The 102,042-nt window shown below is 40.3% G+C and overlaps 4 protein-coding genes across 5 annotated transcripts; 2 read left to right on the top strand and 2 right to left on the bottom strand.

Annotated features, from left to right (window-relative positions):
* Positions 1 to 511: 511 nt before the first annotated feature.
* Positions 512 to 39,971, bottom strand: atp8b3 (ATPase phospholipid transporting 8B3). The gene is made up of 30 exons (XM_067597252.1): positions 39,619 to 39,971; positions 35,515 to 35,633; positions 18,648 to 18,925; positions 18,016 to 18,083; positions 17,473 to 17,564; positions 17,201 to 17,314; positions 16,780 to 16,878; positions 16,063 to 16,124; positions 15,249 to 15,321; positions 14,982 to 15,052; positions 11,228 to 11,319; positions 10,975 to 11,133; positions 9,924 to 10,012; positions 9,640 to 9,833; positions 9,329 to 9,537; positions 8,270 to 8,301; positions 7,903 to 8,059; positions 6,634 to 6,822; positions 6,348 to 6,460; positions 5,617 to 5,784; positions 5,152 to 5,263; positions 4,947 to 5,022; positions 4,732 to 4,855; positions 3,835 to 4,021; positions 3,443 to 3,666; positions 3,270 to 3,353; positions 2,952 to 3,176; positions 2,046 to 2,184; positions 1,673 to 1,803; positions 512 to 1,116 (listed from the first exon to the last, which is right to left on the bottom strand). Exons 4-30 carry the CDS (start codon positions 18,038 to 18,040, stop codon positions 877 to 879), a joined length of 3,480 nt encoding a protein of 1,159 aa, XP_067453353.1. The 5' UTR covers positions 18,041 to 18,083; positions 18,648 to 18,925; positions 35,515 to 35,633; positions 39,619 to 39,971; the 3' UTR covers positions 512 to 876.
* Positions 22,421 to 29,889, top strand: si:dkey-172o19.2 (uncharacterized). Of its 2 annotated transcripts, XM_067597253.1 has the most exons (4): positions 22,421 to 22,503; positions 25,912 to 26,021; positions 26,129 to 26,199; positions 26,885 to 29,889. In XM_067597253.1, exons 2-4 carry the CDS (start codon positions 26,015 to 26,017, stop codon positions 27,989 to 27,991), a joined length of 1,185 nt encoding a protein of 394 aa, XP_067453354.1. In that variant the 5' UTR covers positions 22,421 to 22,503; positions 25,912 to 26,014; the 3' UTR covers positions 27,992 to 29,889. The 2 variants fall into 2 exon arrangements, with proteins under 2 accessions (XP_067453354.1, XP_067453355.1); XM_067597254.1 differs by lacking the exon at positions 22,421 to 22,503 and having other exon boundaries at positions 25,505 to 26,021.
* On the top strand, positions 30,874 to 37,258 carry nfil3-4 (nuclear factor, interleukin 3 regulated, member 4). The gene is made up of 2 exons (XM_067597255.1): positions 30,874 to 31,221; positions 35,373 to 37,258. Exon 2 carries the CDS (start codon positions 35,409 to 35,411, stop codon positions 36,165 to 36,167), a length of 759 nt encoding a protein of 252 aa, XP_067453356.1. The 5' UTR covers positions 30,874 to 31,221; positions 35,373 to 35,408; the 3' UTR covers positions 36,168 to 37,258.
* A 6,755-nt stretch (positions 39,972 to 46,726) lies between the features above and the next one.
* lingo3a (leucine rich repeat and Ig domain containing 3a) lies at positions 46,727 to 79,678 on the bottom strand. Its single transcript, XM_067597251.1, has 2 exons — positions 79,138 to 79,678; positions 46,727 to 51,630 (listed from the first exon to the last, which is right to left on the bottom strand). Exon 2 carries the CDS (start codon positions 51,567 to 51,569, stop codon positions 49,737 to 49,739), a length of 1,833 nt encoding a protein of 610 aa, XP_067453352.1. The 5' UTR covers positions 51,570 to 51,630; positions 79,138 to 79,678; the 3' UTR covers positions 46,727 to 49,736.
* Positions 79,679 to 102,042: the final 22,364 nt, after the last annotated feature.

The following is a 102,042-nucleotide window of genomic DNA, read 5'->3' as shown; positions in this document are numbered from 1 at the left end:
GACAGACACACAAACAGACACAGGCACATGCTGGAGAGGGTGAGTCTGCCTTTTGAGAGTGTTTGCTGAAACCAAAGATGAAATCAGAGGTATGACAATCTGGCTACCAAACCTAGAAGACAATGTTCAGCTCTCTGGGCTGCTCTACGGGTCCTGTGATTTACCGGCCATGTGGACATTCCACCTATTGCACTTAACACATGTAACACACACATATAAAGGTACATGTCCTGGTGTATACTTACACACACACACACACACACACACACACCTCAACCCACACAGACACAGAAACAAGGGATAAACCCACTCACGACGTCTGGTCAGAAAGCCTCTTTTCCCTCCTCCCACTGCAGAAGCCGGAGAGCCTGTGGAGGACTTTTAGTTTCACTCTAGTTGAGACTTTTGAGAAGGAAAAAAATCTGAGTAATAACTGTTACAGAAAAATAAAAACTTAAAAGGATAATATGGGTAAATTGCGTGTTTTGAAATAAATTAACAAATAAAACAATTGTAAAACAAAGCGGTGCTGTCGGTTTATTGTGTTTGGTTTGATCTTCAAAGGAAATCCCTTGTGACCCCAGCAGATGGAAATTAGATTTTTACCACAACAGCCTCACACAAGAAAGATCAGAGATATTCATACGGTGGTAAACTGTCTACGTAAAGACAATAAACAAGATTAACGGTACATAATGTATTTTGTATATTATACAATTTACTTTATTGGAAAATAGTAGCCCTAGAAAAGATTAAGAAGTGCCCACAAATACATGTTTGAAGTACAGAAATATAAAAAAATTGATTCAATTCTATGTTGCAGAAGCAATTTAGGATCACATATTTTGCCATATCAGAGGCTTAGTCAGTCAGTCATTATGCATCAATTTGATATGCCATTTGGTTTCTCACAACATGGTCCATCACTACCTGAGGGTTATAACTTGCAGTCACCTTCTCATCCACCGTCGGCACTGTGCTGTGGATGCCGGTCCCTGAGGTGATGAGATGTCCGGGCCCCGCCCCCTGAGAGACAGCGTATGAGGAACGGCGGCGAGACGACCCTCTCCTGAAATTTGACTTTAGTTCCACTGACTTAGAGGAGGTGCTGTGGACCTGCATCACATCCAGATAAGACTGACATCAGTGACCATTTACCATTACTATTTATGTTTATAAATGAAGCCTCAGTATCTTAGTGAATGGGAAACAACTCACCCAAACTACAACTCACTGTTTTATTAAAATCTCCAACACTTAAGTTTTTGAACATGTCGACAGCAGCAAGTACATTCTCCTGTTAGAGCACACCTAGTAGCTGGAGTATTGTCACTGAGAACAATACAAAAAACTTTTATGTAACTGGTGGACTTTATAATCCATATTGCTTTTGATTGGGCCCAAAACACCTGAATGAGGCTGCTGCAGTTTCTTCAGAGGCATTTTATGAAACCGTAAAAGTCAGTTCTGTTGTATTCAGTTGTTTGGAAGAGGCTGAGGTGGATGTTTCAATGGATATTTTCTTTGCTAAAGCCTGGGTCAGTAGAAAGCATCTGTGTTTTCAGTTTGTGAACTATTCCTTTGCAAATTGATCCCCCAACTCTTTTTCTTACAGTCTCTATTTACAGGGTGCATCTTTTCTCTCTCTCAAACACAAACACACACGTCTCACCTTGTGTTTGTCATGGCTGGTGAGGATGACATTGATGGCCTGGGCGGTCACTGAGGGCAAAACAGCCGTCCAGGCAGTGAGCAGAGCCGTGAGCCACACAACTGGATTGATGAAAGCCTGATCAGACACACCTGATGAAATAACACACAGAGCAACCAATGGGGATGTTGACAGATCTTCACTTTATCAGATCAACAGAAAATAACATTAAACAATAATTAACATGGACATTGCTTGCTGCATGTTTGTCTATATTTATGTTGATATAGTTTTGTCTTAATCTCAATTAAATCCAGCAGTTACTGTGATAATAGAAATGTTAAATTGCCATAGCCAGGAGAATAGACATGTACTGAGTTGAGCATCAGTGTACCGAGGAAGAGATAGTCGCTGGGTGATCTCTGAAACAGGCGGGGGTTGTGGGTGATCCTGGTACAGATGAAGAACAACACCACAGACACACACACAGCTGCTATATTGAACTTCGTCCAGTTCCTGGTCAGCAGCGTAATCTGACAGACAAACAGAAACACTGTCATCAGAGGACAATAGTACATCTAGATATAGAGATATAGATATATTGGTAGCTATCAATGAGGCAATGGCAATGAATACATTTGATTTATAAATAAGACGTCATTGGACAGTGCATTTTCCGACAATTGTTTATTTAGCTTCAGGAGTAGGTGAATTTTCTTAAGCCATAAATTAACACTTGATTTTTTTTAGTTTATCAAAAAAATTCAAAATAACCAAATTTGGAGATATTTGTTTTTTACTGGACATTGAATAATTCATGTAAATGTTTTTGTTTTAAAATGTTCTAGATCTGTTCTGGTTGCTCACCACCCAACATCTTTTTAATACAGATGATTTGTTCAACCATAGAGCTGAACAAATTATTATCATTCTGAATAACGGACTCATTTTAATAGTCATACTTTGTCAACTCCATCTACAGTTTGTACAAGTATATTCCTTGATTTAAAAATGATCAAATTCTGGACTGAAGCTCTTTATTCTAAATATGATAAAGTTTATTGTTCCAAGAACATGTTTTTAACAGATAATATTGTGCAGCATGCATATAATTACACATAATAATTCAGTGTTTTTCATTGGTGTAATATCTTGTGAGGATGTGAAGTTGTGTTAATAGTTCTCATTTCATACAGTGTGCAATACTTTTTAATTATGCAATAATAGTAATTCTTAACATTCCCTCTGTTTTCACATCACAAGTCAGAATTATTATTATTAAGGTGTCAGTTAACCTAACCTCAATGGTGGCAGTAAATGTGGCTGCCATGGCGACAGTGACTGCCATGGTCTGGTAGTCGAAGGCTGAGTTGTAGAAGACACCACACGGGATGAAGAAGAAAACGAGCGATGAGTAGACAGAATACAGCAGTGACGCTGTCAGGACCAGAGGACTGGTGAGCTCCTGTTTCTGTCCAGACTTGTATAGTTCCGGCCATTTCAGACTGCCTTCTGCACTCACATCCTACAACACAAAGAGGCAAACTGCAGTATTATGGCAGAAATCTTTATTTGATTGATTAGTTAATAAAAACATCCATCGCTTAAACGCTCTCACCTGTTGAAAGAAGGCCACGCACATAATTGGGGACGCTGTGTACAAGACGGTGTAGAGAGCGATGAACCATGTCTCATAGAGAGACTGCAAGAGAGGTGCAGATGGTGGATAAACTGTTTAAATTCACTTTACTTTAAGGCTCTACATTATTTAATTTATTTAATGTGTCTAACCTGAGCACTGAAGCCATTGAAGAAACCAAACCATATGTGCACAAGAGCAAAGCTACAGGTCTTAAACAGGAAGTAGCGCATGAAGAGGGAAATACGCCGGTAGGACCAGCGACCGTGGACCAGCAGCAGCCTCTGCAGAAATCTGAACTGGGACAATGAAAAGTCTGCATTCTGCACTGCCTGTCCTCCCTCCACTCCTGTCAGTCCCACACCAACGTGAGCCGCTAATGGTCAACAGGGGAAGGACAACATTAAGGAAAAACACCAGCAAAACAGGGGAAATGTAAAAACATAAAGAGAAAGCAGAAAATGCTGGTTAATTTCAGGTTTCGTCTACACTTCAGAGCTAAAAGTCCACATTTTTCCTCATATTTTCATGTCACCTGACTTACTTTTGATCATGTTCACATCATTGGCACCGTCCCCGATGGACATGGTGACCGAGCTGGTGTGTTTCCTGACCAATGTCACAATGTCAGCCTTCTGTCCAGGCGTTACACGGCAGCATAACACCGACTGACACTGTTCTGCCAGGCTCATGAATGTGGCCCCCCATTCTGGTCTCTGGTCAAACTCTGCCTGGGGCACAACAGCATCAAACAGCTCACTTTAGGTTGTATTTGTTTGACAAGGTCTCTGTTGACATCTCTGTTGTATTTCTCTACAACCTTAAATATCCAAGACTAAAATGCAAGAAAAGACGTTAAAGGTTGGAAAAAAAACATCCTTAGGTATTATTAATTAATAGTGTTTATGCGGTTTGATCAGATTTGATTGACATTGGCCTGGCAAACAACCCGACGACTGTCATCACATTTTGATTCAAACATTGCTAAACCCCAGTTAGTGCACAGATATATGTGACATCACCTTTTTCAGCAGAGCCTCGCTGACTTCAAACCAGTGAGAAAAGTAGAAAGTAAACAGCATAGACAGAAATCTCACTTGTGAAATAACCCAACCTGTTTCAACTCTGGCAGAAAGTTTTGTGTTCATGCAGGACCCTATTACTCATAGTCAGGAAATGATTGACAGGCATTTTCTGCCAATATATATTTTTAGGGAAAAACTGATACATGCTAAAACAATTATGCTTAATGCTCTATACCATATTACAATGTAAACAGTAGGAAAGGCTTGTATTTCTGTTTTCCACTGTCTTCTTCCACTCTCTGACATAAACAACATGGCTTTTCATGATAGAGTCATTTGCAAACTGCATGACAACAGATGTTCTGATGTTTGAATATTATATGAGTAACCCAATTACTGCATAGTGCAGTGTTTACCAGCTCAGGTCCAGTGAGGACCACAGCAGTCTTTGCTCCAGCTGTCTCCTTGTCTACAGCCCACAGCTCCGTCTGTCTGGCCTTGAAGAAACTAACCCCTGGGTCTGGGGACTGGAGTATCTGTCTGCAGGGCCAGAACACACAAAGATCAATGAGATGATATATGGGTGTGTGCGTGTGCCTGTGTCCATTTGTGTATTTTTATCATTGCTAACCTCAGCTCCTGCCATTCCAGTAATCTGGTACCAGGATCCAGTAGTTTGCATGAATATCCAATATTAACTGCAGTCTCTACAAGGACAAAGAAGGAGGGAGCAGAAAAGAAAGAGAAATCACAGTAAGACCCTGTTTTCAAATATCTCCAGCACAGAATGCAAAAGGGTGGCATTGCCCCCCTCCAACTATTCGGTGTCACAATACCTTTTTTGTCCCCCGTTAGTACCCATACTTTAATCCCAGCCTCTTGAAGCAGAGCAATAGTTTCAGGAACGCCCTCCTGAAGCCGGTCTTCTATTGCTGTCACCCCTAGAAGCTACAAAACATAGAAGTTTGAATTTGTTTTTTAGTATTTATACAGAAATTCTGCTTTATCTTATAAGGGATGACTGCAACAAGGAGACAAGTGAAAGATATGAGTGACATTAAACCACATAACATGATAAAACACATAGGTCCCGCCAAAGTCACTGAGAAACTAGATTTCCTTCTTTTAAAGTTATATTGTCTTAGAGAACTACTTGAAACTTAATTTGGAGAAACAAATGAAGAGAAACTTAATGGGAAGAGACTGAAGCCTGATTTAAAAGAGTTAACTGTATTTCTCATCCAATGTCATTGCTCAGCTGTAACAAAACAAACATAAAATCAAATGGAGGAGGAGCCCACCTGCAGCTCTCTCTCCATCTGATCATAAAGCTTTTCCAGTAGTGCCTCACGGTCACAGGTCGCCATGGCAGCAGACTGGGCCAGAGTCTTACTCCACTGCTCCCACGATGCCTCAGGAACAGATCGAACCGCAATACACAAAGTCCTCAGACAGGCCTGGGCAAACAGCTAGCAGAACATAAGTTAACACATTATTTGACAGGCTACACATTATTTACCGAGTGATTCTTTCAGGCAGAACTGAAGAATTGACAAAGACCACATGAGATAAACAGTTCAGTCCCGACAGACACACCTCAACTATCTCAGTAAAACGTAAGCAGGAGATCACTGCTTCAGTCCTTGATCCTCTTGATTATTGATCATAGAGTATGTATGAGCTTTGATTATCAAACAATTAATAAAAACAGTGGAAAATATTGTACAATTAATCCACTATAACAGGACTCAATGTACAATATTTACCCTATTAACAGGGCAAAAAACCCTTTAATGCTCCTCTGTGTTTTTCTGCACTTAAAGTATATATGTCCAGGTTTTTTTCACAGCCCGAAGGACAGCAAAAGAATTTATGAAGTTAAAGCGCGAAAAATCACCAAGACTGTGGTTGTGTGTGATTTTGAACTACTCAATTCTGATATGGAAACAAGAAGATACTGACAAAGTCATAAATGTCATATAAATTGTAGGCTAGGCTAGGCACTGCTAGTTCAGAAGAAAATCTAGTTCACCTCCAGGGCTGTTTCAGTCCCTTCCTGATGTGGACAGTCTTTTTGCAGTCTCTCCAGGATCACTAAGTCAGCTCCCTTACAGTATAACTTCAACCCACCCTCAGGCTCCCGTACTGGAAGAAAAGAACATAAAACCAGTGGAGAAGTTGACAAGGGAGGACTTAGCATAAGTGGAATTATAAAAGATTTTATTTCAGTTGAGACAATGTGTTGTTAAAATAAACCTGTGATTAGAACAGAAAATAGGAGACATGCTTTTAGTGTGTGTTAAGAGGGCTACTCTCACCCAGTACAGACATGCGTCTTCTCTTGCTGGTAAAGTCTATCAGTGTCAGCAGCTGATATTGCCGAGTGACACCCAGCTCAGAGACAACGATGAAGTCCCTTGTCCTGGAGAGGAAGACCCAGCCCAGCTCCCTGGCAGCACCAACAAGAGCCTTCTCATCTGGGGACGCAGCCTGGTAAACTGGAGCCTCTGGAGGAATGCGGTCAACACACAAGTAAGCTTGTTGTCTTACAGGAATGATCAGTAACTTTATCCATACATGTTATTGTATCTGACTCAGACCGTAGACTGTAAAAATGTATGACGTGCTCATCGTGAGATCACTCATTGGTTTGTAGACTGCCGTTTTGAAGCCTCAAGTTTAGCGATTTGACCGTCGCCATCTTTGATTTTTGGAGCCAGAAGTGATAAGAAGTGACCATATTTGGACGAGAGGCTGACTCTAGCGCTAGCTGCTAACTTTAGCTTGATTAGCACGGTCATTTACAGTCTTTGGTTAACCGTGCTAATGCTAATGCTATTTACCGTTAGCAAGAAACAGGCCTAAAACCATTAAAACTAAATGAACTTACCAGAAAAACAGAACAGCTGACTCCTGAGAAGGTTTTTCAGGACAACCAAGCCCTTAAAGCCATTTTTAGATTACCAAAATGTTACATTTAACTTTGAGAAACTGAAAACAAACTGTTACATAGCAGCAGCTACGGCTGTGAATCTTCTTATACATCCATGATCTGGGATTACGCCATGTTTACGTTAGGTTACCAACGTTGACGTCGTGGTAGTGAATATCAAGGTAGCCACCCCCTAAAGCATATCCTGCTTTATCGTCTATTTTATTCTAAATGGGAACATAATTTACAAATTGAACGTGATATAGTACTGAACAGGACTTTAAACTAGCGATTGAGACCATTAACTCATTAGGAAACAGTTTACTGAGGTAATAAATCAAGTGAGAAGTAGAGTCATTTTCTCATAGACTTCCATATAATCGGACCTCTTTTTGCAACCAGTGGAGTCGCCCCCTGCTGGCCATTAGAAAGAGTGCAGATTTAAAGCACTTCCGCATTGGCCTCACTTTTCAGACCAGGAGCTACCTGCTTGGATCAAAATAATCTTGACCTTTCATTGTAGCACCCCCATCAGGTTAATAGGTGTAATACAAAAATACAGAGGAAACAGGAAATGTACACAGGGTCCTCTATCAATATCATCTCTCTCTCTCACACACACACATACACAACACTTCACCTTCCAACACCTCACCTTCCTTCCAATCTGCCATGACAGTGTGACATAAAGTCAGTGCAGTAAGGAACTGTCTACTGAGTGGACACTGCTGTCCTCTGAGTCTCTCCACCAGGCTCGGAGCCGACATGAACAGACCACCGCAGGAGAAAGGATTCCAGCTTAGGTCCATGGGCTGCACACACAAAGGGAAAGTATCACTACTGTACACTGAAATTACACAGTACTGTATACTACTACTCTAACGTGAACAGAGTTGGATGTTGATGGCAGCAGAAATAATGACTAGAGTGTAGAGCTGTAGACAAAGGAGCAAAGAATTCCTTAAGGAAATGAATCAGGAAGAGGTCATGGAAAAACCCAGCAGAGTGCATTCATATGGTACCTCCACGTCTTCTGCCCTGACTGATGCATCACCTGTAAAAAAATAGAAAAATCACTTAATTCAATGAGCTGCAGAAAGCATTCGACAAATAGTTGAAATAGATTATTTGAAAGGCACAAGTACAAGAAAGAAATAAAGAAATTTTATTTTTTGTTACTGTGCATGTTACAACATATGGCCTGAACCAGGAAGTGGCTCAGACATGTGACATATGGTTGATGGGAGTCCGACAAGGTTTCAATTACAGTTTGACTTCTGTGGGCAGAGCCTGTGTTAAATATTTAGTAGACAGACTCGTGGCTGTTGGATATGAGCATGTTAAGTGTCTCCTGTTGTCTCATAAACCATCTCTCTCGAGGAATGAGTTTCATCCATGGTTTATGTGAAGTCGCCTCCCAAAAGGGATCTTTGTTCCACTGTAAACCGAGGAGGAAACTTTTTTTTAAATCAACCTCTGTTGTTAAATGAATAATTAAGGAAGCAAATCACTGTGTTGTTTAGAAAGGACACAACTTTGTTATTATGAATAGGTTTAGACACATATGTACAGAATTGCACAGTTACTGCTTATACCTTGACATACTTCTTTCTCCTGAACTGACTGATATTGGCCTGTTAATGAGTTTATAATTTGATTTTTTTCTCAAAATAGGAAAATATATTTGTCTTCTCTTTACAGGTAACTACTTTATGGTAGTATTTTCCTGACATGTACACACAGATGGCAATTAAACTTTAAACGTCCTATAAAAGTCCTTTAAAGAGGCTTTTTATGAGTATATTATGTCCACAATTTGAAGTACATCCACTTGAAACTAGACGATGAAGTATGAAGAAGCAGGGAAAAATGTGATTTTATTTGTGTAAGGCAAAGCGTGAGGTTGTTCAAAAGTGGCATTTAGAGACATTTTATTCCCACCAACTATTGTGCTTTAGTTTTTCTTAAGGAGGAAAATGTAAACACATTAAATGCAATTTTTATATAGAAAATCATTTTACCAAATTGAAAGTCATAAGACAGTTAAGTTATGACAACTAAAGTGTTTTTTAAATTGTTACCATAGATCTCCCCAGCTATGCAGCACTGTCTGAAGAGTAGACAGTTCTGGGTTAATGTCCCAGTTTTGTCACTCAGCAGGTATCTCACTTGACCAAGCTCCTCACTCAGGGAGGTATTCCTGGCCTGGGCAGGTTTGTCTGCCTGCTGCCAATACATCTCCATATCCCAGCCAATAAACAGGCTGTGGACCGTGTGGATCACCTCAAACCTGCAGACACACACACATGCATGGAGCACACATAGACAGTAACACAACATGCACACAAACACAGGTGTATTTCCAGAATATTGTATCGTAGATGGAACTAACGAGATGTAGAGAGCTATGGGCATGGCCGGGCTGAGCAGGATGACGTAGCTCCAGTAAACAAGGAACCCAGTGTAGACTGAATTGCCGTTAACCACCAGAGCAGACAGAGCCTCCGTCTGGCTCATGACCTGATGCGCAAACACGCCGCTGCCGATGGCGAGGAGCAGTGCTGCCTGCAGCACAGACAGGACTATCTGAGGATCCAAAAAGTAGACAAAAACACTTCTTAATAACTCAACAAAATGTCTCATGCTTGTCATCCCACTGCCCTTTAACCCACTCACCCCGATCACCACTTTGTTGAGAACTTTCTCCATTTGGGTCGTCTTCACTCTGAGTTTCCCACAGTTCCTCAGGATCTTAGTGTCAGTGCCTGATACAGAACAGACTGCTATTAGATGCTATTGTTACAGCGGGCTGGCCAAGCGAGATGGGAGACCATCCTGCAGCCAGGGGGTGAGAGTTTAAGCCCTTGTGTCAGTAAGCATCTGCTGATGTGCCCTTGAGCAAGATGCTGAATCCCTACCAGCTCCGGGGGTGTCTGACCCCTCTGCGGAGAGGTCAGGGGTAAGAGAGAATTTCCCTTGTGGGGATCAATAAAGTAACACATTATGTTTTCCAGTGATGTTGTCTCAGTTTCACACAGACTGCTGGAAGACACTCAGCTGAATGTGCAAAAATGACAACACTGTTCAGGGACAGAAAACTGATTCCAACTTAGTAGTATTGTGACAAGTGTATTTCAACCTTGATCGCGCTTAATTCAAAGTAGACTACATCAATTTTGCACGAGGAGGATTAGAGTTATAATCAGGCTAAACTGGGGTCACAAGGACAGTCTGATGAATGGTATAAAACCCATCTCTGGCAGAATTTGATCTATTGATCTGCTTTACCAGAACTGAAAGGGTCATAGCGGTGAGATCCATGACACCTCCGCCTGGTCCAGTAATATCCGATCAATGATCACTTAAAAGACAGGAGGAGCCTGTAATCTGTGAGACGTTAAGAGACCCACATTTAAGACACAGCTGCAAGAGTTAAGCACTGACCATAATTAGCAGTATAATGCATTCAGCATAATAAAATTTGTCATTGAAGCGAGCGGAGGCCACAGTAGAAGGTGAAATGAGGATAGGTGGTCTGGAAACAAAAACATTTGGTCTAATATCACTGTTACCAATTTTGCCACTTACAGTAGCAGGTCTTCTATTTATCCTGCCTGCCTCAGTGTCTGACCTAAGTGGACAGTTTGGGTGTGGTAGCACCTATTTTATGAAAAAAAAACAACTGTATGTCCCCTTTTTTAAACTGAATAAAGTCTTCTAGCTGTACCGGTGTATATGGCCAAGCCGTAGGCAAACTCTGTGTTGCGTAGGACTGTTCCCCTCAGGAGGATGTGCTCGTTGTCCAGCAGAAAACACTCTCCTCGCCAGTGGAGCTGACCTCTGAAGGTGTACAGGCGATTGTTGGGTTCCTCACAGAGCACAACACCTGTAAAATGAACAGTTACATTTGCTCTGATTTATCTCTACTTTAAAATTAGCTTATTTGGAGTTTGTATTTCCCATAAAAAACCTTTATTCACCATCAAAGGTAGCAAGCGTCTCCTCTGAGGGGTGAGAGGTCAGTTCATTGTGTGTAGCAGTGAGCGCCTGTCGGTACTTGAGGTTAGTCTCTCTGTATGAAAAAAAGACTTTAGAGTCAAACAGCTGATCCAGAAACAGTAGTTACAAAGTCAAAGCAGGTACATAATCATATAGAGTCATGCAGTCTTAATTTACTTGGTTGAGAATCAAAATGAAATTTGAGATTTCCACATTGTTCACAGTAATCTGAAGAATTTAATCATAGCTTTTATTTCCTAAAATGTCGACTCGTATAACTAACTGTCTTTACTCTGCAATTAACAAAAAGGCTCTTTCACAATTCTAACTTGTTCTCAATTGAGAGCAAGATTAAACCAGTAACAAAAAGAAATTAAAGCTGCAAGCAGCGTTGAACAGGCCCTCGCACCCTTGTGCACGTCGGGGTGCGGTGCAGTCCAAACGCTTCTGTCACGGGCATGTAGATGTCTCCAGACCTGGGCTGACAGGTCTGACTTTACAAACATGTAAAGTTTGGTGCGACTGGAGCATGTACAATAAAGTTATAGCAATTTCCTCTGTCATGGTGAAACATCAAATCTCCACGGTGCTATATTCCAGCCATACTACACCTGTACTGTATCTGTACGGTATGAGGCCCATCTGGTTGTTCCAGAGTCTCAATTTGATTTTAGACCTTTAAAGGCCTCAAGACCTCAAAACTGCCTGAAAAGCTTGAGCCTCTAAGATCAACATCACCTTTAGAATGAACATATTAAAACTTTTTGTCAACCTACTTATTTCTGATGACACACTAATGCGGTAGTAACTATTTTTTAGGGCCTGAGCCCCAAAGGGGCGAAGACCCTATTGTATTTCGTGTGTTTGTTTCTTTCTTATTCTTTCTTTATTGTTACGCCACTTCAACCCTAAATTTGACCCCCTAAACATGCACAATCAGTTCTAGATTTCTGGAAAAAGTCAGTTTAAGTATTTTTTAGGGCCTGAGCCCCAAAGGGGCGAAGACCCTCTTGTATCTGTTCTGTTTCTTTCTTTCTTTCTTTCTTTCTTTATTATTCCACCACTTCACTGCTGCTGGGGCTGCTTTTCGTAGGGGGCGCTATTCAGCCAGTTTGCATCACTGATAAAATATTGTCATGTATGTGTTCAGGCCAGGACTCTTATCAAACATGTAAAGTTTGGTGCAGACTGGAGCATTTACAATAAAGTTATAGCAACTTCCGTGGCGAAGCATCAAATCTCAACGGTGTGAGGATGAGAATTTTCTGCAGGGTGAGACATGGCTGCCTTGCTCACACCTGTGGCATCAAAATTATGCAAGTTTTGGGCCCTTTCACTTGAATTTCAATTATTAAATTGAAAACTCTTGATGAGTTTGTGTGTAAAACAAATTAATTTCCTAATTTTCATCAAGTTTATTTTTAGAAAAATAAAGACTTTAAACCCACATGACCTGGTCAAAGTTTGATTAAAATGTGTACTGTCAGGTGTGTAGAGACAATAAGTAACTGCAGCTGGACACAGAAAAATACTCATATATTTGAATGGAGAGTGTGAGCGAACTGCTAGGTGCTTGGGCCCTAATAAAGGAAAAACTGCAGTACAGAGCTACAAATTTTAATTTTGATTTTATTTTTCTGAAGCACTTTATCACTAAACTGTCACTCTCACTCAATGAGCTCCATTCAACCCCCCCCCCCCCCCCCCCCCCCCTCCTGTTCTCTCTCTCTCCCTCTCAGTTGGAGAGGAGAATGTCAATCTGCTTGTGAAATCTCCTCATAAATCCCATGACTTTGGCCAAATCCTACATTATAAATCACATTTTTTTCAGGTTTCAAAGTGGTCAGACTTATAGTTAAGACATCAGAACCATTTGTTTGACACAAAGTCCATGCCTAGAGATTGCCTCCCCAAGGGTTTACATTGTAAGGTGTGATGTGGCACTACAACTTTCAGGGCTTACAATATCTAAACTGTTCGAGTTATTACAAACTTTTTAACAGCTTTTGTTCAGCACAGTGTCATAAGTCATGTATTCAAGTTTGAAGCCGATACCATTAACGCCCTAGGAGGAGATAGCGTTTCTTGGGGGTCGAAAATTGGCGCAAAGTCGTACTTTGATGGGCATATTGCGGAAGTTTTGGTTGGTTTTCTCTACGACATTCCTACGGGCCATGGCGGCCATTTTAGTGACATAGGTGGCGCTATAGAACACATTTTGGCACTTTGGGGGATGATTTTTACATTTTATCAAATTTTTCATCAGACCTGATGTGCGTGCCAAATTTGGTGAGATTTTGAGCATGTTTAGGGGGACAAATTAAGGGTTGAAGTGGCGTAATAATAAGGGAAGAAGAAGAAGAAGAAGAAGAAGAAGAAGAAGAAGAAGAAAACACAAGAAATACAATAGGGTCTTCATCCCTTTGGGGCTCAGGCCCTAATAAAATCACAGGAGGAACAAGAAAAGACTTTAAAACTCACTCAGTTTATATCTCCAAAACAGTTAAAGATAGAAAACACATGTAAATTCAAAATTTGTAGGTCAACGTCTCGTGACTCATTTAAAGTTCAAATGAAGTTTGTATCTAAAACTATGTGGAAGCAGTAAATGTTCAAAACAGTGTGGGTTTGCTCACACTCTACATTCAAATGTATGAGTATTTTTCTGTGTTTTTTTGCTGCAGTTACTTATTGTCTCTCCACACCTGATGTGGGTTAAAAGTCTGTACTTTTCTAAAAATAAACTTGATGAAAATTAGGAAATTAATTTCTTTTACAACCAAACTCATCAAGTGAATGGGCCAAAAACTTGCTTAATGTTGATGCCACAGGTGTGAGCAAGACAGACATGTCTCACCCTGCAGAAAATTCTCATCCTCACACCGTTGAGATTTGATGTTTCGCCATGACAGAGGAAGTTGCTATAACTTTATTGTAAATGCTCCAGTCTGCACCAAACTTTACATGTTTGATAAGACTCCTGGCCTGAACACGTCTACATGACAATATACCATCAATGATGCAAACTGGCTGATTAGCGCCCCCCACGAAATTTCAGTGAAGCAGCCCCAGCAGCAGGCAAAATAGTGGACAAAAGAAGTGACGTTTATCTCCTTCTTGCACTGTCTGAACACAGCCTGGGTCTGAAGACATCTACATGTCCGACATGTAAATTCAAGATTTGATTCATTTAAAGTTCAAATGAAGTCTGTATCTAAAACTATGTGGAAGCAGTTAATGTTCAACAAAGTGTGGGTTGCTCAAACTCTCCATTCAAATATATGAGTATTTTTCTGTGTCCAGCAGCAGTTACTTATTGTCTCTACAAACCTGACAGTACACGTTTCAATCAAACTTTGACCAGGTCATGTGGGTTAAAAGTCTTTCCTTTTCTAAAAATAGACTTGATGAAAATTAGGAAATTAATTTGTTTTAGACACAATCTCACTATGCTTCCAACAACATAAACTACAACATGTCTTTATTTTGCAGATGTGTTTGTTACTTTGTGGATGTTTTCTAGCTCCAAATAGCTTCACCACTTCATGCACTGTCCAAAAAACGCCTGCGTATGAAGAAGTCCACGTGCAGACCCACCGACCATGTCACAGCCTAACGTGCATGGGGCGCGAGGGCCTGTTCATCGCTGCTTGCAGCTTTAATTATATTATCATTTTCAAAGACTGAACTCAAAGAATTAATGCACAGATGTATTAGGTTGATGGTGTTTCATACCCATCGATGTCTGCTGTCTCCAAATAACACAGACTGTGAGGCTCTGAACTGCACAGGAGGAGAAGATCCGCCTGAGAAGAGAGAAAATAGAAAAATAAAACAGACAGCAGGTAAAGTGGAGAGTTACAGAACTATAAAATTAGAAATAAAGCTATGGAGGTTTAATGACGAGTGATTTATGCTTCTACCACAGTAACAAGGATTAATCAGAAACTTTGTTTTTCAGATTGCTGTTAATTTCCAATTTTTATTCATTGCGAGGCTCACAGGGATGACTTGGTCTTTGTGGATCCGCAGAACATCTCCTACACACAGATCCTTCCACTGTGCTGTGCTGAAACTGAGACGGAAGACAGATGAGGAGTGAACATATGGAAAAATAGTCACTGACTTTCATATTATTTCACAAATCTCTTAAATTTGCAACATGAGGACAAGCATTTATGGTGCTTTTCATAGATCAACAGTAATGTTTTACTAGATTTAACATTAGAGACACAAATCAGTAATCAAAATAGCTCCATGACCATAATTTTAAACATAGGACTCGAAAGACCAAAATTGGGTTCCCCAGGAATGTAAACATATGAGCCTATGAGGGCTATAAGGTATTTTCAATTTGGAAACACAGAAATACTTACTTTTTATCCACAAGTAAACCCTGTGATAACATACAATAAAAATCTCTGATGGGGCCTTTAACTAAACTTATATCTGTAATGCTAAAGACAATGCACTATTTTCATTGTCATGTTTCTCATGCAGTCATCACTCTTTGTGATGACAAATATTGTATGCAAATAATTCTCTGAAGTTGTCTATTAGTCCACAAGGGAAAGCATAACACCTGGAATGTAACATTCTCAGAAACAGACGGAGGCAGAAGTCAGAAGAAGTCATCAAGAGGTCGGTCATAGTTCATGTCTTCTGTAAAAGGCTCTGTGTTTTTACCCTGCTCTAATGCACAAAGGGACGTCTAAGGATTCACTCATTCACACTTCATTAGAGCTTCATTAGAGGGCTGTTTCAAACTGAGGCCGCTCTGAGTCTTGAGAGAATAACCCACTGTCTTTGTCCTCACCTCCGGGAGATGAGTACGTCACAGGGTCGGGAGTTGATCGCGGAGTCACTGCGTCTCCTTGCCTTGAACAGAAATGGAGAGAGAAAGACAGACCAATGAAGAAAAGAAAATGAGGGAGAGAAAGAGATTGAGAAGCGTGACAAGGATGGAGAAAAAGAGTGATGGACAGGGAGCGTGTGAGAGGGAGTGAGGGTGGCCATGAAAGGTGGAACGGGAGAGAGGAGAAAGGAGAAACGCCATTACGGGGCTCTACAGTGACACCAGCTGGGAGATTTACACCCTCCACTAAATGATTAGTCAATAGAGAGGGGTCAAGCAAGCGTTTCACCCAGAGCTGTTAACGACCGTAACTCAGTGATGCACTTAACCAGTGAATTCTCCATGCAAAACATCACACCTGCATTTAAAAAGGAAAAGCTTTAATGATAGGAGAGAAAATTAATGCTACTGGGATGACTGGTTTTGTCAATGAGGAGAGGACAAGGAGTCAATGAGGACAATGAAGGAGAGAAAAGAGTGCATACATGCTTAAGTGCCAGGTGTATAAATGCATGCGTAAGGTCGGTCGTATATTTGTGTTTAAAGTGCATACATTTGTGCATGTGCATTCAGCTACCAGCCATGTCAGGGATTGAGATTGCCTTTCCCGGACTCCCGCCCCCCCACCCCACCCTCAGGCTGAGTGAAGGAGCGTGAGAGAGTGACTGGTGGTCTCACCATGTCGTTGATGAGGTCTTTCAGCCCTCTCACAGAGAGCACAAGGAGCAGCGGGATGATGGTGATGTACCAGGGAATGGACGAGATGGCAGGGACGCACTGGAATGAAGATGCAAGCGTAGGATACGCACAGAAGGAAAGGAAACAGTCACACTTACTTTATAAACCACACACAAAATGCTTCCACAAGTAGGCCTATATAAGAAAAACTGCTAAACAAACTAAACCAAGGGATCGGATAGGCTGATGTGATACCTCAGCAGAGGAATTAATGATGTCAGAGTGTAAAAAGAGGCATCTCCATCCTGTATTATGTATTATATTTGTTTGCACTTCCAGACATCTTTTTTAGATTTAGATATTTTTAAAAGTGAAAACATGAGAGACGATAAGGGAGAGACCAACAGAGCCTTCATCTGACCTGCAACACCATCATGAGGAGGAAGAAGAGATTGGCTGCTCGCTGGAACTGTTCAAACAGTGTCAGGGGCAGGAAAGTCAGGGGGGAGTACTTATAGCTGCGTACCACATTGTCCTGGCAACCAACATGAAGAGCAACAGAGAGTGAGACAGACGCACAAGGGAGACATGCTGAACATATCAACAGATTAATCCGTTTCTAAATGCATCTGCATGCCCACTGGAGTGAGGTTACCATGTGGAGGGAAGGAAGCACATGCGTGACTCACTCACCGCGTATCGGCCCCAGCGGAAGCACAGAAAGGATTTCTTCTGATGGTGTTTGTGGTAGAGTCGGCTGTTTGCCCTCACCTCCCATGTGAGGCCTGTCAGACACACGTTAGTCAGACTCTCAGTCCTGCGCTCAGAGACCATTTGCACAGAGTGATTTAATGTATCATTTTCATCAGCAGACAACAGATGGATGTGTGCGTGTGTGTGTGTGTTTTGGTGAATGTGTGTTAATATGCCAGCATATATAGCAACTGCTGTTAACCATATCTCACAGGGATTCTTTAACCTCCCAGTCAGGAAGCAAAAAATGACTATAACAGCATCTGCTGAAGAAACATGATCCCTTTAAAGAGAATGTTTCAATCTAGTTCAAGCGATCATATGCAGGCTGCTAAATATGACCGTGAGTTTGTGTTAATGGATATGAATAATGTTTCATTTCAAAAACACTGTTGCATCTCAGTAAACACAGGAAGATAAACAGACAGTGGGCAGCAGGTGAAGAAAAAGGAAAGACAGGACAGAGGTTTCAAAGAGACGTACCAGATTCAACACTTTCCTTGGCCATGATGCAGAAGAGTCTCAGACGTTTGGCGAAGACTCAGATTGTGCTAAATGAAGAAGACAACATTGACATAGCTGCTGCTTATGTCCCCCTCTAAGATATGTTCATCAGGCTTGTAACTCATTACACTGCATTACCATGCCTACCTATACAGCATAACAGACAAAAGTTTATAAATCACTGATGCTGATCTAAACAGACTTTCAAGTCCTCAGTAAGCCTCTATAGTCCTGTACAAACCTTACCTGGTCTAAATTAACCTTTTGATTACATAAACAAACTGTTACTATGGTAAAATGAAGGCAACCCATTATTTTCATATGATGAAATACTGAGAAATGTACCAACTCTTCTGGTTAAATCTCTGCTTGAAGCTGCATGAGGAAAATCAAAAGAGATTAATCAGCACAAAAATGGACTTTTACGCAATATCTTATAGGTTGCTATCTAATAAGTAGATGAACCACTTCAAAGCCTGGGTGCAGGAAACTACTCTTGACCATTCATGAATGTTGTTTGTGAAATCGTACATAGTATCTTTGTTGTTAAGAAACAAAAGCAGCAACACATAAAAAATGCATACAATCCAAAAAAGTAGTCATCCATTTACCTGCAGTGATTGCCAGTGATGTCCTTAAGCATTGTATAACACTCGCAACCAGGTGACACAGCAGCGCCATCAATCACAAAGCTCCACTGACCACAGCGAGAGATGAACATGGTTGTTTTCTTAACCATTCTTTAGCTGCTTTTCATAATGTGCACCTGTTTCATCCTCCCCCCTCCTTTCTCTCTCCCTATTATGGTGCAACATGTCCCAGCCCCGCCTTTGCCTTGCTCTCAGGTGGCAGCTCCAGGAACACAGACTGCACTCCCCATGCCCCTTACCTGAGGAGAGGAAGAGGAATGGAGGAGGGGCAACAAGGGGCCAGCAGAGAATAAACATCAAATCACAGTTTCTGTTTATCTCATTTTTTGCAGCAGAAACCTTTTCTGGAGTTGAAGTACCAGAAACTATGGCCTGAAAGATTCCAAACATATCAACATATCAGTAATTTAACCTAACCTAAATTACTCCAGTGTCCCAGCAAGTCTATGTTACAGTATGGTAATGTTGTTTTGCACCATAGCAACATGCATCAGTGGGAGTATTGGTTTACAAGCATGTGAAAGCAGTAAAACCAGTTCTCATTTACTACCTTTTTGTGTTTGTTTCTCACAGAATCAATCTCTATATTTAATGTATTATGATTATTTGATATAGAAAGAAAATGTAAGCCTTGCCTACAATCTTGTTAAAGTTTGCTAAGTGTCTACAGTGCCTGAATTAGAAGTTGTTGTTTGAATAAGCAAAGTGTTTCTGCCCTAATGTGCTTCCAAAAAAACAAGAATAAGAATAAATTGTTCACTCAATCAGTTCTATGGTTCAAATTAAAGTGAAAGATTAAACCAAATTCTTTTTAATTTCAGCAGTTGTTACTTAAGTAACAGGTATTTAAATTTTCTAAGTACTTATTCAGTGACTTAGTTCTGAAATCAAAGTGTGTATGATAGTAGACTTTAAATAAGTGTTTTTCATATAGGTGATTTCATTCAAACCATTACTCACCTTTAGATAAAACTCAAATATTCTGCCTTCTTTATGAATCTAATGCCACCTGGTGGAGGTAAGCACCCATTACAGTATAACCATCAGATGTGGGTCAAGGGGGGTGAATATGTAAACAATGGCACCACAGAACAAAAGGCAGTTCACTGAATTTATGTCAGTTAAATGTACTATTTGTGGTTTCATATCTCTGTCTCATTTCTCCCCCCTATGTTAGCGAGGCCGTCCCCACAAAGGCCACATATCAACACCATTCAGGTGTGCATATCTTGCGTCTATGTGCGTGTAAGTGAGTGTGTGTGTATATCTAGGAGGATCTTTCCTATCTATTTTAACAGCTGGGCTGTGCAGCAGAGTGGTTAGGGTGATGTGCCGGTGGTGTTGCATGCGTCCTCTTAGGCCTCCACAAACGATGACAGTCAATAGGCCAGGCTTTCCCACCACAATTTAACTGTTGCCCATCATGGCTGCCAGATCTCACAACCATAAACACTCAAGCGAATTGTCTCTCTGTGCCTGTGGGGTTTTTTTTTTGTCAAATTTCTACTTTGCAAGTTTGAAAAAAGAGAGGATCAAGCTGTATTAATATGTTGGCATATCACAAATTATAGCCAGTATTTCCAATGAACCTAAATTAAGTGATAATAAATCCAGTAGAGAAATTAAATGGGGTATTACATCTGGATGTTGAAAACAGAAACATACTAGCTGGAAGATAAGTAAAACAGTGAAAGGTGTCATCACACAATATAAATGAAATCAGTTACATATAGATTAGGTCTTAGGCACTACAATGGAGAGATTATGCAAATATATAAACCATTTGTCACTTCAAGAGGGGTAAAATAAGCAAACAACACTGTTAAAGTCAAAATGTGAGAGGCTTCAAATGATTTTACATTACTCATTGCAGTTTACGGGTTTATGACTGCCAATTGAAACCAAGCACTGAGAACGTGAGTGAAACTTCTCAATTTACTTCTGCACCTTTTAAATTCTTGGAACTGACCTGTTGACAAAGATGTCATTTACAATTAACATAAAAGTCATAAATAGCTAAGATTCACATTTCTTATCACAGCATCAGCAGCCAGTGAGAAGAAACACAAGAGATAAAGAGAGATAACAAAGTTTAACTTCCTCATCTTTTGTTCACTACAAAAATGGAAATCCGCTATGAACAAACTGATGAGCTGAAAAACCCACAATACCCTCTGCAGTAACTTAAATACTATTAGATACTACATGTCAGAAATGTGCTGACATTTTGAGGGTTATACTAAGGTGCTTTGATGTATTTAGTAACTCATTTCAATGATTATTGAGTACAGTTAGATGTCATTTTCAGTTAGTGTCTAACTACTTGAACAATAACATAATCACTTTATACAAGCCTTACACTGACAACGAAAACCACAATTCACAAAATCATTCCAAAATAGACATGCTCTTTATCACTCTGCAAATTGTCACCCTGTTAAAACACACAGGCCAAGTTTCCACTACATATTGTACTTCTGTATCTCACAGGATCTCATTAATGCGTGACCCTCAGACCACTCCTCTTCTCAGTACAGTGAGTATGAGAAAGTCCTGGGCTGCGGGAAGCTACTCAATGTTCTTATTTCTCAGCGGCCTACATTACAAGGTTTTTATGTGGCACTGTAGAAAGTAACACTGCAGTTGACTATGAAGAGTTGATACCCTCCGTGCTTGCTGAGGCTCTACTTCCTGTAAAAAGTGGTTAACAGCTCAGCCGTGAGTTAAAGAGCAGGAATCAGGCCAGCAGACGACAACCCGAACAATCACACAAATGGCCTCCTTAACAGGGTTGTAAAAGATACTGGTTTTAACGTGACATACAAAAAGATGTTAAATAGGTTAAGAAAATGCCAAAACAAAGCAACGGTATTTCCACTGAAGTGGACTCCTAGTGCACAGGGGGACAGTGGCTTGTTGAAAGTAGAACATGGTGGGAGATGTATGTGTGTGAGGAGAGGGTGTGACATAACAACATCAAAGTTTACAGGAACAAACTGATTAGAGTAACCCCCAACCATGAGTCACCTGGTGGTAGTACTTTGTTCAGTGAATTGTGTGGGTGCACTAAAACATGTCAGTAATGACAAAACTGCGGTTTAGACGGTATTGGTAAGACAGTGTGGTCCCGTGGAGAACATATCTGGAAGACAATCAAATAATGTCATGACAGTTTTTTTTTTTATAACTTTCACTGTCGGCTTGTTATTGACTTTGCTTCGAGAGCATAAATCACTCTTGAGACTCGACTGTTTTTTGGAGAATCAAAGTGAATAGTGTTCTACTTTAGTCAGCTTCTGTATAACTTTGAAATTTTCATTCACTGTTGACACCATGCTCTCAGTCATAAAATGGAGGATGTAGCTTGTATGGTGCCCAAACTGAATCTGATTTATATTTAAATATTAAAGTAATACATTTCTAAGAACTGTGAACTGCTGCCAGGATGTCGATGCCTACAAATCTCATGAAAACAAACAATTAATTTATTCTGCTGACAAGTGTACCAAAGCCTGTACCACTTGTCTATTTTTATGTGTCTCAATTTGTTTTCACAAAAATCGACTAAAACTATATGCGTAACATATTCCTTCATTACAATAAACATGGGTACTTTAGCTTGTTTTGAGTCAGTCACACAAACAGCACTCTGTGCTTACATTACATGAGTTTAAGACACGCACGTACCACCAGGTTTTTGTGAAATCACAACTTGTTTGGAGGCCAATTGTGGTCCAGCATGCAACTTACTAAGGTGGGGTGTGAAGCATACACTGCGAATAGACTTTCCGGAGAAGCAGGAGTCATCTTGTGTCTCGTAAGTAAAATTTTAAATTGAAAAATATTTGCATATTAATAGATTCTATATTTGTCAATAAGGGAGAAGGAGTAGATGTATTTTTTTTAAATTCAGAGAGGTGAAACAAATTATTATTCGAAGCAGAGTATTTTTATGCGTCTTAAAACACGTTTGTATAGGAGTTTTATGTACTAACTGACAGGAAATTAGTTTGCCTTTTTTAAAAATAAAACTAAATATTTGTGAGCTGTTTTTAAAGATTTACGTCTTCAGTAGGAATTAATGGGCTGGAGGATGAAGCCACAAACAAGCATATAGTCGGAAAGTATTAAGAGGAACTAACACATTGTTATTGTCTTTTCACCATATTTGTTGCCGATAACAAGAACTTGCCTTACCCGTTAACAAGGGAGTGCAAGGAAATGCTGACTGCGCCCATATTTGCGGGTAACAAAGTTACAACCAGCAAGCTGATTGTCAGACAATTGTTATTTTAAGAGAAACATTAAAACAACTGGTCACTTTTTTATGAGCTATGTAATTCCTTCTCAGACAGATGTGTTTACTAAAGTGGACCATTAAAAGACCAAATAATAATAATAATTATAATAATAGTAACAGTAATAATAAAAACAGCTGGACATATATTGTTCAGCTTAAACAAAATAAAGTGAAATCATCTGCAACATGCAGTCAGGATGTGGGTGTTGCCACACAATGAGAAAGTGCAAGTGGTAAAAATTATGCAGGCCCATCATGATATACCACAATGCTTTCTGAGCAAATTCATTTGAATGGTGACACTGAGTCATCCTAAAAGTATTCAGTCAGAGGTGTGTGCAATACAGTCAATCAAAGCTGAAGAACTTGTTCCCACAAAGTCATCAGTCCTGAATTTATTATTTTACCCAAAGCTGTATGATTTCAGATTTATACTGGCTGCCATTGCATTCATGTATAAACACCTTCCTGTTACAGCTATAAGGTAGTGTAAGTCAGTACTCTTCCTGTATGTGTGTGTGTGTGCTTGTGTGTATGTGTGTGTGTCCATGTTTATATGTTAAATTCTCATCAAAGCCAACAGTTTGATCATCAACAAACAGTAAAATCAGATAAATTACCACCTCTTTAAAAATCTGTAGATTAACTACATACTGAGACTAACCTGACTGTTGCAACATGGCAGGTTGTGGCCTCTGTGGTTACAGTGAGTCAGACAGAAAAGTCTGCTGGATTTTTCGACAAACACAAAGCTGATAGCTGAGAGGGCATCCCCCCCTCCTCATCTGGACAGCCCCCACACTTGGCAGACCATAATAAAATCTTCAGCACAAACAGCAGAAGAGTGATCTTGTACACTGTAGTGTGGTTTTCCATTTTGGTGGTGTCGTTTAGTGCGGTCGTGCTACTCAGATCACATGTCTTCACCTCTTGGGGTGAGAAGCTGTTCTAAATGATAGAGCTTAGAATATGAAGGGACAACAATGGGAGATCTTCCTATTGTGCTTAATGAATTTTATCTGGCCTTGCTAAGCTCTTGAAGGACGGGCAGGATGCAGCTATTGATATTCTCCAATTACCAGATAACGTGTTGCATCTTAGACATGTAAGGATTGTGACACAACCCAGACACTAGTTGAATTTCTTCAGCTATAGCAGGAAGTATTGTTGGTGACTCCATTGTGTCTTTGAGAACGACTTCAGACGAAGTAGGCGAGAGGCGTTTGGAGGGCCATGCCTTAAGGCCAGAATCATTGCTGCTATGATAATTCATCGTCATAGTGCATCAGTGGAATTACTGCATGAACTCAAATTAAAGAATTAAATGATGGACGACACATAAAGATCCCAGAAGCTTATTTGCCATCCAAGGGTGCACTCAATGGTAATTGGTTTGGTGGGTATGAATGCAATTTTTTAAGGTTTATTGCAAGAAATTAACTGCCAGTCTCAGATATGACTATGTGTAAAGTGAACCACACAACTAGCCTGGTTTCAATTTGAAATTGGCACCCTTATTGCCATTTTTTTAAGATGTGAACACAATCGGCATACAGAGCCATTAGACCTGTCAATATTTTAACAAGAGTAAATAAATATGACCAAACTAGCACCCTTGTGACGCTGTATTGCTCATTACACTGTATTACTCAGCAAAAATTGCTGAATTTATAAAAAATTTAGAGATTTTTAGCATTAAGTGGAGAAAATGTGATGTTTGTTACTGAGTGCATGGCTTTAGCAGCTTGTTAACACGAGCACATGTTAACATGATAACATTTAGCATAACATGTTAGCATTAATGTCCATATATAGGTGAGGCTGACAGTATTATTATTGCCAACATATAGTCTCTCTGAAGTTTTGATTCGACCAACCAGAGCGTTGTGGGACAGACCATGTGGTGTATAGATAACAGCCGACATGGAAGTAGCAAACCAGGAGTTTTTCCCAGTGAGCCCTATTAAGTCCCCTCACAAAATAGGCAATGAACCGATGAAATAAAATTAAAAATCCTTGTTATTGTTTAAAATTCTAAAAGCTTTGAAACAATAAAGATAATTAAATACAAATTTAATCAAATTAGTCAAAGATGTGTGCATTATGTTTGACCAACAGTGACTACTTCTATGTCTAATTTAGAAAATGTGTAAAAAAGCAGTAATGCAACACATAACCTTCAAGCATTGGTAGCATCTTATAAACCTTGACATGGGGATGGACAAACAGATGGGCGGACCAATTCATAATCCCTCCATAAAGTTTATTATTTACAGGGGACATATACAGTAATAAGTGCTGTATGCTTCAGGGAGGAATGAGTTAGAGAAACAAAACTACCAGATGGGCAGAGGGCCTTCATATCCAGCAACATGTTCCCCAGCCAGTTGGAAAAAGTGCATGGAAAAGAAAGGTGGCACAATATTTTTTGTTTCCACTTATTCCATCTGAAGAGAGGAAATATATATTGAGTTTCCATGCTGAGCAATAAACATAGTAGATTTACTGAAACTAACTGTGGAGGATGTCATGGGTTAATGCAGCTTTTACGTGATTTTTCTATTTATGTTCTGAGTTTGTATTTTTGTATTTTCTACTTTATTTTTATGATTTTATTCTAATTTTGTTTACAAGCTATTAAATTTGATATTTTTAATAATTACCAATCGATACATTTTCATCTTGACGTTTTAATACACACACCTGTGTAAAGTCAGCTATATCTATATAAAAATTATTCTTATTGAACATGACTATGTATAGGTTCAGTGTTCTGCACGCAATGTGCTGATAATCGATGTGCAGTAACTTAACAAGCACATTAAGTAGGGCAGCTGATCCAATGTGACTCATTGCAGTAGCACCTGTTGGTTTGAACGCGACCACATTTCTCTCCAAGTGAAGGTGCCTGATCTGTTTCCACAGCTTTCAACAGACAGTGCGATGACACAACGCTATTGGCTGCGTGCGTACAGTATATGTTTGCGCCACTCAGCAGCTCGGCTCTCTTCAGCACCGCTGATTGTGAATGACAGGTAAGCGCAGACGTCTCCGGGAAAACGTTTAGCATTCACACACTGATAAATACCATTAAAGAGTGTGTCTGAGTGTCTAACGCTGTACGTTTCTGTGCGTGTTGCAGAATTACAACAAACTCTCTCTCAGCTGATCGTGTCTTCCAGGTCATCACACAGGTGTCATCATTTCAGTCAGGTCAGTGCGGCGAGTTTTACATTATAACATTGTCTAAACGCTATGTTGACCTTTGTTAATGGGAGACGAAGCATCAGTGTTATCCAGTAGCCTACTTAAAGGCTACTAAGTTTGATTTTTAATAATTTGTTTAAGTACATCTTAAGACCATACAGCCTACAAAAACGCCGGCTACAGGAAAGACCAAAGCGAACACTTCGCTTTACTTTGCTGTAAACCAAAAGCATGATTTTAATTGGTGGAAGGCGTTTTCAGATCCAATACCAAATCACAATGCAAACAATTCCATTACAAGTAAATCCTGCATCGAGATTTTTATTCCAGTAAAAATATAAAAGTATTATAAGCACAATGTGAGGAAGTAAAAACAAAACAAGCTTGTTGTGCGGTAACAAACATCTTTCATGTAGCAATGTTGAATTATTATTAATGATGTATTCACTGTTGCATAAAAGAATGATTGATGTTGTAATGTAGACAATTACGTGTAACATCTGAATAAGTAACTACTGCTGTCAAATAATGCGGAATTGAAAGTTCAATGTTTCCATCAAGCACCTTTATTTAAAAGTAACCTATACACGCAACAGTTTACTTATATTGAACATTAGGGCTTTAGTATTATATATAGTATTAAACATCACAGAAAAAAGCGATATATTTTAATTGTAATCCCCCCCCCCAGTCTAGTGCCATGTCAACCCCGAGAAGCCCTGACGGTCCTGGGGCTACCACTCCCTGCCAGCCCTCCTCCTCAGTGGAGAGCAGTGCCTACGTGGAGCTTGATCCAGACCCTGGACTCCTCTTACCCGTGTCACGGTCCCCCCTGTTGAGTCGACGTCTCCTGCGTCTACGGACGTGCAGCAGCCACGTAAGCACCGTAACGCGCCGCAGGAGGGAGATGGTCCCAGCCGACAAGAAAGATAACATCTATTGGGACAAGCGACGCAAGAACAACGAGGCAGCTAAAAGGTCCAGGGAGAAGAGGAGACTGAACGACCTGATGCTGGAGAGTCAGCTGCTGGCTCTGAGTGAGGAGAACACACAGCTGCGGGCTCAGGTGCTCAGCCTTCAGTATCACAGCAGCCTGAGTGCAGAAAAGAGCAAACCTGCAGCCTCTACTTTGTCCTTGTCACCTAGACCGGCTGCCTCCCTCCAGGCAGGGCTCTGGGGCAACAGCAGGAGCAACCCAGCCCATGTGAGGCAACAAGAAACAGGTAGCCACCCCTTTGAGAGCAAGGTCTCTTGTTTTAGAGGTGTTGGTAATGGTTTTGATCCACAAAGTCCTCACGGTGGTCTTCTTCCTGGTAAGTGTGCCACACAGCAAGGTGTCTTTCCCCTGTCTGTGCCAGGCCGCGTCCTCTCTCCCCGGGCAGGTTTGGAGGGCGGGAGGTCAGCGGAGGCAGAGATGGATACCCAGAGGCAGGTCTCCTCCAGCGATGACATTCCCAACTCCATCGATTCACCTTCCCATCCCACCCCTTACATCCAAGCATTTCTGCCCTCACCTGGCTCACTCCACCAGGCCTCCGCCCTCTCATACCCACCTCAGAATTGGCTGGTGCCACATCTGAATCACACGGCACTGTGTAACAATCTTCTGCTGCCCTGGCGGTCCTCCTACCTGGCCCCTCCGGCTGTCTACCCCGGCCTGCCTCTCTACGTACAGGAGAGACAGGGTCAGGGTCTTGGTATGGAGGCAGACATTCAAAGGGCATTTAAGAGCCCATTTGGCAGCGCACCAGCAGGGCTGTCTCCACTCAGGATGCACCTCAGTCCTGATGGACGCTAACAGGACAGTTTGACTGTCACGTTTATTATAAACCGAAAAAACAAAGCAGAGCCCACTGTTGATGCTGCACTGATGTTATGGGAAAAAATTACTGCTGCTGATTATTTTAAATGTTTGCTTTTTGCCTATTGCCTACAAACAAGACTTATTAATTTGATAACACGTAAACAAGCCTAAAGTGCTATTTGATCATAATGCCAATATTATTTTCAGAACAGTATTTTAACAGCAGACTATATTTGTATATTTGAAATTAAATGAAAGATAGTATGTATAGATGATGTAGAGGAGGTATCTGAATGCAGCCTTTACTGTGGTATTACTGTCTGATTTTCTGTGGCTTCAAATGAAAGGAAACAGCAGTTACGTTGCTGTCTGGGATCCACTAAAACGTTATAACAATAACAATATAGCCTGTTTTTATATGTTTGTTAAATTATATTATGACATTAAAATAGCAGCTGAATATGCAAAAAGTCATTTCAGGTCTTTGTTTGCCATGATTTGGGACTGTAATCAAACGAGGGGTTCAGTTTGAACGTATAGCAGGTTGAAGATGAATTGTGTTGAATTGAAATTGTGGATTGTGACCGTTTATCTGCGGTGTGAAGCAGCGGCGACTGAGGCAACGAAACTGGGTGCATTTCGACCTGGTATTCCCCCTCTATCCCCACTGCGTGATTTCCCTGCACACTTTGATTCAATGGAAAACCAAACGTTGAACCATTTATTTGTCGGCTTGCAGCTCTGTCATCTTCCAACTGCGTCTGCGTACACAGATCTGCAACTTCTGTACTCATTTTGTTTTGTTTAACATCAGAACCAAAAACTCAATGTTTGAATGCGTTTAAGGAAAACCTGTGGGATGTCCCTCCCTCAACGAAAATGTCAAAAGCTTACGTCTCAACTGTCTGCAAAGAAATTCCTGCAAAAGTTGGGAAATCTGAGGCTGACTCATAGAAAATCGTTTACAACCACAGTAACCCAAATGACAATGAGGTTCACATACAAAAATTACAACTTTTTTTTCTTCCTTAAGAAGCGCCATGATGATCCAAAACAAGTTTGTTCATGCTTGTATTTTAATTAAAGCAGCAGCAGCAACACCATCGTGGTTTAACCATCTAAAAGCTCTCAGTTTTCTGCATGCACCGGAGGAAATATCCATCTTAAATATCTCTTCTCTATTCCCTTGCATTGTTATTAAAATAAAAAAAAAAGTCCAGGCTAATGAATTATTGCAAGCCAACTACATTTATCCGCTCTGCAGGCCTTATTAGAGTTTTTGCAAAACAATTTCCAAGTTCAGTTTCCTGAGTTGGTCACGTTTAATTTTTTTACAATTATTGCTGTTGATACAAAGAATTGTTTAAAAAACTGATTTATTGCTGCTGGTCATCATTTCATCTTTGACTTAATGTGCAGTGACAGGTGGTCCCACACAGTCTTTCAGCACATGTTCCCCAAGCGACCAGCAGAGGGAGCTACAACCCAACATTGGTGTCAGGATGCTGTAAATGGTGATGTTCAACTCAAACCAGCAGGCTTATGTTTCCTAAATAAAAATAATAAAATCAATTCAGCCTCTTTAGCATGTTGCCTCTATGTATTTTTTCTTGTAAGGTAAAACAACTACTGTACATTCAATCAACTAAACACCGTTAATTACATTCATATAAGATTTACACTGATGTCAAAGTAAAGGAAATATATGTGCTGGAATATAAATTTGTTTTTAACATGATCTGGTGCATTAATGTGACGTCATGTAATGTAATGTGTATGAATAAGGAGCTAAACATTTTATATTATACGCACAAACATTCGTAAAAGAACATGTTGTCAGTGTGTTTTCACTGATTTAAACAGAAATATTTACTTAATGTTTTCTGCTACTCTGGGAGTTTTGCAATAAAGCATAAAAAATGTCTGGAAGATTTTGTCTGATTTCATGGCTCACTTTTAAAAACCAACATCAAAACAAAATAATTGTGTCATGGTTGCAAAATGTCAGTCCACTAATTTGTCAACTCTGAGTCATACAGTCAAATTCTTTCCACACTTTGTTTAAAACAGGTTCATGTAATATGATGTTCAATTTAAATGTTTGTGCACTCTGCTGTTTTTTATATGAGGACTTTGTCACAGTTTTATCCATCTGATGGAAACAACTGACATTTAGATTGAGACGATGTCTGAACACATATAGATGTCTCGTCTGAATACCCTCAAATTCAACTTTGGAAGACATCTACAAGTTCGACTGTGTCCTCTCTCATATGACAAACAGTAGAGCATTTTTGTGGTCCTCTGGTGGATTTTTTTTTTTTTAACAATAACGTCTTTAAGCACATCACAACAGGAAACAAAAAACTTGTCTACATGTGACAAAGTCTATACATAGAAATGTGGGTTGACAAAGAATTTCCAGTCATGACAAAAGCAGGTGTTATAATTGCAATTACAAATGTGTCCTAATATAATGTACAATATCACAAGTGGTCCAATATTTACCTGCAAAAAGCAGATCAGTGTGAGGATATTAAATGGGCAGACACATAGTCTCAACTTCAAAAACCAGACACTTCTCTTTTTTCTGAGAATCTGAGGTGCCAAAGATTTATTTAACACTCATACAGAAAAAAACTTCAAGTGCCTAAAATGTAAAATATCTCTTTGGATGAAACATGTAGTTCAATAATGCAGCTAAAGTGCAGCAAACAACACAGAAAAACGATGCAAAGACAATAACACATTGCAGGGATTTGCTTGAAGAATTAAATAATGCTGTGTAAGGACTTAAATGCAAATTCCAGTGTAATTTCAGTATACAATACACCAGATATATCTTGCTAGCAGCTTTATACAGGGGAGACCACTGTCTGGGCAAGCCACCAACACCACAACACCATCAAGATCAAGGGGGAGCAGTCAAACAGTTTTCATATGACAGTAGAGGTGGACAGTCAGAATTAAAGACAGGAAAGCAACACAAAGAGTCAGACGAAAGCAAAGATACACAAAGGTGAGAGGGTAGGGCTCAAAGCAGCAAGACATTATGGACCCCCCTCTGCTTATGTAGTAAGCAGTCAATCACATGACTCAGACTCAAAGGAGGGTTCAGTACATTGCCACCAAGTTGTTTAAGTACCGGATGAGGATGAGATATCTGTGAATTAGATCGTTGGCACCTCAGCAGCAGTGGACTTTTGCACACACAACAGTCGAAGGTAAGGCCATGAGCTAATTTTCACATCTAAAGTGGTTTGGACTGTGCATGCTAACAGAAAATGGACACAGGGGAGGAAATGGTTAAAGTGTTAGTGACCAAAGAAGAGATGGTTTTACACATACGCTACTATTAACTCGTGCTCATCAAGTCATAACATAGTGCTGCATGCTTTGATATAGATCGCAAACTCAGTAAACTTTGGAATTCTAATTAACTTATTTTGCCAAAATACAGGAATAAGTAACCGTGCTTTTTAAATGTTCGTATTTTATATATGTGATTAAAAATATCATTCTAGTCAGACATACCTAAAAATGTAAATTATCTTGTAAGGATTGTTTGAGGAAGAGGAAGTGTTACTGCATTGTATCTTATCTGCAAGATAGCGTAGACAGTTTTGCACACGATGTGTTTCTATTTTTTAAGTCAAAACAGTTGACTTAAACAATAGAGTTTAAGTCTTCTTGCAGTAAAATAATCATAATTATTTTTATAATTTTGCCAAAGAGGTAACTAAATTTACTAAACTCTTCAGTGGTTTGTGTTTTATATACATATAATCAAATTTATCTCATATTTATTTGCAATATGGAAGCCTGAAAGGTTATTTTGTTATCTGGTCATTTTACTAAAGTTGTAAATATTTGTGATGTGAGAGGAATTAAGATGAGAAAGTGTGATTCTAATGGCCTTTAAATCATTGATTGTTCTGAATTACATATGGCACATGAGCTCAGATTATCTAAATCATATGGAAATTAATGTATACCTTGATTATCCAAAAATAAGATAGTAATTGGATATTTTTTATGGCCTAGAGACAAAAGTTTGTCATTTAAATTGTAGAATTAAAATTGATTAGTATACATTTTTAGTGTGTGATAATAAAAGTACACTTGATCACTGTAATGTAACTGTGCTGCAATAAATCCTTTGTAAAGTTTATACGTTGAGCTTCTGTCACTGTCAGAGCTTTTGATTGTGGTGTTGTTTTGGATTGTGGTGTATTGTGAGCTGTTTCTTTCTGTCCTGCATATACGTCTGTGAGGTGAACAGAAACACCTTTCGATACATCAGCGTCCCACACAAAAGTAGAGTTGAATCAACATATTAAGAGATATAAGAACATTTTAAATAAGGTGGTATTTTATTTCCAGGCTTTCATATTACCCTGCATCGTACTGGTGTTTCTATTCTTTTGGTCACCCAGTGTGAATTGTCAAAGGGAAATATTTTTGCATTATTTATTTGGTCCAGATTGCACAACAAACATGTAGGAAGTCTGAGACTGTGATGAGCTACAAACACCACATGAGAAATAACTATCATTGTGTTGGGTGCAGCAGTCACTCATATGTGTCAAACTGAAAGAAACTTAAGCTCTTGTTCTACACTAGTGTAAATAAATCTCATTTGACCTGAGAATTAGACCTACTTGGAATTCAAGTAAAGCCTCATATCTATTCTGTGTGTAAACAAAGATATTGACTATTTATCCCTTATTACACCATAACACTGATTGCTTATACTCTGTATAGAGTTTGAGAATATTTGAAATAGTTACATTTCCGTGTAGAGTCAGTAATTTAAAAAAGGTGAATGTTATGTTTCTTATGTTGCTTTCCGTTTACAATATACAAGGAGTAAGTGAGGGCCTGATCCTATGAGTTTTTAGCACTGCCCTTCAAGGAATTTATGCGTTAACGGGCAATTCAAGCTAAGAACTGTGGCAAATACTTTATTCCCTCAAGAGAGCATTCATTCACTCTAATTTCCCTGATGGCAGTTTACAAGAGACATGAACACCGAGGTGGAAAACCACAGAATAAAGACTAGCCAATTTTTTTCCTCCTATGGGTAGATATTTTGAAAATGACTGGCATGACGCCCAGCGACACAACAACAGATGTTGGAGTATGAGAAAACGGATAGACACCAAAAGAAGAAGTTTGATAGTTCCTTACTAAAAAGCAGGCTGGCTATAATTAGTCAATAAGAAACAGGTGCAAATGTGCAGCAGAGTAGTGAGCAAGCTTGGCCTCATGAGAGATTTCACTCAGGAACCATCTCTTTTTTTATTTTCTCTTTCTCAGTGTCTCCCTGTATGATTATTGTGTTCTCTCTTCCTGCTGTTGCTTTTTTGGGGTTTGTTTGCACAGAGTACACAACGCCCTGTCTTTGTGTTACACACAAGTATGCAGGTGTGCATGTTCTCACACACATTTACCAACACAATATGGGCTTTAGGGTTTACATTCTTGCTGGGCACAGGCTTGAATATTTTTAACCTGGTGTGTGTTCTCACCACCACACAGAGGATGCATGGCCTCTTTGAAACTTTACTTTTGATGCTCCTGGCTCACTGTGACTGGCACATCAAAATATGACTGTAAGGTCAGTGAATATACAGAGAAGTTGCTCTTAGTGTGAATGACAGAAATAAAAATGAGAACTCACAACTAAACAGGACGCTGCATGATAATTTTTGAGGTAATCAACTGTGAAGTTATGGTTTGTGCTGAGAGTCAAGTTCCCTAAGTGTCATGTGTGAAATTCTGAGCTTATTTTGCAGCTCAAAGCTCAAAGTGTCAAATGCAACTGCTAGAATAAAACACTTGTGACATCTAATTAGAAATGAACTTATCAGTTACTATCTTGTTTGCAAGAATAAGGTGTGAGGGAAACATCATTGAGTTAAAAGGCGCGTGTGTAAGCTCAGTGTGTGTGTAAACCTGTGTGTGTTCCTGCGTATGATTGCACGTAGAGGGGGCTGGCTGTGGTTTCAACACTATGTTCATCCTACTTGCACAGCTTTCATTGAAACCACCCACAAACCCACGCGAGTGAAAGATAATTTAATAAAAGCTGCCAGCATTCCCGTCACAATTGTTTATTCAACATATCTTCCTGTTTGTTCTTTGACCTCTGCCTTATACAAAGAAACGGACAAACTCTCGCTGGCTTGCCTCTCCTTCCCCACAGTGAGCAAGAATGAAGTGAGGCAAGCAGATGAAAGAGATGGAGAAGGGGAAGTGGTGACTAGGTGGACAAGTCAATCAAAGATGCAGATGGGGGAGATAAAGTGAGAAACACAAATCAAACTGAACTAAAGAATGAATGCTTTCTTTAAATCCGCGCTGATGTTGAAAAGATGGTGATTTCAACATGAAAAGCTCAGTTAATCACCTCCCCCACCCAACTGAACTAAATGCTGTTTAAAAGAGAAACTTTCTGGCCACAGAAAAACATGTGCCAAATGCAATTCTGCAATACCAAGAGATGTCTTTCATTTTTACTTTTTGTTTACTTTGTAAAAACAGTAACAGAGAGGTATCTCTATCATTTGGAGTTAACTTTATATTTCAAATGTCAACAGTAAACCTACAGCCTGACTAACCTTAGATTAACCAAGCCATGGTGCAGATCAGTGAAGTAGCTATTGCAGCTTTTGTTTTATGTAAATGCATATGGCCACATATTTATCAGCAAACACACAAGTCCACGTTCTTTATTGTCTATTTAATCTTTCCCATCACATTTTCTCATGTGGTCGAACCAACAGGTAGGTGGTGAGATTAGGTCATGAAGAGGGGGTTTGGGTTCTGTAGGTGCTAGACAGAGTTAGGAGCAACTGAGTGTGCTGTATTAGTCTCTGCAGCTTCTCATAGGAAAAAAAAACAATATATGAGTAGCCTTACTTGCCGCTGCTTATGTGCTAGAATGACAAGAGATGGACAGATTTTACAGGGCTACAACTAACCTATAAGTGGATCAAAGTATATTTACTAGAGAACATAGCACAAGTCAAGGTAAATACTGTTTAATATACTTCCATAATGTGCAGTTTAATAGAGTTTTTAATAATCTGAGCAAACACAATTACATTTAAAATTGACATTCAACACCCACTCAGTTCTTTGCGGTTCTTATAATGAAACAACCTCTTGATATGAAAATCACCTATTGTTAACTTTTCATATTTCCCCAATAGGTCCACAGCTGTGGACTTTGGAGCACACTGATACATGTAAAAGACACTTCAGAAATACTACAGTTCTTTCAGTGAAAAAAATTCCTTCCATACAAGGAAGTACCAGTATCACTCAACCTCCCGCACATGACTAAACTCTTTTTTTGTCTTGATTTCAGGTCTCTGTTGGTTTTTTACCAGGTTTTTAATCTACCATGGAGTCCCAGTCCTTGCCTTGTCACGGAGGCCAAGACAGCCATGTTTTACATGTGGAAAATGTACTGATACAGAAGGGACCCCGACGTAAAAGGGAGTTCATACCTGAAGAGAAGAAGGATGGCCTCTACTGGGAGAAACGTCGTAAGAACAATGAGGCAGCCAAGCGGTCACGGGAAAAGAGGAGGATGAATGACTACATGTTGGAGACCCATCTCATGACCCTGAAAGAAGAAAATACCAGGCTTAATGCTGAATTAATGGCCATCAAGGTTCACTTTGGCCTGCTCAACCCTGCAGCCTACACTGCTCACCAGAGCAACCAACTGCAACCCCATGTCCCCAGCAGCACACAGCCCATCACAGGCATTAGCGCCCACCACCCGTCCCTGCAAAGGGACTACTACTGGAGGGGTAGAGACCCATCTGTTGCATCTGGCCACCACCTGCATCACCCTGTTTTCATACCTGCATATGCTCTCCATACCATGAGAGGCTATTCATTTCCAAACTCATCCAGTAGCACAAGTTCTGGTCTCCTCACTCCCCTTGTCCTTCCCCAAAATTTCCTGCCAATGCATTCATCTCATCCTGGAGCTCCGCTTCTGAAGCCCATTGCTACGAGAGCTGTATCAGATGAGGAAGAGGAGCAGCAGGTCCCAGGGATATTGTCCCTGTCTTGCTCCGCTCCGCCTCACAAAATCACCTCAAGAGGAGACAAAACCTATACCCCACCAAGACAATACATGTCTGACTGACTGTCTTATATAGAAACGTGTGTCCACTGCACAGTTGTTTGGTTGACAAATAGGGAGACAGAGAAACAAATTCTTCATTGCTCTTTACTGCTGAAATATTCCTGATGATCATGTAACTTTAAGAGCTCTACTTTTGTGAATCAATGGCACATGGTGCATATTGCAGTTAGAAAAGCACCATTCAAGTGCGTGGTTACCTCCACAATTTCCACTTTTTGTGTCACAACACACATTGACAGCTCTTTGTTGGAGGATCATTCACACTACAGCCACATCACCTGTCGAAGTAAAATTGGTAAACATATCGTCCATAAAAAGTTGAATTAATAATAGAGTAGAATCCATATATGCATGTAATTTTGAAAAAAGAAAAATACAGAACGTGAATGCAGCATGCGCTAAGGATGTGGTCTGAACAAGCAGGCAACACGGGTGTAGAGCCCTCTAACCCTTGACACCAAACTTACACAGCACTGCTTGATCATGAGTGACCACGTAGAGAGAAGTTCACAGCATGCCACAAAGACTGAACCCTGACGCTGCGTCAGCTCTTCGGTGTGTACTTTCTTGAGCATGTCAAAGTTGCAACTGTGGCTTCTTTCGAGATATACTAATCATCTAATCACTCCAAGCAGCAAAAACATGTCATTTAACATATACTGTATGACTGTGCTGTATGAATTATAAGTGTCAAATGTCAGTTTGTATGTTGTTGATGAATAAACGTTATTCGGTGCTGTCGTACATCTGTAAACCAGCAGTTGTAGTCTTGAGTAAAATTCAGTTGAAAAATAGGTTGCTCAGGATAAAAGATTAAAAAAGAAGCTTGTGGATGAAAAGGAAGATATTATGTGACCACCTATGACTGAGTTTAATTTGCTTAAACAAGCTGTAGGTTACGGCCTCCGTCCAAATGGAAACAATGAAGTTGGATGATGCATTTCTTTGGTTTTCCTGTGTGGGCGGAAGCAGTCATCGTCCCCCATGCTGTGGCCACAGTGTTTGAATCTATCACTATTAGCAATCAGCTTGGGGGTGATATTGTGTTGAATATATTTAATATCAAGAAAAATGAAAAATAAAAAATGTAATCAAAGCATTATGAACAAGATTTTATGGGTTTTTTTTCTTATAGACCTGAAAACCTGCATGACTCACAAAGATCTAATAATCACTCCTCTCTTTCTACATAACAGAGAACTGATGATAAAATCATGTTGTTTGCTCTCCAAACAGAAAAGATAAAAGCTGTGCCCCAATTCAAAGGCCAGTACTAGTATATGCAGATGGATCCAAGGATCCTAATACAGGGAACACATGATTTGCATTTAGTTTACCAGCCTCACAAGCTTCTGTTAAAAGAAGAAAATAAGATCATTTTTCAGATTACACAGTTGCAATTGCAACAGCATTATAGTGGACAGAAGAGTTACAAGTTAAAGAGGTTATTCTGTGTACAGATTGGTGTTCTGCATTAATGTCACTGCAGTCATTTACATCTCACAGCAGGCAGGATATAGTTAATGAGATATATGAAACTCTGTGCAGATTTAAAAATATGAATATTGTGATCATATTTATGTGGATAACAATTCACAGAGGGGAATTTAATTGTGGACGCATTAGCAAAACAGGCACTGAAACACAAGGAGGTCATGGACATTCACTCAGTAAATATGAAGCAAATAATGAAAAGAAGGATCATTAAAGAGTGGCAGCACAGTTGTGATACAGCAAAGCAAACACAGGACAACATCTTTATGCAGAACAGCGAGTGAGGTCAGCTAAAAGGAGCACCAAGGAGGAGAACATCTTATCAAGGCTGAGGGTAAGACACACCAGACTAAATAAAACACTGCACTTAATAGGCAAACATTCCCCCTCAGGATCATGTGAGCACTGTCAAACAGAGGAATCAGTGGAGCATGTCAGTTTTCACTGCCAAAAATACTCTTGAGAATGAGAAACATTAAAGAAGGAAATCAGGAGGCCTGGAGTGGGAGAACCGAATCTGAAAAATGTATTTACCACCGGGTTAGAGAGTCTATTCCAATATCTGAGAGAAACTGGGCTGATCAAAATAATTTAGCATTCAGTCAAATTTAGTTTTTTTTGTAAAAAGGTATTTGTGTTTGATGGTTTAAGGGGGCAGATAACTTCAGTTCACACTCCAAACTAGTGGGTGGCAGTAATGCACCTTAACGCTGGTTGCCACCCGCCATAAAACCAAAAAAACAGAAGAAGAACAGGCCAATACCTACAGCTGTGTAGCCTCTGACAGCCTAAAGGCTTATACGCTTCAGCAATTCAAAGGATGTGACAGTATAACCTCAAAGATACCAAAAGTAAAACTATTGGATGAGGTTACAGAAAGAGTAGCTAATGCTCTTCTACCAGTTGACATCTGTTGTTTCCTTCAGTGTATTTTTTAGTCAGCAGCACCTCAGGCTCAGCAGGTTGCTGGCTTGAAGCCTGGCAGTGCTGATGGTGGCACTGCTGCTGGCTCAAAGACAAACTCAAAGAAATAACTGGTGCCAACAGGAACAAGACAGGAGTTGACTTCTGAGTAGGTGTTTTTCTGATATAACACTGTTTTTGTTTATGGCCAGGAATGCCATAATTTACCAGTTGCTGTGATTATGAATATTAAACACAGGTAATAAAAAGTGCACATTAGCCGATCCTTTATAATTAAGACACAGGGCTAATATGAGAAAAAATTACATTTTTTTCCATGACGGACACATTTGCACATAAATATTCCAATAAATTCCCATTCCTTCATTTTCATTTCATCAATGGGAGTGCACAGAGTCTGACAGGTGCTATTATTTGTTCACAAGAATGAGTTATGTGAGTCTATGAATGTATTTGCAATGCATTTGTGCCCTTGAAATAGAAAACTGTGCCCTAAAATTCTTTAATTAATTTTCTAGAATTAGGCCAAAGGAGTTTAATTATTGCAGCAGTGAGACTTAAGTTTACAGGTTGCTGATGTTGCTCTTGTCTGTTAACATCTAGCTACATTACCACAGTTCAGACATCCAGCTGTCACCTGTGTTGTAGTCTACAGGTGCCTATAAATTACTGGTTTAATTCCCTCAAATAATTTCTGCTAAGATGATACATTCAGTACATTTGTCTTTTCCCCCTTGACACTCTTTTTTTACCCAGTTTTCAGTGTAATGACAATAAATCTTCATAGTTTTGAAAGTTTAACTGCTTAACATCAAGTACTTCACAGTACTAACTCCATTAGCTTGCTGGTGTAAAAACATAGTGTTGTTGTAATTATGTCACAGTAAGATATACTGAACTTCAACGTGTGAAGGGGACAAAGTTTCCAAACTAATGTTGTCGTGTTGGAGCACGAACGTTTGAAAAGATGTTTTCTACTGTTTTGTGGGTTTTTTTCCTGGAAACCCCGGTAGCTGAGGTGCTGCTGACTTACCTTCGTTAACATCTTTGTTGAAGAGAAACGTTTTAATGTCTTCTTTTCTCTTCTCAACAAAGAGCTGCACTTGTAGGTTACTAAGGTGCCCCAACCTGCCGGTAGGGTTCTCGAGGGCGGGGGACGGCAGGTACGGGAACTGTCGCGCCTGTCTACAGGTGGCAGATTTTATTGTATTTTTTTATTTATTTATTTATTTATTTTTGGTCAGGATGGCGACAGAATGACCCGCCCTACTCTCCCTCACTCTGCCTCCGATTGGCTGGTAGCCTACTCGTTGTCGTCGTTTGTTAGGGTCAGAGCCAATCAGAGGCATGACCTGACTTCGCCATCCTAGGGAAAAAAATACTGCCTACTGTACCCCTCTACCAATACCAATTTATCTCAAATGTTTCATCAAGCTAGATTATTATATCTTCTTATACAGCATTGCCTGTATAGGCATGTTGCACACAAAAACTGTGATATAACTATGTGTTCATAAATCATTTAAAAACCTTAAATGTTGCAGGGGAAAAGAACATCAGGGATCTGAATGACAGAGCTAAACAACATAAGCGCAAGATGTGGAAGAACGCTTAAAACGACAGAAGAAAAAGTAAGCATTGAGCACTATCAACACCCCTCCACAAAGTCCTGATAATCAATATGCTTATGCTTGGCTGCAGTTTTTGTAATTATTTATTGCCTGGTTTTGTTTTAGGCAACATTTGTAGGGAAAGAAAGAATCCCAAAGAGCAAGATATAAACTGTACAAAGAAATAGCACAACTCAACATGCACACAGAAAGGAGAGATTTAAAGAAAAGTACAAAAAAGAGGCTCCAACAATCAGCAAAACATAATGAATCTCCAAGATCCAAGGCCTGTGAACTGAATCAAGAATGGTACTGTGAAAGAAAAAAACTTTACTACTCCATGAAGCCCTTATTACATCAAGAGAAAATACCAGAATATCAGAAATGAAAGAGTTAAAGACTGTCAAAAAGTATAAGCTGCAGAGATGATCAGAACGTGCATTGGGGTTTTCAAAGAAACGCAGGAACTTTTTGAAGAGCAAAACCCTGAGCAACTTTAACAGACTGTCAACAAGTGTGCAGATACATCTATTTAAAAACAACGTAAATACCCTCTTTACAAGAGATTATGTCATAACAATCATTACAGGAAACGAAGTAGAGATGCATAAATAGTTCCTTGTAGACATAATGAGAAACTTTCACACCGAATTTCTAGCAGAGAACAATCTGATGATCTCATACATGATGGTGAGACATCTGAGCTGAGTCAGCTGAAACTTATTGACGTCAAATCTTGAGAGACTTACTAAAATTGTGGGCTGTGATACCGTGTAAAAACTGCAAAGAAGAAAAGAGAGAAAGGAAAAAAATGACTGATCAGGAGGGGCCAAGAGTAAAGATATTTGTTAAACAAATAGTGGAGGGCACCCACGAGCAACTTGCTGAGCAGTTCCACACACTCCTGAGCAAGTTCAAGATGCATTTCTTCAATATTAGGCTGCTACCATGAGCTGAGGAAGAGCATAGCCACTGATGAATGCTTGATTCACATAGATTTTTCTGAGAACTTTACCTGCAAATAGAGTTCTGAAATCCAAGCAGTGCACTTTGGATCACCTCACCAGCAGGCAACACTACACACAGGGGTTGTTTATGTGGGTGGTAACCAGGAACCGACCTGCTTCGGCACGATATCCCCATCAAAGCACAAAAGCCCAGCAGCTATATGGGAGCATCTGAACCCTGTATTGGATTATGTGCAGGCAACATACACAGAGGTTTCTGTGATACTTTTTAGCACAGAGCTGGAGAAAAGAGGCATCAAGGCAGGGAATTTAAATTTTTTTGAGGTCAGCCATCGTAAGAGAGCACCAGATGGTGTTGGAGTAGTCTTGAAGAGGACCGCTGACATGCTAATAAGCCAACATCCAAGATGCACATGAGTTCTTCAAGGCCCTTTTTGAGACCAATACATCTATCAAGTTGCTCTTTGTTGAAGGTGAAGCTGTTGAGCGGGCACTTGAGAGGATGCCATCAAACCTACCAGCAGTTCCAGCAACCATGAGAAGCCAGCTGCTGTGTCACACAGGCAGACATAAATCCATTAAGAAGACCCAGAGCTGCTAGGACAGTGGTTTGTGCTCATATATGATAAAGATTTGTATCCAGGAATAATCCTTGCCATGGATGAAACCCATGTTCAAGTTAAATGCATGCACCGAGTCGGACCAAATAGGTTACTTTGGCCTATTTGTGAGGATGCGTTATGGTATCTGTCTGATGATGTGCTTGAGCTCATCTTGCCTCTAAGCCTGTGACATCTTGACATATGGAAATTCAAAAAGAAGTGTGGGCCAGGCTTTCTGAATAAAGGATGTGTAAATCAACACTTTACAGTCACGTTTTTAGAGTTCGATGTTATGTACTAAACAATAGTATGTAGCTTTCTTCACAGTAGCCTATGTTGTACATTTTATAGGGATTTTTTTTTTTACTGCTGACCATATGGACAGATCTATTCCATTGATGTCTGTGATGAATTTATGCTTGATGTTTTTGATTTAATGTTGAATTTTAATTAAAATACATAAAATGTTTTTTTGTTTCATGTGTTTTTCATATGGCAGTTGAAAAATCTGATTGTTGCCCTCTGTCAACTTTAATTAAACTCAATTTCTTTTTTACTGAATGTCACAGAATTAATTTTTAATTTTCAGGTAAATAAATCCATACCATATTGAAGTATTGATCGTCCCTTCAACCCTGTTATCATTTTCAACCCTGTCATGCTGACTTTATTAATGTTTTGATGATAAGAAATATGAGGTTAATGTTTGCTGAACTGTGCATACAATTTACAGGATAATCAAAAACATATGAAAGTTTAATTAAATCCTAATGTTAATAGATATTTTTGATAAAATATGAAGGCCAATGTTAGATGAAGTTCTCATGACCCGCTTTGGCAGTCAAATGGTAAGTATTTTAAAATTAAAATTGTACTTAGAATAAGTCATCTTAAACAAGGGACATCTGATTATTAAGTTTCTACAAGAATATCTTTTCAAATAACATTCATACAGGGTCCAAGCTTTTAGTGGGAAAGAAATACCTGTAAAGATTGAGATTTCATGCCTGAGGTTTACCTAATCCAATTTTTTTCAAAAATGGTATGACCCAAAAGGCCCCGTCTCAGAGAATCACCCTGCTACATATTGTCCTATAATAAATACAATATGAAACCATAAAATAACATGCCAATCCCATATCCAGTACTTAAAGTCCCCCTCCACTCAAATATTTGATTTTCTTCTTGTTCTGACAATTGAATATTTGAGCTTCACTGTGCAGGATGATATATACAGAGTTGTTTGACACCAGAAAGTTGTTTTCACATTCATCTGCTGAAAGTGGAAAGTTTCTCTGTGATCACTGAAAATCCAGTTTTAAGGGGCGGGCCTACGAGCATGATTTGTGACATCATAAATAGTTTGGAAGCCAATGCTGGTCCAATATTCAACTTACACAAGTGTGATGTTGAAACTTGAAGCTTTCGGTACACAAACAGTGAGAATTGACTTTTCAGTAAGTAGGAGACGTCTTGTGTTCAACAGTTAAACTTCTGAAATTAAATATATTTTCATATTTATAGATTCTGGGAATTAATGAAGGAAAAAGGTGTAGATTTAATTTAAAGGATTTTAACAAGATAACTGAACTATTTTTTGTGGAAAAAAACATGTCAGACACAAATTATTATTCAAAATAGAGTATTTCATATATATCTTTAAACATTTCCAGAGGGGATCTTAAAGTGTTTGCTTAGACACAGACTAACCTGTTTTCATAGACACACTAAACCCAAGACAACATGTGAGTTTGACCCCAACTTATCTTGTTTTGCTACTGTATGTAATAATAAAATCACATTTTGACTTTCTGGCCTGTCAGAGCAGGACAAGCACAGGCGGAATTAATAACATCAATGATGGCTGCATTGCATTTAGGTGAAGCCAGTTCCAGCGCTCTGGTTTTGGACTTGCTCACTGACATGACTCACTGGGACAATTAATGGAATGGAGCCATTGTTAGTGTTATTATTTACACCTGTGCTTTTCCTGCTTTGACAGGTCAACATGTCTGCTGTGAAAAAGGTCCATTCAGACAGACTCCCTGAGGGCTGCATTGCCCTGAGCAATAACCACTTGGCATCGTGTTCCTTATTTAGCAGATTTACAGTGTGAAGCCATGGCACTGATCCAGTGTCGTCCCCGTTGAAAAAAAACTGAAATAGGTGAGCATAGATGCATGTCAGTAAGTCAGACTCATCTCTAGGCTGCCACCTTCCACTGCTTCCTTGAATTGTCCTCTTACTGTAGGTATTAGGTAACTTTTCAGTGAAAATGCTGGCTTCTAAAATGAAATTGAATAAAAATGTAAAATCAATGACCAGCACTAATACTAATTATCACACCCTACACTTTGCATTATAGAGCATGCATGCAGAGTTGAATCAATCAATCAAACTTTATTTGTATAGCACCTTTTGCACAGATAAGTGCAATTCAAAGTGCTTTACACAATGACTGACAAGCTGGCAATGAGACTAATGCAAATGAGAAATAAAAATGCTATAATAAAACATTTTTTCAATAATAACAAGTTTTTTCGAAGAGCCAATATAAAGGTCCAGCATTTTTGACCTTGAAAGAAGATAATGAATCTAATCATGATGGGATACTGTCTTTATTTCCATATCTAAACACAGATACAACACTTACACTTTATACTTGGGCAACTTCTCTTCGACTCTTTTGCAACCTCCCCAATGTGGCAGCTGACACTGTACCTGTACTCACTCTGTACTCACTATACTCGACACTGGACCCTCTTGGTTGAAATTAATCACTCACAAAGTTCAGAAACCAAAACTAATCCTTGATTTATGGCCCTACGTTGTGATGAATGACATGTCATGCAAGTCATTTTGATCCTGACACACTCATAATGAGAGTGAAGTAAACGTGGGGCTCGCAATGTCATGTAGTTTCAGGTGATGTAACACACAACTTTAAAATGCCTCCTAGGCAACAGATTAAACATACATGCAATGTCTACAAATCCTAAATGTACACTAAAGGAGTGGACTGAAAAATACAGCATTGTTATTATACATTTCCTGACAGGTTACTGGGGGGAAAAAACTGTTCTTCATCTAAATGATTGTTTGCAACATATCAACTGATTTGCAAGTGGACCCGATGAAAAATGTTACACATGTTCTCTGCAGGTGAACTATTTGTTCTGCAGCTGTTAACCACTACAGCCTCATTTAGACCGCCATGTTTCAACCCCACGGTAACACAAAATGTTAAAGTATTACCCACACACACACAAACCTTATACACACATACACTCTATGACATAATTTCAAACATCATCAGTGTTCCCATCTTACAGATAGAAATAGCTTTGCTGACGCAGAGGTGGACCATCTATGTGTCAAAGTGCATTCTGACATTTTTTCTCTTAACCAAAACCAACGAGTGGGCGGTGTCAGTGCTTTGTGCATTTTACCATTGCTGCATACTCCAACTAAGTAAAATGAATTATTAAATTAACAGGGCAGCATTGCAGGGCAGATACCTCTGAATGTCGAATGCTGCAATTTCACAGTCTGATGTTGGTGCATTCAGGTGGGTGATGACACATCTTTCAGTGGCTCATCTGAAAATGTTGGTGACTGATGGTAATTCCTCTTCACGGGTGGCCACAGCCAACTCTTTACAACGAGGGTGGGAGTTTAAGGTCTATCACTTTTAAGTTAAAAAAATTAATGTGAAAATGAATCACTCAGGAATTTCTAGTAAAAAGATGTAATAATTTCCCAAACAAATTTTATTATGAAAGTTTTGCTTATACTCTCATTTTCCCACTCTTTATAGGGAAGTGAAGCTAGACATGATTTTAGATATGTGAAAATGCTTCACTGAAAAGTCCATTCTCAATGTGCAAGAAACTTTCCCCCTTCAACAGATGAATGTGCAAATAGCTTTCTAGTGTCAGACTCTGAACATACGTCATTCTGCACAGTGAAGTGCAGGAATAATAAGCAAAATACAGACGGGTGACAAATTAAAGGAAAAACCAGTACAGGCCTGAATGCTTGACCCCAACAGTGAGGGGACTTGTTACCTTAGAGGCTTTCTGACATTAATAAAAATGCTGAGCAGGCCCAACTGACTTTGATTTTGGAGATCACAAGAAAGAAAAGATCTAGGTGATTCATCGCATAGTCAAACTAGTATTTAGGAGTTCAGAGGTGCAAAAACCATAGACACTGCTCTACAGAGGTGTGATATGGTCAGAAAAGTCATTTTGCACCATATCTAGACAAGTGGGTGTCATGAGTGAGTGCAAGTGTGGCTTTCACACCTAGACAATAGTATAAGTATGCTTGACCGGCACAAGGAGGGGGTGTTTAGGCTCTGTCACGCTCTTGGGGGCAATTTCCTGTCATGGTGTGGGTCCACTTGTGGCCTCAGAGGAAAGAGTGATCACTTTTATCTTATCATGAAACATTTCCATCCTGATCACAGTGGTCTCTTCCAGGATGACAATACCACCATCCACAGGGCACAAGCTGTCACTGAGAAGGATGATGAGCATGAACATGATGTAAAACTTAAGCTGCGACCTTTATAGTGACTAATTGAACAGCTATGGGAGGCTTTAGACAGACATGTTAGACAGCTCTCTCTTTGGGAAAACGGTGTACATCCTTCCAGCAGAGCCAATCCAGACACTGTACAAGGACATTTTATGCTGGTTTTGCCTTTAAATTGTCATCCTCTTGTATCACATGCATGTTGTTTTCCTCTAAAAAAAAGAAAACATTTTAGGGTGTTAACTTCTGAAACTAGAAATTTAAGGGTAATAGGCGTGGAACATCTTCCTGTTGATTTGTACTTCCTCCTTAAGATGTTAAGTTGCACTGGTTGTAATGAATTAAGTTCCAGAAAGCCTACAAGAAAACAAACAACACAAAATGTGAATACAAAGTCTCCTTTGTCTGCTCACAAACTTTACTTTATTTTTGTAACTTGTTTTGATGAATGCATGTATAAATGAAGAATAATAACCCTCCTCATACTGTATATGAAGTGAGCTGCCTATATCAAAAGTAAATCATGACATTAAGTGGTTTCTTCTAAACTGTATATCTTTATGAGTAGTGTAGATATCACATCCATTCACCTGACTGGACTGATTCAAATTGGACAAACTCCTAGAAATGTACATTAAAGTAAAATGAAACAGTAAATTTCACAGTGATGGGGTCACAGGTGTGTTGTAGATTCTTGGACTGCCACGAATAGGATTGAAAGACCAGATGACTGCTATAAAAATGGGACAGGGGACAAGACATCATCATAGCAGATAATATAGCATGCTTTATAAACAGTGTGCTTCATTTTTATAAAACAATACAATACAAAACAGTTTCAGACACAATGGTTTTCATATTTATAGGATGAATTCAGCAAAGGACGACGTAAAATACCATTAATTCTGAATGCAGAGAGGAAGCTAAACTGATGTCAAATCAGTCCCTGAACATATTCACAATTCATTATTAACATTATTAACACACCATATCTCAATTTATGAATTTAGTTTGTTTAATGTGTTGTGCAGTGTGTATGTTGGTGAACACACACACTAAATGAGGTGATATGAGACTCTTTCTGCAATTCTTACTGTTTGTTGTAACCAATCAGAAGGAATTTGTTGTGTGAGTAAAGGTAACTTTATAAGTTGTCGCTTAGAGGTAAAATGAACTTAATTTTCACCACTAATACTACTGGATCATTTTCTAATACTTACTCACCTGGATTGACATCATATGCCAGCATAAGCCTGTGTGATTATTTTTACAGCATAAAAATGATTTAGTGTCTCGTTACCCATTAAGTGTAAAGATCAATGAGGTCTAACCCTCTCTTACTCTAGTAATAGTGTCAAATTCAGTACCATTTATAACCCACAGATGGCAGCAGAATAACATTGTTAGGAGTGCAGTAGTTGAAGCTTAACAGGGAGAGCTCATTTCTGAACTGGTGGTACTGGTTCCCAAGGCTAAACCCACAGATGAAGGGATATGCCCTGAGGTTAGATTAGTATGAGCAGTTAATCTGTCTCCTCTCCCTCCCCAAAGTATGTCTTAAGTTATGAGGAAAACTGGATTTGATTCTCCCATTTACTATTGATTGACTTGTTTTGGTACAGTTTAAACTAAGATTGATGTTATGCAAAAACCAAAACTGACACATGTGCATGAATGTTGTCCTCAACAACTCAACATCTGGAACAAAAAAACATTGTTATACATTCTTTCTAGTAAAAACAGTATTTTGTATGAGGAAATACAGAAACCCTGTTAGTCATGGTAAAACATTGGATAATTTCTTGAACCCATATTAAATGTTTATATCTTAATTCTGAATCAGCTATTACACAATGTTATGCAGCTTATATTTTTAAAAGTTAGCATCCAGCCCTTTGTCATACAGCACTTAAGTCGTCCTAGAATAGCTCAACTCCGTCTCCTCTCTGCCTCCTTTTCATTATGACCTTTGTTCCAGTCTGCAAGGTCTTTATCAAATTAGAATTTTTCCCAGCATGTCTCAAAACACATCAAGGTCCCAATGAGAACCCATTTAACTTTTCCCCCCACTGGTCAGCCAAGCATCCCCACTGTCACTTACAGCCAAAAATAGGCAAGTGAACTGAAACCTGACGTAAATGCCCTTTGTGATTTGCTGTGAGAGCTCAGGGAGTGGTCTTGTCTCAGTGCAATATCTATCTGATGGTATGATGATACGGCGAGACTGTAAAAGCTCTGTTTATCACTGGAATGGATATTACTGATTTGGAAAAAAAGAGACTTTAACAGCAGAATTACAGTAGAACAGTAAAATCTGATTGATCACTCAACAGTACTATAAACAACCACAAGGATTTCCATGTCAATAATTACAAAATATATAATACATCTTATACAGTATATGTCCTACCTATACAGTATGATCGCTTCAGCAAGTTCAATTTACAAATACTACAAGTTATTCAAAGTAAGAAGCCAACTCTGTACATGCGTTTATCTTTAACATACAGTATTTTCAGATCAAAAGGGTAAGAGTATTGTACAGTGTGCCCTTAATAGACAACCATTTGTCACCACACGACTGTGCATTGGGTCCTTTAATTGTAGCTTAACCTGTAGAAGTCCCATTTTTGTTTAAATCAGCTTTGACCAACTGTCTGTGGTGTCCAATGAGAAGTAACTTCTCTCTCACTCAGCTTCGCGTTGACACTGATATTACATGGTGCTTTATGGTCAAGTTGGCAGTGTTGCAGAGTCTTTCGGTGTCTAATGTACTCTGTACAAATCCACTATCAGCAAAAAAGGTCATCGAGCAGAGCCTCTATATTTATGTCAAACTGTCATAATAGTGCTCTGAAGTCCTGACTGTAAATGAGTCTAAATATGCAGTATATAGCTGGAACTATTCAAATACATATTGGCAAGTCCTTGGCATTCATTGAGCACCACCCTGTTGTTATGTATTCATGAGTTTGGAGCTTGAATTGTTGCAGATGGAGCAGAGAGGTGAAGTCCTTTATGAAGGGGGCAGAGTTCCTTGAAGTGATGAAAGATGGAGTTGGCAAGAACTTTGTAGAAGTTAAAGACTGGTGGGACTGAGTGCTTTTGTTGCTTGGTCTTTTAACAGTCTATTCAAGGTTTTGAGACATCTTTCACAATAATTCAGATTTCCTCTGCACGATAATGTAAACACACAATAAAGAGCAGTAGAAATATATCAAATTTATACATATTTCCCTTTTCTCATACATACAGTAGTGTTTCAATAACAAAACCATGTCTCAATAAAATGTCCTATAAATAATTGTTTTTGATGTTTTTTGAGCACAAAGGCCCATTCCAATGTTTTATGTCCTTTTATGTCATAGACTGTAACTGCTTGTAAACAGTATTGGGGGAATAAATACTAATAAGAATAATAGTCCCTAATAATCAAATCATTTTCATGTTGAACTTGCGTGCCCCACCCTGTCCTCCACTGGCAGCGGGTCCATCCACCTTTCTGAAAGAATATTCCACTGAGAAATTGTTTTTGTGCTGTCCTCTCCCGCGACTCCACACAAACAGCAGAATGAAACAGAAGAGAACGACCCCCAGGAACATGATACAGCCCATTGCTGTGGATATGAGGATGGTCTTGAGGTCCAGAGTGAACTTCAAAAAGACTCTGGTATCATTCAGATTTGTGTCATTAAGGTCCCCAGCGTAGTAGGTACGGTTGGCCATAAGGGCTGCGTCTAGTGGCAGCCCACTTACTGTAAGTGTGGCAAAATAGGTGTCATTTCCACCAGCATTGCTGGCAATACAGATGTAAGTTCCACTATCTGTTACCTGGGCGTACCGTATTTCTAGTGTGCCTTCTGGTAACACAGTAAGACGTCCACTGCTCTTTGTGGTGATGCGGCGGCGCTGAGGAGAGATCCAGAATATCACTGGTGTTGGCTCACCCTCTGCTTTGCAAATAAATGACACTACCTGCCCCTCACGGGCAGATATTTGCTGCAGTTTCCTGTTGCGGATTTTGGGCTTCTGGCAAGTAAAGTGGTCAAAGAGAGCTGAGTCAGAGAAAGCGTTAAGAGCCCGCCCCTGCACCTCGACAGGCGTCATGCACATTGGGGCAGCACCGTCAAAATTTAGTGTCTTCCTGCGCTGGAGGATCCAGAGCAAGCGGCAATCACAGGCCAGAGGGTTTCCATCCAAACGCAGCGTCTCCAGAGTGTTGACAGACTGAAAAGCTCCCTCCTCCAAGGTCACCAGGCTGTTAGTGGAGAGGTTAAGGAGGCGGATTTGCCTCAGACCGCCCAGTGCATATGGCTGCACCATCACCAGGTTGGTGTTGACCAGATGCAGCTCCTTCAGCCTAACAAGGTCCCTCAGCGCCCAGGACTCCAAGATAGAAATAGGGTTGTAGGAGAGGTTGAGACTGGTGAGGTGAGCCAGACTTCGTAGGGCCGAGGTGGGTACAGAGGTGATGTTGGTGTGCGTAATTGACAGCCAAGACAAGTTAAGTCCCTGCAGGCTGTGAGGGGAAATGTACTCCAAAAAGGGCCAGTGATCGATCTCTAGGCCCCTCAGGTTTCCCAGCTTACGGAAGTTCTGGTCCTCTAGGGCGGAGATACTGAGGTAGCGGAGCTGTAGAGTCACCAGGTTATGCAGGTAAGACAAAGACTGGCTGGACACAGAGGTCAGGTTGCACCTCTCAATGGTCAGCTCCCTCAGCCCCACGAGACCCAAAAAGGCCTTGTTAGAGATATAAACCAGATCATTGTCTCCAACTTCCAGGTTCCTTAGACTTTTCAGATCTTGGAAAGTAAAGTCCAGAAGAATTACAATCTTATTCCCACTAAGGTCCAATGAAGTTAGGTTGGAGAGACGTGAGAAAGCCCCCATGGGGACCAGCTTCAGTTGGTTACCCCTCAGTGAAAGCGACTGCAGATTCTGGAGACCAGAAAAAGCGTTCGGTTCCAGGACACTGATCATGTTCTCACTCAGGTCCAGCTTTTCAAGACGTGGATATGGATGCAGGTCACCATGTTCTACCCAGCGAAGTTTATTCCCACTTAGGTCCAGGATCTTGGTGTCCGGTGGGATGCCATCTGGCAGTGTGGAGAGGCGTTTACCATGACAGGACACAGTCTTGAGCTTTGAAATGCACTCGCAGCGCTGGGGACATCCTTGGCTCTGAGTGGGTGACACCATGATCATCACTAGCAAGAACAAGAAAGGCAGGAGCCAGCCCACATCCTGGCCCAGGCTCACACCCATGGCCCTCCTTTCTTCTACTTTCTCCTTCTCCTTTCTGGGGTCGGATCACTGGGCCAGACACCTGAGAAAAGAGAAAGCGGGTTAAAGAAATGGAAAGGGGGAGAAACGATGGGGGGCCAGAAAGAATGAAAGAGACAGAGAGTGAGACAAATTAAGTAAACCAAATTCCCTTTCAACAGCGGCGATCAAACACTCTAAATGGGTGGAATTACAATCACAAACTCTAATTGACCCGGCACTGCAGCAAAATTAAAGCTCAAGCTCAAGATAATCCTCAAAGGACTTGGTCTGTATTCAGTTGAAACAGTTCCGTTTACAACGGGCGACTGTGCCATGTAAGCACTCAGGTTTTTAAATCATACACCAGTACACAAACATTCCCTAATAGCTATCAATCAGTTTTATAACTGATAGCTGTTTTGCTCTCTAGCAATTTCATGCATTGTAAATGAAAACAGGGAAACAGGGAAATTGAAAATCTATTGTTTTCATAAGACCTCATACGAGATATCTTAAAATGCATGAAAAAGGAAAACAACTGCAACCTCTCAAAAGCCTTAACAGTAAATACAGCCTCAAATGGTCCATTTCTAGGGTGTGAGAAAAAACAATGCTAACAAATACACACGCTGAATAGAATGTGACAGCGACACCAAACAATCCAATCAACAGACCTATAGCTCGCTATATCAAGCCACTGGTATGTTTGACTAAATGCCAACAGTTGACATTGCACAGGTCCCTGAAAAGGTCACACTCACCAGAGCACAAAGCTACGACTCACTGCATCACAATAACACAGTCCATCACATCATCTGCATAAGTCTCTGGGGCATGAGGCTTATCATGAGAGGAGCTCGCCTAGCCTGACCTGCCTATGGGTTTCATATGACACACACTGAAATACACACATGCACAATTTCTCTCCCTCTCCCTCTCTACCCGTCTATCTGCTGGTGGATTTTTAGAGCAAATCCCTTTCTAAACCCATCACCAAATACCAACTAGTGAAATGGAAAGTAACTGTGGAAAACATATTCCATAACATCATAATAATTAAATGGTGAGGCTGACAGTGTGTTAAGACATATTGAAAAGCCATGGGCCATGTGATTCTCAGTGGTTCACACATCAGGAGGTCCCTATCTTACAGTAGCTATGTGTTGTGTATGTCACTAAAATGACACCAAAAAAATGTGCACACAAAGAAAGACATAAATGTGCTGATACAGTGGGCCTCATGCAAGAAGCACTAATACAATGCACGTATTTAAGAACATTTGTGGCATTCATCAATTTTCTCGTACTTAGAATTTTCTCTTAGGTACGAACGAAATTGACGAGTGGTCCAGAGCCGTCGTTCATGTCATGAACAGAGCATCTCTGCCTTTCTTCATTGTGGAGAAACACTTGTTTGATTTACAATTATAGTGTCCCAATCTGAATTAATTTGGAGTTTAAATATGATACTGAAATTAACAAAAATAAATATGAACTAAAACAAACTTAATGCAAAACTAATATTCTGTTTACCATACTTTCATCATCAAGGCTGCCAATTCACTGAAAGATTTTTTAGATGCTGTTCTGATGACATGTTAGATTCATCTTGTCACGCCTAAACTTGTTATGTGTTTGTCCTCTGATTTCTGAAAGCAGTACTTGAAGTTGCGTGGTGCTTCAAGACAGTCTGACTCTGCTTGAAGGCCTCCTGCAGGCCGACCCCTCTCTGGTGTTTTGACTCTTTGGGAACTTTTTGTGAATGAAACTCGCCCACAAACAGAGAGTTAAGAGAGATTGTTGAATCTGACTTGGAACACTCGTACAAGCAAACCTCACAGAGAAAAGAAAAGAGAGTTTAAGGATAAAAATGCCATTGCTATTGGTAAGAAAAAGACTAAAACCACCAATATTTGTGTCTTTACCAATAGCCTATACTTAGACATTGCATAGAAACAGGTGCACACGCATACAGTAGCTATGCATTAAACCACCACAACCAGAATTAAGGAAAGTCACAAGGTAGGAGGCATTTGGAGGGTAATTCCCACGTGCTACTGTAACAGATGACTTAATAACTCATTTAATGACCTTCACCTCTACACATGTTCTAATTTACAATTCACCCTGGCTCAGATGAATATTCCCATTAGCCAGCCTGCCAGAGAATAAAATGAACTGTCTGAAAATGCAAGCAGAACTGTCTGATAGCAGAACATTGTTTAAAGAAATCACTTAAAGCAAATGTCAGACTTTGACATACCCTTTAGCGGAATCAAAAAAAGACATCGGTAGACAGCAAAGCACGTTGCTAACACCCCACACACACATTCACGTGTCAGACATCGGAGTCTGACACACAGCCGTCCACAGTCGGCACACAAATGTTGTGTCATTCACTGTGGTCTAATGAGGCTCAGTAGGCACTGACACAAGAGCCCTTTCTGCACGGCCCCATCCCATGGGTTTCTGTTCAAGCTTTGGAACTCAAACTGTTCAAGAGGTATTGCCAAATTTCATCAATCAAATCAATATCTGAATAAATCTGTGGCAAGAAACTTGCCTTTCAGTCTCTGAATCATGTTAAATTGATTTTAAGTAGATGTTCACAAGGTTCAGTACTTGAGAGGTGGTAAGTTTCCATTTCACATTAAGAGTACAGCAAATGGTCATTGATATCATAATATAAACCTCTTTCTTTAAGTAAACTAGTCCTGCGTCAAGCTGCTGGATTCAACAGAAGTAAATGTTTTTAAAAGTAACATCTCATAGTGAAAAATATGCCTTTTCTTAATTTTAATGCTTATCTGGAGGAAATCCATGTCATATCTGCAGATGCTGGCATTCATTGTGGATCATCATCTGCTCGATGACTTGTTCCATATTCCATAATGTTTGACTTCAAAGAGGGATACATATTTTGCTGGGTATCTAATGTATCTACTTGAGTTTTTAGCTCTATTGGGATGGCCATGCTGGTCTGTCCACCACTTTGATGCAGACCTAAATATCTATTAACTATTTTCACTGAGCACCATCATCAGGTCAAAACTGAAATTTGTCCAAACTCTGGTTTATGACCAAATACCTTCAAACTAATGACATTCCCTCAGCCTCTGTCTTTGCAAAGTTCACTATTTTCCACCTCCCACCTGTCTCCAGAGCAGGTGGGCAGTGACTGAAACAGCCGTAACCACAAACTTCCTCCTTCGACCCCCACTCACTGTCACCACCCCACATTTAAAAATGTCTCCAATTTCCCTGTCAGTCACACGGCCTGTTTTCCGACCCCATATCTGGTGGCAGTCAGTCAGCCTGGAGGCCCCAGCCAGCCACTACGGGTCAACAGCAGGTGGATAGCAGAGTGCACTGTACTGTGTAGAGCATGATCCCTCCCCGGGTACCAGCAGCTCTGTCCAAGAAGCTACTGTTACCTGGTAGTAAGCTGCAGTCAAAAATAACCATCAGTGTCACATCTCTTTGATTACGCAGCAGGAGTACAACAGTGCTCTTCCCTGCTGACCTTCAGCTGATGCAGGGGACAGAGGGCAAAGCAGAGGCGCTGGTGAAAGGAGGGAGAGGATTGACTGACAACCACTTTCTCTCAATGCTCATGTTTCATTTGCTCGTGTTTTTTTTTAAAAAGGTATAAATTTCTGTGGTTTCGCACAAGAAGTAAAAAAGTAAAATAGTATAGATTAGTGATGATAGTGAAACTAAACCTTTAAGGGAGACACAGCACTTCCAAAGTAAAGTAAAGCAAGAACAGGCAGTATTTGAACAACAGTAATATTATAGTGACTTTTGTACTTAAGCAGGTTACATTTAATAAAGCTACCAGAACATTTAACATTTAAAATGCCTGGTTCATCAGATGGACATGATGTTGCTGGCAGAGCATAATGATAAGTAAAGTTCAGTTATCACATCCGTGAAGTCAGAGCAGACTGAACTACACCAGCTACAGTATGTCTTGCAGGCACAATCAATATGCAGTTCTGATATAAACTGCAATGCTCGGATTGGCTTTGAAAAGGACAATACCGTAGGTGTCTAATGTTGTCATGGCGACGCCTGCACCATCTCCCTCAAACCCCCCCTCCAACCCTTCCACTCCTCTGTCTCAGACTCTCTTCTTAGTCTTCTTTTTTCCATGTGTGGCTGAAACACACCTGTCCACTAGACGCCCTCAGCGAGTTTCCCGCCTCTGTGTGCTGACCTCACCTGAATGTGTTGGTCATCAGCCACCTGTATGCACAGCTGCTGCTCATTAGCTCTTCAGTAAATATCAACGACAGTTTTTTTCATGCATTTCATTGCCTAGTTGCTGCAGTATTTAAGCTATTCTTTCCTACCTCATACCTGTAGCTGATTTCCTGCCTTTACCTCTTGTTACCTGTTACCTGCTCCCAAAACTGTGACAAAAGACAGATGGCAGTTGCCTGTCATTGTCAAACTGATTAATTAAATATGAAATCATTGTCAATATATACTGTTCACACATCCAATAGCATCAGGCGTGAGGTCAGTTTTCTTTATTTTACTACTTCTGTTGCCAGGCAACATTTACTCATCCGGTACATTCAGTGCAACTTTAGTGCCTGACGTGATGTTCTATTCTCAAAATGGCTCAATATTTATAAGAGGGATGAATTGAACTGAAAAATCCATTTGGTTGACTGTTATTGTTAACCACAACCAGCTTTTCATATTTGGGCTTCTCAGCTGTCGAGAGACAAGTTCTACTTCATAAGGCCAAAGGGCTTAAAGATAGTGATCCATTAAAGTGGCAGCCAGAAAGTGTCTTGTATTTGACTTTCATCGTGGTGTAGTGTACAGAGTTTTTGATCTTTGTGCTACAAAATTAAAGATGGTAATGTTGATGTCTTTTTAATTACAGTGGGACTATAACCACATAATTAATTGCTCAAATGGTAAGCAATCTTCCGACAATTACAGTCATGCATATCCCCTTGGGTTGCCTGGTGTCTCATCTCCACAGCTACAGCCAGCGCAGGTGCTTCTGAGCTCAGAGTCTGCAAAGTACAGATGGCAGAGTGGGTGACCCGAGATTCATGTGCTCTTTGACCGCAGTCCAATTACCATCCAAACACTGCAGATACCCAGCGAAATAGGGAGGGAGAGAGAGAGAGAAGTGTGGCTTTTAAGCTTGAAAAAAAAAGCCAAGTGCAGGTTAGATAGCAACAGAGCCAGATTTAGACAGTAGAGTGGGCTGCGAAGCTGCAGGGGCAGGGGGCTCACTGAGATGTTCTGCCACTTCTCTACCTCCTTCCTCTCTCCCCCACCTCTTCCTGCACAAACCACTACATCATTTATTTCTGACACTACCTTTACTCCAGCCTTACCTCCTCTCCAGCCTCTTTTTGTTTAAACAGAAGCTATTAGGGCTTGAAAGACAGCAAATTAAGCTAATGGGTCTTATGCAAACGCTGTCCTTCTGGGCTATTCAAAATGATAGATTGTGAGGCCCCCACATGTTTCGACATGAGGACATTAGGATGGGATCAGACAGAGGGCACTGCTGATGCTCGGCTAAATCTCACACATTAAACACGCACATACCCCATTATTGTATGCATAAAGCTTCTCTAATAAGCAGAGAAGTGTGTGTGTAAGTGAATGAGAGAGACAAGAGATTTAATGCAGCCTAGCAGCTACTAGACTGTGCATGTGTCTGCAAATGCAGAGTTATGCATGTCTTTGCCCACATTTTTAAGATGTGAGCTGTAATAATCATTATTTAGAAATTCAGAGTTTTCACGATACAAATCAACAAACAAGCATCAACCCCAGCCTACATTGATGCCACACATACATAATATCAATGGGGGGGAGCGGGAGGGTGTTCTCCCCAGGATGACGACAGACATTGACCGGCCGATCACCTCTGGAGTCGGGCTGCTAGTGGCCAAGATGACCATCTGTCTCACATGGCTAGCGGCTCCTCACATCCCCGAAAATGTCACAGCAGATTTCCAAACAGGCATTATTTGGATAAACTGACCACATATTGGGAATCCAAATGGTTACCTTCTTGCCTGAAAAATTATTAAAACTTAATAAAGTGAAATAATAATGGTCCTAGATTGAAAATTACAACAGCTTTTAGCCTGGCTCTAAATCTCCGCCATTGCTGTCAGTTGCTCGGGGGAGTGCTACTTTTTCATCCTCTCATGCTAGACTGAGGTCAGACTGGACGCTACAATGACTCATTATCACCTCTTGAGGTAAAAAGTGGTATTACGAGACAGGACTTACATATAGCACCTTTAAAGTGTGCCATTACATCCTTCAGCTATCATTTATGAGATGGCGGTGCAGTCTTTTTCCATTTGAGGAGAATCAGTGGTCGAGCAAGCAGAGAAGAGAAGGCCACAACTGCAGTTTGGTTAATCTTTGAGTCCTCTGAGACCATCCGGAATCGTCTAAAGGGTTGTGATCAATAACTGTGACATGCACTGTACTTTTGAAAGGGTATTAAAACCCCCAGTCCAAAAATCCTCCAGCCGGGGACAAGACCGAAACATATGGCTGTGGGTGACCGGATCCTGCCAGCAACTTAAACAAATGTCATCTATACCCCGGGGAAGAGTTGTGCTAATTTGCTGCTGGTCAGATGGAGCCAGTGATGTACTTTAAACTGTAGTAGCCTGCATCTGATGCATGTTGATGAGGAACAGAGATCTGAGGTGTTAAAGGATAAGACTGGTGATATTCCATATGTTTGTGCTTCTTGCCAATAAATTTTTCAGTAAACATGGATTAAAACACATTCGGTGCTCTATAGCAGTAGTTCTCAAGGACCCTAAATTGACACAAATTAGACCACATTTGATAAGATTTTGTCCCAGGAGATTTAATGCAGCCCAGCAGCTACTAGACTGTGTGAAAATGCAGTTCTGTGTGTCTTTGCTCACATTTTTAAGATATGAGATGTTACAATAATTATTTAGACATTCAGAGTTTTCACAATACAAATCAACAACACATACATAATATGACATCATACACATTTACAGGGTCACCCATCCCCCATCGGATGTTTTATTACCGAAAGTGTATGAAACCCATGACCAAAACAGTCGTACATTCTGTCACTGTGTTACTTATGGACAGAATTATAGTCAAAATAAATTATTCCCCTTTTTGCGAACCTTTGAGAACCACTGCTCTATAGTGAGTTTTTACAGCAGCTGGACAGATTTGTGTGGGACTGACTCAAAATAAACTCCAGTGTGTGTGTTCACACTGAAGAAACATGTCATCCAATGCAATGGTGTGTCTGACAGGTGTGTTTTCAATAGTTTTGGACAAAAATACAGCTCTATGGCACAGAGGAATAAGATATATCTGGGTTTGGATATGACACACAAGGAATACATTTTAATGGGACAGATTCATTTTGGGTTTTCTTCATGGGATTTGTTGACAATAAATAAATACTGAATATCACCAGACCAATCCTTTAACATCATGTCATGAGACATGATCCACAGTTTTGTTCTAAAGCATTGCAATGCCTGCACAGCTCTATATAAGATCGTTTTATATCTATATATATGTGTGTTATCTATAGCACAAAAGGGCCTGGAAGAATCAACAGCAGCAGAACAGGGGGTGAGACTGCCAGACCGATAATCATGCTGCAGGTGTAGGACACAGCTGACAAATGAGCAGGAAGCGTGTTGGAGAGTGTGTAGGAGTAGCCAAGCGCTTTCCCAGAAAGGCACTCAGGCCGAGTCATAACATCCACAAAAGCTCCTCAAATGGCTGCTCTAACACTGATTTCTACCATGCCCACTCATCATAGCGCTTTACATAAGCACAAACACTGTGTGTGTGTGTATGTGTGTGTGTGTATATGTGTGTGTGTGTGTGTGTATTTGTGGTATGTGTTAGAGTGTCCCCCAGAGGAAACACATTACTCATTTACACTAAGGGAAGCCATTGCCAGTGTCCATCAATCCGTGTTGGGAGACCCTGAAGCCCCTGGCAGTGCACGGTCCAGGGAACACACACATACAGTGCACACAGACCATTACACACACACACACACACACGCTCACCTGATGAGAGAGAAAGGCAAAATACTGAGCAGCTTGTTTCCTTTTATGTCCCTGTAACTTCCACCTTGCAGTCTACTGATGGATCGTTAGCAGGGCCACACCACCCACCACGGGCAAGGACACCCAGAGAGAGCAGAAATCTGAGGGGTCTAGCGTCGGGTAAAAATGCATGTATTACAGTATATGTATATGTGCAGCACTGAGGTACTGCATATTTAAATGAGCATGTATGAGTAAGTATTTAACTACCTAGGGGTCCTTGCAGCAGCTGTGGACACTGAGGTGACAGGAGAAGTCAGGAGAAGATGGATGAGGGGCATCGTGTGCAAACAGACAACTTATTTAGCGTGGTTTTGTCCTCAGGCTCTGCATAATAAAACAGCCGCAGTTAAGTGATCAGATATGTTGGAATTTTCCATTACACCCCAGCACTGTATGCAGATTGATATGAAACACTAGTTTAAAGGTGCCAAATGGGATTTTCATTATAATAATGGATTACAGCGAGATTCTTAAATTGCACTTCTGTCCGATGCAAAGCATTGACAGTGAAACCAAAGGACACAAAGGGGTGATTAAGAATGTGTCTTACCATGTGCCATAAATCTTTAATAAGAGAGAACTGTTTCAGGGCTTATGGATGTTAAGGCTTCTACGAACAGGAGCTAAATAATTGAAGACGTTGTGCTGCATGGTCATGACCCACTGATATGGAGACTTTGACCTTATCTGGAACTGCAATAGCCATATATACAAAGACATAGAGGAACGAACACATGATATGCTCAAAACAGCAACAACAGTACTGATAAACAACATGAACCGACCTACATTACTGATTTTCCAGATAAGCTGCCAAAAACTCTCACAAACCACTACACAACTATATTAAAGTACATGTTTATGCTTCTATAAAAGCCTGTCTCTAAACTGACCTGCATGTTGCATATTCTCTCTTCTTTCAGACAAGATAAACTCCCATAAACTTGGCACACATCCTTTTTTAAAAATTAAAAACATACTAAAAGACAAACACCATTAAACAAGAGACATGTGTGCTTCTAAATGTCTCTTGATAATATAACATCTATTCTAATGAGGTCATTAATCACACTAATTAATGTAAGCATGTACCACAAGGTCAATGTTGATATTAAGTCCCGTCCTTTAAGTATTTTATGGTCATAACAGTTTTTCAAAAAAGTTTTTTTTTTTTCCTCATTAATATACAATTGTATGCAGCAACGTGCTCCAAAATCTAATCAGATCATCTAGAGACCTGGAGATGAATTGTTCTCGAGTTACTGTGTTCACACTCAAATTACTAAAGAAATGCCTGAAGAGTCTGTAGTGTATCTCTTTTATTTATTTATTTTAATGAAAAGTCTCTTCCTATGAATCAAGATGAAAAAGTAGTACGGTATTGGTTCTTGAAAAAAAAAAAACCTTGAAATTTCATTATAAATCACCTGTTCACTTCATGCTATTATCAAAATCTATAAAAACTAATGTTGAAAGTATCTGTTTTATGTCTCCAAACTGCATCATCTTCAGACCTGGGCTATGCTTATTATACAGAAAGCTTATTTGAAGCTACTTGCTTGTGGAGGCTGGTTTCAGTTTTAACTTTTAAAGTCTCACAATTTATTATTCATCAGCTTGAGTGAGAATGTATCTGATCTAATCAGATTCACACCCACTGATACAGACGTCCTCAGGCAAACTTTACCCCATCAGATTAGTTTTTTACATTTAATAACACTGATAAATATCCGGTTTTTGGTTCCCTCAGAATGGAAGAGCATGCATTTCAAACCCTCCATTAAGTATTGACACTAAAAGTCACACAGGGCCAACCCATCACAGAGGAGGCAGACTAAATAGTTTCTTCAATAACAGTTTCCTCTGTGTTGTTGAAAAGCATTCTAGGAAGTATGTGTGTGTTCATTAAATGAAGTAAAATCCACAAGGTATATTAAGCAGAGTGTGTACATCAAAACAAAAATTACAGCACTTGATCACAAAAGCGTTTTGTTTGATATTTCTCTTGACCCTAAAATAATCACCTTTACACTGCCAGACGGTAATTGAAACAGATGCTGCTTTGACATTTGTTTGCCCACATATTTTGAATAAATACGTCAGATACAGATTAAAATATTGTTGTATTTGTTGTTAATGAGGATTATCACTGGGAAGTCATATTTGGGATTCGTTTGGGTTGTAATGTCTTATCAACTCATTACCTTTACAGGGTCTGACTTGTTTTTTGTTTTTTGTTTTTAAATCAGTTTGTACTGAGACATGTTCACACCTGAAGCTTAAAACAAATATTGGGGTTCCTATACAAACTCTAACCCACAATCCAAACCCTGCAAGCAAAGTCATCTTGAGCTAACACAAAGGGATCTGTGACTCAAAAGAACATTAAGTTGGATGCTACTCTCTGAGGGGCCACGGGTCATCACTGTAATGCAGGGTGACACATCCTCCCCCAGTAACACACACACACACACTCAGTGGTGCCAGTCTAGGCTTAAAGGACCCTCAGCTGTGTTATCGTATCAACACATAACCTAACACACTTTCATTAGCGACGTTCTGTAACAGTAATTCATTACTGTGCTCCATCAGTTTAGGCCTATTACATGGGTGGCAGACTTATTTATCTTGTGCTTGTTTATTTCAAGGCCTCATGAGACTTGAGAGCTTACAGTGAATAGACTAATGATGATCAAAAATCCAATTATAGTCATAGTCGTATTTGATATTTCAGCATTGAATGCTTTCCATTAAGTCAACAATAATTTCTCTTTTGATACGAGAGAAAACATTCCTGAAAGAATTTTGGAAATTGAGTTTATTTCTAAATGTTGAAGATACACTGACAGACACAAATGTTACTTGTTAGTCAGGTAACTAAAGGAATAGTTCAACATTTTGGAAAATACGATCATTTGCTTTTTTGCTAAGAGTTCGATCTTGTCTGTATGGTAAATTTGAAGCTGGAGACGGGGGGCTTAGCTTAGCATAAAGACTGGAAGCAGAGGAAAAACAGCTAGCCTGGCTCTGTATGAAGCTAAAAAATACACCTACCAACACCTCTAAAGCTCATTTATCAGCACATGTTGTTTAATATGTGGACTCCAGGAAGTGACTGTGCCCTATCTCAGAAAAAGTCTGGTACACAACAACTTCACGTAATACTTTGTCAAACCACAACAAGATGCCAGGCTAGCTGTATCTCCCTGCATCTTCTGGCTTCGTATTTAACAGACAGTGGCATTGATCTTCTCATCTGACTTTTGGCAAGAAAGCAAATCAGCGTATTTCCAAAAATGTTGCACTATTTCTTTAAGATGCCTATATTGTCCTTGTCTAGACAGAAAATAACATTTTGTGAGACTAGTCATCATTTTTAAAGTGTCATCTTCCTTAAATGACAGTCATATAATTTTGGAAAAAATAAATAAATTGATGGCAACATGGAGGCGTCTGGAACACTTGTGGCTTCTCTGTCCTTTGCTTACGAACATGGCAACATGGGTGTCACAGTGGAGCCACCAGTCAGTCAGCCGTCTGTCTTTTCAGTCAGCTTGCCATGTGGACATGCTGCCACTGGCAGCTAGCCTATTAAATGGCCATCCTCTCTTTAAGCCCCCCTGATCAGAGTGTGTCAGTCATCCAGCACTCTCCCCTCCCTCTCTCCCCAGGCAGCCTCTCAGGCTACTTACACGACTTCAGTAGGGATGAGAAGTGACAGACCACCAGGAAAGATAGGACATAATTGGGGGAATTGGGAGAAGGACGGATTATTTGTGCTCAGTGAACAGATCAAAATTTTAATTTGACCTTGTCCAAATCTTTGGGGACTGTTTTTAGAAGGAATATAAAATAGTATTTGTTTGGTCACTGCCCTGATCGTGTCTGGCAATCAATGATAAACTGATAGAATAAAAACAATCCAGTTTTGAAAGCAACATGGGCCATTTAACAATGAGATTTGTGTCCTTGAAAGCACCCTGATCAAATACTGAATGTAATGACTCGGGAACATCCATTACTTCGTGACTCTCTATAACTTTTGAGTAAATGGCTGGTTGTCAACTCGTCTGCCATGATTGCTTCTGTATCCATGGCACCTGTTCAGCCTATTACTGTACAATGCTCGCTTCAATTTCCATTATGCTGTTGAAATAGAGAGCAGGGGCCAATATAACATATAAAGTTTTGCTGTTGTTTTTCCTCAATCCCTATTAATTCCACCCCCACTGTTAGAAATTGGTACAAACAATGACTACTCATCATCTTAATGCTTATGACTAATCGAAGCAAATATTGGGTAATTTCAGCATAGTTATACCATATAATAATAGGTAAGAAGTGATAAATCAAGAAGTGGACTCCAGTCTCAAATGACTTGGGGAAATTATTTTCCATCTACTCATGCATACAACCTCAGGTCAAAAGGTTAATAAGAATCATTTTTACTTATCATTCGACTAGCTGCTATGTTAGCAGCCAATTTCATAAACACAGAGGAGTCCTGAATATAACCGGGTGAATGTGATCCCATAAATTCACAACTACAGCTGTTTCTTTGTATCACATTTGCACATAGATATATGGCACAGAGACAAGAGCCAGAAAGACAAAGTCATCAAAAGGTGGAGGTGACTGTGATCAGTATCTCTGCTGGCATCTATTTCCTGCCTGGCTGGCCTGTCTGCCATGTCACCAGCCATCACTTCAACCCCAGCTCTTCCATGCCAATTGGCTCGACTCTCCATCGCTCTCACACTCACTGCCACATCCAGAGAGGCAGAGACGGGGCATATTAGGCCAACGTCACACATCACACGCTTATATTTCTTTGCACTTCACATCATCACACAAACACACACACACACGGACACACATTTATGTGTTCCAGTCGACACACACGAAAAACGGATGACTGCACAGAGATACATAAACAGATAGACAGGAATGCATATTCACACAAACACACACTGTCTTAAATATGCAGAGGGATGTATGTGAGTTGTATCTTTAAAGGTTAGTGTCTTGGGAACACTGACCTTTAGAATATCTTTTTGTTTACCAATATCTCTGGATAGAAAGCATCTAAAGACCGAGGTATAAATATCTAGAGTGCTCTATATCACACACACTGTGAAAGACACATTGTGTATTCTGACTCTGACACTTTCTTTGTCCTTTTCAGACAATCAAGGTTGAGAGACTTGTGGAAGCATCATAAGCCTAAATCTGCCGGAGCCTGCTCTAATCCGTCTTGAAGCCCGCAGGCTCTTCATGTCCTTCTCATTGGCTTCATTAAAAGGGTCCCTGTCCTTTCTACTTCCCTTTCACTGCCTGCTGCCTGCTCATCAACCAGGCCTATTATGACCAGTTATCTGAAGTCAACATATATCTGAGAGGGGTCACGCACACACTGCGCCTCCCCCTTCCTTCCAGAAGGAAAGTGAGAAATGTTATCCACGTGTGCCGCTAAAGTAGGAGTCAAACACAGGGGCAGCAACAGGAGTGCACACTGTGTAACTATATACAGTGCACTGAGCATCCATAGAGATTCATTTCTCAAACTTTTTTACATCATTGGCGGGGTTAGAGTTTCAGGCAGCAATCTAATACTGCCCTCAAGGTCCCTTGAGAAACAAGTCTGACTAGCGGAGCGAGCCAGCAAGGGGAGTGAGTGGAGCGCTGTGCAAATTGAAAGTAATCCTCAGGCCTGGCCGGCAGTGCTGCTGGATTCACATCTATTCATAATTCATCACTTGACAGCAGCGAGGTGGAGAAAGTTCTGTCTGTGTAACAAACCAGGAAGAGACATCTTTGAAAGGCACTGATGGAATCAGGCACATCAGCCTCTGTACTGCTGAAGGTCCCAGGTGAGAACTACACTTGTTCTAAGCGGGAGGACAGATGGAGCAGATAGTTGGGAGTCTGCGTATTTCACATCATATTACATCCAACAGCTGTCCATCCACAATGTTCAAGAGGAGATTAGCTGACCGAGCAACTGTCAAGTATAACCAGAACTGTCAAAAGCCTAATTAGACAGCCTCCAAGCTAAGACTTTTAGCCTTTAAACACTGGTTTTCCTCCAGTCTGAGCCATTTAAGCTTTTACCCACATTGAAGACAAGGCACTAAAACTGCTCAGTCCTGTCCTGAGTTCATTCACCTGACCAAAATGAAGACAGAGGGATAACTATTGAAACTTAATATACTTCCATCCTTGTAAACCCAGTAGAAGAGAATGAGTTTATCTCAGTTATATCCAAGAAATGTCACTTTGGCTGCACTGTAGCTTCATCTTTCACAAATTCTAAGAAACAAATCAATAACACACTCATATTTCAAATCAGATTTGAAGCATGAACATGAAGCTGAAAATGTAATCTTCTTGTGGAACTCAGGACACAGAAGTCCTTCAGCAGGTTGATACTGACGTTTTTAGAGGACGGTGATTCAAGATGATTGATGATGACAGACTCGATGACAGACAGCCAGCCCACGGACCACACTCACTCAGCTCAGCTCTATCAAATAGACAACACTGAGGGAAAAAAAAGAGTTTCAAAAAGTTAAAACAAGTTCATGAAAGGAAAAGAAAACTTTTGCCTCACCATGGATGACCCTTAAGGGGAGTCTGTAGAGGCTTTTCACCTTCAAAGCACATGCTCACAAGTACACAAGTTCACTGAATATCCTCACACTGAAACATACACAGCTTGTCTGGTGACAACACACACACTGCGGGGGTGACTTTTGTTGTCAGGGGCCTGCAACCGACTGGCCACCTACAGTCTAGTTATGACACCAGACTGACCCGGAGGTGAGGAGGAAACAGTGAAAGCGAGGAGGGGGAAGGGAAGGATGTGTAAAGGATGGAGCAGAAGGCAGATGAGTGAGACGATGGAGAAGTTGGTGAAGGACGTGGGAGGGTCACTGTGGTTAGAGACGGACTGGAAAACTGAAAACTTACCTTAATTACCTTCAGGGTACTTGTTAGAGCTAATTGCAACATGTGCTTTGTCAGCGGATATGCTAATCACAATTTGTGTCAATTACTCATGAAGCTGAAATAGCATGACGTGAATTAAAGCCCTTTATGAGCCGAGATGTGAAATTTGAAGCTGCTTCTCCACTGTAACATGATGCTGGTCGCCATTCCTGACCTCTCCTCCGCCTCTCTCATTTTCATCCATCTTCACTGACTGAATTGCACGGACTCATCATTTTCACTGGAAAAGGAGCAATCATCAAGCTGTGTTACCACTATTTCACGTCACTCAGTCTAGTTTCTGATTATGCCAGCTGCTCCATCAGAGGAGGTCTGTGTTTGCAATTCAGTTTCGGTTCTCAGTCAATTGGGATCATTTCTAGATCGTCCTGGTTTCACCGTGCATTGTGCAGGGTCATCCAAAAAGCCTGATTTGACTGGCAAAAAAGAAAAAACACTCCTCAGAATAGAAGAAGTTTAGACGGCAGAGCAGAAAAGGTTTGAAGAAGTAAATTTCTCCACTGTTATCTTCTCTCTCTGTAACTGTCACACTCACTTATCTTTCAATCCCAAATCTGACATTAACAAAGCAATCTTGTACCAAAACACAATTTCTGATAAAAAAAAAGAGCACATCTGTGAACAAAGTCTTGCATCAAGGTGAAACTAGCAATATCCACAAGTGTCCCTGACCAATAATTATCCCTGGCTGACACACATGCAGCCAACATGGAGGCAGGCCCCGGGATTACAGCATAATGATGTGCTGATGAAATGTACTGGGCCATCTATGTCTGTCTATGCTATGGTCTGTTGTCCATATTTCAGCTCAGCCTGTTTATATGGCCTACTTCACTGTCCCACCCTCTAATCCTATGCCGTTGGGAACTGCCACACTGCCCGGTCCACTTCCCGTCTCTCCTCCACTCAGCTTTAATCTCGCTGCAGCCAAGATAGCAAGCTCCGAATTGGGGGCGGCCATCAGCCAAAAAAAACAGCCTCTGCTAAAATGTGACCACATTTGTAAGTAACAAACCAGTGAGACAAACAGCAAGCAAATACCAAAATGAAATCAATTTATTTTGTACATAACTTATAATCTTCACATCAATTAAAAGAGCAGTTAATCAAATCTTGCAATATCTCACTATCATATACTATATGTGTCTACACATACATGTGTGTATGTGCGTGTTTTCCCTCCTTCCACACTCGGCCTAATAATGTGAGAATAGTGAAGTCTGGGATTCTGGCGTAATTATCCAAGAGTGTTAATTACAGGAAGAATTCTGAGGCAATTATAGGATCTCAAGCAACAACGCTGGCACAGAATCTGTTCTCACAGCACAGAAGCAGAGCGAGAGAGTCTCACGGCACATCACAGCAGCTACATTAATTGTTGATTAATCTTCACATCAACAACATCAATATCACACTCAGTGCGCCGCATTCACAGGAAAGACTGCGCAAAATCTGTGATGTTGAGGAGCCAGATAATCATTCATTTTTAAAAATTCATTCACCCTCCTCTATTTCCTTTTTGTCCGGTTAAATAATGAGAGGATGTTTGTCTGGAAAGCAGCGCCTGTTTATAGCTGAGAGCTGAAGTAGGAAGTAGTAGATCCTGTATCTGTGTCATGTCTTCTGAGAGATTAGCTAATGCAACAGCAAGTTTGAAGAGAGAAAGAGGTGGCAGAGAAGAGAAACATACATTAAGGTGCTGACCGTGTAAAAAAAAAAAGAACACTAAAACAAAGGAGTCAACAAAATAAGAAGAAACATGAAACAAGAGAACAAGAAAGCCTTCAAACAGTTTGAATCAGATGCAAAAAAGCAGCGGCACTATGCAAAATAAAATTAGAAATAGAAGCGAAAGCAGAACAGAGAGATTTTTTTCTTTTTTTCGCAGAATGACGGATGAAAACAGAAAGCAGAGATGTGAGATGGTTTAGAGAAGGTGATGAGGGATTATACATCCTGACAGAGCCATGGAAGGAGGAGAGCTTTAGAAATGGATTTGTCAAAAGTGAGGCACTTCAGAGAAACATAGACCGTAGCCGTGTTGTGTGTGCGTGTGTGTGTGTGTGTGTGTGTGCCATCAGATGTGTGGTGGTTGACAGCCACACTCTCTTATCTCTCTGGCGTAAATCTCAACTCAAGAGAGAGAGAGATTCCATCACCGAGTGCACTGCTGCTGCTGTCTCCTGTCTGCGCTGCTCTGACTAATAGGAACGCCTAATAGGGGACATGCATGCTGACAGTAAAATCACAAATATGCACATATAAAATCTGCTAAATTTCTGCAAACAAGTGACACACACACACACACACGCTCAGCCGAGGCACAGAGCTGACACAGGGAGTTAACAGTGAAACTTGGCAAATGACACAGGTTGTCAGCTCCTGTGACGAGGGCTTAGTGAGAGAAAACAGAAGGAAGGTGGAGGAAGGAGGAGCGAGAGCAGATTGAGGATGAAGAGAGGGTGGAGAGAGTGACTCAGCTGCTCTCCCTAAAGCCCTCCAGGAGGAAGAGAAGGAAAAGAAGGATGAAGAGACGGACAAAGAGAGCACCGAAGAGGAGGGACGTTCATGCTCCCTCTGCTCTTCATGGAGTCATCTCAAATTTTCGGTCTCTTAAATAACAGGAGCCAAGGCAAGGGGCCTCGAATAACTCCAGAGGGAGAAATTTACCCCAAAGCAAACAACAAATGTCAAGGGCAGGGCCAGGGTAGAGGATGAGCAATCAATGTCCTTAAAGGGGATCACCATGCCACGCCATTTCACCCACGCCAGTCTTAAGCAGACATCATGGCCTTTTATCTGGCATGCAAAGGGCCTCTTTAAAGTCTCTATGTACAGCTTGGGCATGGAGTAATTGGGTCCAGCCTCCACATTAAACATAAATGTGTTCTGACATCACACAGGAACTCAACATCGGATGTACTGGGATGAAACAGCATGCTGGATGGAGTCAGAAACACAACTGCACCGCACCAAAAAAGCCTCGTCCGTGCAAACAGACACAACCGCAGTCACATCCTTACATACAAATTATTCACGGGCTCTTTTGAAACTATTTACTCTGACATGAAGATGCTTCCAACATCACTCTGCCTTCCCCACACCGAGGCAGTCGAGAGATCCATAGAAAGTGGTTCTGATGAGATGTTTCAAGGGGAGACAAAAGCGAGAGGCAGAGGGACGGTACAGAGGAAATTCTTTGAAAGAAAGCTATGGGTGTACACTATAAGGGACATGGGGAAAGCAAAGCAGGCAGGGTTGTCTTTGAAGGAGATGAGGTGGGCTCTGACAGGGTGCTGTCACACAGGCCGACTATCATACAGGCGATCTCTGATTCTGTGATCAATGTTTTTCTAAGGAAAAATATCAAAAAAGATGAATGATTCATCCCTAACCAATGACAGGCCTGTGAGATGAGTAAAGCGCCGGCCCCATGCAACACCGTCTCCTTGCAACTCCTCCGTCTCCCATGATAAATTCATAATGTTCCCATGATGTCCAGGAGCGGCTTGTCCTCTTCACCTCAAAGTGCTGCAAACAGCACAGAGTAGAAAGGACACCTGTCAGACTGGAGGAATTTGACAGGAGGGAATTAAATACACACAGACATGTTTGTGCACATATGTATGCACATAGTGGCATAGTTATGTATATTTATAGACGCACAGACATTTACAGACACACAGATCTACAGATTGTTATCTATGCTGATGAACATCCCCTTATACTTCTCTTTGGCAGCATGCAGCCTACTTCCGCATATAGAAATGGGTCGAAGCCATTTCACAAGCAGAGTATAGCCTCTATAAAGCCCAAAACAACAGAAAAGAGAAACTCGCAACAGCTGTGAGACTGTTCAAAGCAAAAGATCCTCAGCAGACTACTTCTGATCAAACACTTATGACAGGCAACCCGGTATGTTCCCGACGAAAGAGAGAAAGAGAGAGGAAGACGAGGGGGAGAAGGCGAGGAAGGAAGAGCAACCACAGTCTGTTAAGCACAATCTCATCACACCCATCTGTCACAGTTATACATGGACACATACAGATGCAGATTTATTAGTTAAAATGATGCAGAAACAAAACAAGAGAGAGATTTTTTCTTCTAGGCTTTGACATCCTTTTTCTAATGACAGGCTGGAAAAAGGCTTTCGCCTAAAAATACATTGCCCCCTCTCTGGGGCAGCACGGAGAGACTCACTCGCTTCTCGCTCAGCCCGTGCACTCACACACAACAAAAATGCATGATAATTATAGCCCTGCAGTATAAAACCAGAAATATGCCATTATATTTCCTTTATTAGACTGACATTGTATCATTCAGACACTCTCTAATTTGACCTCTGTTCACACTGGACGGATATTAACAAGGCAGGGTCTAGAATTATAATTATTACCAACATCATTTTAATCAGTATGAAGCTGCCAAGTCCAATATTTTTACAGTTTCTGAATATCCCGAGTGAACTCTTCTGTTTTTCATCAAACTAAAGGTCACTTGAAAATAGCAACCCAGCTCAAATTAACATCTCTATAATGAAGAAATGTGTTTTATTTTCTGTCAGCTGGCAGAAAGTGTTTTACACCTTCAAGCTACAAGCTCAAAAAACACTGATGAAGACAATAACAGCAACAGGACATTTCTGACCTCGGTGCAACCTCCACATCATTAAGATGGAGGAATAAAATGTAATCCCTCGGGTGATCAAAAAAAAAATGTCTTGCATGCATTAGCGAGCTCTAGTTGGCCAGAAGTCTTTAGGTAGCTACATGTCTGCCTAGTGTTGCAGAGGATGAATAATTTGTTGCATCAATGAAAAAAAAACTGCTTATGTGCAAGAGTAGCCATGTGTGACCAATACAAGAAAAGAAAAAAAAAATGTAGATGAGTTCTTACATATAAGGAAATCACTGAATTACATGTGGAAATGGTTATGTGGAACTAAATTAACAAATTACACTACAGGCAGTGATGCTGTGCTAAATAAATGTAGAAAAACTGCAAAAAAAAAAAAACACATCAAAAATCAGCAGCAATTCTGGAAATATTCTTTAAAATCTTTGGTCAGTTAAAAGACCTTGTGTGCATATAATCTACATTTATTCTGCTGAAATCCTGCGGGGGTCTTTGCTTAAATAAGGAAGATCACTGACTTGGAATCACACATATACAGGATCCTGGAAATCCAGGCTCCTATTCTCCCGTTCCATGCCTCTCTTCATCCAGAACCAAGCACACACGCAAATCTGCAAAAGTATGCACAACGAAAGACACAACACACAAAGCAATAAACATAGAAGCCATGAAAAAAAATCAAACTAAATCAAGCAAGGACAAACTGAATGAGCAGTCTCCCTGAGCAGTTCGGTCTAATCCCTCTGTTCTACTGATCTCCACTTCAGGAAAATGATTTGATCAACTGATTATCTGATTTATGGTCAACGGCTGAAAAGAAGATAAAAGTTGGCTTCAGTTCTGACGATACAATCCACAGAGAAGAGAGAGATAAAGAGAGAGAGAGAGAGAGAGAGAGAGAGAGATAGAGAGAGAGAGATAGAGAGAGAGAGAGAGAGAGGTGGGAACATTGTGGGTTATGGACTGATATGAAGATGCAAAGAGGCATGAATTTTTAACCTTCATTTATACCGACGGCTCACTGGGATATTTAAAATAGGTTCAGTGGGTTCAAAGTCCAATTTCTTAATGAGAAAGACTGAGGGAAGCAGACAATACTTGAGAGAGCCCCATAAACAAAACATCAGTGCTGTTTGCATGGACATAGATCTCGTGTGCAGGAGTATTTATTTTTGCACAACTAATCACATTAATCTTGATCTAAATGCATCATCATCACCCTACAAATAGCCGACTAGATGCTTCAGAGCCTAGGTAAATCAAACACACCGTTGTGCTGGACAGAACCCATTTGAGGAATGATTAATTAATCCAGTGCTTAATATGCTTGCACGGTGTTAAGTGCATCTGACCACACCACGTAAAGTTCTCATTAGAGTCAAAGTCATTAGTAGGTTTAGGACTGAAGGGACACTATGACGAAAAAAAAAGCTATTTTTTGATCATCACGGACGTAAAAATCAATTAGGAGAAGCCGGTGACGTGAAGACTGTGTGTCTGTGTGAAGGTACAGCTACAGGCATCTGAATTTAATTAGGCATTTCAATCCAATCACATGATGTTGCTTCTAAATGCCACTAAGGCATGAGACGTTTCAGGCAAAGACAAATGTGTGAAGAGTGCGTGAGCGTGTGTTACGCCTCAGCCTTCAGTCTGCAGTCTTCTGTCTTTTGTTCAGTACAACAAAAACACGCCGCATGTTATGTGTTAATCTTGCTCATAATTGCGCTAATTGAAGAGAGCTGATTAAAGAGCTCGCTCATGTGCAGGGCCCATGGAGAGATGGTATGAAAGATGCATGTAACTTGAGTCAACCCACAGGACACAGCCGGTTCGACAGAGTGGTTCAAAATACAGTAAGCCACGTCTGCCTGCATGGCTCAGCTGCTACAAATGTGGGTAATAACAGAGCTGGAAGACCCTTTCAAGCATGAAGTAATAATATCTCTGGAATCTATTGCTTGGTTCATATCAAGTAGAAAAGGTATTCAGTGATTGGATTTCCTATAAAGTTGTATTCCATCCAGAGAAGTGAAGAAGCATTTTGAGAAATACTTCAGGCAATAGTTTTGAAAATATTTGTTTTGACAAAATATAATCATTCATCATACAAATATAATCGTCTGATATCTCAACATCTTATTTTTGATGGAGCAAAACATTTCTCAAATCAGAGCAGAGCAGGACACAAACAGCTCTTATAGTTTTATTGGGCAAAAACAACCAGGTGCCCTTCAGCGCTCATTGTTTATACGATTTCAAGTACTGAGGAGAGGTAAGGTTATATCTAATTGAATCATGTTCTATGGATCTGCTGATGCAGCCGCAATGCTTTGACTGAGGTCAATTTTGTTATGGATCAAGTGTTGTTGCTCTGTAAGTGTATGTGGTGTGGTAGGGAGGATGATGCTGCTGGGATCACAAAGGCTAATAGGCTGCATGTAATAGAGATACTGTAGTACAGATGCCCTTTGCTCTGGTTATCTGCCTCCTCTAGCTCCCAGTTCATCACATGATCATTGTTACTGTAGTGAGGCAGCTGTAGAAATATTGTTTATATATCAGACTGAAAAGGACAGTTATGGACAGTAGTATGACACTGTATGATCTCGTCCTTGTAGGTCAGTCTGTTGAATCAATGAATGTGGCTTTTTAGAGTACAGTTATTCGTTTTGAGTACTGATTCTCATACAAGCAGATTTTATGTACTATATGTTTCTAAAATTCTGGCTAAGGTAGTGACAGAAGCCCAAAATACAAAATCATATATTTCAACTGATGAATTATTAATTATCAATTTTAGAGCAGTAACTAAAGTAACAATCATTTTCATTCTTAATTAACCTGCTGCCCCCAACAAAAACATTAATTCACAGCTCAATATTAGAGGGAAAATCCTCAAGTTCGATAAGCTAGAATCAGAGAAAATTTGGCATTTTCACTTAATGATTAACTTACTTACTGTTGTCAGTTTAAAATCTCTCAGTGAACTAGCTAATTTTCTAACATACATATGAAACACAGAGTAGCAAGGAAATCTCAGTATTTTTTGAAACTCTTGCCAGTAAATGTTTTCTTGACAAATAACAACTAAAAAAGATCATTCTTTTTTCGTTGACTTATTAATTTGTCAACTAATAATGATACATTATGTACAGTATGTATTACTCATTCTTAAGTCACGTCTTTGTCTCACGTCTTGAACAGTAACATCATGATAAGGGCACAAGCAGGAGCCTTGAACTCCATTTTCTACAGTGATCTCAGTCATGATGGCCAATCCATACTAGAGAATATTGTTTTATGGCTGGCCGCTCGCAGCACTTCCAAGCTGCCAGCAGCAATGGAAATACATAAAATGAAATGAGGCGGAGAGACTGACAAGTATATAAACTCCCCAAATACCCAGCGCTTCATCCCATAACACATGTGTTATCGTGTTGGCGACACCCTGAAAACAGGTCAAAATGGTCGTGTTTTTAGATCAATTCAGTGTTGATTGAAAGGCGCAAAAATTTAGACTCGAAAATCATCACCTCCTGAACAGCGTTTGGCAAACATCATGCAAGAAGCATTAGCTGGAGTGCGGTGTTTGAACTGCTCTTAAGTGTGTAAGCACCGCCTGCCTACCTACACTCATGAGATTGCTCGGTTTCCCTTTTGGTACTTATGTAATGCCACGGCCATCTCATCACACATTCTCTCATCCAGAGATCTCAGAAAACATAAAATATGCAGCATCCAAAGAGCAAAAGCCCTTTTTCTCACCCCGTCGCCTCCTCTCATCTGTGGCTTCAGTCCTCCTGAGCCTGTCCAGGAAAGCCACACTGATACTATCATCACCTTAATTGAGCCAGTTGTACTAAGACTTGACAGCCAATAAACAGCTAGAAAGAGTGAACTTAGGAAAAACATTGCAAAAGGCAATAAATAGATTGAAAAACTACAAGACAGTCATCAAGATCCACATAAGTGGCTTCAATGAGTGGTTGCACTGTATGATTGCAGCACTCTGTCAGTGTGTGTATTGTATTATAAATAGGTTCTGTCACTAAATATTTATGCGAGCTAATATATTTTTAAATTATAGACAAATATATTCTCTTAATGGTGCACGTTGCATCATCTTCAAGACGTAAAAACACATTCAGGGAAGATAAATGGACTCCTTGACATCAGAGCACTTTTATTATTCTGCTGTATTGTACTGGGTTGACATACTGCTTTGGCTTTGATCCTGTTGGTTTCAAAAACCTTAAGAGAAAGGCTCCGGAGTTACTGGTGGCTCCATTAGAGTCATCTAAATAACTGAAACTTCAATGACAAACTGCAGCATGCAGAGCGACATTACTGCACTGCATTACTAATTTGCAGAGAAAGCCTCAGCCTACTTTCGAAAGGTCAAACAGCACAATTTTGAATACAAGCTCTAAGATTAGATCCTGATTAAATCTTAGTAAAAACATGCTTGAGTCTCATTTCTCTAAGTAATATTAAATGTCTTTTAGAGATGTCTGTTAAGGCGTCTTTTCAGTATCATGCTGCTGATTGTTGTTTAAGGCCAAATAGGGACATTTTTACCCCAGCGACGAACATCCGCAGTTGCCAGGGGATTGACGCCTAGCTCAATTAATTTGATAAAATACAAACATATTGAGTCAGCTGTACCACTTGAATACCACATGTTGCGATTAAGGACGCATTTAAAGTTCAAGCATCAAGCAAGCAGAGATGTAGGGCTACAACAAACAATTACTCATTAATCATTATCCACTAATCTACCAATTTTTCTTCTTGATTAACTGATTAATAATTTAGTTAGTGACATGTTAAGTAATAGTGAAAAAATGTAAATGACAATTTCTCAGAGGCAAGGGTGATGTCTTGCACTTGCTCACTTTGTCTGACTAACAGCCCAAAACCAAAAGATATTCAATGTAGTATCATTTAGGATAAAGGAAAACAGAAAACCGTCACATTTGAGAGGCTGGAAGAAGAGAATTTTTGCCTTTTTCCTCGAAAAATGACTGAAACGATTAATCGACTATCAAAATGGTTGCCGATTAATTTTCTGTCGATCAACTATTCAAATAATCAACTAATTGTTGCAGCTCTAATAAACAGCTTCTAGCACTCAAGTAGTAGTCGCAGTAGTACGCATGCAAATTCAATTCAATTGTATGAAAAACATATTGTAACATTCACTTTTGCATCATTCATAGGTATATAAAATATGCTTTAAAATCAATTCAAACACACATTAGGGACATGACGAGATACTTGAGTTTAGGGCTGCAACTAACAATTATTTTCATTATCGATTAATCTGTTGATTATGTTCCAACAGTCCACAGCCCAAAGATATTAAGTTTACCATCATAGAAATCCAAAGACACTGGAAAGTATTCACATTTGAGAAGCTGAAATCAGAGAATTTGGACTTTTTTTCTTAAAAAATGACTCAAAACAATTAATCGATTATCAAAACACTTGGCGAATAATTTAATAGTTCGCAACTAATCAATTATTCGACTAATTGTTGCAGCTCTACTTGAGTTCATCTGACGGGGCTATGGTGGGACAAAAAAAGTTTGGGCCCCACTGCTCTAAGGTAACGGGGTCAGCCAGGCTGCAGCGTCACCACAAATGTCAAATAAAGCAATCATGTTTGAAAATAAAAGATTTGTAAGGCCCAGATGATCTCTAAGCTCTGCATTAAGGTTACAGCCCCATCTGAACGTCTGTAATGGCATTACAGCAGTGAGTGGGAGGATGGCCAGCATACAAAGGCCCGCGATTGTTCCAGCTGGACATCTTAACTGCGACAGCTGACATGTCAGCGCGCCTGCAGGTATCTGACAGCCACTCACAGGGGCACTTGCTCCATCCTTTCCCTCTCTCCACGCTCCACACTGCCCTCTCCATGAGAGCAGCAATGCCCTCATCTTGCTGACAGCGGATGCGTCTCTGCTTTACTGCCCTCATAAATACTCCAGAGTTGAAAACAATGAGGCCGGGCATTGGCAGTGTTAACCTGAGGTAATGTCACTATTGAACACAGCTGACAGCTTTATGTGCACCAGAAAAGATCAGAATGAGAAGGTAAATGTGGGCGTAGTAATGGACAAGACTAACAGGCCTGATTCAACAATGCACTCTGAGGGCCATATAGACCTGTCAGCAGACATTTCATTACTGACACATAAATCTGTCGAAGAGGAAGGCTAAGTGGCACCTCTGGTACCATTAAGTGTTGTTGTATAATTGCATTCACTTCCATGCCGGTTTTCTCCTCTTGACAAAACAGCCGCTGTGGCTCTTGACAAGCAGCTAGAAACCCACGAGACGGCATTGACACATTGGACAAAGCGCTTCACAGTGTGCGTGTAACTGTATGAACAGAAGACAGGAGGAGGATTGAACAACAAACCCACAATTAGTGGACGACCCACTCTACCTCCTGAGCCACATCTGCCCAAAAACTAGATCGAGATCGAGTCCCCATGAGGTATGTACACTCACTTACTGGAATTTTGTACACTATTCTACCTGGACAGGACATTTTCGCAGAATAAAGTCTGCAATATAATACATTAAAATATAATTTAGGTGATTAACAAACCTACAACTGCCTCGGTCACAGCACACAACAAGCGGGCAACAAAATGATGATGATGATGTTAAAATTGAAAGGCACTGAAAAGCAATTTTTATCTGCTTTTCAGGGCACCAATCTTGAGAAATTCAGGTGGACAGTAATCCGGTTATGTGGATTTCTGTATTGCTGTGATTGTTGTGACTGCTTTACCCGACTGGTTATTTTAACATTAAACCCAATCATTTGCAGCAAACAGCAACATTAGTTAAAACCTCTAAGAGGGTCAGAGGAAGACCCTGTGAATCAATACACTCAAAGTGCTGCCTGTGATTCAGGAAAATCAGGGTAGAAAAGCCCATTAAGGTTGTGGGCTTCATTGTGTGCACAGCAAATTGTTTAATTGTCTTAGAAATAAGAAGACAGTTTTTTTTTTTTGTAATGTGTGCAAGAACTGGCGGGACAGCAGTGAACCAGCCACTCTATCAGCTGAGGAACGGATTAAAATAAAATTGTATTCAACCTTCTAAAGAAAAATCACCCGACTCACAGAACAGCACATTGAGGGTAGGAGCAGAGCTGGAAGAGGGCTGAGCAAACACAGGCAGAGGCTTAGATGTGTCACACCGACGACAGGCACCGAGCCTCATGCACTGAGATGACTGCAAGGATCGATCAAAGGCTGCCTTCTCTTTTCTACCCCATGTTTAGATCATTAAAACCTATTTGAGATCTGGTAACCAAAGACACACATACACACGCACACACACACAGAGAGAGAGAGAGAGTGGCTGTGCTTGTGTGGATGCACTGGCACCCTATTTAAAGCATGACAATAGAAAAAAGCCACAGCCAGCCTGAGATAATGAGACCCCATGTCCATCTGAGTTAGAGAGCAAATTGATCAGCCGGGACTGCACCATAACACTGTGAGGAGGCTGAGGGGGGATAAACTAGTGACACGATAATCATAGAGTGAATCTAACGCTCATCAGGTTATCTGTCTCGGTGAACCGCAGCAAACTGGATGAAAGGGAAGACGGACACAGGCAGGAGCAGCAGAGCAGAGGGACACACACACATATAATCCATCTCTCTCTGAGAGGCAACGGATCACAGAGAGGTGTGTAAAAGTGTCAGACAGCAGATCAGGAGGACCCGCAGATGTGTGTGTGTGTGGGAAGATGGGAAGTTGGCTCACCCAGGACTAGAACTTGAGCGGCGCTCCTTCCACATCTGCAAGCCTGGAGGTGCTCTGATCACAGCTGGTCGTCCGCTCTGACTGGGTCAGTGCAGGATAATGTTGGTTCTTCAGCCTCTCCAGACGCTGAGCTTCCTCCTCCTCCTCCTCCTCCTCCTCTTCCTCCTCCAGCAGCAGCGGCAGCAACAGCAGCTGGACTGGACTGCATTCACTCACCTTCCCTCCCCTCTGCCTCTGTCTTCCCAGCACTGCTGCTGAATTATCTACCGCCTCCAAAATGAAGTCCTCAGTTCTCCCCTCTCCTCTCCGTTCGTGCTACACAGGCAGCAGGAGCTCCTCTCCCGTCGGGCTCCCAGCTTTGTGTCTCGGTGAAGCGGTGAGGGCTGCCACCGGCAGCGGCAGGCAGCTCGGACTATTGGTGCTCTCGTTACTGGATTGCATGTGTATGAGTGTCCTGGCATTTGTGTGTGTGGGATATGAAGCATAGTGTGTGTGTTTGAAAGAGGACCCGGCTGCTGCTCATTGGGGCTCATCTGCGCTGTTGCCTCTCTCTCTCTCTCTCTCTCTCTCTCTCTCTCTCTCTCTCTCTCTCTCTCTCTCTCTCTCTCTCTGTCTCTCTCATACACTCAGGCTGTTTTGTGCTGCATTCACGTCCTGTGGGGGAAACAGAAAACGAGCTGCCTACTTATAAATTCAACTCACTTCTGCTTTCAGGTGGTGGGTAAACTCATAATCCTCAGCAGGGATTGTATGGAAATTCATGTGGGCCAAAATTACATAAATAAGACATAAAATAAATATGGCTATATGAATAAATACATAAATGCATTTCCTAAACGAATATATTTTAAAATAATTCATTTTTTTAACAGAACTCATTATTATGAAACTTTATTTAATCATTTTTATTTTCTGTGACAAAATTGTAGAATTTGTATCTATTGTATTTTATTTCCTTATAACAAGGTTTAATAAGTTTAATCTTAAAATGTGCTTTTCTAAAGTCTATTTCTATTTCAGTATTTCTTCCCAAGCATTTCATGTTTTCACTTTGTAGATACTGACATTAACCCCCTCCCCATCGCCCTCCAGCCAATCAGACGCTAACAAGGTTTGCAACTGCTGACAAAAATGACAAACGTTTAGTAATATATGAAATTATTCTTCAATTGATTGGTATATTGAAAGCTGCATTAATTGATTTTTGGCCACATTACGACTGAAAAACAACATATAAACACAACACTGACAGTTTTATTACCACATTATAAAGGTGATGTGGTGAACATTAGCAAACATTTGCCTATTTACACATCCAGCACACATGAAGCAACATAAAAGTCGTTGGCCACCTGGTGAATTTAAGGTCAATATTCATTTTCCTTTTAGCTCTGTTTTGCTTCCAGCAGCTCCTGTCTTCACCAGCTAGTTAATGTTGTCTGTCTACAGTTCACAGTGGGTTTATCAGAGCTTATTTGCTGAAAACAGAGGATGATGTTGATGAGAGCAGTGACAGTGAACCAAAACAGAAAAGTTGTGAGCTGTAAAACCAAAACTCTGAGCTGAAAGACGCTAAAATGCTCTCTAGACTCATGAGGAACAGCAGATTTGTCCATGAGTTTGCAACCATGAGTGACTCTTGTCACATTACACCTGTAATTTTTTCCGTAGCTAATATGAAAATATTGATTAGTTATTTTGTCTTTCTTTTTATTTTGGCCGACACTGAATTCCTAAGATCAAAACGATGAGTGTACTGCAGTGTTTCTCTTCGACACACTTCTGTGATTTGTGTTATCTTACATATTGACTTGGAGACTCACATGATCATGTTGCATGAATAGTACCTCCAACATACCATGTATGTAGCACATGTACAGGAAATTATCAGATCATTTCATCTTAAACAAAATTTAAAAAAAACACCCTGGGATGCTCTGACATTGTTAATGTATCATCAACCTCCCTAATGCAGTTGAGTTTTTTTTCAGTGAACATGATGTTTCCATACATGGACAAAGTGATAGCAACATGTCTTTACATTTATTTGGATTTCTTTTAACCTGCGCAAACGAGGAACAATTTGGCATTCAGACTTTTTCTCAAGGACACAAAAGATGAGCAGGGATTGACCCTCCAAACCCTACAAGTAATCAAGCCAAGTAATCAGTCTACCAGCTGAGCTACAGTCGCCCAGTGAGACTGGACAGGGAGTGATGATGTGCTGTAGCAGGTGGTTGAAACAACAACAAAACACTGAGGGATTGCATTTCATTTCATGGTCACTAGAAAAAAGCTCCTGCTCTTTAAATATCTACAGTAGGGACTGATGCCATAACCTGATTCTTACCAAGGATGTTTTACATCACTGCAAAATGACCAATGAAAATCCACTACTACTGCTACTACTGCTACTGTAGCTGTGCCAGAAAATATTGTATAACACAGTAATTAGACCAACAATACCAACAAACAACATGGGATTTTATCTCTGAAATGCCATTACAGGATGCAACTTTAGGACATGATGGCAAGATATTTAGATGAATATTTCCAAAGTCTTTTGTGTTTTTTTCAAACTGTATTTTGTGTTGGAATCTCTATGCAAAATTATTTTCACAAGTCACAAGTGTTACACTTACTGTACACATAATACTGAACATAAATGTTCACACAAGAAAGAAAAAACATTCTGTCGGTTACCATCCAACATACAAAATACATGACAGCACAGTCAACATGATCACATTATCATATCAAACAGTTCTGGTTTTTCACGCTCATGCCATGAACACAAAAAAGATGTAAAGATATATTTACAATTTTCAACAGGGCACTTTCCATTCATTCTAGGAGTCCCATTTTACTCTTTAATGGGCTCGGATGCCGACGAGGAGGGGAAGACTCTTCCTTCAGGCATCCTCACACATCTTTTACATTTCACTGCCGCTTTTTAACAGAGCATAAATCGGAGCCCGAGGCAGTGCAGGAGTGTCATATCCAGGTGAAAATGGAGGCTATGCCATGTTTCATCCTATCTGCAGTCTGCGTTGCTATCCTCAAAAGACACAATGGAGCTCTGCTGTGATGGTTTTATCTGTGCTGCAGTCTCTGTGCATGTGTGGTCTCTGAGCACTACAGTGTCTCTCTCTTTATTGTAGAGTGAGAAATTAAAAAGGAGTAAATACGTGAATCTTCATTAAAGAATCTGATCATTTCCACTGTATGGTTGTTGCTTTTTTAGCCCAAACTGCTGTATTGCAATACTCTGTAGTCCAGTGACCTTCATGAATGTCAACCATTTTCTTTGGAGGCTTAATGTAAAAGCTTTAATGTGAGGAGGAGGATACTATGTCACTTGGCTGAGTGCTATGTGGCAGCTTTATAATAACACCACAGCACAGTAATAATGACCATGTGTGACTCCATACTTCATACCTGAAGTCAGCAGTGAAATCAAGTCCGCTCTGGGTTCCTGAGGCTTTACTGGCTGAATATTTTTAAGGGTTTCTGCAGTGAAGTATTGAGAGGGCCGGTGTTGATAAATACGCTATAAATAAAACATGAAGGCAACGTACCTGCGTATTGTGCAGGTTGAAAAGGTCTTACATCAACTCTAGGACTCTGTAGTCATTTGTCACATTGAAAGTATTACCCTTGCTTTCACTGTGCTGGTGTGAGGGGCTGAGATAAGATAAAAAACAAACAAAAAAAACAATCACAGCCACAGTCCTGGGAAGGTAAGATGTACAGTAAGTACAATCCTCACTTTAGTCCTTAGTTTGTGAGACTTTCGCTCCACACCTCACTTTTAGAGGGAAATATTGTGAAGAAACCAAAGAATCCTGCATACTGTAGATTACTTGTATTCATTTTATTAATAATGCCTCAGTTCTCAGACCTTTAACGGGTAAAAATCATGTAGTGAAGCAGCCCCAACACTGTATATATCCTCCTTGACTATATAAATTTTACCAGACCAAGAAAGTCTGTGGACCAAAAGGTCATTAATAAATTTAGTGATGGACAGCATGTGGAGTTTTTGAGGCCTTTATGCACTTGTTAATAAGACTTTCAGGTGTGCAAGAACTTTGTTGTAATTGTTACCAAGAGGGAAATAAAAAAAAATAAAATAAAATAAACGCTTTTTAACATTGAGTGTTTTTAAAAAAATACTTTTAATGAAATGTATGCAACTGTTTCACACCTGTATGACAGTATAAACATACATACTAACTATAATATACACAAAAACAGTTTCCTTTTACTCTCTGATCAAAGCTGCACCTGACAGAGGAGCTAAAATTGGAATTATGTGTGCATCTTATATAGACTGTAGTGGATACAAATATTTTTGATTTACTGGATTTTCTGATTTGGTTTTGTGTGTCACTGACACACAAGACACATGAATGGATGGTGATATGAACTGTCAGCTTTACATAAATACACTTTTTTGAGTCAGTTGTTTTGCTTATTTTTGAGGCCACAGTTTGCAGTGTGAGAAAAGTCTCCTCGTTTTTTCACATTAAACTTGCACTGTTTGGAAATGATGCATCAGCAATTCCATCCAAGCAGCAACTACAGTAAGTCACAAGCACAAAGACAGCTAGTCAGGTGAGTCATATTGTATAGTTGAACACTGATCAGCACATTTTGATGCACGATGCAATTCAAGCAGCAACTGTCTGACCACCTTGTACCTCCCTGTAAATTCCCTAATTTGCCTCAAAAATCCTCCTGCAGTCGTGACCACAGGAAATAGAGGAAAACTGTGTTAGTAAGGGGAAGCAGTGGTCACAGTAGGTACTTACAGGTACCGACACTGACAAAAAGACACTTAACAGACTGTACTGTACTGTATGACCAACCACATAAGAAATCGGAGCCTTGAAAGTCATGAAGCTGTAACACTTCTGGGAATAAAAACAACAACAACAACAAACATTATGAGCCATACAAAACCTTTATTTACTACATCGTTATCGCTCTAAGTTCTATACATCTATAACCACAGCTCACCTTGATTAAAGGCCATAAGCAAAGACTCACCAAACCCTTCTGCCAGTTTTATATCTCTGAAACTCACCCACTCATACAGACAAAAAACAAACTGATGGCCTCAAGCAACTTTAAGCAGTTTTGCCCATTAGTGGACGCCCACTCATTCAAAACAAAACACAACATAAAGGGGAAAGGTACAGATTTCAGTGAATGGAGGACAAAGACAAACACAGCAGTGGGATGAGGCACACACCTAGTTTACATTTCCTGAAAAGCGACAGCGCCAAAATTCAGTGAGCAAGTGGAGTGGGTGCATTTGAGAGTATTGTTTCTGAAAATGGCAATATGTTGTATAGTTATTGTAATCCTAATGATTTTTAATCAACTGAATCTGAAGGTGTTGCTCACTGTACTGATGAACTCACAGAAAATTATCAGTGACTCTGCAGCTCCTCTCGGCTTTACACAGCTTCATAGCGACTTTCAGCTCTTTTTTTTAGCTGTCCAGCCCTCTCATCGCTCTCATAGTGTCATTTTCAGCCCTAGCTATTTTTAGTAAAAAAGCTTTAAAAACCCACTGTATATCCATAGCTGCTGAACCTAGTGGAGCATTTAGCAGCCAGATATTTCCCTCAAGAGTTGATAAGGACCAAAAACAGAGAGTGAATATTGGACTTAGATTCATCAGGTCGACAGAAACACGACTCCAAATGAATGATAATGTTGCTTCGTAACCACTGAAAATTTAAATAAGCAACTGTTTGCTAACAAGTTCAAAATATCAACTTAATAGGTGATATGACCATGTTGTGTTCACAGCTTGTTTCCGCTGTCCCCAGGCAGTACGTGCTTTGAGCTAAAAGCTCACATCTGCATGCTAATGTTCTCATAGTGACAATGCTAACATGAAGATGTTAAGTAGGTACAAAGATGGTGAAACTAAGATATTCACCATCTTAGTTCGCCGTGATAGCATGCCAACATTTGTTAAATGGCACTAAACACAAATTTCAGTGGCGACTGATGGGAATGTCACCACTTTTGCAAGTATTTGGTCATAACCTGAAGTATTGGGCAAATTAAAAGTTTTACCTGATGATGGCGCTAGAGGAAAGGTTAACAGATCATCAAAGTTATTGCAATTCAACCTGAGGGGGGCATGAATTGTATTGTAGTACCAAATTTCATAGGAATCCATCTGATAGTTGCGCTAGAGGAAAAGTCATGAGATCGCCAGTGTCATTAGTATGCATCATCTGGGAATCATGAATGTTTGTACAAAATTTCATTGCAACACATCCAATAGTTGTTGAGATATTTCAGTGTGGGCCAAAGTGGCAGACCGACCAACAAACATTGCTATCACTGGAGACAGCCGCTAGCGTGGCTAAAAACAAAGACTACAGAAAAGCCAGGAAAAAAAATGTGTTGCTGATTGAAATTACTTCTGATCTTTTTAATCATCTCACAGCCCCTCAAATTTATCTTGTGACTCCTTCAAGGGACTCATTTTCTCACTCGGTGTGTACAAACATACACTACAAAAAAATAGGTTACACTTCATGTTGCTTGCTCTACAATATTATACTGTACAAAAAACAGAAAATGGGTGTGCATAAGGCATCTCATTTTTGTGCATCCATGTGTGTTATACCTGCTTTGCATGCACACCAGTGTGTGTTCAGGAGTGTGTCCTACAGCCTTACAGTGAGTGCCGTGCTGTGCCCATCTGGCCTTTGGCTGCTTTAGGACCGGGCAGACAGGCAGTCGAGCCCCCACTGCAGCTGTGACACACACTGACGAGAAGAGCAACCACATTACTTACAGAGGCTGTGTGTGTGTGTGTGTGTATGTGTGTGTATGTGCATGTGTGTGTGTGTGTGTGTGAATGTATGTGTGTGTGTCTAGGCATGCGGACATGTGTTAGATCTTCACTGCAGCCGTGAAAAGGCTGCGTGAGTAATTGTTGCTGCTCAGCTCATCTCTCCACGTTGAACTGCCTGCGGGTGAGGAGAACTCAGAGGTGGCATATGTACTTCACTAACAGTGCAGACATATTGAGGAAGTGAGCACATTCATCACACCATTAGCATGAATGTACACAAAGAAGCATGTGTGACTGCGGGTATTGTGAGATGCTGATTTGTCCTCTGTGCTATCTGTGCTAGGACAGAAATTAAACGACAATGCTGATTGCATGTGTAACATATTGCGCAGGATACATCACAGTACAAGTCGAAACCAGATGAGACATCAAAGAAATCTTGTGTACAAGCTGGAAACATGATGCAATCAAATTTAGTGCCTGCACAAATCTTTCATTAAGGGCTCTGCTAAATTTAATATTCATCTGCGAGGCCACGTCTTCATCTCTGTCCCCTGTAGTCCCAGTCTGTGACGCAACGTCCTCATCCTCACTACAGTGTCTCCTCAATTACACTGCTCTCTGTAGGTGATGTGTGCGTGACCAGCCTTTTTTTTTTTTTTTTTACTTTTCCTCCTATGACTTGACGTGCTGTAGCCAGGCAGAGGCAGGATGAGTAATATGCTGGTGCTTCAGTGTTTGCGTGACATATTATTGTGTGTGTGTATGTGTGTGTGTGTGTGTAGGCTGGACAGTCCCACACCCGCAGGCTTGGACGAAGGTTGGTGACTCACCAAAGATCAGCCGAAGCAGGAACAAAAACAAAGTGATATAGAGAAGCGCAGGACTGGAGTAGTGATGACTATGGAGGAGAGGAGAGGAGGGGAGAGGAGAGGAGAGGAGAGTGTCGGATGCCAGAGGAAAATGAGAAAGGATGGGGGGATGGAGGTCTACAGGGAGCCCGTAGACCCAGAGGGAGGAGGGAAATGTGTGGGCAGAGAGTAGAAGGAGGATGAGGAGGCAAAGAGGAGACATCTGCCTGCCCCCGTGGACTCATCTATGGGGAGTGAGGAAAGGATGAAGAAGTAAATAAAGACTGAAGAGACCAAAAGGGAAGGCTAAGCAGCATCCACGGGGACTCTGAGGGAAAGACATAAGCAAGGAGGAAGAGAGGAGACAGCTTGGAGGAAGTCACACACACACACACACACACACACACACACACACTGAAAATCCTTTTGGATGTAGACAAGAGACCATATTTACTGGAGTAAATACAGATACAACTGAGAGGCTCTGTGAGCATCTAGTATGTGTGTGCGTGATTACACACAATCCTTTCTTACCACAGTGTTTACATAAACAGGAACCAGAGACTGCAGTGGCTACAGGCCTCAAGCAGCTTCTGACTTCTTGCATTGTGTCAAACTGGTTTGCAAATTGTTGCAGCTAGAATTAGAAAGGTACGTGGCTGAGCAGTTTCCGTTGGGAATAACTAGTGATTAAACAAAGCAGCTTGGAAGATTCTCCTGTAAATTTCTGTGTTGTGGAGTCTGAACATCATCTTAAAGCTCCCTCGTGGAGTTTTTTGACCGTTTGCGGTGCTTTAAAGCAGAGTTTTGATGATGGGTCACGGGGGATGGCAGTGCATATCAGCAGTTACAGTGTAGTGATTGTAATTTGCTCTAATGCACCAAAGGTAGTGGAAGAGGAAGACTGGAAGGCAATGTAAAAAATTAACAAAACTGTTTTGCTAATGTTTTATGAAGTAGTAAATGAATTCAACATGAACATATTCCTTAAAGCATATTGTAGGTTTTTTTTAAGGTAATACAACACTCATTGTGTTGTTTTTCCATTGTAGGATGTCTCCTGAAGCGTTATTTGTGGGAGGTTTATGTTTATGTTTGGATGATATTTATGTATTTATTTATGTATTTATGCTGTTAGATGATGAATGTTTGGTTTGTTGTTAGTTAATGTGTCTGTATAATTCCATGAGGGATGATTCGTGTAAATGACCTGACATGTAAATGAAGCCATTCATTCATTCATTTATATTTTTTTTTTCAGAGACAAAACGCTCACAATAAACCTACACCAGAAATATAAAGCCATTACACTTTTCAGTCAGACTGCTGAAGCCTCATTTTAGCGTCATCTGAACTTTACAATAAATGTTTGCATTGAAGATGCAAACAATCACCATTATTCAAATAAATTAGTTGTTTGCCATGAAACCCTGACATGATACTGTGCGATTTCATTTCACAGTATCATGTTTACAATGAAACTAGGAATAGAAAAGGCTGCAGAAAATCTATATAAAACTGCTTTTACTTGTCTTAAATATTATTGAGTAGATTTAGGATTATTTGGGTTTAATAAACCCAGTAGTCTATATAAGAGAAGAAGAAAACAGTTCCTGATTTTAATACCTATCAAGTGATCCCTTCTGCAATTCAGTGAAGACCATCTTTGCTTTATCGACAACTTTCTTACCGGAAGGGTTGTGATGGAAAAGAAACTCAATGCAAACTTAAATATTTTCCTAAATGAGATGTCATGGTATAACCATAACTGTAGGGCTGCTTTCTAATTATTGTTTTTCCAAAAAGTTCAATACAATGTTTCATCAACAATCTACTCAAAAGAGAAAATAATTGATTTTTTATTGCAGTCAAAAAAACATGAAAATGCAACTCAGTCATATTGACAAAGTATATCTTATTGGTTTCCTTCCATCCCTGCCACAAATATTACAGCAATTTGATGTTTGAATACCTGTAAAGCTGCATTTAGATCCTCACATGAATCCTGAAGGCTCCACTGAAACCCATTCAAATAACCTTCTCTGAGGCAGCTCCATTATACTTTGGACTTTGAGTTTGGCAACCACAAATAGCCAAAACTAAATCAGTAATAAATCTATTTCAGTAATAGATTTAAAAATAAATTTAAAAAGCTAATATATGGTGGCCTTTTTGTCAAACCCAGTTTCTGTTTTCTCAGATTTTCTGTCCATCACATCACCTGTCACAGCTACGGTCAGCCCTGCAGCGACAGAAAAAAAAAAAAAACATCCAACCCTTCAAGGATCAAGGATCTGACCTGCGCACATTTTACTTCTTTTTTTTTTTTACTACAACACACACGCAAAAAAAGTGTTAAATAAAACTGACTGCAAGCCGCGTGTTTCAGGGTCAGTGTCAGTCCTGTTACAGCGAGAGGTCAGCGCCACACTTGAGAGACGGTCCCTAGCCTTTTAGAGTTGAGGGTCAACGCCTCCCAAAAGGGATGTGGAATATCTCCCTAACTCTGCACACATCGCTGAGTCACATGAATAAACCCAGCAGCTCCCTGCCAATGTCAGGGACACACAGGGCATATAAACACCCACAGCGACAGCAGGGGGGAGGAACCAAGACAGACACACATTTGTGACAGATCTGCAATTAAACACAAATATACAAATACAAATATCGCATTTCATTCTTTCTGCATAAGTGCACAAGTCTGCAGTTGACAGCGGGATGGGTGAGCTGAGCTTGACAGATCCGGAGCCACGGGAGACTTCAATGAAATGATAAATAATTGATTGTTGCCTGGCAATAAGAAAGTAGCAGGTGTGTATGTGAATGCAGCTCATAGTACATGACTCCAGCTCAGGCCGGCACAGTATGAATTCATTAATTAAGTCAAGGCTTCAGGACTAAACCAAACCCTCCAGATGAGAGTACATCCCCCTGCTAGGTTAGCTAATTAAATCACAGCAGATATTTATAAGACAGTCATAAAGTTGAATTAATGTTTAAAGGATGTATGTATGTAGAAAGAATGAGCACAAGATATATGGTAGCGTTAGAGAAAAGAGGGAGACACTGAACTGAAAACCTGTTATCATACTTGAGAGAAAGGTTGCACTGTTGTGGGTGACAGAAACATAAATGGAATTAAATAGTACATGAAACATGGCTGCAGCTCAAGCATAATACACAACAGCTGAGATCATCCATCAAACAAAGCTTTTAGCCCCCGAACGAGCTGAGGCAGCAAATGAAGGTGCAGGTGAAAATCAGTCACAGATTGGTGCTTGGATAAAGCTGAGGTTTGCAGAAATGAGGTGAGCAAGGAGAGCGGCCACGAAGGAGGAGGAACGAAGGATACATAAACTGCAGGGATCACCGATGCAACAGAATAAACAGCCAGAGTAAAGAGCAAATTAAATTCTATTTTAATGACACAACCTCGCTGTCACGTCAAAAACTATTTGTCCAGTGCTGTAACAGACTGGCAGCTCCAGGTCATCATCATCCTTGTCTCTCTCACTTCCTCCCTCTCTCTCTTTCTCTCTCACACACACACAAGTCTGAGCAGATGTTGCATTTATTAAGACTGGCTTTGAATATTGCACCACTATAAAAAGACTGTAAACAAATATGATTCCTTATTTGCATCACACTGACTTGACACAATCTCACCAACAACACACAGCTGGATGTTTATTTCCAAGCAACATGAAATCACAGATGATATTAAATCAGATGGGTGGAGCATTAACTTTAATATCCGGACACACAAAGATTCAGAGCTCAGCTGTGTGGAGAGGATGGCGTGCTGCTTGCACACAGGGGAACTGACAACAAAATACTTATTAGGTTTAAATGAAGTATAGTCACTGGGTTTCGCCTTTAATTGCCTCTTTCTTTATTTGACATGCACATTTTGCAGTATATGCATGACACAGTTATTATTTTGCCAGCGGCTGCACAAACCTCTGCCATGAGTAAAGCAACAAGCTTGACAATCTGCTCAGTGGGACTTCATCAGTGCAGGTTCTTGTTTCTCGCTGCCAACAGTGTTTGTCTGAAGTTGGCAGGAAGAAGCAGCTTCTCCAGTGAATGTAAATTACTTATGGATTCATTTTTTTACTCATATGGCTCCTATACATGTGGCTTGATGACCTCACTTTTTTTAAATGGTGTGAAATTGAGATGCTCGGCCTCTGCCAATGCAAATTCAAAGAACTCATCGCTGTATTATTATTTGCACCATCTGCTCTCGCTGATACACAAGGCGAACAGGCCTTCCACAGGGATTTACACTGCACCTCTGCAGTTAAACACGCTAAAATTACACTCGTCATTTCTGCCCCCGACAGACTCAGTGTCTCACCAGCCTGCTGTCAAAAGATACAGTCAACTGAATTTATTTTTTAATAGCCTATACCATGCAAAAGGAAAGACTTTTTGCACACTGTCAGCACTGATTTTGCTGCCTCCCCATCCGCTATTTAAACTACAAACAGCTTATTTTGCATTGTCCGTGTTATCTTTTATAAACATTTTTTTTATATTTCTTGTATTGTATCTTCATTTGTATTTTATGCATCTTGACAAGTATTGTTTGTCTCATTTTAAGGACACTTGTGTCAATTATTAATGTAGTAACAGTCTCAGGTGTTTGATATTTGGCTTCCCTTCTGATTGGTTGTTAAAGCCAGTGGCTCGAGGATAAAAATGTTGCTCTTTCATTTTGTGAATTTGAAAAAAATTACAAAATTGTCTTATAGGGCATTACAGTCTGTACAAGTTATGACACCCTCTATCCGTAGATCTTTGGAAGAAGAAAAATATCACCCAAAAAAACAGGAAACAAAAGGAGAAAACTCAGGAGGAATAAAAGAAGTCATCTTCTAGGACAGACATGCAAAAGGTGAAGTACAATCTGGAGAAACAGTATTACAATATTGAGTAAATAGTGTCATGTGATGATGAAACACTTAAGGAAATAAAACAGATCTTCCCTGCTTGCTTATGTAACATACGCCTCTTGCATGTTACATTAAATACATTAGTTGTGCTTTAAATGGTCACTATGTCTAACAGCAAAATCTTTTAATATAGAATATAATTTTGTCGGTAATTTTAACTTTATTTAATAGTTGTAAGGTGTACATATTTGTGTTATTTTCATTATTTTATGCTGTTATCTTATATTTAATATTTAATACTTGGCTACATAGTATCCAAGGTAACGATGCAGCTGTAAAGCCCATCACCGGGGAACAAGTCAGACCGGGCTTGTATCCCCCAGGTGAGTGTGTGACTATTAAATGGAAACCTGTAAATAATGTATAGCTGACCTGAGATAGACTTTATTACTAATTATAATTATATTGACATTCAGAGTGATTATCTATGTGAAGTGATTCATCTGTATCAATAGTGTGTTTGTGTAATCTGTAATATAGTGAGTTTTTGATCCTGGTCAAGGTTAGACCATTGGCCCTGTAATTTGCTATTTAACGGTTAATAAGCTTCGTCACAAAAATAATTCATTAGTACTGTAAGTTTCCTTTGATTATGATTTTATTTATGTTAAATAGTTTTACTGAGACCAGGCTTGTATCCCTCAGATCCCGAAGTGCTTGTAAGCAATAAACAGACATCATTGAATCGACATCAGAGCTGTCTGGGTGTCTTCGTTGGAGTCAACTGATGTTACTGTCAGCCGTTAGTCCACCATCATCACAACACAACGCAGAGACTGTAGGCTGTCACTATTATAAGCAATATAAAGGAAACTTAACAGGGGCATTATAAACTGTGAGGCTAATATAGTCCCCCGTTACACATAGGTAGGTCAGAAGTCAGGTTTGGCTGTAGAACCACTAGACCCAGTCCTCCCAAGGACACTTTGACAAGGACACATGGAGATGATGAGCACATGTGCAGAAGATGAGTCTTGCTGTTTGTTTAGGCTCAAGCATAGGTTCCCATGTTCCTCTCTCTGTTTGCTGGCCGGTGTGCCACCGAGGGAGCCAATGAGCAATGTGAAGCCCAGCCAAGCGCTTGATCTGCAGCCCACAACATAATGGTAGAGCAAGTCTGGGCACACAGCCAGGACTCGAACAAAGTGCCTGGCTGTCAGGGCCACCCTGTGTACGCTCCAGAGGCTGGCTGTAGGTGGGCTTTTCTGTTGTCCCTTTAAGAACGAGTATGTGAATAGACATGGGTAACATTTGGGACATGTGTGAGTTTAAGCTTGTGTGTGTTTGGAGTGAACTGAGATCATCAGTTGTGCATTTAACACTGAATATAAGTGAGGGATATATTGATTACTCTTTCAGCTCAATTTTTGGATGGTAGTGCCCTTTAAATGTGTGTGTGACAATATGCGAATGTGTGTGTCCAGACAGAGCCATCTGTTCCACTCTATAGATTTAACGTTTATTGTCAACACTGGAGTCTTACATGTCTGCTTTTGCAAAGTTAAATTATGTGCGACCGTGCCAGTAAAACTAACAGAATAAAAATTTAAAAGGTTGAACTGAGAGAATGTATGAGTGGATTTTAGCCAACACTTACAAAGTAACTTGGGTAAATCTGTATGAGCTTCTTCCTGGAGGCGATTGTAGAATAAATCTACATCGCTTTACTCACAGACTCCAAACAAGAACTTTTTCAGAGGGAGGGTTCAGACAAACAGCCCATATTTACTCGCCAGGCTGGATCCTCTGCTCCCATTTTATCAGACGGTAATGACAGAACTGTCTGTAGTTGTCACCCAGAGAAACACAGCAGCCTTGATTAATCCACCTCTTCTCTCCTCTGTTCTCCTAATCCAATCTCAAGTCCACTCAGTCTCTTTTTTTCCCCTCAATCTTAACAAATGGACTGTCCATTCCAGAGAGAGACAGAGAGAGAAAGATAGAGAGAGAGGGAGAGGGTCGAGGACTTACAGAAAACAAAACGATGTCAGAGTCAGCTATTGATGAATCCCTGAAGGCAGCGAGCAAGCCTGGGCTGCAGAGAGATGGAAGAAAAGAGAGATATCAGGTGGGAGACACAAGGGGGGGGGAAAAATAACTTCACTGTGCGAGGCCAGTCGTCTCTAAAAGTGAGTGTGGCTGAGGAATGGTGTGGAAAATGTGATCACAGTTTCAATTTGAAGCTGTCAGGAGTAAATAAGGAGTATGTGGCTGGAAGGCATAGAGGGTAGGATTACTGAACCCCGCTTTGCTGCAGCTCATTTCCACCTTTGCTACAAAAAAAAACCTAAAGAGTGAGAGACTTTAAACTGCTTAACGCCAGCAGGAGGGAGGATAAGCCAACAAATATATACGCATATAGATCCAGTATTTAAAAATTCCAAATTCCAAATACATTGCGATGAAAACTCATGAGCTATAGATGTGGATTATGAGGAGAACTCTGCATCTTCTCAGACTTGTGCATCTGCGTTTCTTCTTTCAGAGACTCAGCTGCAGAGAGTGATGTCACTTTCTTAGCCAAGACAAAAATAACTTCAACTCAGATGTAAAATATGCAGCCTGTAGAACGTGTCACTAGGGATTATGGGAACTCGGTTGTAGTGATATTGAGCGGCAAGTTAGAAATCATCAGAGTGCTTAGTGAGGAGGCAGGAAAAGTTGAGGAGAAAAGCATTTCTCTGTTACAATTTTGGTCTTTACTCTCAGCAAATTTTTTTGTTCCTCATATTTGAATGAGTGAGGTCAAGCGTGATGTAAAAATGCACATACATAATCGGGCATTAACATAGCGCTTGCATGCGAACACACACAGCTGGAAGCAGCAGTTGCTCATAAAGACTCCCCTGAGCTTTCTATCACATCTATTTAGGCTTATTCAGATAAGCATGCTATATCAAAAAAAGAGAATAAAAAAAGAAAGGAAAACGTCCCCAAACTACATTATACAGTAAGCAACATCCCCAGTGAACATAAACTATCTTCAGCCTCTGGCCATGTTTGCTTCACATATGCGATAACAAGTAAAGCATTTTATTTCCTGTTTGTTGGTAAAACATATGTAACGCGGAAATAACAATGAACTGCAGGCAGTAAAAAAAAAAATATATAGGAAAAACACGTCATAGAAATCTCTAACTGCAAACTTCACTTGGAGTCTTGATTACAGTTCTGGTACCTTTATTGAAAGATAAGTGGTTATGTGTGTGTATATGTGTGTCGCCCATATTTAATGTGGCATCAGATCAGTGAGTTCACACAATAGCCTCCCACATCGTATGCAGATTGAGGCACAGCAGAGGATAGTGGGTGGATTAGAAAACTCTGGGGTTATGTTTCTCTTTACTGTGGTTTCCAGACAGTTTTAACAGCTCAGACAAGAGGAATCCAAATCACTGCAGATGATACAAGTGAATGAACCATGGTAGATACAATAAAAACCAATTAGATGGGCACAAAGGAAGACATTTTCCATGCTGCGGCTTTACTGGAGTGAAAAAAAAGTGTTATCAGTAAGTGTACATTTCAGAAATTGAGAGATCATGTTCTCCCAATGGCCTCCACTGCTTTACTCACACAATGTACTGCTGCAATTGATATATATATGTGGCTATATTTATATGCACAACAGGAAAAGTATTCATGAACCCTTAATGGAGTGCACAAGCCTTCTCATTTGCATATGACACACACACACCGATGGTCAGAAATATCTGTGACCGGCTGATTTTTTCTTGCTGACCACTGCTCGGTTTTGCTTTAAGCTTGTTAGAGCTCAGGCCAGGAGAGCCGATTAGGATGGGTGGCCAGTTGAGTTAAGCTGAGCGCTGCCTGCAATGCACACAGTTCACATAAACAGCAGTACAAATGTCAGGAAGCAAGAGGGAGAGATAGAGAGTGCACAGGGAGGGGGTTGTGGTGGTGGGGATTACAGAGTGGAAAAAGATGAGAAGTCCACCCCTATAAATCAACACTTATGCAGCTACTAAAGGTGCATATAGAAGGCATCTCAGCAGGATGCTGCGACAAACTAAACTCAGGTCGATGAGTCAACTGGTGCTGGTTTGGTATGACGTTATTTCAGGCTGGTATCAAAGCCACAAATACATGCCATAGAGAGATAGGGGTAAAGACGAAAAAAGGTGTTTGCATTGTACTCCCACTCTCTCTCTCTCTCTCTGTTACCACATTGTTCTCATTTCCTGCTTATTCTTAGACCTGTCAAATGGCCTCTGCTTTGGTGCCTCCAGGTATCAGAGGACAGCCTCATACCCAGTAGTTCATCAGTCCTGCTCGCATGCCTCTGGCTGCTCTCTTCATGCTTTTTATGTTATGTAAGGAGGCTGGAGCCAAGCAGCACATCTACAGTTGCCAAGTTATGTTCCTGCTACGAATGCTACTCTGACGCCACATTCCTCTTTTTCTCTATACAGGCCAGTTTTCAAAAGCACACACTCACCCCTAACAAGTCTCTGCTCATTCTGGATGAAACCTTCTTTGCACTTTTGTGTGGCATGCCTCCCTTCTGTCCTCTTTTCCACCACAAGATATTCAAATTCAAATAATAAAACACTGTGGCAGAGCTGACGCTCTTTTTCTAAAGCTCCATCAGCGTGGGTGCACAGGCAATGAAGAGGCCAAATGGGCTATTGCCCTTCATGGCCTTGCACAGTTAAATCAATCATACTGCTGAAAAACCTTTTGAAGGATCGAGGTATAAACTCACTGTGGCCAATAACCAGTAGCCAGACAGCCAAGGTGAGGAGAAATGAAAACCTAAATGCTGCGGTCTCCAGACAGCAGAGTTTCCAAACAAATATGTTGCAAAAACAGCACGTCTGGGTGGAGATGTTATTTTCTGAGGCCTTAGGCCCTTAGAGTTGTCTCAACCTTGAAGTGCTGCTGAGGCTATGAGGTGTTACCTCCTGGTTTAATTTCCTGTTGCATCACCAGTCACAGATATCATCAACACCGACAGCAGCCTGAGGAGGTCTGCAGGACACATTAATATAGAACTTTAATCAATAAAACACACGTATGAGCACAAACCCAGTGATCTACATCTTACATACACCCATTCGAGTCAAAATCTATTGCAAAATCTTGTCTCTGTGTCATTGTTTGCTCTGCAGCCATAAGGGAAATTCATATTTGAAATGAGCTGAATCACTGATAGGAAAGTGTCCAACAAACTACACTCTCGCAGCCACGGAGCATGTACCTTTACCTTTGGTGTGTGTATGTGTGTGTGTGTGTGTGTGTGTGTGTGTGTGTGTGTGTGTGGAGAGAAACTCTGAACAAGGACTGCAGTAATTCTGTCTGAAAAGATGACAAATCTCATTTGTGCCACTGGGCACATCAAAGACGCAGGTTTTGGATTTGACTGTGTGTGTGTGTGTGTGTGTGTGTGTGTGTGTGTGTGTGTGTGTGTGTGTGTGTGAGTGTGTGTCTGCAAGGTCTCCCTGTGACTAAGAGGAAGCTTAACATTCACTCTGCATGTTATCACCGCTGTCACTCAGCTGAGTCTGGCACATTCTCAAAAAGTGCAGGAATACATGGAGCTGCGGGGTAAAAACATGACAAAACTCCAGCAGACAGTGAGCCACAGAGAACAACATCCCCAAAAACAGCCTCAATATCCAGGACACACAGGGCTACAAGAACGTGTAATGTCCCTAAGATACATCAGGTTACCTTACTGCAAAATGAATACTGTTGTCAAAGCCAGTAAATCTGAAGCACCAGCAAAATCCTGTGTAGCGGATGTTCAGCCTCCTTTTATTTATCTGTCCTACATTCTGCAGCAGCATCATCAATAACATCTCTACCCGAGTAACACAAATGCTTTCACCACCAGAGCAAGAAACAGCAAAAAGAAATCTGGGTTAATTGGACAGCTGGTAATTGGTATTAGTCTCTTTGTTGCAACAGATGGTATTCACTGGGAGCAGGAAAATGGGGATTTTCAACGATTCAAGCTGTTGATGGCCTAAAAACACCCTGGTGTGATCAAGAGTAAAAATATGTAAGAAGTGTGTCCTTTGGAAATGAGGCAAGAATATCACAATCCAGAAATCACATCAAAGAACCAGCTGGTCTCCACTCTACACTTCATTATACATGAAAAAAGGTCACTGTCAAACGGATTTAAACATTAGAGATTAAAGACAACAGGGGTAATCATTATTTCTCACATCTGAGATTGAAATATGTTCGTCCGAGGTAGTTTCAGGATCCAATACTGTAATTTAAGTTGCATAGTTCAACTATTTAAGTCTAGAGGGAGACTTACGAACTCCATAAAGCGGTTTCTCCAAAATAATTGTTCTTTTACCGTATATTTCCTTTCTGCAACAGAGTTCATTTACTCAAGTTCAATATTGAAGTACAATCTTGAGGTACTTTAACTGTACTAAATTGTATTATTCCACTACATTTCAGAGGGGAATAATGTACTTTTTACTCCTCTGGATTATCTTGACAGCTGTACTTTGACAGCCAAATTACAGGCTCTGCACACTCTCACACAGGTGTTTTCAATGACTGTTGCTAATTAGACCTCTATTCAGGTGAATGTTGGGTTGAGCTACGCAGGGAAAAGTGATTTGTCTATGTACGAATAAGAATATAATGACAGACTAAGTTGGAAGCTACAACAAAATCAACAGAAGAGTGAAGGAGGTGTCATTCAAGCTCAGTTTGTACACATCTGCACTGTCCTGAGAAAAGATGTAATCAGGCAACTTGGTGGTGACTTGGAGGTGAAAACACCAGTGTGGGTGAACTATTCATGTGCATTTTACATCCAAAATAATATGTTCACTTTACAAAATCTGATGCATTTATTAAACTACCAATCAGTGAAATAAGTAGTTTGAACTTGTTCTGCCTCGACCTGCTTCAACATTAAAATGTTGCTTTAATTCTACTATTAATATTTTAATGCTTCATCAGTAACAGATCAATAATATATAAGAACATACCACTGATAGGATCCACTCTGCATGATAAGTACTTTTACTTTTGATGTTTTGAATAAAATTTTCTTACTTTTACTTATTTGGAATGTCACTTATAGTTGTGATGTGTATTTTTACACCGATTTCATTTAAGTAAATTATCTGAATATTTATTCAATGCATGAATACCTTTCTGTTTTCTTTTAGGCAAAATAACGAACAGAAAATCTGAATCAAGATCTGTTGCTATTACCACAATCATTTACCTCACTAGATTCTGCATGTTTTAACACAATCTACTGTGCTAGAAAGTCTGACAACAGGTAGTTTAAATCTATCAAAGCAAACAATTGTTGATTCAAACTTTCACTACATAATGTATTAAGTAATTTGATGCAATTTCAACGGCAGCTAACTTCTGTTCATGTTACTAGAAAGACAAATCTTGCAGTGTATTTAATGTTTGTGAATGATCTGTGATGGGAAGTAGTCTCAATCATCTGTCTCAACAATATGTGAACAGGTGGTGAACTGTTGGCAGCAGCGGAGGGAGCAGCTGCCTTCCAATCATCACTCAAGGAATATAAATCCCCTGCTCCCATTTCTTAAAAACAGGAAAAGACACCGCTATGGTTGACTGGCAGCGCTGTGCTGGGTTCAGAGTGGGCTACAGTACCAGTCACACTTTACAAACTGCATGTACTGTGTCATGTAGCTGAGAGCACAGAGGGTCTATTTGCTTGACTGCACCAAGATGTTTTGTTTTCATCTAAAACCAACCATGTTCTGATCAGATATTTTAGACCTTTTAGAGCAGCAGCTTCTCTAAAAACAGATTTTTTTTGTCAAACAAACAACAACTGCAGTTTTCACATCTCTGCTGTGATGAGATGAGAGCTCACCTGCATGTAAACTCATGAAAAAACAACACACCAGTTGATTTCACTGATCTATTCCCTCTTCCTGAAAGTACAGTATGTTACTCAGCAAAATGAGCGATGAGCGAGTGAATGTTTGAGCTGAAAACCTGCAGAGAAATGGAAATCTAGAGGCTAGAAGCATGAACACAGGCACAACCACTGCTGCAGATATTGATACCACAAGGTGAAAAGTACCCAAGTGTATTTATTCAAAAGCTGCACCTGCTGTCAGTCCAGTTTTGAAGTGCTGACATTTTTTTTTTTACAGGTTAGAGGATTTTATACTTTTGAAGCTTTGACTTTGAGACTTTATCTCACTCTGACTCATGACATGACACGCATTTTTATACTTCAAAGTACTTCATAGTGCAATACAAGACATTTTTATCAATGCATTTGACAAATATACTATATTTTACTCCATTGTACTTATTTTCATACTTCTACCTTCAAATCATAAAGACTTTGTCCATAAAAAATTCTTTATAAAATAAAAAACACATGCATCACAGAGAAAGGTAGAAGATTTTATACCTTTAGTGAAAACTGTAGAACAATAAACTTCTTCTGTCTGAAAGTGTTCAATATAAATTTGAATATCAAGAATTTCACATTTACATTTGCAACCTTTGGCAGACATTATTATCCAAAGCAGCTTACAGTGCTGCTCAGTATTCACGATTAACACACCAACAGATTAAGTGAACATGACATGTCATCTGAGTTGATTAGTTTGTTGTAAGTTAAAGTGTGCTGCACTTATAAGCTTCAAATAATTATGCAGTACATATTTCAATTTAAATTCCTTTTTTTTTTTTAAGTCAGTGGCTTAAATCTAGTACCAAAAGGTTTTCATTATCCATTTGTATGATGGAACACAAAACCCAGCACATTTAATGTTGGAGACAATCTCTGTTTATCACATAGCTGAACTGAACTGAGGTGCATGTTTCACATTTTTAAAATACTGAAAGCCCAGCAGAATGTGTCTGATGATCAGACTGAACTGCCATATTGTCTCACTTTATTAAACTTTATTCATTATACTGTATATTCTATGAATCTCTGAACAAATCAGAGATGTAGCCGGTGGTTCAGAGGTCTGAAAACAGCAGAATCAGACTTTACTAAGCAAGTTCTGTCATGGCTCATTCTAATGAACAAGAGGTTTCCAAACAATTTTCCACAACTCCACCAGAGGGCAACAATGTGCCAAATGTTACATATTTCAGCTATGAGATCAATTTAAACAGTAGTGAAAACCTGACTGAAAACTTCAAAAACACATGAAGAGAACCTTTAATCAAAGCACAAAGTACTACTACTACTGCTGCTTCATCTTGTGATCTTGCAGCACTCAGTCAGACAGCTTTTAGACTTTTGACCTGACCAACCCTCCTTCTCACTCAGACTGGCTTCTCAGAAAGTCAGAGAAATCCCCCAGCTGGTTTGAACAAATTCATCTGCACTTCAGCTCCTGATTGTTCCTGAATTGATACACTACATGCTGCACACTCTCACCGTCTCTCTCTGTCTGTCTGCATTGTTATGTCGATCATCAGTCTCTGGACGACGCCCCAGAATAGCATCATAAATGTGTGAATGGATTTGCTTACCGGCATCAGCGGGGGACTGACTTTGCACACTTTGAGGGCCCTGCACAGTTTGCTGGTTGTCTCAGTGAATTGGATGTGTTACCGACCTCCGGACAGACAAGGACAATCACAGCACAGATAGCATGCAAAGCCTTTAAATCCTGCTGGATTGATCAAGGAGCACGCTGAGACACAAAACACACTCGTCCAGATGAGATACTGAGGTGATGATGCCTGGCAGCTCAGGGGGACCTTGAGGATAGACTGGCCTGTGATAGCCGAGGCAAACATTTATTATATAAAATCATTGATTAAGAAAATGAAAAATCCTGCTATAACAAATTAAAACTGAAATAAATGCACTCAATTCTGTCTTCTTCCTAAAACTTGTTCCTAAACAACACTTACATCAACATCTATAGCACAAAATCTGACTTCCAAACATTTTTCTTTTTGCTCTGAAACTTTTGAGAGCCCCTGCTGTCCTCCTCAGCTTCATCAAAGTGTATGACTAACTGAAGGCTGCGTCTGTCCGCTTCATTTTTCATGCCTCCTTTCCTGCTCCACTTCTCTGAAGATGATGGATGCTCTTGAAATCTACGGGGACAGCTGGGCATTAGGCTGGAGGTAAAGTGAAACACGCTGCGTGACTGTGCTGGGGGAGCGGAGTATGAGCATGTTTGTGCAAAAAGAAGGTTACATCGGAAAAGTAAGAGGCAAGGGAGTGAGTTTGAGCGCTTTTGTTGGCTGACATTACAGAGTCACATTGTAATGCGGCAGATAATAGCCT

Source organism: Thunnus thynnus, chromosome 8, assembly GCF_963924715.1.
Source record: "Thunnus thynnus chromosome 8, fThuThy2.1, whole genome shotgun sequence".
NCBI classification, from domain to species: Eukaryota; Metazoa; Chordata; class Actinopteri; order Scombriformes; family Scombridae; genus Thunnus; species Thunnus thynnus.
The sequence above is the reverse complement of the archived record's forward strand: the minus strand, read 5'-3'. Positions and strand labels throughout refer to the sequence as shown.

Coding starts and splice junctions, on each gene's coding strand:
- atp8b3 (XM_067597252.1), bottom strand. CDS start 18,040: ATGGCCAAGGAAAGTGTTGAATCTG. Junction 17,315..17,472: donor TCCGCTGGGGCCGATACGCG/GTGAGTGAGTCA, acceptor GTTGGTTGCCAG/GACAATGTGGTACGCAGCTA. Junction 4,022..4,731: donor TCCTCACTGGACCTGAGCTG/GTAAACACTGCA, acceptor GTTGTGCCCCAG/GCAGAGTTTGACCAGAGACC.
- si:dkey-172o19.2 (XM_067597253.1), top strand. Junction 26,200..26,884: donor GGTGTCATCATTTCAGTCAG/GTCAGTGCGGCG, acceptor CCCCCCCCCCAG/TCTAGTGCCATGTCAACCCC.
- nfil3-4 (XM_067597255.1), top strand. CDS start 35,409: ATGGAGTCCCAGTCCTTGCCTTGTCACGGAGGCCAAGACAGCCATGTT.
- lingo3a (XM_067597251.1), bottom strand. CDS start 51,569: ATGGGTGTGAGCCTGGGCCAGGATGTGGGCTGGCTCCTGCCTTTCTTG.